Source organism: Loxodonta africana, chromosome 7 (genome assembly GCF_030014295.1).
Source record: "Loxodonta africana isolate mLoxAfr1 chromosome 7, mLoxAfr1.hap2, whole genome shotgun sequence".
In the NCBI taxonomy this organism is placed as follows: domain Eukaryota; kingdom Metazoa; phylum Chordata; class Mammalia; order Proboscidea; family Elephantidae; genus Loxodonta; species Loxodonta africana.
This window is the reverse complement of record NC_087348.1, coordinates 50,760,683-50,904,861: the sequence shown is the minus strand read 5'-3', so window position 1 is coordinate 50,904,861 and position 144,179 is coordinate 50,760,683. Positions and strand designations below refer to the sequence as shown.

Here is a 144,179-nt window from a genome sequence, read left to right as displayed (position 1 = left end):
TTTGGTTTGGTTTTTTGGTTTGGTCCCTAAATACCATTAATTTGCATATCATTGTTTCAATTTTCATCATATCTGAATACCACCTTTACTGTTTACTTCTTTAAACTGGCTCACTTTTTAAAACAATAAATAACTCATTTAACCTCAACTTGAGCAAAAATAATCAGATAGATAATAATCCATGAAATCGTAATATGTTAATACATTGTTTTCCTAACACATTCAAAATGAATTAAAAAACCAAACCAAGCCCATTGCCCCATCAAGTCAATTCTGACCCATAGCAACCCTAAAGGACAGAGTAGAGCTGACCCATAGATTTTCCAAGGAGGGGTTAGTGGATTTGAACTGCCGACCTTTTGCTTAGCAGCCATAGCTCTTAACCACTGTGCCACCAGTTTACAATGAATACATAATGTTCCTGTACCACTCTGTGTACTATCAGTAGCACACATACAACACTACTGAAAATTCTGCTTTTTAGAGGACAGTTGATTCCATCAAAAATGAAACCGTTTACTGGTATTCCCACTAGTTTCTATTCAGTCTTCCACACGCACCTACCTGAAACGCCCATCAGTAGCACATGCAGATCTCAAACTAAAAGCTTATCTTTCCACTAATAGCTTTTCTTATCAACCGCTAGATCGGTACGCCTTCCACACATTTGATCTGTCACTTTGTTTGAAATAGTCCTTTATCCTAATGTTCTGCACTGACTATTAATAAATTACGAACAAACAGCCAAAATAATTACCCTTTCACCTGGGAAAACACTGGTGACTACGACTTAATGGTCTACCAGTGACATACAGCTTTACCCAGCATAATGGATGCAAATGTGAAACAGGATATGGGTATGTTATTTTCACACAAGCTGTCACTTGTCACACAAATTACATGGGCTTCTATTAGCTGTTTAATTCACAGATTTAAAAAAAAAAAAAAATTCTGCTTATAATACCTGCATCATTCCTGGTTCTCCTGGGATGGCCGTACCAACCCAGGAAACCACCAAAGAATAAAAGCTCCAGAGACAGTACCTGCTCCCTATGTATGAAAATTCCGCTATGAGTGGTAAAAAGGATATTAGTCAAAGTTGTCCAAAGATTCAAATGCCTTCAGAAATAGGAAAGGAAGACCTGAGATTCTAAAGGAAGTCCGAATCTTGACACCTTATCAGAGTGAGAACTCAGTAAAATCTGCTGAGCAGTTTAGGGGTCTACCAAGTCCAGGCAAGGTAAGGTGGGCGGGGTACTGCTGGCACCATACAAAGGCGATGACAAGGTCTGCTGCTTTACATCGTCAATCTAGACTGGCCCTGCCGTCTAGAGATGGTGCCTTCCGTGCACATTCCTAAGGAGCCCATGGCTGAGAAAGCCCACATTGCAGAGGCCCTGGAGCCTAAGGCTGCCCCTCTTGGGCCAGCTTTGGTCCAAGCCTCTGACGCCAATTTAGGAAACTAGTTGATGCTTTTACAAACATGGTTTTATTCACAGCTCTTACATCCTTAAATTGGTATATTTTAACGTTTCCTTTCTAATAATAAAAATAATAACCAATACTGATCTAGTACTTAACATGTACCAGACACTGTTCTAAGCACTTTCCATGTATTAACACATTTAAATGCAGAATCAGAGAAAACATGGCCTGCAAGAAAACGTGGCAGCTATTTGGCGCAAAGACCCCCAGGCCTATGTCAGGAGAAATGAGTACTCTGCCGCTTACTAGCTGTGAGACCTTGAGCAAGGGCTGCCTCTCTCCGGACCTTTCTTATCTGGTGAGGTGGTGAGATGGATGAGAAATGATAAGTAGGCTTCTATACAAATGCCGAATCTGAGCCAGTTGAGCTGTCTGGGGCACTATATTGCCTAGGACTCTGAGCCAGCGTGGGAAAGTGTCACAATCGATTAGCAATGTCTGCCGCGATGGATACAGGAGCAGGGGGCAGGCACATCGTGTATTTGCCATCTTTTGACTAAAGGATTTCTAAGGCCCCTTCCTGCTCCAATTCTTTGAATTCATGGTTCAAGCCCAACTGTTCATTAAGTGTAGGCTCTTTATAAATTAACGAGAGGGAATAAGAATTAGTTTTGGAACCTCAGAGACCTGATTTGTGTCATTGACTATGTGGACTTTTACAACTAATTTAATCTCCTTAAGCCTCAGTTTCCTCATCTACAAAATAAGGGAAAAACATTTAACCTACATAGTCATCCTGAGGATTAAATAAGTAGGTAATGCATCTAGTACAGTACCTGGCATACTGCTGATGTTCAGTTAAGTAGAAGCTACTTTTGGTATTCTCATCATCATCATCATCACCATCATCATTAGGCTGTCAACCCTCAACTGGATTGACATTTTCTGACCCATAATTCATAACTTAAAGAACATATGCTTACACGATTGCCATAATTTTTCTTAAGGAATAAACTTGAGCTCCTTCCCCAGGAAATACCATTAAAAAAATTTATTATAGAAAATTCCAAATTATACAAAAACAGAGAATATTATAATGAACTCCATGGTCCCATCACCACACTTCAATAATTACTATCAGTTCATGGCCAGTCTTGTTTCATCTAGATATTCACCCATTCCCCCCTCTTCCAACCAACCTACATTTTTTTTAAAGCAGATCCCAGGTATATCATTTCATCTCTAAATACTTCAGTATCTACCTCTAAATGACAGGAACTCTTCAGTAATTGTAAAAGTACTTGTTTTTAATTGGGTGAAGTGGCAACAGCAAAGCATGAAGAGGAAATTATTTCCTCATATCCTCAGTAACATTCCAGAAAAGTCACTAACAAGTGTACGTACTAAAAAAAATAATAAGAATCAGGGGCTGGCTCAGGATGCCATGTGGGGATTGTGGTATGCGTGATTTATTACAGCTATGCAAAGTGACTTATTTCATTCTTTCAGATATTTATGACACCGCTAAAACACTGAATACATCAACATTGTAATTAATCATGAATAATATTTAATTAGTGCTTGACAAGGATCAATTTGGCAACTCTTTTTGTTCTCCTTTCCCCCGAATAGAAAAATAGTCATAAACTAAAGTGTTTTATTTTTTCCATCTGCTCCTGGTAAAGCGCATCCCTGAACTACTAACTTCGTTGAGATCTCCTGAACTTTCATATACCCAGGTAATTAGACTCAGATGCTGTCCGGACTGCGATTATAAATCAAGCCTGTGTATGTAAGCACAAAACAGACTGCTCACACCATGAGCGGGTGTCACTATTTCTCACAGCCCTAGCCATCGAGCAGACAGGTTCATGGCTGATAGCATAATAGAAAGAAGCTTTCATGTGGCTCTGCTGCCATTGCGCCCTTTCCCTCGCCTCTTCAGCCACCAGAAAGCACTGATTATAAGCATGATTCTTCATTTACAAAAGTAGTCTTTTGGAATACTCAGCAAAAAATCCACACAGAGCTGCATTAAGGATGAGCCACAAGACTAAGTCACAGGGAAGGCACGCGGCAACGGCACCTCTCCAACCCGATTGTTGCTTCCAAGGCACTTGGTGTCCCAAAGAACTTCTGTGGCACTGTGTACCACTTCCCAATCAGGGTGTTTTGTTCTACAGCAAAATGATTAGGAGAACTTTCAGTTCATTGTTTTGCCACAATATACACATTCATTTAATTTTAACAGAACAGCAATATTTGTTTCCATTAACTTAAATTGAAATTATGGAACCAGAGGCTCCTGGATGTTCTAAGATGTGAGAAAGGAAATGTTAAATGGTTATTTTTAACTTAGAAGGAAGGTGTCCAACTAAGGGATTCCCTTTTATCTTTGAATTTTTTTTTTTTTGCATTCTTAAAGTTTATTTACATATACAGACATAATAAAAAAAAAAACTAGATTAAACAAACATTCGATTAGTAGATCCAGTGATGCAAGAAATCAAGTTAACATGTTATGTCATGGTAAGCATCCTTTTCATTTCACTGACAGTTCCTTTAGAAATACATTTTTTTTAATAATTTTATTTTAATAATTTTGCTTTACGTGAAAGTTTACAAATCAAGTCAGTCCCTCACACAAAAACTCATATATACCTTGCTACACACTCCCAATTACTCTCCCCCTAATGAGACAGCCCGCTCTCTCCCTCCACTCTCTCTTTTCGCCAGCTTCTAACCCCCTCCACCCTCTCACCTCCCCTCCAGGCAGGAGATGCCAACGTAGTCTCAAGTGTCCACCTGATCCAAGAAGCTCACTCCTCACCAGCGTCCCTCTCCAACCCATTGTCCAGTCCAATCCATGTCTGAAGAGTTGGCTTCGGGAATGGTTCCTGTCCTGGGCCAACAGAAGGTCTGGGGGCCATGACCACCGGGGTCCTTCCAGTCTCAGTCAGACAATTAAGTCTGGTCTTCTTACGAGAATTTGGGGTCTGCACCCCAGTGCTCTCCTGCACCCTCAGGGGTTCTCTGTTGTATTCCCTGTCAGGGCAGTCATTGGTTGTAGCTGTGCGCCATCTAGTTCTTCTGGTCTCAAGATGATGTAGTCGCTGGTTCATGTGGCCCTTTCTGTCTCTTGGGCTCATAATCACCTTGTGTCCTTGGTGTTCCTCATTCTTCTTTGATCCAGGTAGGTTGAGACCAATTCATGCATCTTAGATGGTTGCTTGCTAGCGTTTAAGACCCCAGACGCCACTCTTCAAAGTGGGATGCAGAATGTTTTGTTAATAGATTTTATTATGCCAATTGACTTAGATGTCCCCTGAAACCATGGTCCCCAGACCCCTGCCCCTGCTACGCTGGCCTTCAAAGCATTCAGTTTATTCAGGAAACTTCTTTGCTTTTGGTTTAGTCCAATTGTGCTGACCTCCCCTGTATTGTGTGCCGTCGTCTTTCCCTTCACCTAAAGTAGTTCTTATCTACTATCTAATTAGTGAATACCCCTCCCCCACCCCCTCCCGCCTCTCGTAACCACAAAAGAATGTTTTCTTCTCAGTTTAAACTATAGAAATACATTTTTTTAGCATACTTCTTTTAGCTTATTCTACTGTTATGTTTCATAATTCAACGAAATATTTTTTTCTCTGGTTACAGTAGATATTCACCTACCACTTCAGTTAGATCATTCAAATAAAATTAGTTGCTTTTACAATATTTATTTTTTGCTGTCTTTTAAACTACCGGATGATACAAAGAAAACAAACAGGCATTTTGTTACTGGCCCAATTTAAGTTTCCTTTAAAAATATCTGAACTTTCAGTAGCAAATAACATTTTCTTGTTTCTTAAGAAGTTAGCAATAATCAGCAGTTATAGGATTTATAGAAACACAAGATTAAAATGTCAACTAAAACTAGGGTTGAAATACCTATAGGAGATAATACAAGTCATTTTAGGAAGCCTGTGGAATGAGAAATCAGACAATATCTATTACGTATTATGTGCCAAGCATACTAGATCCTGTGTCTAATATAAGGTGCCCAACAACCCTGGGATGGAGGGATATGGTCACCAAGTGCCAAACTAAAATATGAAGTTATGTGAGTTTTCCAGGGTCACAGGGCTAATACATAATGAGTTAGGGGTTCAAACTCAGGCCTTTCTGACTCCATAGCACAGGTTTGCACCACACAAGAGAATCCCCTAAAATGGATCTTCCACACTCGTTGTTGTTGCTGTTGTTGGTGTTGGGTGCTGTCAATCCCAACTCATAAATGACCCCATGTGACAGAGTAGAACTGCCCCGTAGGGTTTTCTTGGCTGTAATCTTTACAGAAGTAGATGGCCAGGTCTTTCTCCCACAAAGCCAATGGGTGGGTTCGACCTCCAACCTTTCGGTTAGCAGCCACCAGGGCTCCTTCCATACTCATAATTACTAATATTTATTGAGCACTAGGTAGTGGTTAAGAGCTACGGCTGCTAACCAAAAGGTCAGCAGTTGGGATCTACCAGGTGCTCCTTAGAGGCAGTTCTACTCTGTCCTGTAGGGTCGCTATGAGTCAGAGTTGATTTGATGGCAACAAGTTTGGCTTTTGGTTTGGATGTGCTAAGAGGAGCCCTGGTGGTGCAGTGGTTAAAAGTTCAGCTGCTAACCAAAAGGTTGACAATTCAAATCTACCTCCATAGAAACCCTATGGGGCAGTTCTACTCTGTCTTACAGGGTTGCTATGAGTCAGAATCAACTCAAAGGCAATGGTTTTGGTTTTTGGTTACATGCTAAGAGCTTTATATGCATCCCCTCATTTAATCCTCACCCTCTATTGCTTCTATTCCCATTTTAGATGAGAAAGTCCAGACCTAGAAAGGATAAGTAATTTGCCTATAGTCACACAGGAAAGTCATCTGACTACAGAGCCCCCCTCCCCCTTCATCATTCTGTTATCCTGTTGTTGATTCCAACTCATAGAAAGTCAAACTGCGCCACACCCTCATGATTGTGTAAGAGGTACGATACTCCCATATTCTGACTTCCCATACACTTGTAAATACTGCTGTTCTAGGGTAAAAACATCACAAAGCTTAGTAAAGCAAAAAGAAAGGCTTTAGTCAGCATATGTTCAAAGAGGCAAAAGTGGGACATGGACAAGCACACTGCCAAAGCCATGTCTGTCTGAGTCCAGGGAATATCACAGAATAAACAAAAGTGGGCAAATGGACAAGCATGCTGCCAGAGCCATGTCTGTCCGGAGTCCAAGGGATGTCACGGAACGATCAGTACATATTAACATTGTAAACGGGCGAAACCGCTGAAAGCTTCACCTTTTCACAGACTCTTTAAGAGCTGCTAAATCAATGTGATTCTACATTTTGAATTGTCTTTCTTAATAACTATTGGTACAGGTTTCAGTAAGGGCAGTCAGGAGAGTCTTCACTGGTCCAACAAATCTTACTATTCACTAAATGCTAAGAAAGAAAGATAAAGAGTGGAAAATCTTTTGTCCTGTTTCTGATTAGTTCATGTGAAAGATTCCCTAAAAGATGTTTTCCAAGACTGTCCTAGCTATTGTCTTTATATCTCAGGGCCCACTTGATGTATCCTTGTGGGTCCTTGTGAGTCCAGCTCCAGCTGGGTCACATTCTCTATGCTTAAAGACACCGAATAATGGCTCCAATATTATCTCCTAAATCACTGCTGACTGCCTAAGCAGGCACTCAATGAATCTGGCACCAAAACCCTGGTGGCATAGTAGTTAAGTGCTATGGCTGCTAACCAAAAGGTTGGCAGTTCAAATCCACCAGCCACTCCTTGGAAACCCTATGGGGCAGTTCTACTCTGTCCAAAGGGTCGCTATGAGTCAGAATCCGCTCTATGGCAATGAGTTTTTGGTTAAGGGCACAAATAATTAGAAGTTTAAGCCCTCTAACACATACACACATACACATTCATAAAGATACAAGCAAACAATAGATACAAATTACAGTTGAATGGAGCTGATCAGAGTGTATCAGAAAAAGCTAAGCTTTTAGAAAATATGACTGAAATCAAAATTCTGTTTGTACCCTTTTATGCCAAATGCTGAATTTCCCTCCCCCAAGGCTTGGGAGGAGATGAGGTCAGTGGATCTCGTTGCTTCTGCTTCAGTGACTTTTCCACACGCAACCCGATAGCTTCTGGAAACAAACCAGTGATTACAAGACCATTAAAGTATGTTATTTTAATTAAAGGAGAGTCCTACGTGGGGGTGGGGGTGGGGGGAGTGGGGGCGCACAGTAAGCTTGTTAGTGGCCAACCCAAGTACCAGGTGAGAATCTGCACACCAAGGTCTCAGTCTCACCAATCCCTCCTTTCAGTTCTGCCTCCACATCACCGCCCTGACTCAGCCCAGTTCTGCTCTGAACCCACATCAAACTGGGTCAGCCCATCTAGAATCTCTCATGTGACATTTTCCAGAGATGTATGGAGAGGTGAAAAGTTAGTGCATTAAAACAGTCACCACTGCAAAAGCTAAGAAAGAGGCTTGAAATTTAATAGGCCTTTGAAAAGGAAAAAAAAAAAAAAAAGAACAAGAGTCTAGACTGCCAAAAAAAAATTAATTGGCATTGTTGTAAAATAGTGTTGCACAGCGAGAATACAAATATTATTCATGTTAAGGAAAGGGTTGACCTAAGATGTGATTTATAGGCACTTCAAATGCAGTACAGGAAGTAAACGGAAAAATTAGGGTGTGAGGTCAGGGCGTAGCCAAGAGTCAACTTGAGGGTAAAGTTAAAAACTTTAAGAAGGGAGCACTCAGTTCAGCTTGCCGTATAAATTAAGACCTGTCCTCACTTTGGTGAAATGGAAAAAATCAAATATCAAGGTGGATATGTTACTAAAGGCATTTTATTCTCAACACACGAGAAAACAGAGATACTAATGGGTAAGAAATGCCAGTGGGCTGTGTCACCAAGGATACACAGAGAAGGGTTGATGTTACACGTGAATCAAATGTGTTGTCAGTCAGCCACGTGAACAAACAAGGGTTACAACTTGAAGGGCATTTGAGGCATTCTGCTGAGCAACAAGAAGGAATCCGAAGCTTACTTTTATGGATGTGTTGCTTCATTTTTATTAAAATAGCCTGAATTGGTTTGGATAGCTCCCAAGCTTATCAACGGCCTGGAGGAGGCGACTGAAGCAGAAAGGGGTGTCCAAAACAGGGGCACAGCTCTCGAGTCCTCCTGCTCTCTGACCATTCTGTTTAAATTCAGTTTGCATTGAAAGTTGTCTTTTTTTTTTTTTTTATTTTAAAGAGAATGTGAACATTTCCTAAAGAACCACTAGAGGGCAGGATGTTCTGAAATTAATAATTGCTAAACCAGCCCAGTTACTTGATCACAAGAATTGCTGTGACAGAGCTTCTAGAAAGTTCTGGAACAATCTGGAAAGACAGTCTGTGACTGTCTCCTTCATGCCAAAGTCCACATAGAGCAGAATAGCCAAGACCTCTAAAGGGTTGCTCCTAGTAGAAGCAAACAGGGCTGAAAGCAAGGGACTCACTGCCTGATAAAGGGCAGCAGAGAAGTGAGTGCTCTATGCCGAAGGGGATCAAGACAGAGCTGAGGCTCAGAAACACCTACTCAGCCCCAGTATCCTCTCCACTGTCACTAAAACAAATGGGAGAAGGGCTTCCCCATCACACACTCCGCTCACATGCCTGCAGCTACTTTTCTCTGCAGTCCTTCTCACCCTGACAAAGCCTCTTGATATTCATTTTAACCTGATTCCATCTGCATATAAAAACGCTAGGTGAGAAAAGACAGAAGATGAGGAACATGAACTTCCAGCCTAATGCTGTTCTTGTTAGGTGCCGCTAAGTCAATTTCAACTCACAGTGACCCCATGTGACAGTAAAACCGCCCCATAGGGGTTTTCTATGCTTTAATTTTTACATGAGCAGATCATCAGGTCTTTCTCTTGCAGACCCACTAGGTGGGGGTTCAAACCACCAACCTTTGGTTAGCAGTCAAGCGTTTAACCAGTTGCTCCACCAGGGCTCCTTTCTCTGCCTAATGCACCCTTTATTTTCAGCACTCATTTAAAAGTCTCATTGTCTCCGCTTGGGCTGGTAGCCTGGAGCAGCCAGAGTCATAGTTGCAGGCAGGATCTGAGTGGCGCTATGGTGCAGAGAATGGAGCGGGGAGACATTAAGTGAGCCTCTCTGAACCAGTCCTTTGCCAGCACACCATGCTGGAACACATGTCCCAGGTCCTGTGTCCTTTCACTGCCCTACCCCCCAGCCTGGGGACCTGAACGCAAGGGCTGTGGCTAATTACGAGTCATCATCACCCATCCCTGCAGTAAGCATCCTCGTTAGCCCGTGTCCTCCCTGCATGCCTATCAGACAGAAATCTGATCTCAGCTAAGGGTGTGGGAAGGGGCAATGGGACTTTTCTCCTCCATTCCAGCTTTGAATCTCTGGCCAGGTACACTCAAATTTCACACAGGTAGCCTCTGCTGAACGGCTCTCAGCCTCAGTTTCCTAACCTGTTAGAAGGTGAGACTAAGAATACCTACCTCATCAAATCACTAAGAGGCTGAAATGAGATCATGAAGACCCTTGAAAAACTGTTAGGGCTGGTTACGTATTGGCGGTCCCCTATTTGCAGACCTCCAGTAATAGAAGACCATCATTTCCTACTATTTGACTCAGATTGGGACTCCAAGGGGGAAGACCTGGGGATAAGCAAGGCTATTTCTGCCTGTCACTTGGAAATGACTCCAACCTTTTCTCGTGACCTCAAAAAAGATGCTTAGCTTCATCTGTAAAATAACAAAGTATGTGATGTAATCGCCAAAGTCCCTTAGGGCTCCTAGAACAATCCATGGAAACTATTTCTAGGATCACATCTGCTGTTTTAGCAGTCATGCCTCTATACGTGGTTCATCCTTAGCTTGTGGACACTTAAAACCCCGGGATCTTTTTTACAAAGGCTACACCTAAAGCAGGAGTCCCTGGGTGGCTCCAATGGTTACGCACTGGACTACTAACCAAGGGGGTGTTAGTTCAAACTCACCCAGAGGTACCTCGGAAGACAGGCCTGGTGATCTTCATCCAGAAGGTCACCACCACCTTGAAAATCCTGTGAAGAAGTTCTACTCTGCACACATGAGGTGGCCATGAGTCAGAATCGACTCATGGGCTACTAACAACAACAGTCCCTAAACCAGGCCTCCATCACCATCAACAGAGTGTTTGCACTTAAGCAGAATTTTATACAGTTCATCACAGAGGTTTCACTGCAGTGTTTCGGTCTGTTAAGATCACTCTGAATCTCCACTCTGTCATAAGTGGAATTTGCTTCCTCTCCCAGTTTTAAATCATCCCTAGATTGCTGGGGGGAGGGGGCTATCCAAGGCCACGCTATATGATTTTAATATATAATTTCTATTCGTGGCCAAATCACAAAAGAGAGGCAGTTTTTTGTTTTGTTTTGTTTTTTAATATCCAGAGCAAAGAACCCACTGGAGTGAGGAGGCCAAGAGCGGTAATGGAGGCTGTATTGTGCTAAAAGCAGAAAGTGGCTAAGAGCTTGGCCTTTCCGGTCAGAGGTAACACAATGTGTCCAGCTTCCCCATTTACTGTGATTCTGGCCATGTGACCTACCTCTCTTGGCCTCACTTACCTGTTTTGTGAAATGAAGGTAACGATAATGCCCACCTTATCACAATAAATAACGTTCACAGAGTCCTTTCTCTAGGACAGGCACTATGCCAAGAGCTTTGAGTGGATTCTCTCATTCGTCCTCACAACCTCCTTGTGAAGGAGATCTTATTCTCACTCTTTTGCAGACAAAGAAATTGAGGCTTAGAGAAGCAAGGAAGCTCTTCCCAAACCACACAATAGTTAAGCAATGCAGCTATAATGGAAACCATACTCTCAACATGGTAGGGTTGCTACACTAGAGAATAAGATGCTGTTGTACCACCTTGTCGATTCCAACTCATAGTGACCCCATGTGACAGAGTAGAAGTGCCTCATAGGGTTTTCTTGGCTGTAATCTTCACAAAACCGGATTACCAGGTCTTTCTGCTGCAAAGCTGCTGGGTAGGTTTGAACTGCCAGCCTTTTTGTTAGCAGCCAAGCACTTAACTCTTATGCCACCAGGGCTCCTTATAACATGTATAAAATAGCATAGGGCTAGCATGCATAATAACTATTGTTACTATTGTCTTTTTATTACTAATGTATAGTTTGGTCCATTCAGGGCCTCTCTCCCTCCTGCTGTTCACCTTTGACCACATGTTCACATCAAAAGCTAAGCATAGTGTGGCAAGTAGGACAAGCCCAGGCTTGGAGACAGGCAGTTATCAGCTGCATGGCCTTGGGGAAATCATTTAATGTCTCTTGGCCTCAGTTTCCTTATCTAAAACATGAAGTTAATAAGAGTACACCCAGGACTGGTGTGAATAAAAAAGGGATAAAATTCTGTGTTTGTATAAAGGTGCCTAACATAATGGGCACTGGCTATATAATAATTATTAGTGTTATAAAAACAGGTACTCGGGAGATTTGTTCATCGTCTTAGCACGGTGCTTAAGGTCAAACTAGAGTCTCGAATTATCGGTGGATTTCAATAACTAACCCAGGGTGGGCTTTCTGCTTTCTACCCACTTCTTCTCCTCTACTCCTCACCCCAACACATGCACGCATGCACGCATGCACGCATACACAGGTTGCCACCCATTATCAGAGAGCCTTCTCAGAGCTTTTCATCAGAGTGGAATAAGCTTGAAATCCTATTTGCTACCTTGTGTGACCTGCGACAAGTCGGTGGGACTCTACAAAACCTACCTCACTAGGAAGGTTGTAAAAATCAAATGAGAAAACACTGCAGAGTGTGACTTAAAAATTACAATTATAATTATGTCTCCCCCCACCCCCATGCATAAATACAGCATCCGTAAAAACACATACGTTGGGTGTTTGGTTAAGTGACACAGCCTGACATTTTTTGAACTAATACTTATCACTCGCCATGATCTAACTGAAATCTGGGCTTAATGATTAATGATCGAATCTTGTCAGAGAGCTCCAAATTACACACCATTTTCCTCTTTGTTGCCCCCAACAGGCACTGGCACCCAAACTGAGTCTAATGTTGTTTTGTTTTGGGGCCACGTTCTCCATCGGGATCTGCCATGATGGAGTCAGTCCTGGCAGTTCCACGTGTTACCAATCACTGATCATTGAATTGATTCTGGAGGCTGAGAAGCACCCCGTAAAGAGGACATCAGCAGGTTCTGTCACCCCACAGCAGGGAAGGCAGACGAGTATATTAGCCAGATTGCTAGAATTGGATAAACAAACTATCAGTGCTCAGATTGCAAACTATCAGTGCTCAGATTCGACGGCTAAAGCACAGCAAGAGGGACCTTCTGAAATAGCCCTCAGTGGTACTAGGTTTATTTAAAAATTCCTCCCAGAGACATCCTAATAATAACCCGGACAGTGGTTTCTGTAAAAGCCGGATTAGATTGCCCTGCCCTGCCTTTTAGAAGTTTCCACAACAGATGGGGGAACACAGCTTTAGAGGAAAGCCTGGCTCACATCCGTCCGCATGCGTTATTGGCCCTCTTCTCTGAAATGCTATATGTTATCTTGAGCCTGTTTGTTTTTATCTGTCAGAGTGGTTTATTGTTGGGGAAATGTGGTGTCAGCTGTCTCTTCCCCACCATCACGGCTGCTTCATTAAAGTTAATAGTGTTTGACTTGCAGAGATCTCTTACCAAGGTAACCCAAGAAAGCCCGTGCTGGCTGTTATTTTTCCGGCAGTAAAGGTACCAAATGGATGTAATAACTGCATTCATCTTTTAGGAAGAAGGAAAATATATATATATATATAAAAATATTGCGTGACTCTGTCTAGTAGGTGCTCAATAAATGCACCTTGAATTCATGAGGTTAAATCTACCTTGAATCAGCCATTCAAGGCTCTGTGCCCTCTGGCTTGTCACTTCCTCAATGAGAACTTCATTTTACTTATCTCAGGAATAAGGGGGATCCATAAGAGGAATTCTTTTTTTTTTTAAATCGGGGAACCCTTTGAACAATAGAAAGCTTACAATAAAGCCTGCAGATAAAAGGGAAGTTCTTTCAGGCTAAGGTAAGGGAGGAAGGTGAGAAGTACCTTCTCCTCAGCTTCTCTACCTTCCTCCGTACCTGTCAAAACCTAAACCCCACCCCTATCCCATCCTCGCTTGACTTCCTGGAATACAATTTGCAGTCTCCTAGTTTTTTGTTTTTTTTTTTTAGCCTAGAAGGAATGATCTCTGACGTCTTTTTTTTTCTCCTCAGGGTCTGTGATGATTCTACAGTTCTGTGACTAAGAAACCTGGAGCCAAACCACATAAGGACCTGTTTCTAATTAGTGTAACAGCTTGACGGAAGAGTCTGCTCAATGCAATACAAACATGAAACAGTTTGCATTTCGATTTTTGGCTTTTTTTTTTTTCCCCGGTTTGTTTGTTTTCTAATTAGTGCTTTCAGCTCTGTGCTGTCCAAGCCCCTTGTCCTCACAGCACTAGTGGATTGCAGACAAATCCCATCACCTCCAAGTCACTGTCACTTATTCCTAGTTGCTGTGTCGTTGTTAGCTGCTGTGAGTTGATTCCGATTCTCGGTGACCCCATGTGTTACAGAGTAGAAGTGCTCCAGGGGGTTGTCTTGGCTGTAATCTTAACAGAAGCAGATCCCCGGGCCTTTTTTTTTCCTGCAGCACGAGTTTGTTCCGTTTAAAATGTCAATCTGGACCCAATTTAAATCTCCTCACCTCCTTCCCCTGCAGAGCGGGCTAGAGCTGGAAGTACGAGTCTCTGAAACGCATCCCCATCCAATGGACCACTCTCTAGGGTGGGAGACCAGCAAGGTTTGAACCCAATGGCCCTGCACCATGGTGTGGCCTGATAAACTCAGCAACCTTGCCACAGAAGCAGTGCACATACAGCCTGCCCTGCAGCCACCCCTTCTCCGCACCCTGCCATCTCTCTCCAGCTCTCTTCTCTGCTTACATGGGCCAAGAACAGATCTTCAAGCAACTGCCCAAACAGATGTTCCACAGGAGAACCACAAGTTTTTCCTTTTTGTAGGCAACCCCAAACTCTTGGAGTTCCTCCCCTCATTAATTTGTTGGAAGGAGTCACCTCCCTCACGGAAAGGGGGACAAAATCATTAACACTGTTCTCCCCAAAAGACTGCAATGAAGAGGACTCTCTCTCTTCCCCTCGGTCATCTCCATAAAGGTCTGCAGGATGGGAGAGGAGGCTGGGCCAACGGCTGGAGGTGGGAGGACCAAGAAGGCTGCCAGGAGTAGGCTCTGGGGATTGGGGTGGAGACAAAAACTGTCACTGGCTTTCTTTACAATGTTGCAATTGCCCTCGTGGCCACAGTGGTCAAATCCAATATCGTAGGAAAAGTCCCATCAAACATCCCATATATTTGTAATACAAGGATATCTATCAGGCTATATTTGGATTTATACATGGGGCACAGACTGGCATGGACACTGCCACAGTGCACCTGTGTAACACTGGAAGGGGTCCCAAACCACAAGCTAGGTTTTTTCTTTTGGCCCAAGTCTCTGAGACAGAAAATAAAACTAGAGTTAAGAGAACTATTTGTTCATCACTCATTCTGTGCTGTCTGTGGAGCCTCTCCTTACCATGTGCTCAGCTCTTGAGCAAGGTAATGGCAAATAAAGCATGGTCCCTCCAGCTATTATTGTTCACAATTGCAGAAATATTTCCTTTTGGATAATGCTTTTGCACTACTTTACAAGAAGCTCTCATATACTATAGTGCACTGCTCTTTGTCGCCGTCAAAGTCAGCGCTGACTCATTGCGAACCTTATGTATAAAAGAACAAAACGTCGTCCGGTCCTGTGCCATCTTCATGATCACTAGTATGACTCAGTCCACTGTGCCAGCTATTGTTTCAATCCATGTTGTCATGGATTGAACTGTGTTCCCCGAAAATATCTGTCAACTTGGCAAGTCATGATTCCCTTGTACAATTGCATGACTGTCCACCATTTTATCTCCTGATGTGATTTCCCTGTGTGTTGTAAATCCTATCACTACGAGGTAATAAGATGGATTAGCAGCAATTGTACTGATGAGGTCTATAAGATTAGGTAGTGTCTTATGCCAATCTCTTTTGAGATATAAAGGAGAAAAGTGAGCAAAGAGACATGGGGACCTCTTACCACCAAGAAAGCAGCACCGGGAGCAGAGCGTGTTCTCTGGACCTGAGATTCCTGCACTGAGATGCTCCCAAACCAAGGGAAGACTGATGATGAGGACCTTCCTCCAGAGCCAACAGAGAAAGAAAGCCTTCCCCTGGAGCCAGTGCCCTCAATTCAGACTTCTAGCCTATTGGCCTGTGAGTGAATAAACTGTTAAAGCCATCCACTTGTATTTCTGTTATAGCAACACTTGATGACTAAGACACATCTCATTGTTTCCCTTGTTTTTGTTGATTCTCTACTTTGCCAAACATAACGTCCTTTTCTAGGAATTGGTCTTCTTTGATGACGTGTCCAAAGTAATCGAGTCAAAGTCTCACCGTTCTCCCTTCTAAGGAAATTCCGTCTGTATTTCTTCTAGGACTAATCTGTTTATTCTTTTGGCAGTCCATGGTGTATATTCAACATTCTTCACCAATACCACGGTTTAAATGTATCAATTCTTCTGTCTTCCTTTTTCTTTTTTCTGTCAGTTTGTCTTACTGCAGTGGCTTGGGTGTTGCTGTGATGCTGGAAGCTATATCACTGGTATTTCAAATACCAGTAGCATCACCCATGGTGAATAGGTTTCAGTGGAACTTCCAGACTAAGATAGACTAGGAAGAAAGGCCTGGTGACCTGTTTCTGAAAATTAGCCAATGAAAACCCTTGCGATCACAACAGAAGAGCTTATTAGATCTTCACGATAACCTCATAAATTAAGGTAATTATGAACACTTTCACAACTGAGAAAATGGATGCATGGCAAGATTAAGTGACTTGCCTAGTCCCACTGGAATTAAAATTTAAATCATCTTACTTCTGGTCCCAGGCTCTTTCTGTTCGACCAAACTGTAACCACATGTATCCTGTGATTTTGCTCCCGCTGATATTATAATGACTGTCCATCCCAGATTTTCAAGGATCCTTAAAATTTCAAATATTTTATTCCCTTGTCAGACCACCTATACTAGTTTTGGGAAAATATGGTCACTTGTACTAATTTAAGGATTGGAAAACGTTAACTACCATGGGTTGCTTTTATTAATTCAAAATGGACCAAAATCAGATTCAGACTTCATAGTATTAAGACTATGCAAGGGTCTCAATTTTTCAATCAAATCACCCTTTGGTGTAGGAAATTATTTCACTACACACATTATTTAAGCCATTCTGAAAACTACCCTGACGTTATTTTTATTAATCTTTTTCCTGTTTCAAATTCTTCCATCAGGGATTTCTCTCAGGCTTCTGAAGGGTCCCATATGCACACTTCTACTTCAGAAATGTGGTCTTCTTTGGTTCATTGGAATTTGTCAGAATATCTGGCACTGAAACATATTGGCTTCAATTAAAAGGCTATGATTTTTGTGAATTCCCATTAAGCTAGTGAGAGAAATGTACGTTAAAAAAAATACAGTTAACACATCAAGATACAGTTGGCCTGAAAAATGGTTCATGTTTTAAAAACTACTTAAGCCGATGAAACTAAGCTGCCTGTAATAAAAATCTGCTCATTTTTACTAAAAACCTTCACTTCTAAATAGAGGGGTTAGTATCGTACATATGTGCCCAATTAGCCATAAAAACTCAACTAGACATGAACCATGCAATCTGCCTGTTGATGTTAAAACACAGATCCTATTAACAAGAATGTAATTGAAATGGTTAAAAAATGGTAAATTGCATAACTGTAATCTGATAGGACTTGAAACATGACACTGCTGTCTATGCTGACGGCAAATCAGTTTTGAATTATGATTCCAGCGAAGTTTGAAATAGCTCAAGCGTGTTAATTAGTGATCCACAAACTTACAAACTCTATCATATTATATTATATATGATACTCGGTCACACCTCTTTGCCCATGAGCAACAGCATGTTCTCTGGCATTTGGAGAAAAAAGCCACTTGAATGTTCTTGAATTCTAAGCCCTGGATATCCTAGAAACACCTAACTTAACTTTCCCAATTGAATTTACTTATCGGTGTGTTATAACTCAAGACAATTTCTCAAAGAACAATGTTTTAAAGAAGCCCAATGAAGTGCAGAGAAGTTCACTAGTTACTAGGGAAATGTACCAGGAGAGATCAATATAATAGGATCATTTCTCTCCACATCAGAGGCCCTCAAACTAAGCAGGACATGCCCACCTACCCTTGGTGAAGCTGGTGATATCAAAGAACTGGGAGGAAAGTATCTGAATCATTTACTACTAGGTTTATAAGAGATGGAATCCCTGGGTGGTCTAAACCTTAATGTACTCAGCTGCCAGCCAAAAGGTTGAAGGTTCAAGTCCACTCAGCAGTGCCTCAAAAGAAAGGCCTGGCAACCTACTTCCAAAAATCAGCCACTGAAAACCCTATGGAGCACAGCTCTACTCTGACACACATGGGGTCACCATAAGTTGGAACCAACTCCACGGCAACTGGTAATGGGTAGCTGGTGTCCTTAATTATTTTCTCAGCGGAGAGGAAAAGAAATCAGCATGCAAACATAGAGAATCCATCTTTTTAGTCCAAACAGAACAAGCCCCTTGGGTGTGCAGACTTCCAAAGTTCACCAAATGGTATTGTGGCTTTAATAAAGAGATCCTGTCCTTGCTGGCTTTCTACTCAAACTCAGATTCATTCCTTCCCCTCCATTTTCTGCTGCACCTTTTCAGAGCTGTATTGTATCTTGCCTGGACAATTGCAGTAGCCTCCTAACTGGTCCCTCCACCCTGAGTCCCTCATCTGTTACACTGCTGAAAGGTTAATCTTCCAGAAGTCCAGCTCTGATCAAATTACTCCCCCGATCAAAATGCTTGAATCACTGGCTCTTATTGCCTGTCAACAGCAGTAAGGTCACACTCCTTAGCCTGGGAGTTAAGGCCCTAGCCTAACCTCCTAATGCCAGTTCCACTTTGCTCCAAGGAATCTGCAAGGCCAGTTCCTCTCTCTACAGACACCCAAGACTCTGCTCCTGCAGCTCCTCTGCCTGGAATATGATCCCCTCCCTCCCATCTCCTCATCACCTCTCCAAGTCTGAATTTTACCCACAGTTAAAGGTCTAAAAACCTGTTGCCATTGATTCCGACTCACAGCAACCCTAAAGATCCTAAAGAACAGCGTAGAACTGCCCCATAGGGTTTTCAAGGAGCGCCCAGTGGATTCGAACTTTTAGTTAGCAGCCGTAGTTCTTAACCACTACGCCACCAGGGTTTTCAGTTAAAGGTCTAGACAAGAGAAATAGCACCTCTTCTATGAAAAGTCAGGAGCCTGAGCGGTGCAACTGTTAAGCTCTCAGCTGCTTACTGAGAGCAGCAGGAGAAAAGCCTGGCTACCTGCTTCTGTAAAGATTACAGCCAAGAAAACCCTATGTGGCAGCTCCACTCTGCCACATGGGGTTACTACGACTCAATGGGAGCCAAAAGCAATGAAAAGTGTAAAGAACACTACAAGGAGCCAGTTCCTGGTTCATGATAAACCAAACCCACTGCCGTCGAGCTGATTCTGACTCATAGCGACCCTACAGGACAGCATGGAGCTGCCCCATACAGTTTCCAAGGAGCGCCTGGTGGATTTGAACTACTGACTTCTTGGTTAGCAGCCATAGCACTTAACCACTACGCCACCAGGGCTTCCGGTCATGATAAGCACTCGATAAATGTTATCTGCTGTCATTGTTGTTGCTGTAGCTGTTGTGGTTGTGCCATAAAATCTTTAATCTTCACAGATGGACTAACCTCTTCCTCCTAGAGAATTTTAACTGTAGCTCTCTTATGATACATAATTATTTTATACTTCCGTTCATAGCTATTTAATTATATGTCTAAATTCTCCTGATAGAGTGTGAACCTCTTTAAAGTATCTTATTTAATTCACTTTTGTATCCCCGACACAAGGCCTTACATTTGAACAAAAATGTTAAATAATGCATCAAGCCACAAGGGGGCACGGTTGAGCTACTCTACTGGTGGAATCAGCCTACAAAATTAGTAAAGGTTTTAGACTTGAGAGGCTTTTCTCCTTGGAAAGTGTATCAGCAAATCTGCTTAAAGCAAATATATATGCCTTATACATCTATGCATGTTGATATGGAAAGATGGCTGTAATATAGTAATTTCCCCACCCCAAATGGTTTGTATTTATTTAGTAACTTTTTTTGACTTTACTGTGCTTTAGGTAAAAGTTTACAGCACAAATTAATTTTTCATTAAAAAGTTTTATCCACAAATCGTTTTATGATTATTAGTTGCAATCCTTGAAATGTGTCAGCACTCTCCCCCTTTCCCTTTCCATCCTGGGTTCTCAGGGTCCATTTGTCCAGTTTTCCTGTCCCTTCCTGCCTTCTCATCTTTGCTTTTGGCCAGGTATTGCCCATTTGGTGTCGTATACTTGATTGAACTAGGGAGCAGGTTCCTCACATGTGTTATTGTTTGCTCTATAGGCCTGTGTAATCTTTGGCTGAAATTTGGACTTCGGGAGTGGCTTCAGTTCTGAGTTAGCAGGGTCTCTGGGGGCCATAGTTTCGTGGGTTCCTCCAGTCTCTCTCAGACCAGTTAGTCTGGTCTCTTTTTTGCGAATGGGAATTTTGTTCTATATTTTTCTCCTGCTCTGTCTGGGACCCTCTATTGTTTTGTCTTTTTTTTTTTAATTGTAATTTAGATGAAGTTTTACAGAACAAACTTGTTTCTCATTAAACAGTATACTTACTGTTTTATGACACTGGCTAACAACCTCCTGACATGTCAACACTCTCCCTTCTCAACCTTGGGTTCCCTATTACCAACTTGCCTGTCCCCTGCTGCCTTCTAGTCCTTGCCCCTGGGCTGGTGTGCCCCTGTAGTCTTGTTTTATATCCAATCTCTGACTCAAGGATGAACCTCAGGAGTGACTTTATTACTAAGCTGAAAGGGTGTCCAGGGGCCATACTCTCAGGGTTTCTCCAGTCTCTGTCAGGCCAGCAAGTCTGGCCTTCCTTTTTTAGTTAGAACTTTGTTCTACATTTTTCTCCAGCTCTGTCCAGGACCCTCTATTGTGATCCCTCTCACAGCAGTTGGTGATAGTAGGTGGGCACCATCTAGTTCTTCTGGGCTCAGGCTGGTGGAGGCTGTGGTTCATGTAGTCCTTTAGTCCTCCGAACTAATACTTTCCTTGCGTGTTTGGTTTTCTTCATTCTCCTTTGCTCTGAACGTGCTGGGACCAATACATGTAACTTAGATGGCCACTTGCAAGCTTTTAAGACCCCAGATGCTACTCACCAAAGTAGGATGTAGAACATTTTCTTTAAGAACTATGTTATGCCAATTGACCTAGATGTCCCCTGAGACCATGGTCCCCAGCCCTCGACCCTAGTGACTTGGTCCCTCAAGGTGTTTAGATGTGTCTAGGAAGCTTCTATGACTTTGCCTTGGTCAAGTTGTGCTAACTTCCCCTATATTGTGTGTTGTTTTCCCATTACCAAAATTAACGCTTGTCTACTACCTAGGTAGTGATTTTCCTTCCCCACCCATCCGCTCCCTCATAACCATCAAAGACTGTTTTTTTCTGTGTGTAAACCTTTCCTTCGGTTTTTGTAATAGTGATCCCATACAATATTTGTCCTTTTGTGATTGACTTATATCACTCAGCACAATGTCCTCCAGATTCATCCATGTTATGTTTCGCAGATTATCTTTATCATTGCATAGTATTCCATTGTGTGTATGTACCATAGTTTGTTTATCCCTTCATCTGCTGATGGGCACTTAGGTTGTTTCCATCTTTTTGCTATTGTGAAAAATGCTACAGTGAATGTGGGTGTGCATATGTCTATTCATGTGACAGCTTTAATATCGTGGATTTTAAAACAGAATTGATATGATCCAATTTTTGCAAAACATCTATTCTGAAAAACACACAGAAAAAAATTTGGAAAAATAGTTACCAAAATATTAGCAGCTGTTATCTCTGGAGTGGGGGGAGGGTGAGAAAACCCTAGGGGAGTTTTTACTTTCCACTTTTTACTTTTCTGGATTTTTTAGAAGCAGTACATATTAATTTTATAATCAGAAAAATAAAGCTATTTGCAAAGTTATTGCAAAACTTTCTGGTTTATCCCTCTTGTCATCTCTTCTCCATTCCCATGCTTGACATACTTAGAATACACAACTTTGGCTATTTTCTGATGAATTAAAGCACGGATTCCCAAACTTTCTTGATACACAGTGACTTAGGGCCTCAATAATTTTTTACGGCATCCTTCGAACAAAACAGTTCCATTTATTAAGTCGTTAGGGCCAAACAACTTAATAACTATTTATGTCCTTACAACCAGTAGTTGTTCAAGAAGATAATACACATAATTGAAAAAAAAATAGTATTTTTATATCATTCTTAAATAATCACGATTACTTGCTAATGGAATATATGTACCAGTTGAGCACTGGACAACTTCTTAAGCTTTGGAATCAGATTGGACACCACTATCCTTATTTCCTATCCCACACTGAGTTTCATGAGGTACCTACTTTTTTTTTTTTTTCCTACTTTTTATCGGAGCAACCACTGAAAACCCAGCTCCACGAAGAGATGACATCATCGAAAGGAATGCAATCAATCTTATGTTGAAACTATGAACTACCTCGAGCTAGTAATTTGTGGGTGTCTTAGTTACCTAGCACTGGCCTAACAAAAATACACCACAACTGGGTGGTTTTAGAGAACAGGAATTTATTTTCTCACTGTTCTGGAGATGACAAGTCCAAATCACAGCCTCAGCCTTGTTGATTCCTTTTGTGGGCCTCTCTCCCAGTTTCTGCCAGTAATCCTTGGTGCTCCTTTGTTTGTAGAATTGTCCTCACATGGCAGCTGTCTCTCCTCTGTGTGTGTCTCTGCGTCTATTCTCCCTTTTTTATAAAACACCACTGGAAGTGATTAGGTTTAGAGCCCACCCTACTCTTGGATAACATCGTTAACATAAAAGAAAACCCCTATTTCCAAACACAGTCATATTTACAAGTACAGGGGTTAGGACTTCCACATTTCTTTTGGGGGAGCACAATTCAATTCATAACAGGGGGTGCCCCACAGATGACTAGTATTGCTCAAGATTTTAAAATATCCCGTGGTACCCTTGTGAGTCTGAAGCTGCCACCAAGGCTTCTCCCCGCTTGCCACAGTTTCTTCCCCCTCCCCCCTGCGTCACAGCCCGACCTTGCCGTGGGGGCCCTAACTACAGTTTGAATTTGGCGCCGAAATCCCATGCATGTGCAAACCAGAATCTTGGTGCATGTGCAGGACCTGAAGAGCCAGTGGCCCCAAACTTGACCCCAGACCTGAACTTCCCTAGAGAAGAAGATGTTCTCTGGCACACAGCTGCACCTGAAGCCATTTGCAAAGCAAAAGTTCCCTTCCTTTGCAAATGACTCATCACCTGGATCCCCAACTATGGACATGGGAGGGACCGGGGTGTCATATTTTGGGCACCAATCCCACCCCCTGGGGACTGGAAGGCATAAAAGCTCCAAGTTCCCCTGGGGCTGGGAGCCTGGGTGGTCCTTCAGCTGCTAGGCCCCACGTTGCTCCTTGCCTGTGCAAACAATAAATTTCCACTTCCTGTTTCTCTTGCAACTGATGGTGTAGCATCAGTCTTATTTCAATCAGCTAATAGGACAGACAGGACAAAAACCCTTGTTCAGTTACAAGTTTACGGCAGCACCCTAGGGTGCCTCAGCGTACACTTTGGGAACTGATGGATTCCAACAGTAAAGTTGGTTCCCTATGAAGGTGGCAAAAGAAAAAAAAGTATTGAACGTCTGCTTCCCAAACAGCCTTGAAATGATTCCACACCTAATAGCTCAATCAAAATTATTTTGTTTTCTTCCAGGAAGGAGAAAAGTAGTGAAGGGGGGGCATGGGAAGTTGGCTGAGCTGGGACTCTGGTGGGTTCCACCTCTCCCTCATTCCACCAAAACTCTATCCTAATCCCTTCTTCTAACTTAAAACTAAGAATCAACCATAGCCCCTAAAGTAGCATGTACCTGGGAAACACCGAAATTCCTTCTCCGTGGGGTCTGGGCCTAAATATCTAATAACCCTACTGGCTTTTCAACCCCTCTACCAAATGCCAGAGGCCTCACAAAAGACCTGGGAAGCAGAGCGGCCCCAGCATTGAGCTACTAACCACCACCATCACCCCATTCACTTGCCAACATAAAAGAGATTCTTTTTCCTGCGAGGAAACACTGGTTATTGTCCATGGCTAAGACTCACAGTCAAGTACAGAACTGCTGCTGAGTCCCCTTTTAAATTGGGATTAAAACACCATTTTTTTTCTCTAAAGCTTGATGGGCCCAATTTCCCATCTCGATTTAGTGGAATGGTTTGCAATCTTCTATTATCAACTCAAACAAACCCAAAAGGCCTCTCCACCTGCTGTAGAAGCAAGCTGCAGGCAGGGACTACTTAAAGAACTTAAGACCACTGTGTGGGGAGGGGGGCAATTAGCAGAAGAGTCTGTGATTTAACTGGAATATGTCCTCAAATGTCCCTTGGAGCACTCGTCTGGATACAGTGGACCCAGGGATAAATGAGTTTGGATGATCTATTGTTAAATATCATAAATGATGCTTCAAAATTCAAGCACTCTGTTCTACAGGAAACGACACCTAAACAAGAGCAGAAGTGGAGATCCAATAATAGAACTGGTCCTCCCCCTCCTCCAGGCCCTCAGAAGGAAGAGGGCAGTATTTCTAAGAAATTTCCAGCAATTTCCCAACCCTTCAGGCATGAGTGTGAAAATCTCACTCGTCTTCCTTTCGAAGTTGATACGGCACCTTCCATGTGCTATAAATCCAAGACATAAGGAAATAGGGCCTAATACTGCAGCTTGAAGAGACAGGCAAATGCAACTGCCCCAGGTCCCAGAGCCCAGTGTCCTGGGACACTGGGCCTTATTGTAAGATGTTTCCCTGCTATGCTATAGGACCAATGTTGTTAAAGATGACAGCCTGAGAGTCCAAGACATTTGACTTTCTCCTTACTGGTGGGCTTGGTCTGTTGATACATTTCCCCAAACTCTGTTCTGAGAAATAATTGGGGAGGGGGGAAGAGGGGTTTCTGAGGTTAACCTGGAAAATACTGAATGTTGCTTGCTCTCTAAAGGCCTGAGAAGTCCTGCAGTATGGAAATTTGAATTCCAACTTTCTCAGCTCCACACCCACTGGCCATTTTTCATACGCCTAGTCCCTCCTGCTCCTGACTCCTCTGTTTTGTCAGTGACTCTCAATCTCAAAACCTTAAAGCCTTTTTCATCTCTCCTTTTGTTAACACATTCAAAGTATAAATTTAGCTCTACCTGTTCCATCAACCTCCTTTTTTCTATCTCCCCTGCCATCATGCTAGCGTAAGCCCCAGACTATCCCAATGGCCTCCTCATTTGGTCTCCGTATTTCTTAGCTCTCTACTCTCTAGTAATACAATAACGACCATCAAAAGAATGCTCCTACAGCACAGCACTGAGCATGCCACAGCTATGCTTAGTAACGTTTAGAGGCTCTCCACTGCCTACTGGATAAGGAAGGCCAGACCCCTTGGTCTGGCATGAGAGATTCTTTGCAGTTCTCACTCCAACTTGTCCTTCCAGCCTCATCCCCCACCACAAGGAACCTAACACTCTAGACAAACTTAACTATTTCCCATTCCCCAAAAATCTCAAGGTTTCCTACCACCACACATTTGCTCATCCTCAATCATGTTTGAAGCCTTCTCTTTTCCCCTTGTCTTTACCCAGCTTCCAAGTCCAGCTCAAATGCTGAATCTTAGTGAAGTAATTGATCTTTTCTTTGAATTCCCCAAAAATCTCATATTTATTAATACAATCAGCTTTAATTAGTGCTACAAGTTTCAAGGAGCCCTGGTGGCACAATGGTCAAGAGCTCAGCTGCTAACCAAAAAGTCAACAGTTCAAATTCACCGCCTGCTCTTTGGAAACCCTATGGTGCAGTTCTACTCTGACCTATAGGGTCACTGTGAGTAGGAATCAACTTGACAGCAATGGGTTTGGGTTTTTTCTTTTTTTTTTTTTTTTGGTATGAGTTTCAAGAGTCCAGCTTCTCATATTATTTGTTGGACTATATGAAGAAGAACGGGGCATCAGGATTGGAGGAAGACTCATTAACAACCTGCGTTACGCAGATGACACAATCTTCCTTGCTGAAAGCGAAGTGGACTTGAAGCACTTACTGATGAAGATCAAAGACCACAGCCTTCAGTATGGATTACACCTTAACATAAAGAAAACAAAAATCCTCACAACCGGACCAACGAGCAACATCATGATAAACGGAGAAAAGATTGAAGTTGTCAAGGATTTCATTTTACTTGGATCCACAATCAATAGGCGTGGAAGCAGCAGTCAAGAAATCAAAAGACGCATTGCATTGGGTAAATCTGCCGCAAAGGATCTCTTTAAAGTGTTGAAGAGCAAAGATGTCACCTTGAAGACTAAGGTGCGCCAGTCCATGGTATTTTCAATCACATCATATGCGTGTGAAAGCTGGACAATGAATAAGGAAGACCAAAGAAGAATTGACGCCTTTGAATTGTGGTGTTGGCGAAGAATATTGAATATACCATGGACTGCCAAAAGAACGAACAAATCTGTCTTAGAAGTACAGCCAGTATGCTCCTTAGAGGCAAGGATGGCGAGACTGCGTCTTACACACTTTGGACATGTTGTCAGGAGGGATCAGTCCCTGGAGAAGGACATCATGCTTGGCAGAGTACAGGGTCAGCGGAAAAGAGGAAGACCCTCAACAAGATGGATTGACACAGTGGCTGCAACAATGAGCTCAAGCACAACAAGGATTGTAAGGATGGCGCAGGACGGGGCAGTGTTTCGCTCTGTTGTGCATAGGGTCACTATGAGTCGGAATCGACTCGACGGCACCTAACAACAACAACATGAGTTTCAATACAGTCAGCTACGTATTAGTGTTACACATTGAAGGACTACTAACAGCCTTGGATATCAAACTCATTCATCCCTCTGTTTTTCCAAAGTGCCTAATGCAGTGCTTTATGCATAAGAAGCACTTAATAGATATTTGTTGAATTACTGAATAACATGTAGCCCTGCTTCATACCCCCATGAAATTTCTAAATCTCAATTATATTCTTAAGCCGGTGATATTCGATTTTTCCTTTTCATCCTTTCTTTCTTATATCCCACTTTTTTCTAATGAAGCATAATACATAAAACAGATTACAACACATATAAGCAGTACCTCATTTTATACATAATTATTCTAAATTAAAATTTATCACATTTACTATTAAGTGAATTATCGGCAATAACAAGCTGTTTTGATGAATATAAAATTGGAAGCAGAGAGTCAAGGTGGCACTTCGCAGTCAGCCATTTCTGTATCCAGCTTATTTTTGTATTTTGACTGGATTCCTCAACATTAAGAAAATCCTAATTTGCACAGATAAATCACACAATTGAACATGCACAGGCCTGGATGTCATTTTTTTTTAAGCTCAGGTCCAACCTTTTATACAGTGACGCCTAGGAAATGCCACGCAGAGCAGTTAAGAGCACCAGCTCTGATACAAATCCTGCTTCTGCTACTTAGTAGCACAGACCTTCCACAAGTCACTCAATCTGTTTCCTCAACTGTACACTGGAAATAATAATGGTCCCTCCTTGGTGAGGTTGTACAAGAACAAGATAGGTGGCACAAGTTAATGCCTCAACGGTCATCGGTGTGTTAAAATACAGTATATGACACACGGGAATGTGCAATTTCAATGTTTTTATCATTATTCAGCAGATATGCAAACATAAAATATATATAAAGAATAACCATATAATAAAACCCAAATACCCGCCCAGTTTAAAAAAGAAAAAGTGACCATTACTCCACTGTACCCCTCCCTGATCCTATCCCTGACTCTCCCCCTGAGGTAACTGTTCAGTTTTCCTTATTTTATTTCTATTTAACACCATCTTGCTTACTATGTGCCAGACCCTGTTCTAAACTCTTTACAAACATCAGCACACTTAATCCTCTGAGCAACTCCATGATGTACATACTCTTACTGTCTGTATCTTACAGATAAGAAGTTTGAGACAGAGAGTTGTAATATTACATCTGTGGACACAGAGCTTCTAAGTGGATGGGCCAGTATTTGAACCCATGCAGTTAACCTCTAGCATCTATGTTCTATCAAGTCAAGTATTTTGTGGAACCCATGACACATCCAGGCTTGAAATACAGCTTGAAGGGCACTCTCACGTGCCATGCTTGAACAAACACTTATAGAAGAATGTCTCTGTGCCTGGCACTTTGCTGGGCACTGAAGAGCTTAAGGAAAAGTGTCCTCCTTGCTTGCAACTAAGTTTCCAGGAGGTCAGGTTTCCTCTTAACTGCTGTTCTCTTTGTACTTGCCCCACTCTACAGGCCAGAGAAGTGCCTGTAAGACCCTGGGAGCCCTGCATGGGCTTGAGGTACAGACATCCAGCCCCTAAGTAGGCCCAGACACTCCACCTTGCTGCTGCCCAGGGTGGTTCTCAACAATAGTCAATCCCCAAGGAAACGGGAAATTCCAAACTGTTCTGCCCCCAGCCCCAGCCTCTATCTCATCAAGGCTTCCTCAGAGACATGAACCACACAGGAATCCACAAGAATCCGTGGCTTTTGCCAGCAAGCAGGCCAGTCAGCAGCCTCGTGGCCCATCCCACAAGAAAAGGCCTGGACTTCAGCAGCACGTCACTCCCCTAATTATTCCCAGTGCCTGGTGTCCAACATAAACACAGCATCTTTCACGAGCCACCCCCACAGGGAACCTTGGAACTTCACACACACAGCCAAGCACTGGGAAGTGCTAAAGGGTGAGCGGGTTTGTGTGGCCAGCAGTCCCCAAGCCTCTGGGGGAGTCTCAGTCGCTCTGCAGTCCAAAACCTGGACTCAAAAAAGCTGTCTGAGGCCTCACTGCCTCCAGGGCGTACCTCCTGGGGCTGGTCTGGGACACAGCAGTTACACTGCACCCGAGCCACCGAGGGGTAGGGATGGGGGACAGGAGGCTAAAGATGTTTTCTTGAGAGTCACATTCTCTTAGTAAACACTCCTGTGGCTACACTGTGTGCTACAAACTTTTTTTTAGTACTTACTAAGTACGTGATCCTGGTAGGGCCTGGAGAATGGCAAGAGTGATACATGTTTCTAGGCTACAACAAGCCAAACAGCATGATTCCTGCCCTCATGTCATAATCAACAGGTTATAAATAAATGAGTTCAGGTCATGATAAGTGCTATGAAGAAAAAAACAAAACAGCTTCCTGGTATGGAGGTGGGCACTACAGTGGACACAGAGTAGTCAGGGAACTGGATAGTTGACCTGAGAGCTAGCCATGTGAAAGCAAGGTTAGAGCATTCCGGGCAGAGGGAAGAGAAGTGCAAACTCTGAAGCCTCTGATTAATTGCTAACTAAGGGTGTAAGAGAAGCCCTGGTGGTGCAGTGGTTAAAGCACTTGGCTGCTAACGGAAAGGTCAATGGTGGGAACGAACCAGCTGCACCAAGGAAGAAGAATATGGCAGTCTGCTTCTGTAAAGACTCCAGCCTTGGAAATTCTATGGAGCAGTTCCATTCTGTCCTATAGAGTCCCTATAGGGTCACTATAAATCGGAATAGACTCGACAGCAATAGGTTTTTGTTTTTTTTTTTGGTTTAGTGGCTTAAGATATTTATTGAAACTTAGTTTTCTCAAAACCCTTAGCATTAGATACAGTAAGTTGTCTCCTTAAGTGAGTAAAGATCCAAGTGCTGTGTTGGAAAATTCTCTCCTTGGCTTTAAACAAATACACAAAAACAGAATTGTGAATATATACTTACATATCCATAAACTCAAAACGGTCTTTTTAAAGTCTTTCACGTTCTTTAAACTTATTTAAGTTGAAAGCATGATACACCCTTAATTTCCGGGTCATGTATTGTGAGATTTTTTTTTTTTTGCCAGAAAGGAGACTTCCCTCGTGTTGGGATGTAATTTGCCTTCTCTCCCTCCTCCCTTGTCCCAGAATGTGAAATAAGAATACCGTGTACCTCTATTTTGCAACTCTGTAAAAATATCTGTGCATGTGAATTCCGGAGATGGGAGTGTACGAAGCGGCAGTGGTTGTTCCTCTGTATTTCTTTTTTGTTATTAAAACAGGGGGGAAAGAATACATTGTGCACAGACGAGCAGTCCCCTTGTTCTCAATGTTAATAAACGTGTTTTTAAATGTTGTTTACATCCCATTTTCAACATCTCTACATCCTCTCAAGACTACAATTCAAGTTGAAAGGTGCACCAAGTCTTTGCAAGCTCTTGTACAGTGCATCTGCGCCCGTACAGTTCTCGTGCACCCTTCTCTCTCTCTATGGGCAGAATTTCTTGGCGATTCTTCAGGCTCCAGGCCATATGTTTCCCTAGGCTCTTATTAAAACCAGGTGCGCGGGAGACGGGCCTTTTTGGATAGAAGCGCCTTAGTTTGACCCAAAGCTCCCCCTTCCGGTGTGTTTTCTAGAAGGGATTTGTGTGCTGAGCAAAAGCGAAAGCAGGCAGCTTCTCCCGGCCGGGCAAATGGGGTAAAACTGCAAAGACCCACACGTGGCCCCGGCTGTGCAACGACAAAGTGTACACGGGCAGCAAGTGAAGGACGGGGAGTAAGAGCTTGTGGCGAGTGACATTTCCGGCCCCCCACCACGAAGGAGAGGTTTCCGCGCGCATTTGAAGGCCCCTTTCGAACCGTAGCCCTTGCCAGGGCGGAAGAGAAGAGGAAACGGAAGGGAAGCCGCCGGGAATCTAAATGTGAAGCCCCGGGGGTGGCGAGCGGCGGGCTTGGGCCGGCCAGGAGCCCCGACCTGCGCCCCGGGCGCACAGAGGACGCGGCGTGCGCCCCGACTCTCCGGGCTTGCTCGGCGCGGGGTTCCGGACGTCCGGGGCCCGGTGCACTTACCCTCGGCAGCTGGCGTTGCTCGCGCCTCCAGGGACTCTGGGGCGGGCCCGGCGGGGCAGGTCGCGCGTGACGCGCTGTCCGGGCCCGGGAGAGCGACAGCCGGGTCTCCCCGTGCCCCGAGACTGAGCAACTGCCCCGCTCCGGGTTTCAGTTGGATTTTGCCGCTCGCAACCCTAGACCCAAGCACCGACGAGCGCGGGGGCAGCCCGGTTTGCTTCTGGCGGCCTGACGGGGCAGGACTGGCAGGGCAGTTGGGCCCCTCTGTGGCGAAGACGGCGCCCCTCATAGAGCTCTCAATAAAACTCTGAGAGAGCTGTGAGGGCTTCACCAGGCTTAACCTGAGCCACCAGCCAAGCCTCTAGGTTGGGTCGAAAATTTTAATATTTGTGTATTTAATCAGATTCAGAGTTACTCCAAGAAGACAGGCCTCAAAAGAGTTGTTAGGCCCCAAAAAGTCAGCTCAGGGAAGAAGAGTCCAAAACAAAAACCAAACCTGTTGCAGGCCAGTGATCCTATAGGACAAATAGAACTGCCCCATACGGTTTCCAGGGAGGGGCTGGTGGATTCAAACCCCCAAATCCTTAACTACTGTGCCACCCAGACCCAGTGCCGTCGAGTTACTGTGCCACCAGGACTCCCCAGAAAATGTGCTTCCGAGCTTTAAATGGCTATTTCCGATTCCTTGGGCCAAAGAGCAAGCCAACTTTTTTTTTTTTAATAGTCTCTATTTTTAAAAGTTCTTTCCTAGGCTTTATGTAGCCTTCCAGCCCAGCGACAGCCCTTGCTTTCTAAAGGGCTTGCATGCATTTTAAGTAACCCCAGTGAAGAAAAAGCCAGGCAGACGACATGTTAGAAAGCCTTACCTTCCCAAATGTTTTCTTGACACACCTCTATAAAAACTGCCATGAGGTGGGTCACCAGAGCACGTCGCCAGGGTTTGGCGCCCTGCTTGATAATAAAAGCTGTACTCAGCCTTAACCCCAATTTGTAACAGGTAACAAGGGGATACCAGAGATGTTTCTGGATTCAAGCAACCCTGAGAACTACTGCTTAAACACTCTGTAAGCCATTTTCATCAGATTCCTGGGAGTCCCTGTTATAAGTTCAGGGCTTGGGATGTGCACTATAGCTGATGAGTTAGATTAGGGGGGATGAGGCCCAGGAATCTGCATTTTAACAAGCTTGCCTTGTGAGACTTATGCTCACTAAAGCTTGAGAATTACAAGACTCGGCCCTTGGTTTGAAATAATGCTTGCTTTCCCTTCTGGAACACTCCGTCAAAACTCTCAGCAAGTGCAAAATATTCTTTAAAAAAGCATAAACTATGAAGTTTGATTTCCAAACAAACTGCCATATTTCAGAGTCATAATTTTTTTAAAACAGAACAGTGCATAATGCAAGGCGGTTGGGTGGTGCAAACAGTTACGCACTCAACTACTAGCCAAAACGTTGATGGTTAGAACCCACCTAGAAGTGCCTCGGAAGGCAAGCCTAGAGATCTGTTTCCAAAAGGTCGCAGCCTTGAAAACCAAATGGAGCAATTCTACTCTACACACATGGGGTCACCATGAGTCAGAATCAACTAGAAGGCAACTAACAGCAACAACATGCCCAAGACAGAGGTCCCCAGGCTGCAGAAAATTCCGCTGCCTCGGGCAGCTTGCTTGGCATGCCCCATACCTTACATACAAATTCTGGTTCCCCTCTCCTTAACTGGTGCCCGAAACTAGAGGAAATTGGCAGAAACCTGTTTAGATGCCATATTAGCATTCAGAATAACCTTTAGTTCATTAAGTACCTCATACGCAGTAAATTCCCTGCCTCTGGGTAGAGTTAAATTGCCATTTTCTGAACATGCAATGCATGAAATTATATATAAACCCCATTGTGCCTGTGTAGTATGATTAAGAATGTTGCTGATGTAACTTGTATGAGCTTCTTACTTGTAAACCCCTTAAAAGTAACCTTCCCTTTCACCCTTGATGGGCAGTCTTGGCGGCAGCAGCAGCAGCCCTGACTGTTCCTTTCCTTGCACCACAAAATTAAGGTGCCTTTCTACTCTCCCACCTCAGTCTCTTGTTTGTTGGCTGAAACAAGTCGCACCAAGCAGAACCTGGGGTTTCCAGCCAGGAACATGCCTATTGCATTACTGTGCACTTATCCGCTCACATCCTATAGGTGGTTTATGCTGTGTGCCTTCTACTAATCTTGGACTGTTTGTAATTGGGATAGACAGCCTCCTACCCTGCTGGGTTTTTTTTCTGTTTCACTCAGGCCTTGATCAGCAGCACAGCTTTCCTTGGGTAAAATGGAAGCAGAGTCTGTGATCACCTTGGTTTCCAAACCAAGGCTTTGAACATGTTCATGCAGGTTTAAACCCATGCTGAGAATTTGCATTTCCACCCCAAATATACTGAATCAGAATCTACATGTTAATAAGATCCCCAGCTGATTCTTACGTATAATAAATTTTGAGAACCACTGCTCCACTAGTGGTTCTCAGAGTCAGTACCTAACCAGCAGCATTAGCATCGCCTGGCAATTTGTTAGAAATGCACATTCTGAGCAGGGGTTCCAACGGGTTCAAAGCCCTGTTCCAAACTGAACTCCAGAGCAGAAGCACCTGGGGGAAGTTTTTAAACTACTGATTTCCCAACCCACAGGGAATTTCAGCATTTCCAAATGTAACTCTTTATAGAACCTTTATTTTACAAAGCATCTTTTGGGGATTAATAAACTATCAAAGCACTGTCAGAAGTAGCACTGAATTGCATCTAAGGACATAATTAAGGCCTGCAACAATGTTCAATCCACAGTTGCTTATAATATAAAAAATTTGGGAATAACCCAAGTGCACAACAGTATAAAGTTGGCAAAATAAAATTTTATGAGACTACTGTTGCAGTGGTTCAGTGATATGGCTGCTAACCAAAAGGTCAGCAGTTCAAATCCACCCGCTGCCCCTACAGGGCGGTTATACTGTGTCCTATAGAGTCATTATAGGTCAGAATCGACCCATTAGCAACAGGTTTTTGTTTTTTTTTTATTACTATTGACAATTATGGAAACCCTTGTGGTATAGTGGTTAAGTGCTACTGCTGCTAACCAAAAGGCCAGCAGTTCAAATCCACCAGGCACTCCTTGGAAACTCTATGGGGCAGTTCTGTCCTGTCCTGTAGGGTCGCTGTGAGTCAGAATCGACTTGATGGCGGTGGGTTTGGTTTTCTTGGTTTATTGACAGTTATACTTCAGAAAATACACGTGAAAAGATGTTCTTGATGAATAAAGTAAAAAATGCAGCAGGAATACCTGCTCTCCTTTTTGTAAAAAAAAAAAAAACTAGTGGTAACTGACAGAAGACCCAAAAAAGCAGAATCCTAAACTGGTAGTAGGAAACACTGAAAGAATTCCAATTTGCATTGCAGAACCTAGAAGATGGAGCAGAAAAGAGAGGTTTAATTGGAAACCTATTGAAAATATAATTAGATTCCCTTTCCAAGTTATACAGCTGAGTGACTGCCCCATCCCACCCAGCAAAACACTGAATGTTTATTCTCTGGAGAGAGTAAGTGTAGTAAAAAAACAAGAGGATCAAAAGAAATTTTACATACTGCCCAAATCTTCTCCCAAGAAGGTTGGCAGCCACATATATATCCTCCAGAGAAGAGACTGAAAAATTCTCTGGTGGATCTGACCAGCCAAAGGAAAGACAAAAACTGACATGAGAGGCTCCTCATCAGACCCAGCAAGATCACCCAGTGGTGATACCCATAGTTGAGAAGAACGTACACACGCACATACCCCACACACACGCACACACACATACACACACATAGCTCCCCATTAGCTTTTTTCTGCCCCACTTGGTAGATATGCAAGTATCACTAACTTTTAGAAGATAAAGGTAAGAGTAAATGAACAATAAAAAAGCAACTCAGAGGATACTTAGGCAATAAAGGAGAGAAGCAAACAATTATTTTCCATTAAAATAAAGAAGATATGCATCCATGAAACAAGAACAGACTGTTATTTAAAAAAAAGAAACAAGTGAGCCAGAGTTCTTGGACAACAAATATATAGATTGGAAAAAAAAAAAAAAACACCCTGTATAGAAGGGTTGCAAGATAGAGTTGAGGAAATCTCCCTCCAGAATTCAACAAAATGACTGAAGAATGAAAGATATATATGAAAATAAAGGAACAATCAGAAACAGTCTAAAAACTCAAGGATAGGAGTTTCAGAAAGAATACAAAAAATAAAAGAGAGGCAATTATTAACTCAATCGATCAATCAAAAGGATTTCCCAAATAAAGGACATGAGTTTCCTGATTGAAATGACTACTGAATGGTTGAGAGTAGATCTAAACTAAGGAACATCATTATGATAGTTTAGAATGTTGGTATAAAAAGATTTTAAACGCTTCCTAGAAAGGATCAAGAATCAAAAAAACTTCAGACTTCTTAACTACAACACTAGTTGCGGGAAGACAATAATAGCTAACACTGTACAGCCTTTAACTATATTCCAGGCCAAACTCTATTTCAAGCGCTTTACATTTAATCCTCACAACTCTCTGAAGTAGGTGCTGTTATTGTCTTCATTTTACAGATGAGAAATTTGAAGTACAAACAGGCAAAATAACTTCCCCAATATCTCACAGGTAATAAACGGTAAAGCTGGGATTTGAACCAGGTAGTTTGGCTCCAGAGCCCATGCTCCTAATCAGTGCATTGGACTGGAACAATGTCTTCAAAATTAAAAGCAAAAATTATATCCAACCCAGAATTATCTGGCCAGCCAAGTTCTGAATAAGTGGGGAAGTAAATAAAGACGTCTTTAGATATGCATATTCTTTAAAAATGTTCTCTTGTGAACTTTTCTTCGACAGCTACCAGAAGAGGAAGTACTCTAGCAAAATGAGGGAGCAGACCAAAGAAAAAAAGACTTGGGACTCAAGAAGCAAGAAATCCAATTCGAGAGCAAGGAAAGGGAATCCCCAAGATATTGACGAGGGAGACCCCAGGTTGGCAGCTGGGCAGTAAGCTCAAAGAACAACCATTCCAGATTGTAGCAGGTCAGAAGGCTCAGGAAGCGATGTCTCCAGAAGGAAGAAATTGACAGACTGCATATCATTTTTGAACTTATTAAGAAGATACGTAGCCAGCTGGGAGAGAATATGATGCTGAATTAATGATACTAACATAGAAAGCTTATTTACAAAATAATAATAATTATGGTTCCTGAGAAAATGTAAAGTTGTGATAGAAAGGAAAAGTAGTTTTGGTCCTCTTTTATACCACATGGCTCAGCTGTGAATTATATGTATATAGTCATAATAATGTGAACACTAAATATCAGTCTAATCAAAATTATGCTAGAACTGAAAGAAAAAGATGGGGGCGACAGCAGTTATGGGCAGGTGGAAATGAAAGACAAATTCTCCTATTCCTTAGTGGAAATTAACAGCTAATGCCTAAAACAGAAAAATAAAGGTCGCTTAGACATATGGAGTTAAATATTAAATTGAACATCTAAAAGATTTAAAAGTGGTTGCCTCCAAGAAGCCAGAAACTGAGGGGATAGTGGTCAGGAAACTGCTGTGTTTTTTATGATAACCTCGTAGCATGATTTGACTCTTTAAGCTAAGTGGATTTATGAGTTTGATGAAAATTGAAATAAATTTTTTTAAAAAAAGCACCAGCACCACTCTAAAGCACCTTCAGATAGTCCAGAAAAGTCTCCTTCTACCTCTTTGTTCTTTTTGACGATGAATGCAACACCATTCCTCTTAAAGTTGTCATTCCCAGCATTGTAGACTATATGATTTTCTGATTCAAAATGGCCAATGCCAGTCCATTTCAGCTCACTAATGCCTAGGATATTGATATTTATACATTCCATTTCATTTTTGATGATTTCTGATTTTCCTAGATTCATACTTCGTACATTCCAGGTTCCAATTATTAATGGATGTTTGCAGCTGCTTCTTCTCATTTTGAATCACGCCACATCAGCAAATGAAGGACCCGAAAGCTTTACTCCATCCATGAAGCAGCAGTCAAGAAATCAAAAGACGCGTTGCATTGGGTAAATCTGCTGCAAAGGACCTCTTTAAAGTGTTGAAGAGCAAAGATATCACCTTGAAGACTACAGTGCGCCTGACCCAAGCCATGGTATTTTCAATCGCATAATATGCATGTGAAAGCTGGACAATGAATAAGGAAGACCAAAGAAGAACTGGTGCCTTTGAATTGTGGTGTTGCCGAAGAATATTGAATATACCATGGACTGACAAAAGAATGAACAAATCTGTCTTGGAAGAAGTACAGCCAGAATGCTCCTTAGAGGCAAGGATGGCGAGACTGTGTCTTACATACTTTGGACATGTTGTCAGGAGGGATCAGTCCCTGCAGAAGGACATCATGCTTGGCAGAGTACAGGGTCAGCGGAAAAGAGGAAGACCCTCAACGAGGTGGATTAACACAGTGGCTGCAACAAGGAGCTCAAGCACAACAACGATTGTAAGGACGGCTCAGGACCGGGCAGTGTTTCGTTCTGTTGTGCATACGGCCGCTATGAGTAGGAACAGACTCGACGGAACCTAACAACAACAACCTCTTTGTTTTCTCAAAACAAACTTTCTCTGTTTTGAACCATAGTCTTCTGCAGGACTCCTCTATCATTCTCTGCACTGTACACACATTTTCATAAAACAGCCTTTTGTGAGCTGGCCTAAGGACTTAACCATTCATTGCTTATATCACTTCTCTGGAGAAATGTATTTCAAGTTGTAAACAAACAACTTCCCCCAAATCTTTCAGAATTCCTCGTATTTACTAATCGGGGGCTGTCTTACCCATTCCCACAAGGAGTTTGCAATACAACTGAAAAGACATTCAAAAAATCAGAGAACCTTGCAATTGCATTTAACATTGTGCTAATGATTTGGTGTAGTCAGTGAGTGGTGTAGCTACTGGAGAAAGGAGGAATCAGGAAGAGAGAGTCACCAGGAGGCTCAATTCAAACTGAACCTAGTTTGTATAAATGGTGAGATCAGTCAGGACTCTTTTCATGTAAGTGACAGACAATCAACTCTAGCTAAGCCAGAAACAGAATTTATGGAGTCACCTAAGTAGGACATCCCAAGGAGATCTACTAGCCTCAGGCAAAGATTGATCCTGGGACCCAAAACATTGCTAGTTCCTCCATCTCCATCATTCTCCTGTGCCTACAGCTCCAGTCTCACCTTCCAGCTTCACAGCACGGGCTAAGAGTGGGACGGGTGCATACTACTAAAGTCCTGTGGGATGTAAGACCCTGGTTGGTCCTCCATGGATGCAGGTGAATGGGTACTATGCTTGGCCAGGCCTGAGTCCACTGCCAGAAAAGAGAAGACGGGATAAACTGCTGGGCTGCCAAAAATAATACCTATCATAAAAAAACAAACCAAACCAAACCCGTTGCCTTTGAGTCAGTTCCGACTCATAGCAACCCTATAGGACAGAGTAGAACTGGCCCATAGTGTTTCCAAGGAGCACCCGGTGCATTCAAACTACTGACCCTTTGGCTAGCAGCCGTAGCTCTTAACTGCTACGCCACCAGGGTTTCCAATACCTATCATATCCTACTATAATTGTACATACCAACTATACTGTAGCGGAGATCTATTAGAACCTGGACCAATTGAGAGTGTATGTAAAAAATGTCTCATAAATGCTAAAACGCCATGAAATGTTGCTTGTGAGTCAGTACTAAATGTAAGTTTGCACTGGCCCTGCCCAGCCAAATTGCAATTACTCCTGGGTCCTTAGCTCTCGGAATGGCTTTAGTTTTTCTTTCCTCCTAGCAGATTCATTTGTCACAGTTTTCCCCGGTATTGGCCTTTTTCTTTTAAGTGTGTCTGCTTCCAAGTGCAGTGAAAAATTTGCTCATGTCATTTTTCAAAGCAAGTCAGGAAGGAAAAAAAAAAAAACTGCCTAAAGTTGGAATAAGTTCGAAACTGAAGACATAATGGATGTATGTGTGTGTAATCAGATTGTTCTCAGCATCCCTCACTCTACCGTTCCCCTAATCTATTGAGTCATTTTCTTGGCCTCTTTGCTCCAATCCTCAAATAAGCCAAAAATATTTTGCTGATACTAACCGCAATTTATTGAGTGATAGGATATTTGTAATGTACTTCGAGACTGAACCTAGAGCCCCAAGGATTAGGCAGTTAATTAATGGGGAAATATTTTTTGCCATCTAGAAAAAACAAATTTCAGATTAATTAATAGGCTAATATTGGGATTTCTAATCTTTATAAGCCTACTTCAGACATCTGACTTTTAATTAGGTATGAGGTGTTCATTTAGTGCTAACAATGTGAAGTAGGCCGATGCTTAAATTTGCTTCTGATAAACCTTTCATTGATGTCAGCACTTCAATACATAACGCTACACTGAATTTATATTCAAAGGTATATGGATGAGAGCTAACCACTTGTGAGTCTGAATTTTGCTGAGAAATATCTTTAACCATATCCTGATAATGCTCTCTATAATGGGCACCGGCAACATCTTAGGACCTGGACTCTGAGTCCTTAAGAGTTGATTCAGAATACCAAAACAAGACAGTATTGGATGACTACCCAAAGTCATTTTCAATCAATTTCCTTGCCAGCTTCCCACTACAGAGACTGAAAATGGCAGGTATTCATTTTCCCAGACTCCTTTGCAGCTAGCAGTGGCCACATGATCCAATTCAGGCCAATTGGATATAAGAGAGAGTCGGCTGGGGGTTTTCTGGGAAAGATTTTCCTACCTCAGGAAAAACAAGATGCATAAGAAGATAGCTCTTATGCTTTCATAATTTATGCTTTCTGCCTGTTTGAGTCACATTTGAGGATGTACTAAGTAGAGCTGTGGCAGCCGCCTTGTGACCACTGCTAAAACACTGATTATGACCTAGAAAAAACCTAGGTCACTGGGGATATTATTGAGCCACTGCACCAACTCAAATGACCTGTCTTCACTTTCATGATAGGTGAGATTAATAAGCTCCTACATTTAAGCTATTGGGCGTTCTGCCACTTTTAACCAAGTAACTATCCTTGTTGTTGTTGTTATGCACTGTAGAGTTGGTTCCAACTCATAGCTATCCTATGTACAACAGACAGAAACACTGCCCGGTCCTGCGCCACCCTCTCAATTGTTGTTATGCCTGAGACCATTGTTGCAACCACTGTGTCAACCCATCTCATTGAAGGTCTTCCTCCTTTTCACCAACTCTCTACTATACCAAGCATGATGTCCTTCTCCAGAGACTGATCCCTCCTGATAACATGTCCAAAGTATGAGAGACAAAGTCTTGCCATCCTTGTTTCCAAGGAGCATCCTGGTTATGCTTCTTCCAAGACAGGTTTGTTTGTTCTTCTGGCAATCTATGGTATATTCAATATTCTTCACCAACACCTTAATTCAAATGGATCAATTCTCTTTCAGTCTTCTTTATTAATGGTCCAGCTTTCGTATGCATGTGAGGCAATTGAAAACACCACGGCTTGGGTCAGGCACACCTTAGTCCTTAAAGTGACATCTTTGCTTTTTAACACTTTAAAGAGGTCTTTTGCAGCAGATTTTTCCAATGCAATATGTCGTTTGATTTCTTGACTGCTGCTTCCATGGGTGTTGATTATGCATCCAAGTAAAATGAAATCCTTGACTTAAATCTTCTGTTTTTCATGATGTTGCTTATTGGTACAGTTGTGAGGATTTTTGTTTTCTTTATGTTGAGGTGCAGTCCATACTGAAAGCTGCAGTCTTTGATCTTCATCAGTAAGTGCTTCAAGTCCTCTTTACTTTCAGCAAGCAAGGTTGTATCATCTGCATATCACAGGTTGTTAATGAGTCTTCCTCCAATCCTGATGCTATGTTCTTCTTCATATAGCCTAGCTTCTCGGATCATTTGCTCAGCATACAGATTGAATAAGTATGGTGAAAGGATAAAACCCTGACATACACCTTTCCTGATTTTAAATCGCACAGTATCCCTTTGTTCTATTCAAACAGCTGCCTCTTGGTCTACGTACAGGTCCCACATGAGCACAATTAAGTGTTCTGGAATTCTCATTCTCCCTAACAGTATCCATAATTTGTTACGATCCACACAGTCGAATGCCTCTGCATAGTCAATAACCATTCCAGGGTCTCCCTTTTCTAACTCTACTCCGATCTTGATTTGGGTATCTAGTCTCTCTATGTGTCCCATGTAGCCAGTAGATGCAGATGCTGCCCCCATTTCCAGGGGTAATCACTAGGTAACTTAAGTCAGTCGAGAAATTCCACTCCCTTGACATTGAATGGGGATTGATTTAAAGGTTGGCTGCAACTTAAGTTGTCCAAACAGGGTGAAACTTTGGATTCTTGCTTAAAATGCCAGAAAAGAAGTGCTCTCTCACCTTCCTGACTGTGCAGATATGAAGTCTAGAAAGACCGCAGCCATTTTGCCACCATGATGCAAGACAGCCTTTGGATGAAGCTGATACCACAAAAGGCAGAAGAGAAAGAGAGAAAGAAACCAAGTCCATGATAATGTCATTGAGGCACTTTTGGACTTGCAATTACATGGACCAGTAAATCTCCTTTATTAAAGTCAGTTTGAGTTGGATTTTCTTTTCTCTGCAACTTCAGAAGGCATTCGGATTTGATGTACTTCCCAGCTGGTGTGTAGGCAACAGACAAAGAGGAAAACCAAACAGCAATCTTTTAAGAAGTAAAAGCAAAAACACCCTTCCATGTCTCAACCATATTAGGTAGATGTGTGGTCACTCATCATATTATTTGCTCATCAAAGCGAAAGGATAAAAGTATGTGTCAAACTGTCACGTATGATGTGGCCCACCGTTACTCACTTGGACATTGGACAAGTTACTTAACCTATCTGTGCCTCAGTTTCTGCACGTGTAAAATGGAGATGATAATTGGAGATGCCTGTCTCTGCAGGACGCTCTGGGATTAAATGAGGGAACGTATATAAAGTGCCTATAACAGGGCCTGTTCATAGTAAACAGTCAGTAAATGCTTGTTACTCTAATCTTCAGTCAACTAGAGATTGTACTGTTATTGCCATGGGCCGTCAACTTGATTCTGACTCATTTTGATGCTATAGGACACAGTAGAATTGCCCCGTAGGGTGTCCTAGACTATAATCTTTACGGGAACAGATTGCCATGTCTTTTCTCCCACAGAGTTACTGGTGGGTTCACACTGCCAACCTTTCAGTTAGCAGTCAAGCTTAACTGTTTGCACCACCGAACTTCAATTTCTCCTGCCAAACCTTCAACCATTGTGCAGCCTCAAACTAATCTTTGTGCAAGATACCACCTTATGGTTGAAGAGCTCACTCCTCTTCTTTTGGTCAAAAGAGAGCAAAATAGGATCCCTCCAGATTTCCAAGAAGTCCCCACAACTCCTTAACTCACACACAGATGTCTTACCAGCTCAAAAGTACCCAAAGTACTTACAAAGCAACTGATTGTTACCATACGAGGCATGAGGAGACCCCTGTGAAGAGATGTGAATGAAAAGCGCCCCTGTTCCCCTTGTCCCAGGAATCCAGAACTAAGCCTGTTCTTACCAAGAACCCAGCACCACCACCCAACATGAGGAGAAAGCCTGCTGGTGGAGGAGGGGTGTTGGGGGGGGCAGGATTCTACCTATCAATTTTTACCCCTCATCCCCCATAAAGCCCAGGAAGGGTTAGTAAGCCTGGAAGGAAAGCAGAAACCCAGAGACTGAGAAGCAACCTCTGTAAATAGGGTTCATGGAACAGCTGCATTCATTGGTGATTTCATCCCTGGTCAAGGATGCCATAAAAAAGAGAAATATTTTGTGATCACCATTTCACATCGCAGTAAAAGGCTTCGAATCGAGCCCACAAAGCTTGGGTTCCAACAACATTCTACTTTGACAGGACCTTAAAATGCCTCCTGGAGCCAAGTCAGGAAGAAAAATTTTTTAAGGTAACTGAGTGCAGCAAATAACTAAGTATGAAGAATTTATTCTAATTGCCAAAAAGGAATATGGCCAAGGCTCCAAAGGAAGGAGGAAAAAAATTAAAAAGAAAACAGAAACATTATGATAAGAAGAGAAGGGATGTTCATTTTCAAGCAGGAGATAAGATATGGACTAAAGTTCATCCCCGGAATAGTGTAGCAAGAAACTTTATGGCCAAACTGACTCCCAACCGGAAAGGTCCTTGTTTCTCGGATCTCTTTGAATTATAGGGAAAACTAATTGGATCTTCATGTTTACCATGGAGGAAACCAAGTGTTACTCAGGATGTAAATCCTGGAGGTACTTGAAAAGGACAACGTTGACCTTTACAAGCCTCTAAACTTATAGATCTATAAGGAGAAAAAAATTGATTTTCTGCCCTTTGACTGGTTCCTTGTCATTTTTCCCCCCCTTTCTCGACACAGAGGCCCCAATCCCTTCACTCTCTTCCTGGTGTTATTTTTCTGACATGCCCTCTGGCCCTGGCCAGACACAGAGGAAGGGAATAGGCCCATTCTCCAGTCCAGCGTCAAGGAGAAGCCAGCCTGGACTGAGGGGTGGCTCCACCATAAACAGACCGTAAAGATGAGGAAACTGTAAAGATGAAGAAACTGAGGCCTAGAGAGGGAAAGGGACTTGCCACCTGTGGTCAGATGGGTTCCTGAGAGGCAAGGCCAGATCCTTAGTCCCCACATCAGTGTTGTTCTATGACCACACACAGCAATTTTTCTCTCACCCAAGCGTAGTCAAGGAGGTCACAGTGAGATGCCATTCTTCCACATGTAGGAAATTCTCTGTGAGTTATCTGGCATGTTTAGTGTCAAAGTCCATAGGGAGAAGAAACAGGAATTTGGAGGTCATTATGGAATTAGAGGGGGAAATGGGAGTGAGCCAGCAGAGGAAGAGGCACACCAAGGAGAAGCCAGACTGTGGGAGTGGCAGAGCTATGGGGCGAAGAGGGATGGACGACGCTAAGTGATTTGTCAACATCAATTTATCCCTAATCCTCACATAGAGGTGACCCTTTCTCAAAGTAGGCAAGGAGCTAGGCAATGTGTTTTGAGATGTGCCTACCTCAGTGGCCTATATGGGGCCCCAAATTGTTCCTCTCTGCCACTCAAATGGTTTACGGCCACGATAATTCTGTGTTTAGTTATTTGCTTACTGTTGTCAAGATTTTTGCCATATTTGTGGATCATCTGTACTATTATTTAACAACTTAGATGGATTTAAAATATATATATATTTTCAAATGAGTCTTTATATCAGTACTATAAATCGAAAGTCAGTATTATTTGCCATAAATAGAGTATCTATAATAATAAATACAATGAAAATAAAACAATGTTATTGAATTTGAACTGGCTAGTTGTCTGTCAAAGGCTCGGAGCCTGATCTTTGTTTTCTCCTTGTTAAAAAGAGAGATTATCAAGTGTTAGGTGTTAAAGACAGGGCCAAACGGAGATGATCTCCTTGACCTAAATCAGAAGGATTGATGGAGAAATTAAATACTGTTGAACACCACCTAAATCACCTTAAGTACCACCAGTGGTCTTTATCCCAGATTTTGGAAAACTCTGTGGGTCTCTTTCATGTTTCCTCAAAAGGCAACACAGTTACATACAAGAAGGAGCAACTTATCTGAAACAGAAGATCTATTATCCAGTTGTGCAAATTGGGGTAACTCACTTCTCTGGGCCTCAGTTTCCCTCATCTGCAAAATAGCGTTAGATCAGATAATGTCTTGAAGTCACTTCCAGCTGTAGAGCCTACTTAGTCTATCATCTAAGATAACAAATGTCAGAGCTGGGACCTGAGACAGCTCAGGCGTAATGGGCGGCCAAACGGTAGCTTGAAAGATGATGGAGAAAGGAGTGGCGGCAGAGATGGACTAACACAATAGCCAAAACCATGAATTCACATATAGTGATGATCATGAAGATGGTGCAGGACCAGGAAATGTTTTGTTCAACAAAACCTTATGTTATACATGAGGTGGCCATGAGTTTGAATCGCCTCCATGGCACCTAAAAACAACAGAGAAGAGGATAGCAGTGGAGAAAGGGAGTGGGGCATGAAGGTTAACACAGATAAAAATCACCCTCTTCCCAGCCTCATCTAAGCCACTCAAATCATGTCCATCCCAAAAGTGCCCAGATGGTAAAAAGATAAAACTGTGATCTTTATATCCAACACTCAAATTTCAGAGCTAAATTAACGAATTTGTAGTGAGAAAATTAGACAAAATTAAAAAAAAAAAAAAACTTTTATTGTGGTAAAATAAATATAACATAAAATTTGCCATTTTAAAATTTACAGTTCAGTGACATTAATTACATTGCCATGTTGTACAACAATCACCACCATTTATTTCCAAAACCTTTTCATCACTCCAAACAGAAACTCTGTACCCATTAAACAATACCTTTCCCTTCTTCCCTCCCCCAGCCCCTGGTAAGCACTAAGTTACCACTTTCTGTCTCTATGAATTTGCCTATTCTGGGTATTTCATTGAATTATGGTATTGGCAAAGAATATTGAATATACCACAGACTGCCAGGAGAACAAACAAATCTGTCTTGGAAGAAGTACAGCCAGAATGCTCTTTAGAAGCAAGGATGGTGAGACTTCATCTCAAGTACCTGGACTTGTTATCTGGAGAAGGACATCATGCCTGGAAAAGTAGAGGGTCAGCAAAAAAGAGGAAGACCTTCAACAAGATGGATTGACACAGTTGCTATAATGATAGGCTCAAACATAGAAACAATTGTGAAGATGGCGCAGGACCAGGCAGTGTTTCATTCTTTTGTATATACGGTCGCCATAAGTTGGAACTGACTTGACGAAACCTAACAACAACAACAGATATTTTATATAAGTGGAATCATAAAGTATTTGTCCTTTTGTTAGACTTCATTTTCCTTTGAAAAAAATCCTATCTACTTTCTGATATGGAACGACCTGAGTAGGCTGGTTTCTGTTTGATTGAGAGGCAGTATAGGGCAGTGGTTAAGGAATATTGGTGGTGCAATGGTTAAAATACTCAGTTGCTAACCAAACGGTCAATAGCCTGAACCCACCAGTGGCTCTGTGGGAGAAAAGACCTTGTGATCTGCTCCCGCAAAGATTACAGCCTAGGAAACCCTATGGGGCAATTCTACTCTGTCCTACAGGGTCATTATGAGTCATAATCAACACAATAAAAACTTAGGGCAGTGGTTAGGAACATAAGACTTAGGGTCAGACCAAATTCCAGGCCCTGCTCTATCACTTACTAGGGGTGTGACTTGGGCAAGTATGTCTCTAAGGTTCGTCTCCATCTTAAAACAAGTTTTAATAAGAGTACCCACATCTTAAGGTGTGAGAACTGAACAAGAAAATATGTGTAAGGTGTTTAGCAGTGTCAACAAAGAGTACCACCATCCATCCGTTAGTTTGTCATGCTGGGTAGCTTGCATGTTGCTACGATGCTGGAAGCTATGCCACTGGTACTTCAAATACCACCAGGGTCACCCATGGCAGACAGGTTTCAGTGGAGCTTCCGGGCTAAGACAAATTAGGAAGAAAGGCCTGGTGATCTATTTCCAGAAAAAACTAGCCAGTGCCAACTCTAAGGATCACAATAGAATATTGTCTGATGTAGTGTTGGAAGATGAGCCCCTAGGTTGGAAGACACTCAAAATATACAATGGCTGCGACAATGGACTTGAGCGTACCATTGATCTCGAAGATGGTGAAAGACAGGGCAACATTTCATTCTGTTGTCCGTGGAGTCACCATGATTCAGAACCAATATGACAGCAACTAACAACAAATAGCATCAAAGAGTAGGTATATAAAAAAAAAAATTAGCTGTAAGTGTTCCCACACATCTTGGGCTATTTACTGTCCAATACAGACTCTCTCTATGCTCTGCGTTCACTTGTCACCACCACCCCGCCACATACTCTGTCCTCTGTTCCCACATTGCTCCTAGCCTTTCTTATACTGTGACTGGTACCTCTATATGCCTATCTCTGTGTCCTTTGTCAGACTCAGCTGGCACTCAATAAATCTGTTGAATTGTGTATAGTCCCCTTGGAAAATAATGAAAGCCACCTTTAGCTGAAAATTGCAAGATTTTACAGTGATATTTTTACACGGCATCCAGACTAGATGCTGAAAAACCTAACCCCACCGTTTGTTATAAATGAGGACTACTTGGGCAGAATATGTAATCTCTACAGGATTTAGCTGAAAGAATTCCTAGTTTGCTAAATTAAGTTGGGGAAAAAGGACATCATCTCCCACTTATGTTTCATTTCACCCCAGGATAAGGAGGAAAGAGGATGCAAGTTTCCTAACTGCCCTGGTTTTCTTCTTGGATTCATCCATGCGTGTTTACAAAATACAGCAGAGTCCTTAGTAACACACACATGATGAGCTTCTTCTGATATCTGAAAGATATATGAATTGCTGAACCACTGATGAGAAAGATCTATGAACAGTTTTTTTTTTTAATTGGTTTAGTAAGATGATTTCCAGTCAACAATTGCCTAGTTTAGTGGCAGAAGATAGATCTGTTTTCCATAAAAGTTAAATGCCAGACTTTTGAATCACTCTGAATAAAAAACATTCCCTTAAAGAGCCACTTGCTCTCATTTGTTTTACAGCAAAAAATAAAAGTTGAAATAGAAACCATTATCATAGAATGGTATGCTGAAGAGGCACTCGCGGTGATAAGAACACAAACAACTCTTATGCCAGCACTCAATTTCCAACTACCACTGCAGGATAAGCTGTGCTCAATGGATACAAACAAACAAACATAAGGGAACTTGCCTTCATTTGTTTCCATTGGTACAACACAGCCTATTACTTTCGGAATGCTTTGTAGTTTGAAAACAATTTCTGGTCTAGTTTGTTTTTGGTCCCTGGGAGGCAAATAAGGTAGGTAAGAACATCATAAACAACTTAAATGTCCATCAGCTAATGAAAAAGCCTGTTGCCTTCGAATCGATTCCAACTCATAGCCAATGAAAAGATAAATAAAATCTGGGATAGCTATACAATGGAATATTATTCAGCCAGAAAAAGGAATGAAATATTGTGCTGCTACAACAGGGATGTACCTTAAAAACACTACGCCAAGTGAAAGAAGCCTGTAACGAAAGACCATGTGTTTTACGGTTCCATTTATATGAAATGTCTGAAGTAGGCACATCCATTGAAACAGAAATTAGTGTCCTAGGGCTGTGGGGACAGAATGACTGGTGGAGGGCAGAGAAGGGGTGTGTGGTTTCTTTGGGGGTCATAGAAATGTTCCAAAATTGATTACTGTGATTGTTGCATAACTGTCAATCTACTAAAAGCCACTGAATCGTACACTTTCAACAGGTGAATTGTATGGTATGTCAATTATATCTCAATAAAGCTGTTAAAAAGAGAGACAGAATGGTAACATCATGGAGCCCGACTTTGGCATTAGATGTGGGTTCGAATCTCAGCTCTGTCGCTTAGTCACTGATGACTCAAACTTTCTGAATCATAGCTGCCCTCTCTGAAAACCAGAAGTACTAATACCTCCCTTTCAGGCTGTGTAGAGCATCCAATTAGTGCATACAGAGTGCCTGGAATGCTGCTGCCCGTGGACTTAGTGCTTGATGAGTGGCAGCGGTGGTTATGATCATTCTGATGAGGACTAGCTAAGGCTCAGGGTGATGGGATGATGGGCCCCGGTTGGCCTCCTGATACATAGCATGGAGCTGCCTTCTTGACATTTGAGGCAGAATATTATCAGAGCATCAGGATTAGAAGCAGAGAACTGGGCTTCTTTCCTTGTACAGTATTTATTGACCCCCTATTATATGCTAGCTCTGTGCCAGGAGATGAGGACACAGCAGTGGGTTAGACGAAGATGGTCCTTCCCCTAATGGGGGTTACAAACTAGCAACTAGGAAAGCCAGTTCAGGAATCGAGTTGACCTGGGTTAGATTACAGGCACTACCATTTGTTGTAGTAGTTAGGTGCCATCGAGTTGGCTCAGACTCATAGAGACCTTATTATAACAGAATGAAACGCTGCTTGGTCCTGCCCCATGTTCATGATCATTGGTATGTCTAAGTCCATTGTTATGGCTATGTGTCAACACATTTCACTGAGTGTTTTCCTCGTTCTCTCTGACCACCTACTTTACCATCTGCGACGTTCTTTTCTAGCGACTGGTCTTTCCTATGACATGTCCAAAAACTTGCTACATAAATCATGGCCAAGTTATTTAACCTCTCCAAGCTTCAATATCTGCCACTGTCAAACGAGGATAACAGTAGTTCATAACCTATAAGATTGGTGTTGTAATTTAATTAGATTGTCTAGATGAAGTACTAAATACTAAATACAGCCTGACACAAAATAAACACTAAATAACAACTATTATTACTATTGGTATCATGTAGAGGAACAGTACGACCTTGGCTAAAGGAAGATCAACAGTATTATTCAATTTCTCTAAGTTTGTTTTCTTATTTATAAACTGGAGATAAAAATATCTCTAGATTTTTATGTAAACCAGAGTAAAAAACTTGTGTAAAAGGCCTTTCTGATATGGGATTGTTATTATTATTCCATGAAGGCAGAGCCATTAGTGAACTGAAGTATTGTTTTGTTTTGCCTCAAACAGCAAGCCCTTCTAAATTACAACCCTGGGAAATAAAATGACAGTAAATTATTCAGGCCATCCTCTGGCCTGGGGATTTAGGGTTAGGGTTCAGGTAGTAAGTCCTAGAGTAAGTGGACGTGTAGCCGGGCTGCAGATTGATGAGCGCTAAGAGGAGCCGGTTATTTGATCCCCAGGAAATGTTTCTGTGCTGGGGTCACTGTTGACAGCTTTTGAATCAATAAGGCGGCACCTCTCAGACCAGAAAGTTCAGTTCTATTTATCACATCAGACAGGCAACAGTATGATGAGCACAGAGTGTTAGCTAGGCCTATAGGGGGCTCCAGTGTGAGAAGGGTCTTCCTCCCTCAGACAGAGCCGTAGTGGTGCAGTGGTTAAAGCGCTCGGCTGCTAACTGAAAGGTTGGCGGTTCGAACCCACCAGCCCCTCTGCGCAGGAGAAACATGTGGCAATCTGCTCCTATAAAAAAAAAAAAAAAAAGAATCCAAAAAAAACCTCAAACGAAACCCATTGCCATCAAGTTGATTCTAACTTATAGCGACCCTATAAGGACAGAGTAGAACTGTCCCACAAGGTTTCCAAGGCTGCAAATCCTTACGGAAGTGGATGCCACATCTTTGGCCCATGGAGCAGCTGATCGTTTTGAATGGCTGACCTTTCAGTTAGCAGCTGGGCACTTTATCCACAGAGCCACCAGGGCTCCTCCCATAAAAATTACATAGGAAACCCTATGGGGCAGTTCTACTGTGCCCTATAGGGTCGCTGTGAGTCAGAATCAACTCCACTGCAATGGGTTTGGTTTTTGGTTTCCTTCCTCAGGCCTCCCTCATTCTTCAAGAGCTCCATCACTTTTCTAACCTCTCCAGAGAACAATCAGCAGACACCAATTTGCTCCATAAACCTTTACTGAACACACACCAGGGGCCAAGCTCTGTTCTAGGCACAGGGAGTATGCATTCATGCATTTATTTAACAAATAAACATGGAAACTTACTTTGTCTCAGACTACGTGCTATTGTTGTTGTCATTGTTGGTTGCCGTTGAGTAGGTTTTGACTCATGGCAACCCCATCTGTGCAGAGAACTTCTCCACAGAGTTTTTAAGGCTGTGACTCTTTGGAAGTAGATCGCCAGGCCTGTCTTCCCAGATGCCTCTGGGTGGGTTTGAATTGCCAACCTTTTGGTTAGTAGTCCAGCACTTAAACATTTGTGCCAGCCGGGGACTCTGACTATGTACTATACCAAACCATAAACCAAACCTGTTGCCATCGAGTCAATTCCGATTCATAGTGACCCTATAGGACAGAGTAGAACTACCCCATAGGGTTTCCAAGGAGTGGCTGGTGGATTCAAACTGCAGAACTTTTTGTTAGCAGCTGAGCTCTTATCCTCTGTGCCACCAGAGCTCCAACTATGTACTAGGTCTGGATAGATGGAACCATGAATGAGACACAGGCCTCCACAGCAATCCCAGTCTATGAGGGAAGACAGTCAATCAGCAATTACAGAGTGGTAGACATTATGTGGTAGGACTGCACAGGGCGGTATCAAAGCAGAGAGGAGGAACAACACCCAGGTGGAAGTGTCCAGAAGGTGATATAGGAGATACTGGAACTAGGAATTGAAGGATGAGTAGAAATTGTTGTTGTTGTTGTTAGTTGCTACTGAGTCAGCTGCCACTCATGGTGACCTTTTGTACAACAGACTGAAACGTTGCCTGGTCCTGTACCACCTTCATGATCGTTGGTACACTCAAGTCCATTTTTCCAGGCACTGTGTATCTTGAGTGCCTTGCAACCTAGGCGCTCATCTTCCAGCACCATATTGAACAATGTTCTATTGTAATCCATAGGGTTTTCATTGGCTAATTTTCTGAAGTAAATCACCAGGCCTTACTTCCTAATCCATCTTAGTCTAGAAGCGCAACTGAAATTTGTCCACCATGGGTGACCCTGCTGGTATATGAAGTACTGTTGCCATAAGTTCCAGCATCACAGCAACATGGAAGCCACCACAGTATGACGGATGGGTAGTGGTAATAGAAGTTCACCATAGGCAAAAGGAAGAGGAGATCGCAAGCAGAGGGAGTAGTGAGCTCAAAGGTGTAGGTATAGAACCCACTATGATTTTGCAAAATGGAAAATAGTTCCATTTGGCTGTAGCAAAAAGGTACACAATGGGGAGTGGCCAAAAACAAGGATAAAAAGGTTGGCTGGAGGCACACGTCACCCGCCTGCTCCAACTACTCTGTGGTGTTCTTGAACTGGCCGAAATACTCCCAAGAATACTAGCATGTGGCTCAAGAATAAAGGCAAAGGTAGAATTGTTCCAAATAGTAGCAACACTGTTCGTGTCCCACCACCTTGGAGCTGAGAAACGGCAGCAGCTCCCTCCTGGATTTCCACTGCTCACGACAGTGTTTTCCCAGTCTGAAGGCCTGACTTAGCTAGTTTCAGTCCTCAGAGCACTGAGCAGGCATCCCTTTGGGCAGAATCTTTGCCCAAAAACCTAGAGCAAGCACAAGTCATAAACAGTGACATGGAAAAGAAACTACCGTCTAAATATGGGTTCTTTCAGTGACCCTGTGTTCACAAGTCAAAATCAAAACATCCCCTTCCACCCTCTCCCTACTCCGCTCTCCGGCATGTTGACTTGGCCTGTTAAAGTTACTAAGAACTCCCCACATGGGGGAGACCCCTAGAGGCAAGCTGGCTCTGCATCAAGGTAATGAATCAAGCTCATGCTTTTATGTTATGGCATCATATCCCTCAGATAATTTTCCCGCATTGAGTGTTATCTGGCACCCATGATTCTCCCTGGGTTCACGTCTAAAGCATTCCCTTGAGTTGTTTCCAATAACCATTGCTGAGTTGTCTATACAAGGAGGCGCTTGCCACTTGCTAGGACTGGGGAACAAGGGGATGGAGCTTACTGACCAAGCAACATGGCAACCAAGAGAGGGTACTGGGCAGAGGCTGCTGGCTTCCTTTACTGCTTCCTAGAGTGAGAAAGACAGGGGCAAAGAGGAAAGACACAAGATGAGCTAGATTAAAAGACTTTCTTCAAACACTCAGCATCCCACTTTGGAGAGTGGCGTCTGGGGCCTTAAATGCTGGCAAGCAGCCATCTAAGATGCATCAATTGGTCTCAACCCACCTGGAGCAAGGAAGAATGAAGAACACCAAAGACACAAGGTAATTACGAGCCTGAGAGACAGAAGGGACCACATAAACCTGAGACTACGTCAGCCTGAGACTAGAAGAACCAGATGGTGGCCAGCCACAACCGATGACTGCCCTGACAGGGAACTCAACAGAGAAACCCTGAGGGAGCCCGAGAGCAGTGGGATGCAGACCCCAAATTCTCGTAAGAAGACCAGACTTGATGGTCGGACTGGGACTGGAGGGACCTGGGAGGCTATGGTCTCCAGACCTTCTGTTAGCCCAGTACAGGAACCATTCCCAAGGTCAGCTCTTTAGATAGGTATTGAACTGGAATAGGGGATGGAAAGTGATACTGGTGAAAAGCGAGCTTCTTGGATCGGGTAGCAGATGAGACTATGTTGGCGTCTCCTGTCTGGAGGGGGGATGAGAGGGCAGAGGGGGCCAGAAGCTACCCGAGTGAACATGAGAGTGGAGGGAGGAACTGTGCTGTCTCATTGGAGGGAGAGCAATTAGGAGTGTATGGCAAGATGTATGTAGATTTTTGTATGAGAGGCTGACCTGATTTGTAAACTTTCACTTAAAGCACAATAAAAATTAATTTAAAAAAAAAAAGACTTTCTTCAGGAAATATATATGTATTTACATCTCTCTACTTGACTGAAAATGGAGTGGTTTAGGTTCAGGATAGTGCTTCTCAAACTTAGTACCAGCGGCTGTCAAGTTGATTTCAACCCATGGTGACCCCATGTGTGTTAGAGTAGAATTGTGCCCCATAGGGTTTTCAATGGCTGATTTTTCTGCAGGAGATTGCCAGGGCTTTCTTCTGAGGAGCCTCTGGGTGGCCTTAAATCTCCAACTTTTTAGTTAGCAGCCAAGCTTGTTAACTGTTTGTACCACCCAGGGACTCCTTCTCAAACTTAACATACATACAAATAACCTGGGGATCTTGTTAAAATGCAGCTTCTGATTTAGTCGGTCTGGGATCAGACTTGAAGTCTACATTCCTAAACAGCTTCCAGATGATGCTATGTTATTGTTGCTAGGTGCTGTCAAGTTGGTTCTGACTCATAGCGACCCTATGTACAACAGACCAAAACACCGCCCAGTCCTGCGCCATCTTCACAATGAGTCAGTATGGATTACACCTCAACATAAATAAACAAAAATCCTCACAATTGGACCAATAAGCAACACCGTGATAAATGGAGAAAAGATTGAGCGCATCGTTGCAGCCACTGTGTCAATCCATCTTGTCGAGGGTCTTCCTCTTTTCTGCTGACCCTCTACTTTACCAAGCATAATGTCCTTCTCCAGGGACTGATCCCTCCTGATAACATGTCCAAAGTAGGTACTCTAGCCACCCTTGCTTCTAAGGGGCATTCTGGTTGTACTTCCTCCAAGACAGATTTGTTCATTCTTTTGGCAGTCCATGGTATATTCAATATTCTTCGCCAACAGCACAATTCAAAGTCAATTCTTCTTCGGTCTTCCTTGTTCTTTGTCCAGGTTTTGGATATGAGGTGATTAAAAATACCATGGCTTAGGTCAAGTGCACCTTAGTCTTTAAGGTGACATCTTACCTTTTCAACACTGTAAGAAGTATTTTGCAGCTGATTTTCCCAGTGCAATGGGTCTTTTGATTTCTTGACTGCCTTGCATGGATGTTGATTGTGGGTCCAAGTAGGATGAAATCCTTGACAACTTCAATCTTTTCTCCGTTTATCGTGGTGTTGCTTATTGGTCCAGTTGCAAGGATTTTTGTTTACCTTCTGTTGCGGTATAATCCATACTGACTCATTAACCACTTGCATTATGCAAATGACACAAACTTACTTGCTAAAAGTGAAGAGGACTTGAAGCACTTACTTGATGAAGATCAAAGGCCACAGCCTTCAGTATGGAAATGATGCTATATTAGTTACCTACTGCTGTGTAACAAATAACCGGAAAATTTAGCAGCATAACCCAACAAATATTTATTATCTCACACAGTTGCTGAGGGTCAGGAACCTGGGAGAACCCTAGCTGGGTGAGTCCAGCTTAGGGTTTCCCACGAGGTGACAGGCAAGCTGTCAACCAGCACTGCAGTCACTTAAGGATCTGGCAGGAGGCTTCAGTTCCTCATGCATGGGCCTCTCCAAGGACCGTTCACGAACAGCCGTAGTCTTTTATACGTAATCCTAGAAATGATTATACCATCACTTCTACTATATTCTATTTGTCAGAAGCGACACTAAAGGGAAGAATTAAAAAAACAAAAAAACCAAACCCACTGCCGTCGAGTCGATTCCGACTCACAGCAACCCTATAGGACAGAGTAGAACTGCCCGATAGAGTTTCCAAGGAGCGCCTGGTGGATTTGAACTGCTGACTTCTTGGTTAGCAGCCGTAGCACTTGACCACTACACCACCGGGGGAAGAATTGAGCTCCCCCAATGAAAGGAAGAGAATCAACAATTCTGAGCTTTTTTTTTTTTTTTAATTCTGGTAAAATACATATAACAAAAAATTTCCATTTTAACCATACGATTCAGTCATATTGATCACATTCACCCTGTTGCACAACCATCACCACTATTTCTCAAACTTTTTCATCACCTCCAACAGAAACTCAGTACCCTTTCAGCAATAACTTCCAATTCTCCTCACCCCTAAGCCCCGGTAATCTCTAATCTACTCTATGCGCTTCCCTATTCTAAGTATTTCATATGAGTGGGATCGTACAATATTTGTCCTTTTGTGTCTGACTTATTTCACTTGGCATAATATTTTTACAGTTCATCCATATCATAGCATGTATCAGAACTTCATTTCTCTTCATGGCTGAATAACATTCCATTGCAAGTATACACCACATTATGTTTATCCACTCATCTGTTGATGGACCCTTGAGTTGTTCCCACCTTTTGGCTATTGTGAATAATGCTGCAGCTCACATTGGTGTACACGTATCTGCACAAGTACCTGCTTTCAGTGCTTTTGGGTATATACCTGGGAGTGGAATTTCTGGGCCATATGGTAATTCTATATTTAACTTTTTGAGGAACCACCAAACTGTTTTCCGCAGCAGCTACACCATTTTACATTGCCACCAACAATGTACGAAAGTTCCAATTTCTTAAGGACATGTTTTTAAAACCACCACAGATGTGGCCCACACTTGAACTTAAGTCTCTATAGTCATTCTCTGAGAGGATGGTGTAGGACTGGGCACCATTTCACTCTGTTGTACAAAGGGTGACTATGAGTTGGAACCGACTCAGTGGCACCTAACAACAATAACAGTCAGTCATACTGCTGAGGTAGAATACAGGCTCACTGATACTTGCTAGCAAGTTACTTAACTTCCAGTGCCTCTTCTGGAAATTGGAGATAACAATGGAACCTATCACATAGGGTTGTGGCGTTATGAGATAATGCACAGAAACCACTCAGCACAGTACCAGTCTTGCAGTCAGTACTCATGGAAACCCTGGTGGCATAGCCGTTAAATGCTACAGCTGCTAACCAAACGGTCGGCAGCTAAAATCCATAGGCACTCCTTGGAAACTCTATGGGGCAGCTCTACTCTGTCCTGTAGGGTCGCTGTAAGTTGGAATCGACTCGACAGCAATGGAAACAGAAACGGCTATTGCTACTATCATCTGTGATGTTAGTATTTGGAAGACTGACCCTCTCCTCAGTGTCAGGCCCAGCGGGTTCCAGGCTCTGCCCACTTTTCTTCTTGGTCTCAGTCTTGCTGGGTGCTAGACAACTTCTGTCCTCTAAACAGGAAGGTGAATATTGTATTGTGCTGGAATTCCAGAGACACTCCACCTTCTGACTGCTCTCCAGCCTCCTACATAGGGGCTGGGTGCAGCAATGCACAGAGAGCAGGAAACCAATGTTTAGGGTGCAGCACAGACCATTTTCAGGTGGTTGGTGGTAGAATATAAAGGTCTTGAAACGAGATGCACTGAATTGGAATCTCTGGAGATAGAGTCCGGTAACCTGCATTTATAACACACTCTCTGGGATAATTCTTATGCACACTAGAGTTTGAGAAGCACTGCAGCCAGAGGCAAAAGATTTATTTATTCACCTACCTCCCCCTTCACCTCCCAAAAGAACGGGAAGGCTTGACTTTGAGTTCCTGAGAACAATAATGAGCTGTCCTCCTGGGGCCCCCGTCTGAGGCCGGAGCTGGACTGGCCCTGGGGTTGACCCGGTGCACAACTTCTGTCCTGGTGACTAATGATCCAGCACAGCCCAGCCTGGCTGCGGTTTGTCTGCAGGCCCCATGACAGGCCCATCCACCCAGATAACTGCAATCTTGCTTTGTGGGATCAAATACTGGCTAAGGATTTATGAGTCCAACAAACGACATGGCTGGGTTAGAGAGTGGGTGAGTGGGGTTGCGGGTGGGGGTGGGGTGGCGCGGCTTCTTCCCTCTCTGGGGCCTGGGCTACTTTACCTAAGCTTCAGGCCGCAGGGCAGGCCAAGAGGACAGGCTGCAGACCATTTCGGGTAGGAACTGGGTCAGGGTGCCAATGAACAGCATAGCAGCTGCTTCATGTCTCCACTCAACCCCCTTCTGCTGTGTCAGAGGGTGAAATCATTGCATGGTACGCGCTGGTGCATTTTGTCATCCTAAAACCGAGGACGAGGTTAAAATTAAAAAGGCAGCAGTCTCCCATTCCATAATCAGGGAATGGAAAAGATGTTTGTCATTGTTATCCCTTTAACGACTGGAGTTAATGACTCGTTTAGGGCTGAGATGCTGCAGGCCTAAGTTACGACTTCTCAGTCGGCATCTTTTCTATCTTTGTCCTTCCTTTAGGGACTAGGGCCTGTGGCTCGTGGTGAGATACAGCTTTTGGAAGTTAGAAAGCATGGGCACACTGTAACCTGATTTTCCAAGTGTTCAGTTCTCACTGATCCTAACAGGATAGCATTCAATCATTCATTCATCCATTCACTCATCCATTTAACTCACTTCGAATAAGTGCTATTAGCCAGGCGACTTCTTAGGAACTGAGGGTACGGCAGCAACCAAGACCAATGATAGAGCTGACTCTCTGGGGGGAGGGGTGGCAATGGAGACAAATAATAAACAAGGCAACATGAATGAAAATGAACAAGATAATTTCCAGTTGAGATGAAGCAGGGCTGGAGAGTTGCTAGGAGCATTTTTGAAAATCACTAACCCGTATGCTATGGTTGGGGGAAGCAGAGAAGTAGAAACCAATTTGCACTTTAGACCGTAAATTGTTTTATCATTCCTCTTCTACAATGGTTACCTGACAAAGGACTATCTTTTGCTCTATTTTTACTTTCTGTCTCGTTCGGCAAGAACATCATGCGGTTTTATAGCCCAGGGTCCCCAGTTATAACACGGCTGTTACTACACAGATTTGTCCAGGTCAGATTTTATTGCTTCTGGCCCAAGGCTGCTGCAAAATTTACAGAGCAAAGAGAGGTACAATGTGGTCTACTGAGCAAGTTACTGAGTTTGAGTGAGTTCCTGCACTTGAAGATACTTAGCATTTAAAGGCGATTTCATAAAAGTCATCATTAGACTAATATATCACAATAGCAATCCAACAATGATGTCCCAAAGTTTCAGCTGCGATGCAAGAGCGGCTGGTGCAACAAAAGCCTTGAACACCGCCAGGGCTGGGGGGGGGTTTGGGTTATACATCTTTGGGGTGATAGAACCCCCTGAGACATGTGGAACGCCGGGAGCCTTGGAAAATGCACACACGCGCTTTCACATAAAATTTCAGGGTCCATGAACTCCTGAAGTCCATCCATGGGTCCCCCTGGGGATACATGGACCCCCGTTTCCTGCTCTAAAATTTATACTCATGGAAAGATATCCAAGATATTTCGTTAAGTGGAAAAAAAATCCGGCAGTATATAGAGCATGATTCCATTTTTCTCTTAAGCATTATATATAACGGACATTTGGTACTTGAGGGGAGTGGGACTGAGGGAGAGGATTACTTTTACCATTTATTTTATATACTTCATTTTGAATTTTACATAACAAGCACGTTGCTTTTGTCATAATTTTCTTTAAAAATTAAGCTGTCAAAAAACAAAAAATCGGAACTGTGTCTGAATCAGACAGTATCACTTACCGTTTCTGGGCAATAACCTTGACTGAGAACCAAGACCTTGAGGTAGGTCAGAATATAAGGGGCAGAATACGATGTCACATTGAAGGCCTATCTCAGAGTATTTCAGATATACCAAAAAACCAATTGTCATCGAGTCAACTCCAACTCAAAGCGATCCCATGTGTGTCAGAGTAGGACTGTACTCTGTAGGGTTTTCATGGATAATTTTTTTGGCAGTAGATTGCCAGGCCTTTCTTCTGAGGCACCTGTGGGTGGACTCAAACTTCTAACCTTCTAGTTGGCAGGTGAATGTGTTAACTCTTTGCACCACCCAGGGATTCCCATTTCAGATATAGAGTCACTGAATTTAGAAGAGTTTGATTGGGCAGCCACAGAATAATTTGAGAAAGGATTTGTTTAAAGTGAAGAAAGAGCAAATTGGCCATGTAGAACGGTCTCCTTGGATCACTTTAAACTGGAACCTGTACTAGAGAGGCCTACGACACAAAATATTTTGATCGAAGACCTGTCTGGTCTTGGAGACTGGCGCCAGTAGTGAGGTGGCCCATGCTGCGTCCTCAGAAAGAAACAGCATTGAAACAGTACCTACTGTAGCGTACCTGTTGCCATCAAGTCAATTCTGACTCATAGCAACCCTGCAGGACAGAGTAGAACTGCCCCATAGGGTTTCCAAGGAGTGGCTGGTGGACTCGAACGGCTGACCTTTTGGTTAGCAGCTGTAGCTCTTAGCCACTGTACCACCAGGGCTCTGAAACAGTATATGGTAGTGATAATCTCAGTTTCCACAGTTCCATACCTGGGCATCGTTCACGGGGAAGTCTTTCATTTGAGGGTATCTGACTATGCACACATGGATCCTAAGGAGGCATATAAATTGGCTATACATACAGCGATTCAAGTCATGATCCCCTTCCCATCTGACCCAGAGCTGCTCCCTGCTTCAGGTGAGGAGTGGAACGTGTAAAAAGATATTTAGTGCTAAACAGAATCCCCAGGTGGTGCAGTCAATGTGCTCAGCTGTTAACCAAACGTTTATAAGTCTGATTCCACCCAGAGGCTCCTTGGAAGAAAGGCCTGGCAATTCAGTTTAGAGAAATAAACCATTGAAAACCCTGTGGAGCACAGTTTTACTCTGACACACATGTGGTCGCCATGAGGCAGTGTCAACAGCAGCTGGTGGTAGTACTAAAGAATGCACTCTGCATTCAGGAATCATTTACTGATTTTGAGGTGGGGTTCTGCAAAACTATACAGCTTAGCACCTCACACAGTACATAAAAGGGTCCTCAGTGATGCAAGCAAGAAAAAGACCAGGCCTTCCCACCAGGAAACCAAGGGCTGTTGAAGCAGGCCTGGGCCAGCTTCTGCTGCATTTCCCCCCTGAACTTAGGGAATGGAGGACAGTTACATTTGCTGGAGTCAGTCCACCTGCTGTGCACTTGGCCAGTCCTCTTGAGCTTGAGCTGGACAGGCAGTTAATCACCATACTTCAGAAGGGCAATTCCAGGGGAGAAAGGAGAACAAAGTTGTTAAGTTAGGTATTATGCACGTGATTTTAACATAACAGGCAGAGCTGCTACAAGACAGGGATTACCCCTGCACAGGTATACCCAGCATCTATGGATGAGAGTGACACTTCTCTCCCATGCCTACGGAGTTAAGGCATTTAGAGGTTAGGATCATCCAGGCCGCTCTTACTCTTCCATTCCCAGTCTCTCACTGGGAGTCTGGTCATAAGAGGGTATGGGGATATTGATAGCCCACATGAGTTCCATATTGGCAGCTATAACGGCTGTCACTGTATATTCATAGAGTGCTTTGCACCCTACACAGCACGTGCGTCATGAGTTAATTATATAATTTCATCCCCACAAAACAGCACTGAGGTCCTGATGAGTATCCCCCCTTGACAGATTAGGAAGCTGAGGCTCACACAGGATAGGAAATTTTTCCTAAATTGTTCAGCTAACTGGTGGAAAAGAAGGTACTTGAAAGCAGGTTTTTGGATCCAAGCCCAGTGCCCTTTCCCCTCCCAAAGCTGAGATTAGGTCAAGTGACAAAAAAAAAAAAAGCACAGGCTACATTCACCAGAAATTGTCCCCGTGCATGACCTGTGCTTGTCCTGGACATAGAAAGGGAGGCAACGCTTTTGCCCCCAAATCTAAGATAATAATAGCTAGCTAATATGCTCTTAGGGTCCCTGGTACAAATAGTTTACACTCAATTATCTTGAACGCACCCAGCCGGGTCACAGAAAAACGCCTGGCAATCTGCTTCTGTAAGAATTCTAGCCAAGAAAACCCTATGGAGAAGTTTCATTCTGTAACCGTGAGTCGGAATCAACTCGTCGACAACAGGTTTGGCTTTGATAATATGTTCTTAATGCATACTCTATGCCAGGCACTGCCCTAAATACTTCACAAATACTATCTTGCTTGATCTCACAGATACCTAAATGGAAGGTGCCATTATTTTCTTCATTTTATATATGAGGAAACTGAGGCTCAAAGATGTCAAATGACTTGCCCACAATCACCAACAAAAAGTAGTGGTGCCAGGATTTCATCCAGGCTGTAGGGCTGTGGAGGTCCCAACTCTTAACAACTATACTTACCACCTACATGTTTTTCCTTCTCCCAGTGGGCTTATTCATCCTTCTATTTATCAGGCAACCCACCCCAACCCCTGACACCCCCCGGACCTTTGCTTGGTAGCGGGTTACTTGACTGAATCAAGATGAATACTTCCACTTCATCTGTTAACACCCCTTCAGCAATGGCGCATTAGGGGCCTAAGAGCCCTTAAACCAGCAACACAAAATCCCCTCTTTCTGCAAGATCACTCTTTCAGATGGCGGCCAAACTCCACGAGGACACAGAGGCAGATTCTTCAAACACAGCCTCACTCGCCAGCATAATTAATAAATGTCTCTAAGGGGGTCAGGGTTGAAGATTTGCTGCCGTTTTGCTGGGCATCTGGGGAGTGAAACACAAGCAATTCAATACATTTTTTATTTCCACTTATTGCCTTTGTCAAGAAGCTCCATACTCCACAGGCCAGATGGATTAATCAGGTTTAGGTTTTATTTTTTTTTTTTTAAATAGCTCTGTGTTTACGTAAAATAAGACTCCCCCTTCCTACCTCTGCCAAATAAAAAAAGAAAAGCCACGTACAAGGAAAAAGAAAGGGCAAAAGCCTAAACCTCCATGCTGACGAATGCCATGAAAGAAAACGTTCTTCTTATCGAATAAATACTTGTTATCGTGTTTCAGCAATTTTTTCCCCTATAGGAACTAAGGAGAAAATTAATACAAAGTTAATACAATTTGGTGGCAAGAAAGAAACTTGCAATGGATCGCCCCCACAAAAATGTGCTGATAATAAAGGCAGGATTTAAGATGTTGGAGAAAGCTTGTGCCAACAAGAGAAAGCAAGTCCCATTGCCTGTGACCTGGAAGACTCAGCCCTCCGAGAACCAGAGTTCAGCTTTGGGTTTTGGCATTCTCCTTGGAGACTTCAATTGATAGCTGGTGTCTTTGTGGATACAACTCAAGCTAATTCCCAGGATGATGACCGGGCCCTCCTGGCCCTCCCGTGATTTACTAACCTCACCACTGCACAGCCGCCCCATCAGGCCAGTTAATCCCTTAATGGCCCCTGCAGTGTGTCCAGGGCTGCTCCAAAAATTCCAGAGCCCTCTCTGGAACACTGAGGGGCATTGAATGCCCTCGCCCCTCCCCTCCCCATCTCTCCACCCCCACTCGTTATCTTATCAGGTAGCTAATTCCCGCAAATTATTGTGTGGTTCAAGCAGAAAAATGAAATTGCTCTCAAATCATAAATTTGTCACTTTCCAGACAGCTGCTAAGTCAAGAAAATCTTGACCAAGTGGGGCTTAGTCACTGTTCTGAACAATTAAGACCCATAAGTGCATTTGGCTTGCTCTCAAAGCGATGTTTTTTGATGGAGGAAAGAAAACAGTTTATGGAAAGATTTAACACGCTATCCACTCTTAAGTGGAGTGTAATTCTTCAGTGGGGATAATTTGAGTCCCAACACACTGGCCCAGGTAGAATGTCTCTGTGGCCGATAGCACCCTGTTCACTGGCCACCCTCGGTATTTGCCCTGAGGAGGGGAACACCCACGCTTCCTAAATCCAGTCCTACTCAGAGCTGAGAGTAACTACCACATTTCCACAAGCACTGAGCCTCAGAGGTAACTTTCAGGAACTTTTATTTTAAATTACATAGCCAGAAGCCACCTGTCCCTCACCACCTCTGTTACTATCGCCCTGCCCAAAGCACCATCATCTCTCACCTGGGTTATTGCGGAAGCCTCCTTGCTAATCTCTTGCTTTTTCCTTTGCCCCACTTGAGTTTATTCTCTACACAAAAGCCCAAGGAATCCTTATAATTTTTAAGGCTAATGTTGCTTTTCTGCACAAAACCTACCACTGCCTCCCCATCCCAGAAATAAAAATCCTCACAATTCCCTGTAAGGTGGGTCCTTTTCGGTCTGGCTCCCTCTCGAAACTCATCCACTAACTCACCCACTTGGCCCCAGCAAACTGGCCTCCTTCCTGGTCCTCAAGTATCCAAGAGTCCCTACCTCTGGCCTCTGCACTGTGTTGTTCTCCCTAGAACATTCTTCCCCTAGCATGCACAGGGCTCCCTCCCTGACCGCCTTCTGGTCTCTGCCCAAATGACAATCACTGGGCCCCAGTGAAGCCTCCTTCATGCAGGGAAATGTGGAAGTGAATCATCAGCAAGCAAGGCCAGAGGCTGGGGAAAGGGTAAACGTCGACAGAAAAATACGCCACAATTGGGGAGCACCTCAGCATCACCCTAAGTCTTGGTGGGTGGGGTGGGGGGACATCTCTAAAGGTGTTACTTGATAATTATCACCATAATTCCACCCTGGCCTGTGGAATTGCTTCATCTGTGACTTTTATAGGGTGTTCAGGCTATTCTTCAGAGACAGTTTCTCAGTAAACAATGGGCCTCATTACCACATAAGTTAAAGCCCTTAGTGCACATTTTGGAAATGTGGATTGATAACCCCCAAGACAGCTAGGTTTCATTTACTGAAAGGTTACTTCAACGTGCCAGGCATCATGCTAAGGGCCCTACATGGACTCCTTCATTTAATCCCTCAATCAACTCTATGAAGTCGTGAGCCAGTTAATCTATTGACTCTCGCCTCCAAATTCACCCTTCGTTACCTGCTTTGCAATAATAGACTGGACTCAAAGCATTTCTCCCTTACATTGAGCAGGATGTTAAGCTTTGCCAGCAGAGGGTGCTGGATAAACATTACAGGCAGGAGAAGCTTCTCTTCCTGGTGCTGGTGTGTTGCTTTGCTTTTGCTTGCTCCATCCATCCATGTTGCATGTGTAGGGGCATTCTGCAACACCCTTCCCCAGCTGCACACTCAGAGAACACAGTCCTTCAGCTACCTCACAGCTCTTGCTGGGCCTAGTGACCACCTAGCAGTGGCTCTCCTGATGCAAACACCAGTGCACTCCTGCCTCATCACAGTGTGGCTCCCTAACACCGTGTGCGCCTGCCCTCCTGCCTCGGCTTGCCTGTGTCCTGCGGAATTGTTCCTCACGGCTTTCCCAACACAGACACCACACAACCTAGCCCAAGTACAGCCTGTCAGCAAGCAGGCTCCCAATACCCTGACTCCCTCTGCCCACCTACCCTGGCTCACCTGTACCTCAGAGGGCTGTTTCCTACTGCCTAGCAGCTGTGGACCAGGTCTGGCCTGCGCAACCTAGGAAACCTCTCCACCATTCAGTAGGCTGCAACCACAACTCTCTCAACCAAGTCTGAACCCCAGCGTTGGGGAAGAGCCTCCCAAGCTTGTCATGCCTTAGGTACTTCCCCTCAGCCTTGGGGTACCCTTAGAGTTCTCTTCACATCTTTAAGTTACCCACTTACCACAGTTTAGTAATTCATTATATTAAACTGCCCCTATACTCATTCCATCACTCATCAGTTTGTCATACTGTGATGGCTGTGATAGTGGAAAGTATGCCACTGGTATTGCAAGTATCAGCAGGGTCACCAATGGCAGACAGGTTTCAATGGAGCTCTGGACTTAGACAGACTAGGACAAAAGGTCTGGTGATCTACTTCCAAAAATTAGCCAATGAAAACTTTATGAATAACAACAGAACACTGCCCAACTTGCTTGCTTTAGACACATCATCAGGATGGATTGACTGCTGAAGGAGGACATCATGTTTGGTGAAGTAGGGAGCCAGCAAAGGTGGGGGAGGCTCTGGGCAAGATGGAGTGGGACAACACACCAACGAGGTACTCCAACATGCTGGCAATTGTGAGGATGACGCAGGACTGGACAATGTTTAATTCTGTTGTACGTGAGGTCATCATGAGTTGGAGTCAACTCAACAGCATCAAGCTATCTACCTACCTACCTATCTATTCATACCACTGTATGATTTTTGTCTTCTGACTGGACCCAGACTAATACAGGCAGGTACTATTATCTCCATTTTAAAGATGAGGGAATGCGGTTTAGGGAGGCTGAATGACTTACACAGGATCACATAAGTGGTGTGGCAGAGCTGGACACAAACCCAGGATTGTCTGGCTCAAAAGCCTTTCATTTTCACCACTCTGCTACATTAATAGCTTCAAGGAAATGTTATAGTCTAGAAAGAAGTCTGGCATTGTGGGAAATGTGCATTGTGTATTACATCTAGAGGTGGACATGGGTACCACAACATAGCCTACACCCACTAGGGGTTGGAGTCCCTGGGTGGTGCAATAAGCTAAGCACTGAGCTGGTAAACAAAAGGTTGGTGGTTTGAACCCACCCAGAGGTGCCTGAGAAGAAAAGCTTGGTGGTCTGCTTCAGAAAGGTCACAGCCATGACAACCCTATGGAGCAAGTTCTACTCTGCAACACATGGGATTGCCTGGCATGTGTCAGAATCGACTCAGTGGCCACTGGTTTGGTTTGGCTTGGTTAACTAGGAGTTACTGTAAAGATACCGCAGGAGACAGAGGGATGGACCAGGCTTCCCTACCCCTCCTTTCCCTTACTTATATGCCCTGGGTGTTTCAGATTAAAATAAGAGCAAAAAATGCAAAAATGAGGCCAGCTCCTAGAGGATTTTCAACAGTCAAGAATGTCAATAGTCATTTTGTACTAATGGCCAAAATAAACACAGAAAAAATGAAAAAAGAAAAACATTCCATCTGTTTAAAAAACAAAGGAGCTCTGGTGGTGCAGTGGTTAAAGCACTCGACTACTAACTGAAAGGTCAGCAGTTCAAATCCACCAGCCACTCCACGGGATGAAGATGTGGCAGTCTGCTTCCGTAAAGATTTACAGCCTTGGAAACCTTATGCAGGCAGTTCTACTCTGTGCTATGTATGGGTCACTATGAGTCCAAATCCACTCGATAGCAGCGGGTTTGGGTTTTTTTAGTTATTTGAAAACAATTTTTACATGCCTTACATATGGTCAATATTCTGTTCCAAAGACATTTATTTTTAGGCTGATATTTGATTTTTGCCAATTTCCCCAGCTTAGTCTTATCTGCTAAAATGTCTCATTTTGCTAAGGAAAGAGCTGAAATCCCAGCTTTTGGTCTCGCCTGTATTTGTATTTGGCTCAAAGCAGCCAGATTTCTGGATGATGTATGTCCTATCAGCTCTCAGGGGCTCTGGTCCTCACTAGGGCTGTGCTCAGAGGCAGCATGTAACAGCTTCCATATTCCTGGAAACTAAGCCCCAGCCTCCTCTTTGGGTTTATTCTTTGGGGAAAACAGCAATGCAAGTCCTAATTAGTCTCAAAATAACAAATCTCAATATTAATGATCTTCCTTGAGGGTTGTTCTGGTGTTCCAGCTTTGGTAATACAAGGATCAACCATTTCCTGCTGATTAGATCTGGTGAGCTCTGGACTATGAGTTAGGATACCTCGATTTGAGTGCTGGCTTTGCCACTAATTACGTGGCACTTCATCTCTCTGTAAACAAGAGGGTAGGATTCTAAATTCCCTTCCAGTTCTAAGTTTCTTTCTCAGAAATCTCTTCAATTCTATTTAGCCACGGCAAGTTAAATAATAGCAGCTCCCATCATTGAGTGCTCACAATATGCCAAGAAAATTGCTAAACACCTTCAATGCATTATCTTATTTCAACCTCACTACATTGTGGTGTTGGTGAAGAATATTGAATATACCACGGGCTGCCGAAAGAACGAACAAATCTGTCTCGGAAGAAGTACAACCAGAATACTCCTTAGAAGCAAGGATGGCGAGACTGCGTCTTACATACTTTGGACATGTCATGAGGAGGGATCAGTCCCTGGAGAAGGACATCATGCTTGGCAAAGTACAAGGTCAGGGGAAAAGGGGAAGACTTTCAATGAGGTGGACTGACACAGTGGCTGCAACAATGGGCTCAAACATAACAACGATTGTAAGGATAGTGAAGGACTGGGCCGTGTTTCGTTCTATTGTGCACAGGGTTGCTATGAGTTGGAACCAACTTGACAGCACCTAACAACAACAACACAAATCTATGCTAAAAAAATATTGCCATGTGTCACAGAGTAGAACTGCTCCACAGGGTTTTCTTGGCTATAATCTTTACAGAAGCAGATTGCCAGACTTTTCTTCTGTGGTGCCACTGGGTAGATCCAAACTGCCAACCTTTAGGTTAGCTGTCAAGCACAAATTGCTTGTGCCACCCAGGGACCTTTTCTTGACATTGGCTGAGCTGAGATCTCTCCGGTCTGAGGCCTCTGCTCTGGAGCTGTTCCTTGACAAGTGCTGTTCCACCTTAAAGAGAAGAAATCGAGAGCCTGTTACCAACCTCAATGGAAACTGACTTGTGGGTTGGGCCCCAAGGAAGCTTTAGAATAGACACAATGGAGAAAGCACAATAACATGGTGTGAGGCAGGGAATAGACCTGTGTAAACCAAGTCAAACATTAAAAGAATCAGGTTTTTTTCCTATTATATATACATTCTTTAACTGTTTATTTTTCTCTTTCCCCCAGGCCCTGGTAACCACTAATCTACTTTCTGTCTCTATGCATTTGCCCGTTCTTAATATTTCAGGTAAGTAGAATCATAACATTTGTCCTTTTGTGTGTGGTTTATTTCGCTTAGCATAATGTTTTCAAGATTCACCCATGTGGTGGCATGTATCAGGACTTCATTTCTCTTTATAACTGAGTAATACCCCCATTGTATGTATCACATTTGTTTACCCATTTCTCTGTTGATGAGCACTAAGGAGTCCTGGTGGCACAGCGGTTAAGTGCTCGCTGCTAACCAAAAAGGTTGGTAGTTCGAACCCACTAGGCACTCTGAGGGAGAAAGACGTGGCAGTCTGCATCCATAAAGATCACAGCCTTGGAAACTATGGGGCAGCTCTATTCTGTCCTATACGGTTGCTATAGTCAGAATCAACTCAACAACAATGTTGTTTTTGTTTGTGTAAAAATGGTGTGGTTGGGGCCATGTCTGACCTCTTCTAACTTCACATGGAGAAGGAAAATCAAGATCAACAGCCCATGGCTAATTCCCATGAGACAGAGGTCAGACACGCCTCCTCTCTCTGCCATCTTTGCCAATTCTGACACCAACCATCACTCCCGTGGCACTATCTGCTTCTCTGCTGGGTTCAATAATTCACTGCAACACCCATACAGAACTCACAGACAATACTCACAATTATGTGGTTTATTAGGGAAATAACAGGTTAAAATTCAGGTTCAGGAACACTCAGGATACAGTTCTTCCATCACAACAGCTTCTTCCCACCCATGCTCGCAGGCACTCCCCTCTCTGGCCCTCAGCCCTTGCCCTGCTCAGACAAATGTTACAAAGCTCTTTCAGCTCTGCTAGTAAGTGCCCAGAGGCATTCCATTTCGCCAGCAACCCTCAGCCCAAAGGCATTCAGCTTTCTTGATCTGTGGACCAGGAAACCCCCTGTGCCGTCTCCTGCCGGTCTCTCCTGGTACCATTTCTCTGCCACCTTCAGTGCTACCAGCTCTTCGACCGTCTCCCAGGTCCAGGAGCTTCTCAGTGCAGGGATCCCAGGTCCAAAGGACACTCTCTTCGCTCCTGTTTGTTCTTCCTTGGTGGTGGTTGTATCTTCCTCTGCTCTGGAATTGGCTGTCTTTTAAAGAAAAACTCACCAATTCCCTTAAAAAACCAAAAACCAAACCTGTTGCCATGGTGTCAATTCCAACTCATAGCGATCCTATTGGTGGGCCACAATTATCTTATTTTCACAGTCCCACCCAAGTGATTGTAACAGGTTACAAGGCCAGGGCTAGAAGGGCCACATTAAGTAATTCATTGCACTGCAGTGTTTGTCTTTTAATTTCTCTTTTGACCCCATCTTTGAAGGCTAGGTGCCTAAGAAGAACCACACAGCTAGGCCTTCTGGCAGAAGGGAATAATTGACCCTGAATATAAAAGATACACTGCCCAGACTCTCTTGGGACGTAACTACCCATCCACCACCCAAAGGGGTAGCCCACAGTGCTATGCTGGTAAAGTGGCTCTCTGGAAAAGAAACAAAAAGTCCTGATTTGTAGCACTTGCCAATTTCCATAGTGTAAATTACTCCCAACTTTAAGCTAGTAAAGCTTTAAAAATTGGCTCACGAAATTACTAAATATTTAACAACTGGCTCTTTCAAGCCAGTGGGAGCCAGCTAGCATACACCACTGGGTCACCAGCTCTGATGGTACACCACCTTAAGAAAGTGGGAGCCTTTGTGGATAGTGGCCCAATGCCTTACTTCCCTTCTATGGCTCTAGGAATACCAAATACTGCCTGGGCTTTTATTCACGTGGTGCCTTCTTCCCGGGATGCTTTCCCTTTCTCTTCCTTCTGAAAAATTCTTATACATTCTCCAAGATCCAGGTTGCAAAATACTGTTAAGCCTTCTCTGACTCCTTTCAAAAAAAAAAGACAAAGCTTATTCTTGATGCTTTGCCCATGCCTATAAACCAAAAAAACCCACTGCTGTCGAGGTTGCTTCCGACTCACAGCGACCCTAGAGGACAGGATAGAACTGCTCCACATGGTTTCCAAGGCTGTAGATCTTTACAGAAGCAGACTGCCACAACTTTCTCCCGCAGAGTGACTGGTGGGTTTGAACCCCTGGCCTTTCGGTTCGCAGCTGAGTGCTAACCACTGTGCAACCAGCACTTCTTCCCCTGTCTACATTATCTGTTGAAGTTTCTGCTTCTTCTACTAGACTTGAGATCCTTGGGGAGAGGGCCCGACACATAGGAAACGTGAAATAAATGCTGGCTGAATGAAGTAATAAACTTATTCCCGATTTCAAGCTAGGAAGTGAGTTTCTCTCTTAAATGACATCATTCATTAACCTAGTTTAAATGTCTATGCCTCCAAAGGGTCCATAAAGGTGATTCTAATGGCGGGAATCTTGGACAACAGTGGCAACTAGGGTATATCTCTTCAACTATGGGCAGGAGTTGACCACAGCAGAGGACAGAGCTCTTCCTGGCAAATCTCAGCCACCAAAAACACGTCCTGGGAAAACCTGGCCACTAGGGTTGGCGTCGACATCTCGGTGATCAAAAAAAAAAGGGGGGGGGTGGGGGATTTTGAGGCCAGAACTTGGTCTTTCTTCTAAGTTCCTCCCAAACCTATGAGCCCTCCACAAGCTGGACTGAGGGCAGGGAGTACATCTAGGGTTTTTCATCAGAACCTGCCACAAGAACCCAAGCATCAGAGGCAAGGGTTAGACCAATTCACTCAAACTGGGAATTCCCAGCCTGTAGGAGAGAAAGAGAGGGAAGGAATGAAAAGGGGAGAGCGAGAGAGAGAAGACGGAGAACAAGAATGGGCTGGAGAGAGTAGCAACATTTCCTCTACATAAACAGGTGATAAAAGTCAGTAATAGCAATGATAAAATTAGGAAAATAAAAACACTGTGCTTAAGATTTATAGACCAGCTAAAGCAGAGCTAACTTGGCAATAACTTGGACTGATAAAAAGCAACAGGGCATCAGCCATATAAACACCCTGGCCACTTCAATGCTTCCGTGTATATTATGATGACACTGGTTTGTTGACACCACAACAACCCCATGACCCCAGGCACCAGGAGTGGTGCCTGACTCACTGGGGGGAAGTTGTTCAGGGTTGACGCTGACGAGTAGCATTTTCAGAAAGTCAAGTTATCCTTGACTGGATGCAGATGGCCCAGTGAAAAATGAAATCTGCCAGCAGACACTGCCTTTATCAGCTGTAGAAGTTCAGCAGGGATGAAACTTCCCCAGCCCTGGCCCGCCTGTACGAGCCTCCGGTTTCAGCACCATATCATAGACTGTCCTAATGAATTCTTCTAACAGTTGGAGCCTCCACATATCTGCGTCTAGGAGTGCACCATGGCAGTCTGGGGCATGGTACCGAACTCGCCTGGTGTTTGCATTCCACCTCAAGGAGTCGGCAAGGAATGCCTGCGGTAGGGAAAGGAGCTTCAGACTCACCAGTACCAAATTGTTCTTCCTAAACCAGGTCATCTTGCCATTATTGTTGGCCACCCTCAATGACTTCCAGCTGGGGTATGCCCACGAAAAGGCCAAGAGGGTACCCATCACCATCCACCCATTGCTATCAAGTCGATTCCAACTCATAGTGACCCTATAACGCAGGGTAGAACTGTCCCATAGGGTTTCCAAGGCTGTAATCTTTATGGAAACAGACTGACACATCTCTCTCCTACAGTGCGGCTGGTGGGTTCAAACCACTGTCCTTTTGGTTACCAGCCAAGTGCTAACCACTGCTCTACTAGGGCTCCTTAGAGGATCCCAGGTCATGCCAAATCAGACATCCAGTGGGTTTCCAAAGTGTCAAACACAATAATGACAAGAATGAGTACTGCCATTCTCTATTATGTGCCAAGCACCATGCCAAGTGTCTTGCCTCATTTAACCCACACAACTCTCCCATGAGGTTGGTGTTATATCCCCCATCTTATAGGTGAGCAAACTGAGGGTTAAGTAACTTGTTCACAGTCATAAAGCTGGTAGGTGGAAGATCCAGGGAATGAAACTGAGGTTCACCTATTCACAAAGCCTTTATTTTAAAAGGGTCAATGTGAAGGAAAAATATAAAATTTACATTCACACATATCTGTTGAGATTCGTCTACATATCTGGAGATTTGGCATTAGGTTGTCAGATAAATGAGCAAAGTTTCCAGTTTTATCCAGGTGCACTAACATCGTGCAGATGACCAAAATTTGAGAGATGAGTCAACCACTGCGGAATTTTGAGAAACAAACAAAACCACACATTTATTCCAGAACCCAGTACCAGAAGTTTCTTTTATGGTTATTTGAGCCACCATTAGGCCCCTTTGGCTCACCTCAACAAGTGCACTCAGCAACTTAAGAGGCCATATCCAAGGTCCAGAAGTGGTCCAAAAACTGAGACTGTCAGATTTCCCCAGTCCTTGGCACTGTCCCTCTGCCCTCCACACTCCAAGTGAAAAGGATGCCTCAACCAAGGCCTATGAGTCAGCTATTCATTTGAGAGAATAAAACCAGCAGGAGAAATTCTGGTGGGTTCAGAAAGGACCTTTATGTGAAGGATGCTAAGGGGGAATGGGCCTGACATTTAATGAGGCCTAGGTGACAGCCAGTACTCCCTGGTAACAGCCTCCTCTCCCAGAAACTGACAGGTGGAAAGTGACCTCGCATCTGCTGTCCCTTCAACCTACTGACTTGAATAGGTCAAGCCAAGAAGGCAGAGACAATTGTGCGACAAGAGAAGTTCAACAGCAACTGTCTCTCAGCTCCTGCGTGCTTTGTATGGTGTGGCTCACCTCTCCTCTCTGCAGTGGGTAAATCTGCTGCAAAGGACCTCTTTGAAGTGTTGAAGAGCAAAGATGTCACCTTGAAGACTATGGTGGGCCTGGGCCAGGGTGGCAGAGGGCTCATCCCCTGCCCTCAATCCTTTGCACGTAACTTGGTCCCTGCTCAAGGCAGCACCCAACAGAGACTCTGGCTGACTCTGATTGATGGTGTGTGGTCTAAGCACCTGCAGGCATCCCCCTTCAGAACAATCCTTGGAGGTGAACAGTTGGTTGTGTTACCTGAGCAGAAGAAGCTCGGAGATTTAAAAAATGTTTCAGGTCTCACAGGTTTCAGTGGCACAGCCGGTGCCGAGACCCACTGTACCACACTGCTGGGGCTTCCCTGCTTCCTAGAGAACATGCCCTCCCCAAGGCCTCTCAGAGCTCAACAGTCCTCATCTTCTGCTCTGGGGCCCTTTCTAAGTTGTCCCTGTCAGAGGTGAACCGAGGGACTGGCCCCCCAACTGAATCAACGAGCAGAACCATTGTGTCTTGACACTAAAGGTTAAACATTACTAGACACTGGAGGGATCTTTCAAAATACACATCTCCTCAGTCACTTCTCCTGGGGCCTGGAAGACTCTGCCTAAAAATGGCAACAGCTCATCTCCATGTGATGGCATGGGGAGTCTCCCTCAGAATATGTTTTATGTTGCCCACTCAGTGAATACAAAGGTATCTGTATCCAAAGCCCATGAGAAAGGTAAACTCTGCCTCATTCAATCTGCTTCTGGAATGAAGGGGGACGCTGACTCATCCAGTCCCTCACTTTCCTCCCCTGAGGAGACCTCCGTGAGCACGGACTGGGACCTCTCTACCACTCCTCACCAAAGCCTGAGAGGGGAAAGTTTTGCTGGGGACAGAGGATGGAAGGAGGGCTATGCCTGTATTGAGTGATAAAAGCTTCTGACACAGGCCATTATGTTTTAGGCCTCAGAAACTTTGGGGCAGGAGACGTCCCTGTGGCAGGCTCCCTGGCCTTCTTTGTTTGGACGGTAGAGGCCCATCTTAGAAAAATAGAGGGCTGCTGGCTGAGCAAAGGGGACAATCCTACCCATGATGACACATCCAGAAGATCCCCACCCCACCCCTACCAAAGCTAGAAACCAGCAGCTTCCTCTTCAGCTTGTTCCCTCTGATGTGGAGTTCCTTGGGAAAGCAGGATGCTGCCTTTTAAGAGTCATCATTGACCTTGAACTTTTAAAATGTGTTTCACAATTTTCCCCTTTTATCACTGTCCGGCTAATATTATGCTATGTCATTTCTTAAGTTCCGGTATTTAATATTAAATATTGAATGAAAACATGCTTTACAAACAGGCTCTATGACTGGATGTGGGGGCAGGGAACATTGTGCCGTCAGATCTCTCCTTTTGCTTAGCACTTAACATTCCTAGGAGCCCCCACAATGGACAAGGCATCGCTGTTGTATTCTCTCAGCATTTTTGCTCCTCTGCTTTGTGCTCTCTGATGGGGATAAAAGCAAGACAATACAGGATTAAGAGTGTGGGCTTTGAGTCAGAATGCAGTTAGAATATCAACTGTGCCATAGTTCAGCTGTATTAGCCAGTGCGAAGTGCTTCTTACAGCCTCTGTTTCTTCATTTGTAAAATGGCGGTCATTCTCAATGAGAGAAGGCATGTAAAATGGCACTTTGCACACAAAGGTTCAATAAATGGGGCACATTATTATTACTACTAGCATTTGAGCCTCATCTCCTAGTTCCTAAAGCCCAGGAGTGTGACCTAAAAATGCTGATGCGGGTTCATGTGGGGGTCAGGCCCTGTCAGACAGGCCCCTCTTCCTGTCAGACCTCCCGAAATCCACACGCCATTCCTCATCTGCCTCATCTTTCTTTCCAGAGTCATCTCCCTCTCTCCACCCCTCCTTTCCCTTTCTCCAGGAGCCCAACTGCCTCCTCAGTGGCCCTGCCTGGTCCCTGCTGTGTCAGGCAATCCTTCTCGCCCTCTGTCAACATCACCAATGCCCTTGGGACGTTGTGAGGGGGGAAAAGCCACTTGTTTCACCCAGCCCACCCTTTACATTTATCTCAGCCCCATCCCTCTAGGGCCATTCTTCAATCCTCCCCTGCTCCATAAAAATATCTTGCTATCTCTAAACTCACATTTGCTAATTTGGTCTGCCTTAGCTGCTTGTATCAGAGATCTCACAGTCTGAGGCTTCTTCTACTTGTAAGTGGACGTTTTTCAGTCTGTGCTAACAGGCACTGATGTCCAAGATTCTTCAACCTCAGGAGTTTGTCTTCATCCCTCTTCAGTCTCTGAAACCCAGTCTCACTGAGGAGGTCTGAAAAACCTGAGCCTGCTGGCAAGTCAGACCACTGGCCTTAGCGGCTGTGTGTGGCTGTCCACTGGCTGGTGTGATGGGGTTTCCAGTCCTCTGAGAAACAAACCTTCCTTCCTATATGCTGTCTCTCTCTTCCTTCTCAGGGCCAGTTTGAGAACAGTCAGGATTTTCCCCTAGAAATTATGGAGAAAAGCCCAGGGCCCTCCACTGAAGCAGCTACTTCTCAGTGCAGCATCAATTGACAATGGGAATCGAACCAGATCTGGTCATCATCATCATAATTTAAATTTATTAAGTTTTGCAAGATTCTGTGAAAAAAAATATTGCACAGATTCCAACCACTTAACAAATAAACTGGTGACTAGAAGCAAAGACTTGAATGAAAAGGACCAAGACCTTCATATTTCCCTTGAGATGTGTTTCCTTACCTGAGTCTTACCCATTCACCCATAAGAAATTCCTATTAGACACTCCGTCTGCTGAAAGGCTGGGAAGAAAAATGCCTTCTCAAGAGTCTGTTAATTTGGAAAAGAGCACTGAGGAAACTTAGAGCAACTCTTGGGCCAGCCAAGAACTGTACACTGTATCCTCCTGGTCTGGTGGTAATTCTATCTGCCAAACAGCACTCTCCTCTCTTCCATACCAGGATGTCCCAACCTTGCCACTGTTGACATTTTGGGCCAGATAATTCTTTGTTGTAGGGGCTGTCCTGTGAATTGTAGGGCATTTAGCAGCACCCCTGGCCTCTACACACTAGATGCCAGTAGCACCCCCACCCATACATCATGACTAAAAAAAGTCTCCAGGCCTTGCCAAATGTCCAGGGGGAAGGGGGTCACTCCCGGTTGAGAACCACTGTTACACACACACACACACACACACACACACCTCTTCTCAACACACCTTCCTGTTACCACAGGTCCTTTTTGCCAAAGGCCAGAGGTGCAAACCCCTTGCAGGGAAGACGGAGCTCCAGAAGACATCTTCTCCCTTCAGTACACAAGAGAAGTAAGCAAGTGGTTCCTACTGAGGGTAAGAAGTGGGAAATTCCCGTCTGCCAGTAAGGCTGCTGGCTCACAGGGAACAAACCCTCTCCAAAGCTGCAAGATCTGTTTGTGGGTGCTGGAACACCAGGTGTCAGGGAGGCAGAGCCCCACTCTGAGATGTATGACTTAAGTGAGGTGCCGTATGACAATCCACTGCACTTGCTCTTACCTGGCAAGGTCACTTGGCCAGTCCTTGGCTGGCCCAAGAATTGCTGTAAATTTCTTCCTCAATCCTTTCTTCCGAATTAACAGAGGATGGGCAGGCTGTGCTTGAAAACAGACCTCTTTGTGAGTAGATTCCCCTGGGCCCACACATGCAGTCCTTTTTGGGGCATTCAGCTTCAATGTCCTGACCCAATGGTCCTATGGACCCTCATCTTCATCAGCCACTCTCAGGGGGTAAGGGCTTCAGCGCAGTCCCAGGATTATCAAGTGCAAATCTCATTAGACACCTTTTGGCAGGTATTGGCTAAGCCTGCCTCTTAGGTCTCTGTTAGGTAAAGTGTCATCTAGAGGCCAGCAGACTGGGCCTCTTCTGGGAGCTTGTTAGAAATGCAGAATCCAGGCCCTACCCCAGAACTTCTGTATTTGAATCTGCAGCTTAACAATTTCTCCAAGTGACTTCTATGGGCACTAATGTTTCAGAAGCCTTGATGGAAGTAACACAGGAAAGGAAGAAGCTCTGTTCCTTCCCTAGAAGCTCACACTCTAGTTGGGAAGATAGGATTTATAGATGTGAAACACTTGAGCAGAGTGTATGGTAAGTCTACATCAGCAAGCATGTTTTGGCAAGAAATTTTGATACATAAGACCGGAGTCTAAGGTTTACCTCAGCCATTTATTTCCACTAAGCCTCAGTTTCCCCATCTGTAAAGTGGGGATGTATTTACCCTATCTTACAGAATTTTCCTAAAGATCAAAGAAGAGGGGAAAGCACATGGATATAAGGTATTATTTACAGCTACACACTTTGAATGCTAGTCTCTAGGTGGTACAAATAGTTAATGTACTCGGCTGCTAACCAAAAGGATGGAGGTTCAAGTTCACCCTGAGGTTCCTAGGAAGAAAGGCCTGGTAATCTACTTCTGAAAAATCAGCCACTAAAAACCCTATGGGGCACAGAGGCACCTCACCCAGAAGCCCCTGAGAAGAAAGGCCTGGCGATCTGCTTATGAAAAATCAACCACTGAAAACCCTATGAAGCGTAGTTCTACTCTGGCACACATGCAGTTAACCATGAGCTGGAATCAACTTGACAGCAACCGGACTGGTTACTCTGAGTGCGAAAGAAGTTCAGAGATGAGAGGGCTCAGATGACTGGAATGGTCTGGAAAGATCCAACAAGGAGGTGGGGGTGGGGGTAGCCTTTGAAGGATATTGAACCATACATTGGACCAGGTGCTAAAACTAAGTGAAATGCAAAAAATACACATTTTGACCCTTGCACCTTATACAGCCCCTAGCCTGGGCCACGGACAGCAACTACTGACCAGCTTTGACCAACTGACTCCTGGCAGTCTGCGGCTGACCAGCACCATGGATCTCAGAAACACACCCAGTGCTCACTGAGTACTTGGCAAAAGATGCAAAGCAAGCAGAAGTGATCTCTCGAGAGAGGCTGGCAAAAGCCTTGCTGCTTCTTAGCTCCCGTTTGGGATAGAAGGGAACTGGCTTGTTTGTCATTTTGCAGAGCTAACCTGGGAAGAGTGGCTGGACACACTACAAGAGGTAGGGGGGTTGGGGAGGGAAAGGAAACCAGCAGGTGAATTCTTGGGTAATAATCTCCCTAGCTAGAGCTTATTAAGCACTTGCTATGTACTAGATGTGCTTCATTTTCCTGAATGGTGCAAATAGTTTACACTCAGCTGCTAACTGAAGGGTTGGAGGTTCGAGTCCACCCAGAGGCTCCTAGGAAGAAAGGTCTGGCAATGTACTTCTGAAAAATCAGCCTCTGAAAACTCTGTGGAGCACCGTTCTACTCTGACACACATGAAAACAGACACACATGAGGTCACCATAAATCAGAATCGACTCAGCGGCAACTGGAAAAAAGATGTTTTCCTACTTTTTTCATTTAATTCTTACTGCAACCCTATCAGGCAGGGACTCTTTTATCACCACTTCGCAGATGAGAAAACTGGAGACTTAGGATTTGAACCCAGGTTGGTCTGCTTTCCCAAGCCCATGACCTTAGCTGCAAGTTAAGCTGCTGGGGCCTTCTGAGTATCTCTCATCTTCATCCCGCCGCCGTCACAACTACGAGGTTGTGCTTTTGTTGTGAAACCTGGCTCTCTCCTATTCGCTGACGTTTGCCATGCTTGCCCTGAGCTTCTCCAGAAAATGCTGTCTTCTGGCAGGAAAAGATAAAAACGGCTGATACAAATGAGTCACCAGACTCGCTATAATTAACAGTGATGCAAGAGCCAGATGCAAAATCAGAGGGGCCTCAGGATGCTGGCTTTTTACTGCCCCAGTTTTGAGCCGCCTTCAATGTGGAAAAGAGTCTGAGTGGCTGAGCCTCCTCTGCTGAAGACACATTTTAAATAAAGAAATGAACTCTGGAATGTATGCAGAGGCTCCAAGATATCAGGGCTTGAGAGGGGCAGCCCGAAAAGAAATCTCCTTATTTACAATTGAAAAACCATACACCAGAACCAGAAAGAGAGTTTATAGTTCATAGATAATGGAGATCTCTGCTTTCACACTCAGCTGTCCTGAAAGGGTTAAGCAGTTTCCGACCTGCTGAGCTGATTTATAGCAACTACAGTTGTAAATCCAGTTGTACTAGGTGTTCAATTTATGCCCTCCCGATCCCAGTAATACAGCTGTGAACTTTTCAAAAACCAGTTCTCATTAGCATCTCTCTATTCTTTTTTGCTGATCTAGAATAAGAAGTGATGTCGTGGAATGGTAACCTGATTAATATAAAACTCTAAAACACATTTCCCACCACACCATCCACAAACCCATCCGGCCACAGCAAAAACACAATCACTTCATGATACAACGTGAAGGTGACACTCTCTGCTGCATCTAGGATGGATAATTCCCTACGGAGATCTGACAGACAGAAATAAATTGTGGTCAGGACACGAAGGGTTTACGAGCGATCGTCGACGGTGGCATCTTCTTACCTGTTTAAAAGAGGCTCAACTGGCCCCAGGATTTGAAATCTAATTCTTGTCAGGACACAAAAAGGCTGATAGAATCTTGTCACTTTCCTTTTGAACGGACTTTAATGGAGAGCGAAGTGAAAAACGCAGGTTACATTTTTAGTGTTATCATCAATATGCTGAAAGATCAACACCCGAACGGTGATGCGTCTAATATTTATACATTTCCTAATTTTAGTTATCAAAGAGCAAATCATTATCAGGTATATATATATATTTACATAATAATTGCGAGCAACAGTAAATAATAAAGTCCTTAAAACACACACACACACACACCCAAACACCTTTAAACGATGGATTTCCTCACACTAGAAAGTCTCGTTTTTTTTTTTTTCACATATACTTGTAGACCCAAAGTTACTTAAGTTATTTAAGAATAGTCTTACCAGTGGGGATCCTGGACCAGCCCCTATTTTCTTTAGAGTCATTTAAATTTTTACAACTTAAAGTCAGGATGCCCCAAATGATGAAAATGAATTCCACTCCCTTTGTGTGAGGAGATATGTACATCTCTGAAGATGCAAATGATTACAACCCAAAAAAAGACAAAAATAAAACACAAAAACAGAACCTCAGACCTTCGAACGCAGTTTCTTAAGCGCATGGTGCTAATGTTAAAACGGAATTAACTGAATGGGAAGGTTCTTGTAGATTTCTATACAGAAAAAAAAAATGGGAAGGTTCTTGTAGATTTCTATACAGAAGTCCTGGTTAATTCTGATTCTTTTTTCAGCTGCTTCAAACACATGGGTTTTAAAATTTGCCTGGTAGAACTACATCCTGCCTTCCAGGTTAGCAGCCTGCCTGACCTCCGGAATGTCGGACAAGACTCACCCCCAATGCCTTGCTCTCTTGATTTATTTCTTACTGTTGCTGTTAGTAAATGGAAACCATGACAAAGTTTACATTAGCAGACACATACACATGCCCTGGCCTATAAATATTCCATGATGGAAAAAGGTACAAGGACTCCATTCCTAGGGAAAATGCATGTTAAAGAGAAGGGGAGGGTGGGGGAACACTATCAGCAAGGGCTCTTCTTACAGAGGAAAATCCAGACCAAAGGATGAGGGGCTTTTAACTAACTGGACATCATTAGCCACTTCACCAGGGCTGGGTGAGTCAACTGAAAGTCAGCAGAGACCAATCGCCTCCAGGCAAACCTGGTACGATCCAGTAGCACAGGGGTCTTGTCTTGGATGCTGGGTGAAGAAGATCAACTGCCATTCTTTCTTAGAGAGGTGAGTGAGGAAGGATTTTAAAGTCAGATTTGAAAGTAGTTCACACACCGTCCTGCCTGGGACACAGAGCTGCCCCCGGGTTGGACCCCTTAAAGCGCCAGCTGGAGTTTGGCCACGTTTCTCTGGTGCATGTTGTGATGGCGAACTAATTCATCTGACCGGGCAAACTTTTTCTGACAACTGGGCCACCGACAGCTGAAGGGCTTTTCACCTGTTGACACAATCACCAGTCAGAGACACTTGCAGCAGAAAGATGGGGCACAAATTCAATGATCAAAGGCCTGAGTTAAACCACCACAAGGTACCCGCTCCAGATTCCCCATAGTTCTTTCCCTCACTCCTGAACTGGGCTCGCTTCACAGGCAGCCTTGAAATGGCAGCACTTCTGGGGCTCTAAGTATTAAAATATTGTAGAAATTGTGAAATCTTGCTAAGTCAGAAGTCTCAGGAAGTGGGAGAGAAGGAATGAGTCTAATTAGTGGAAATGTCTATGCAATCCATATTTAATTAAGGGGAGAAAAAATTTGGCTTCAATCTCTGCTGTTAGAATGCCTTGTGAGCTGTGTAAAATTTTCCCCTCTGCTGTCTCAGTAAACAGGGAATTGAACTTAGCTGGGCTGCAATGGTCTCAGGAGCCTCACCCTGAATATTATGGACTGATGGCTGTCTAGTATTATAGCTGTCACTGCGGCTTTCATGCAGATATAGATGACATTCCGGATGGGCTGGATTTTTAAATAAATATTAATACCAGTTTGACAAGTTACTTGTTTCTTTTACCTTAAAGTATTACTCAGAGTATAATCCTTGTTATACTGGAGATTCTAGTTGAGGCAAGGGTTTGAGATTTTTAACAAGCTTGCCAAAAAGATCAAGGCTTCTCCATCTAAGGAGCCCTCAGAAGTTCTTTCCAAGCCTCATTCTCTGTAGGAAAAACAATTAGCATTTATTAAATGCCTAATACATGCCAAGCCTTGTGCTGAGCATCATATATACCTTACCTCACACGATCCTTACAACGGCCCTGGGAGCGAAGCATTACTACCACCACTCTATAGATGAGGTTGGACAGCTGGTGAGAGGCAGGCCCAGGAAGGACTCAAATTCAGGTGTGTCTAATTCCAAAGCCCGTGCTCTGTCCTGTATCACACCTCACAGGCCTTGCCATAACGGAAATACAGCTATGGCTTTATCCTAAATAAAAATGCCACAGGAGCCAACACCAGGATCACCTGGAGGATTTTCTCAGGATATTTCTGTCCCAGGCCTTCTCTGAGAACTACCGGTCAGGACAAGCACTGAGGAATGACCAGGTAAGACACTGTGCCAGGATCAGAGCTGGGGACCAATTAAATATAGCATTAAACAGTCTCCTGGAGATATAGGTCACTTCACACCTATGCAGATATGCAGAGGGATGATAACTCTTTCCTACCAGCTTGTGAGCTCAGGACTAAATCAAAGAAGTGGCATATGTGACATAAAAGGCACCTGAGTAGGGGAAGCAAGGCACCAACTCTGCGTTGATGCCGTGACTCGGTCGCTGGGTACAGCCTGTTTGGGCTTAGGATCTGGGACTGCACAGGGGCTTACGATGTTGTGTTTGTCTTCACCTCCCACTTACTGTTCCTCTGCTCCCCACCCCACCTCCGGCTGTGCTGTCAAAGGTGTTCTCTATTTTAACGGGCAAATCCCAACCCTTTATTTTCTTGGTCTTCATCCTTCTCAGTCTCTCAATGGCATCTGACTTTGTTGACTTTGGCTCTCTTCTTGAGTCTCTCTCCTCCCTGGGCTTCTGGGTGAACCACGCTCTTTCTCCAGCAAGGAAGGCAGTGAGAGATGGTAGGCTGGGAGCAGACAGAACTGGGTTTGCTACTTACTAGCTTTGTGACTTAGAAAAGTCATCTAATCACTATGTACCTCAGTCTCCTCATCTGTGAAACAGGGACAAAACACGCCTACCCGACTCTTCCTACAAGGATGTTGTGAAGATAAAATGAGATAACATAAGCCTTGGCCCTCTTTTGAAAGCCACAAAGTATGCAACAAATGTGGTGCTGTTTTCATTATGAATCACACCAGCCTGCAGAGAAGCTAAAACATTCAGTCCCCAGTGAATGAGTGTCCTAGTCCACTATACTAGTATGAAGGAAATAATAACCACATGTTGATATTAGTTTGGCAGAAACTATGGCTATACCTGGGCCATTAGCTTTCAGCAGAGTAAGGATTCAGCTCTCTGAAAGAAGTATCACGAAATGTGAACTCTCAGGAGAAAACATGTTTGCTTTGCTAGAATTTCTGCTGCTTTTTTGGAAGCCTAGTTACCGCATCAAATTAAGTGATAAAAATGTGATTCAACTACTTGGGGCAGTAGGGATTTAGCTTCTCTCTCTCTTTTTTTTTTTCCATTCTGGATACTCATGAAACAAGTTTTACTCACATCTCTTTCTTGCTCTGTATTTCCCCCCTCCCCTGCTTAAAAAGGTTATCATTTAAAAATAGCATGCACTACTTTTCTCTCAACTGAGTCTAAACCTGCCTACTACTTTCTATACACTAGTCTTTTACAATCTCTCACAAACAACTTCATTCAACATTAGTTTAAAAAAAAATGAAAAATAAATGTGAAGAAAAGTTTACGCACTTGTTTTACCTGTATGAGTCCTGGTGTGGGTCTTCAGGTGATCGGACCGGGAGAACTTTCGCTGACAAGTTTTACACTGGAATGGTTTCACACCTAAACGGACAGAGAAGGTCTAGCCACAGCCCTAACAATGTGAGAGCACAATGAGGCCCACAAGGCCTGCTTCCCGGCTGCCTGAGGAACCTGGAATTGTTGGCGATGTTTGTAACATCTGCCTCTCCCTTAGACTGCCCCAATATTCCAGGCCCAGCGGGAACCACCAGATTCTGCACAGTAATTCTTGAGAACCTGCTTCTATCTTGAGAACAACCATTCCTTAACCACAAATGTCCAGTTTCTCACCAGCTGGGATGTCTCAGCTGTGTCAGAGACAGAAAAAGTGAATCACATGCTACAAATTGGATTCTGCTCCCCACCACCCAGGTTCTTTACCCATGCCCATGTTATCTTCCAGCAAGCTGCTAGTGGGAATTCATTGTTCTGTGGTTTTAGGAGAAATGTGGAAAGTTTTTCTTTCCTTCTTTTCTTTTTTTTTAAGAGAAGAAAAATTCCCCCAAATTAAAATATATATATATTGGAAAAATTGAACAAATGGTGGACCCTCCAAACCATATTTAACAATAACAAAAAGAATGATCTAATTAACCCTAACCCAAGGGAACAGAACTGCCAGCAATGAGACGTGAACCTACAAACCTGTGTGTCTCCTCTGGTGTCTCTTCAGCTGGTCTGAACGAGAAAACCTTCGTTCACAGTCCTTGAAGTCACACTGGTAGGGTTTCTCACCTTGGAGAAGACACATGTTCTATTTGAATATGATACTGGAAATGGGGATCTCATTAAAGGAAGGTGATTTCTTCTATCCAGACTGAAGGGGTCCAAAGATGCCTGAGGCACTTGGGCAGTGCTTCTTAGGGTGGTCATGGCTACTGTAGTGTGGGATAAAAGGCCCACCTGTACATAAGCTCAGGAGTCCCTGGGTGGTACAAATGGTTACTGTGCTCACTGAAAGGTTGGTGGTTTGATCCACCTAGAGGGGACTTCTGAAATATCCACCACTGAAAACTCTGGAACAAAGTTCTATTCTGCAACACACAGGGTCATCATGAGTCAGAACTGACTTGATGGCAACTGGTTTGGGTTTTCTTTTTCCTTTTTTGGTACATATGCTCATGGACAGTGGGTATAGAATGAAGAGCCAGGTGAACAGGGATGGTCCCTAGTTTCAAAGAAATCAACAGGAGCTCAGGCTCTAGAGTCTGATACTAACTAGAGTCCAGTCCAGCTCTGCCACTTAAAACACGTGGTGAGGCGCAGTTTCCTCATTGTGAAATGGGACCAATAATATGACAACCTCAAAGGATTTACGAACAGATTAAGTAAACCAGATCATCCATGTAAAGGACTTAACCCAACGCCTAGCAGAGAAGGGGTGTTGAAAAGACATTAGCAGAGAACAATTCGACAAATAATAAATGAAACAAGTCTTAACTCCTAGGCAGAGTCTGAGGCAGAATTCTGGGATAGATGTACCTTGGAGCCAGCCCCATGAAACAATTGTTTTATGTTTTGTGGCCAAAGATTTGGTGTTCTCTGCTACCAACTTGACATTCCTGAATCAAGCATAAACAACTCCATGGTTGTGAGATGTTCAAGTTAAATCAGGAGCCAAATTGAGTGGAAAGATTTCAGTAGCCCTTTATCAGAAAGAAGACAGTGGTGTGCAGTGGGGTCACTAGGGTTGGTGTCACCCAGTGTGGGAACTCATGGTGTCATCCCCCTGCCCCGTGCTAACTACCACAATATTGTAGCTCAAACACCTAACATTTGACAAAATTAGCAACTATAAAAACACCAGCAGCCATGAAAACAGAGAGCGTGATCTGAAGCGTCACTGTAATCAGGTAATGACAGCTCTGACCAGAGCACATTAAAAGGCTCAAAAAGTAAATCAGCATAGAGTTTTAGCCTCGTGGGTATATCGATACATGAAAGCTGGGCTTATGAAAAATATTTTTGTTGTTTTAGCTACAGAGATTTTTTATAAAAAATACTAAATTTCTGCTGAAACACTGCACAAAAATTTTGTAGACAGTCATTTTGGTGTCACCTTTTCTCACAGTGTCATCACCTGGTATGGCCCACACCTCCTGCACCCCACTAGTGATCCCACTGATGGTGTGATTTCACAACCTTCTGCCTCAGAGTAGAGAAGTCCCACCCCTGTTCTCTTTAAAGAAAGTTCAGCCAAATACTGGGAATTGAGTCCAAGAGCACCGAGCAACTCTGGGCCTTCCCATCTTCTTATGAGAATTCTGAGTCACCAGGATTCCGGGATGGGGAACAAGGCATCCCAGGATCAGTCAGGTCTCTGGGTTTCAGGCTGGCCCCTAAGTTATCTTTCCAGCCTTGTAACCGCCTCCATTTCCCTGATTAATCTGTATTCCAGCTACTCCATACGCTCACCATTCCCTAAGTCTTCTTCCACTTTGCTCACACTGTTGACTCCACCCCAAACACCCTTCATCCTCATTCCCACATTTCTACTTGTCAAAAGTCTCCCCTCTCTTACAAATGCCACTTCTTCTGCAATGCCTTCTTGGAAACTTCACATTCAAATTTAAACCTCTTTGTTCCCTCATTACAATACTTATTACAGAATATCTCCTAATACCGCGAGGTGTGTCTGGGTCTACCTTCTTCGCTGGGTCAGAGATTCTGAGGGGCAAGAGGCTTTTCTTAACTATAAATCCAGCCCAGTTCCTTAAGCTTCAACTCTACAACCTGGAGAAGATGACAACTCCTATTCAGTTTTCTTTTCTACCTTTCTGCTTCTGTTCATCCTTTACTTCCTCTACCTGACCTTACCAGCCCTTCAATGGTTAACCAAAGCCTTTCTTCCTCTAAGAAACCTTCTCGGATGAACCTAGCTCAAATCACAACCCTCTGAACTCCTCTTCTCAGCTTCTCCAAGCTTCTGATTCAGTACATTAATGTACACTATCTTAGTCTCTTCATTTGTGCATATCCTAAATCCAAACCAGACCATAAACTCCTGGAGGAAGGGGATTGTGACATGGAGTAAAAAGGTATGAGTTTGAGTCCTGGTTCCACAATATTCTACCCATCTGATAATTATTATTGGGGTGGGAATGGTGTTAAATGACATAATGCATGCAGACAGTCCGGGACATAGAAATTACTTAGTATAAACTACTTAATTTAATAGTTTGTACTGTTACCAAAAAAAAAACTAAGAAAACACTGAATTCTTGCAAAAAGAAGGCTGCAAGATTGTCAAGGATCAGCCTTTCCTCATCTCCTACAATGAAGAGCTTCTCAAAGGCTCCAGAAGGTCTGGGGGCCTTGGCTGCCTTGTCCAGTGACTCCCTTCATACAACACTCTAACATCACTGCTTTCTAAGAGCCTCTTTGCCATTAAATGTCTCCACAACCATATTTCCCTCAATGAATTCCCTTGCTTTTTTCCAGGCAGAATTTTGATTTTATCATTTTCCTTAAAACCTTGACAGATACTTTTCAAATGATCCCATTTGGGGTTTTATGTAAAAACATAACATTCTCATCTTTAGCCTCAAAACATGTGGTCTTACTGAGTGCAAACTCAGGCTTAGGTCAGAATCGCATCCTCCAGATAGAATGAATTAGCAAAGTCCAATGGTCTCAACAAGATTGAAAGCAGCTTGCTTGCTTCTGTAGCTCCCCAACACCAGTCAGCAGGAACAGTAAAATAACAACAGTAAGGATAATAACGAAGCTGTCCTTCCATTGTGAAAGAATGTCACCACTTGCCTATGGGGAAACATGGATTTTGCACTTTTCCCTAAAGGGGAGACCCAACCACACTCCCATCTAGACCCATAGGCCAAGAGTAAGTATTTGTGAAACAGGTGTTCACACTCAAGGGGGCCAACAACCAGGCAGGCTAATTCTCTTTTTCTCAGAGGCAGACCCCTGATCTGGGGGGAAAACCCAGTTCTCCTTGACATATCCATCAAATATCATCATCATCTCTCGCTCTCTTTTTAAGATATATATGCATTTTCCCGTTCCTATCTGGTTGATTACTAACCCAAGCAGTGAAATTTTTCTTTGAATTGTCTCTTCCTAAATCTTATGACATCACCAAATCAACTTATCAAAATCTCCCAATTATGACACTCCCAGCCTAGCTCCTCTCTGTTTAGAGATGTTAACAGGATTATAATAGTAAGCCTATCATTTACCCAGACCTATTGACATACGGGGAGTCTCTGGGTGGTGCAAACAGTTAATGCACTTGGCTGCTTTACTCAAAGGTTGGCAGTTCAAGTCCAGCCAGAGGTGCCTTGGAAGAAAGACCTGGTGAGGTACTTCTGAAAAATCAGCCCCTGAAAACCCCATGGAACACAGTTCTACTCTGACACACATGGGGTCACCATGAGTTGCCATCAGCTTGATGGCAACTGATTTTAATTGACATAACAGCATTTACTAAGTGCTTTACTAAGTGTCCTATAGGGTCGCTATGAGTCGCTATGAGTCGGAATAAACTTGACGGCACTGGGTTTTTTGGGTTTATATCTGTAGGAAACCCTGGTGATGTGGTTAAGAGCTATGGCTGCTAATCAAAAGGTTAGCAGTTCGAATCTACTAGGCACTCCTTGGAAACTCTATGGGGCAGTTCTACTCTGTCCTATAGGGTCGATATGAATCAGAATCCACTCAATGGCAGCAGGTTTGGGTTTTGGTTATATCTGTAATTCCTTTAATTCAATTTGGTTTAGTTTTTATCTCTGTTTTCTATGTGAAGTAAAACAGCTTCAAAGAGGTAAGTAACTTGTGCCAGTTCTCACCACAGTGGTGAAACCAGGTTGCAAACTCAGGTCTCTTTAATCCTGTAGTCCTAGTTTTCCCACCACTCTATCTTGCCCCTTCCTGAACACATTTTATGGACTTCTTTGAGAAAGGTGATAGGCAATCAGGATGCGAGATGGCCCTGCAGCCTTTTCCATCACCTTGGCCAGAACCTTGCAAGGCAGTGCCTACTTTCCATCCCAGAAATTACCTGTCATCAGCACCTGTGGCCTTAGCACCGTGAGAGCCCAGGGCAGGGGTGGATTAACCAGTAAGCACACCACGCATCAGCTTACAGTCAGCAAGGTACACAGGGACTTAAATGTGCTTATTTGTTAATCTGTAGTGAACAATTTCACCTGGGTTTCACTACATCTTTGATGTGGTGCACTACAGATTAGTAAATAAGCACAATTAAGTCCATGCCTACCTTGCTTATTGGGTAATCCGTCCCTGACCTGGAGCAGGAGCGCATGAACCACCACTGCCCAGAGGCCACTGGAACCAAGGCTGGATGGTAGACACACTTACCAGTATGCTTCCGGCTGTGCATCTGTAAATGGGACAGTTTAAAGTATCTCTTGTTGCAGCCCGGGTAAGCACACATGAAGGGGCGTTTCTCACTGGTCTCAGATGCTGCCCGGACAAGAGTTGGTGCTACTCCAGGCACACGGCGTACATCCTGTAAGCAGAGGGTAAGAGGTTAAGAGGAGGGGAGGCTTTAAGCCACATGTGAACACGGGGAGAAGACTCGCTTCAGTCCCTAGGCAAAGTGTGCACTAGAATACACCCAAAGAAGGGGTGCCAGATATGTAGCTTAAAACTATTCCCCTACACAGCCCAGATGCCCACAGCAGACATTACTAACAGATGATACATCAGGAAATTCTACAGTGCAGTGCTCTGACATCATCACTACTGATCAACCAACACTGGTACAAGAGATGAAGGTTATTTGGGGCTGCTGACCCAGATCATCTGAACAACAAATGCTGGTGATTGCAAGAGCTCCCAGTTCATCCTGTCTCTCAGCTTCTCCACTTGAAGCAATAAGGCCCGGAAGTCCCAAGTCCCAGATTCAATTTTATTACCTCCCACTTGGAGACATGATCACAGGACCTTGGGCCCAATCTGCAGCAGATGAGGAAGTTTTTATTATAGGGAAAAATACAGAATGCTGAAGGAGCCCCAAACTGACCAGACCCTCCATATGTAAGTAAAAGAAGAAGGAGCCTTTGAGATTTGGGGTGCCTGTCTGTGAAGGGGAGCTGAAAAAGGTCCATAGTGTAGCTAGTGCAATCCTTTTAATACTGTCACCGAGGAGCTGTGGAATCAATCTGTCTTTCATGAACTTTAGACGTCCCTCACAGGATATTCTCTTGATCTCCTTTTATTTGGGAAAGTGCTGTGTGTTCTGTCAGTCCTCCACGAAAAGAAGCTAGAGGGAAATGGAGAGAAAAGTTCCCCTTCTAGATCTCAGGATCAATGAACCACAGACCCAGGCCCTAGAAGTGCCTTTGTTGTTGTTCTTTTCAGGTGCGGTCGAGTCAGTTCTGACTCATAGCAACCCTGCGTACAACAGAATGAAACACTGCCCGGTCATGCGCCATCCTCACCATCATTGTTATGCTTGAACCCACTGTTGCAGTGTGTCAATCCATCTCGTTGAGCGTCTTCCTCTTTTTCACTGACCCTCTGCTTTACCAAGTATGATGTACTTCTCCAGGGACGGATCCCTCCTGACAACATGTCCAAAGTATGTGAGATGTAGTCTTACCATCCTTGCTTCTAAGGAGCATTCTGGTTGTACTTTTTCCAAGCAGATTTGTTCATTCTTTTGACAATCCATGATATATTCAAAATTCTTTGCCAATACCACAAATCAAAGGTCTCAATTCTTCTTCTGTCTTCCTTATTCATCACCCAGTTTTTGCATACAGATGAGGCAACTGAAAACACCAAGGCTTGGGTCAGGTCCACCTTAGTCTTCAAGGTGACATTTTTGCTTCTCAACACTTTAAAGATGTCTTTTGCAGCAGATTTGCCCAATGCAATGTGTCTTTTGATTCCTCGACTGCTGCTTCCATTGGTGTTGATTGTGGATCCAAGTAAAATGAAACCCTTGACAACTTCAATCTTTTCTCCGTTTATACTGACGTTGCTTATAGGGGCCACTGAATCCTACCCGTTCATTTACAAACGTGCGACTTGGGCCTAAGAGGGTGAATAGCTGACACAAGAGCAAATCCTTATTTTGTGTTAAAGAGCTGGAACCACATGTCAGCCTGACTGACACCCAGCCCTGTGCATTTTCCATTCTACCCCATGCTATGTTCTAGCTCCTATTTCACATTGCCTCGCATGATGAGATTACGTTATCTTTTTTTTTTTTAATGCACTGTAGTGACATACAACTTTGCCATTGATAGGCCAGTGTCTCTGGACAAATAAACCCATTGCCGTTGAGTTGATTCCAACTCATAGCAACCCTACAGAACAGAGCAGAACTGCCCCACAGGGTTTCCAAGGAGCAGCTGGTAGATTCGAACTGCCAACCTTTTGGCTAGCACCCAAGTTCTTAACCACTACGCTACCAGAGCTCCTTCTCTGGACATAAAAATTAAATGGTGAGACAGCTATGTTGGATTTAATATACTCCAGGAGAAAATGAGTAGGTAATGAAATGACACCTGTCCAGTCTGGAGTTCACCAGAGGCCATGATGGTGAGTCTGACAAATTGGGCTTGCTGGGCAGAAAAGGCAAAGGAAACACTTTCCATTTCCTCTAATTCATCCTAAACGCAGCACACATGGCAATAGGATGTAAAAGCGAGTTGTTAACATCAGGGTCTTGGTGGAGGATCTTGCTAGTATGTGGGGGGAGAGACTGGATGACTTGTTCTGAACTTCCATCAGACTTCTGTATTTTTATAACCTTTGCTTTTGTTTCTCACCACTGTGAGGCTTGGGATGTGGTAGTGCACTGTTCTAGCACCATGGCACACTGCTGGAGACATTAGTCAGAACATCTCAGAGCCTCTTACCCCACATATCACACAGGGGTCTGGCCCCCACACAGCTTATTTCTGGGCTACTGGCTATTCTTGTGAAAGTATCACAGTTGTTACTCATGTTGCAGCCACTGAGTCACACACATAAGTCACAAATGCAAACCCTTGGGAACTGCATGTGTTTTGACTGCCCAAAAGAAGCTCTGCAAAGGTGGCTTTCTGCTGAATTTCCTGAATTCTTTGCAACTGTTACCTTTTTACCTTCTTTACTCTCCTTGGAGACACCCCCCAAACAATGTTCATAGTTCTATGTCCCCCCAGGAAACAGGAAAACATCCTAGTTAAAAACAAAGGTTCTAGAGGCAGAGAGGCCTGCTGTAAGTCTCAGCTCCCCCGCTTACTAGCTGTGTAATTTTGGACAAGTCATCCATCTTCTCTGGGCGTCAGGTTTTTCATCTATATAACATGGGGATAATAACTGTACCTGTCTCATAAGGGTATATTGAGGATTAAATGAAAAAAAAAATTCCCGTATAATACTTAGCACAATGCTGGAATATAAAAAGTGCTCAGCCATAGATTATATTATTATCAACATGTGGTAAGACAGAATCTACCTTGAGGCACTCTACGATGCAGACTAAATCTTCTTAGAAGACAAAGGTCCAGGTTATTAAGTCAAGCCCAATTAGTCCACATACAAGAGATGTGCAGCCCACCAGGGAGAAGGTGAGTTAAGCCGTGAAGGTGAAAGGAGGGCATTCTGCAGGAAGCATCTTGACCTGAGTCAGAGAGGCAATGGTGATTGCACTGGCCACTGGGAGAGAAGGAAGCAAGCTTATCTGAATGGAAGAGGAGGCATCCTTGATGTGACAAGCACCTATAATTAGGAACAGGCTTGCCTGTGCCAAATGGTCCATTGACAAGAAACTGAAAACCTGTTGAGAAGGAAAAGAGACAGCGTAGTCCACTTCCAGCCTCAGCATCCCTGAGGTACTCACCTGAATGCCCCTGAAGACGCCATGGGTGTGTATTCTGTACTGAGCACCACAGAGAATGGGTGCGGTATGGTTATCGCTCTCGTACCCCGTGCCGTGGCTGCAAACACAAGGAAGAGAGAACAAGGCTCGGGGTTGGCTGAGAGTCACCATTTGGAAATGTTTATCTGCAAACAGGAGGGAATGTTTTTGAAAAGCACAAGGACAAAAATAGTTGTTTTTCACCTCCCTCCATAGGGCTGCTTTGGAAGCAGGGCTCTGTGCAGGGTAGACTGCTTAGCCCTGGAGTAAAACGACCAGGCAGCCCTCCCTTGTCCTCAGACTCTCTGAGGCGCACCATCTGGGCCTATGACTCTCTCAAAAAAGCAGGGCAACATCGCAGTGGCAGAATTTCATCCCCATCAAGTTATTTACCATCTGAACACAGGGAGGGCTGACAGCTGTGAATATATCTCAGGAATGAGCAGAATGCCTCAAGTTTCACATTAAGTGCGCTAGATTTTTGTCGGCACCTCATGACTCATGTTTTTACCAGACTGCACCAAGAAAGTGATGGCACTTACAAGAAGAGATGTCACATCCTCAGAGTGGGGATTACATACCCGTGGCCCTGCTCCCTGCTTCACCACAGCTCAGCTTTGCAGATCAGTTTAATTGTTTGTCGACAACCCATGCTATAGGTGGACACCAGATAATCCTCCCGTATTAGACTGACGAGGTCCCTGGCTGACAGCCAGATTAATCTTGGTCTACAGTGAGAGCTGAGGGATGTGGCAAAGAACAACTTGGAAGGGGTGGATGTTCTGCTCTAAAAATATTCTCTCCTTCAGGTAAAAAGCTGAAATCTGCTCGGTAGTTATTTTACTTCCAAGTGAGGCAGAGCAAAGATTCTCACTGCTAGCAGCACACTACTCTCCCATCTAGAATCACCATGGAGACCTGCTAAGAAGTACCTCTATGAAATGGTGCAGCTGCTTTGGAAAACAATCTGGCAGTGCAGTTCCTTAAAAGGTTAGACATAGAGGTACTATATGTCCAGCAATTCTACTCCTAGGTATATATCCAGGAGAAATGAAAATATACATTGTACAAAAACCTTAACCACAATTGTTCACAGAAGCATTATTCATACGAGCCAAAGTGGAAACAACCCAAATGACTATCAAGTGATGAATGGATAAACATAATGTAGCATTAGGTACAATGGAATATTATTCAGCCATAAAAAGGAACAAAGTACTGATACACGTTATAATATAAAAACATTAAGAGAAAGAAGCCAGTAACAAAAGACCACATATTGTATAAGTAAAATTTTGCTGACGATCATTCAAAAATGGTTGCAGCAGTACATTGACAGAGAGCTGCCAGAAATTCAAGTCAGATTTAGAAGAGGACAGGGAATGAGGGATATCATTGCTGATGTCAGATGGACCTTGGCTGGAAGCAGAAAATACCAAAAAGATGTTTACCTATGTTTTATTGACTATGCAAAAGCTTTCAACTGTGTGGAGCATAACAAATAATGAATAACATTATGAAGAATGGGAATTCCAGAACACTTAGTTGTGCTCATGTGAAACCTGAACATAGACCAAGAGGCAGTCCTTCAAACAGAACAAGGGGATACTAAGTGGTTTAAAATCAGGAAAGGTGTGTGTCAGGGTTGTATCCTTTTCACCATACTTAAATCTGTATACTGAGCAAATAATCTGAGAAACTAGACTATATGAAGAACATGGCATCAGGACTGGAGGAAGACTCACTAACAACCTGCAATATGCAGTTGACACAACCTTGCTTGCTGAAAGCAAAGAAGACTTGAAGCACTTACTAATGAAGATCAAAGACCACAGCCTTCAGTATGGATTACGCCTCAACATAAAGAAAACACAAATCCTCACAACTGGACCAATAAGCGACATCATGATAAATGGAGAAAATACTGAAGTTGTCAAGGATATCATTTTACTTGGATCCACAATCAACACCCCTGGAAGCAGGGGTCAAGAAATCAAACTATGTATTGCATTAGGCCAATCTGCTGCAAAAGACCTCTTCAAAGTGTTAAAAAGCAAAGATGTCACTTTGAGGACTAAGGTGTGCCTGACCCAAGCCATGGTATTTTTAATCACCTCATATGCATGCAAAAGCTGGACAACAAATAGGGAAGACCAAAGAATCAATACCTTTTAATTATGCTATTGGTAAAGAATATAGAATATACCATGGACTTCCAGAAGAATGAACAAATCTGTCTTAGAAAAGGTAAAGCCAGAATGCTCCTTAGAAGCGAAGACAGTAAGACTGTGTCTCGTGCACTTTGGACATTTTATTAGGAGGGTCCAGTCCCTGGGAAGGACATCATGCTTGGTAGAGGGTCAGCGAAAAAGAGGAATATCCTCAACAAGATGGACTGACACAGTGGGTACAAGGATGGGCTCAAGCATAGCAACAATTGTGAGGATGGTGCAGGAGTGGGCAGTGTTTTGTTCTGTTGTACACAGGGTCTCTAGGAGTCAGAACCTACTTGACAGCACCTAACAATAACAACCAAAAGAATGAACAAATCTGCCCTGGAGGAAATACAGCCAGAATGCTCCTTAGAAGTGAGGATGGTGAGACTATGTCTTGCTTACTTTGGACATGTTATCAGCAGAGATCAATCCCTGGAAAAGGACATCATGTTTGGTGAAGCAGGGGGTCAGCAAAAAAGAGGAAGGCCCTTAAGGAGATGGATTGACACGGTGGCTGCAACAATGGCCTCAAACATCGCAACAGTTGTAAGGACAGCGTAAGACCAGACAATGTTTTCTTCCGTTATACACAGGGGCCCTATGAGTTGGAGTCAACTTGACAGCCACTAACAACAACAAAGGACTGGGAGCTTGGGGAGAAATGGGGAGTGACTGCTGAAAATGTTCTAAAATTGTGGTAATGGTTACACAACTCTGTGAATATACTAAAAATCACCGAATTGTACACCTTAAGTGGGTGAACTGCATGGTGTGAGAAATATGCAAAGCTGGAAAAAAAAAAAACTCAGAGGGTGGAACCCATTCATCAGCATTTTTAAAGCCTCCAGGTGAGATTGGCTCCCACTGACTGTTGGGGCTAAGAACCTCCATCCTCTGTCCCCAGAACCCTTGAGATTCCAGGGTTCACCTTGTGGAAAGTAGGTGACTTGGTTTCACAGCCCCACTCGTCTGATGGGATGTGGAGAAAGCCTAGGGCTGGCTCAACTCTCACTCACCCAGGGGAGAGAATTCCTGGAAGGGAAGAGTATCTTCCAGGACGGCTGAAACGTCCACAAACCCTGGAGCCAAAGCAGCTGTGGGGTTTCACATTTAGATCTGATTCCAACTTTTCAGAAAGAATTTGTTTCCTTTGCATGGAGTAATGGTAACAAGTTTGAGGAAATGAGTAGCATTTCTGTTCCCCCTAACCTACTACCCTATTTACACAAATAACGCACGCCCTCTATGGTTATTTGCCAGTCGCTCCCTCCCTACCCCCACAAGGTATTTTCGTAAGTGCAGCTATGCCAATTTTTTTTTTTTTTAACATTTTGCTGTAAAAAAAAAAAAAGCACTGTGCGCTTATGAAAACACCTCACAAGGGAGTGAGTGGCCGGCAAGCAAACATATAAGGTGACATTATTTGTGTAAAAATACAGTATCTCATCTCCATATCCTTCCAATATTCACATCCTTGACATATCTGGGGACAAATGTATCAAAGAAATAAACGTGGGTAAAACACACTAAGAAAATTGAGGAGAAATGCCAAACCCACCCAGTATCTGCCTTTCTGATCCTTAGAATGTGCTTGTCAGGAAAATAGGCCATGTCAATTATATTACATAAATAGCGGAGGAGTGAGAACTGGTAACAATGGCCATGTGGTAGCAGAAAGACGGCAGGACCACAGTGGCCTTGCCAAAACATTTTGCCTCAGTGGCTGTGAAAAGGTGCTGCCTTTGCCAGTTCAAACTTCTGTGTGAAGTCAAAATGTGACCTACATGAAGAACACCAAGGACACAAGGCAATTACGAGCCAAAGAGACAGAAAGGGCCACATAAACCAGAGACTACATCAGCCTGAGACCAGAAGAACTAGATGGTGCCTGGCTACAACCAATGACTGCCCTGACAGGGAACACAACAGAGAACCCCTGAGGGAGCAGGAGGGCAGTGGGATGCAGACCCCAAATTCTCATAGACCAGACTTAATGGTCTAACTGAGACTAGAAGGACCCCGGTGGTCATGGCTCCCAGACCTTCTGTTGGCCCAGGATAGGAACTATTCCCAAAGCCAGCTCTTCAGACATGGATTGGACTGGACAATGGTTGGAGAGGGATGCTGGTGAGGAGTGAGCTTCTTGGATCAGGGAGATACTTGAGACTATGTTGGCAACTCCTGCCTGGAGGGAAGATGAGAGGATAGAGTGGGTTAGAAGCTGGAGAAATTTATGAGAAGAGAGACTGGAGGGAGGGAGCAGACTATCTCATTAGGGCGAGAGCAATTGGGAGTATGTAACTAGGTATACGTAAGTTTTTGTGTGAGAGACTGACTTGATTTGTCAACTTTCGCTTAAAGCACAATAAAAATTTTAAAATAAATAAAATAAAGATGAGAAAACTAAAAAAAAAAAAATGTGACTTACATATTTTCTAGGACTGAGGGATATTTACCAAAAAACCAAACCCACTGTTGTCGAGTCAGTTCGGACTCACAAAGACCCCACAGGGTTTCCAAAGCTGTAAATCTCTACAGAAGCAGGCTGCTACATCTTTCTCCCCTGAAGCCACTGATGGTTTCAGACCGTCAACTTTTTGGTTCGCAATCGATTACTTTAACCACTATGCCACCAGGGCTCCTGGAGGGATATTTAGGGACACCAAAATAATAGGAATCTAATTTTTTTTAAAGTTCTGCTTTCAGAGGGGAAGATTTAGAACCTCCTGTCTTGACAGCTAATCTGTGGGCGCTAACTGGGTTCCTGGAGGGTAGAGGTCATGGGAAACAGACTTTCCTCAGGATACTTTTCCTGAGGAATAAAGTACTGTGACAGTCAAAAGGAACAACATGAACCTCATGACCAGATGCAAGCCAACAAACAAAAGTCGCAACCAGCAACAAGATGGTTTCTGATGAACATGCCACTAGATTCTTCTATCAGGTCAATGAATAAGAAAAATGGAGGAGCCACTGCCTATTGGCTCTTGTACTTCCACAAAACAAACACACCAACGCAATTTCACACTGTGGCCCTGCAATTTAACACTCTTCCCGGAGTGGTTTTCCCAAAACAATGAGTACAACACGTGAGCATTTAATATGGTAACAACTCTCTCTAGAGAAGAAAAGGAAAGCAAGTTGGTCATCCTGGAACCACAGATCAACAGAGGTAGAAAGGATCTAGACAGGCCATCTGCTCCACCTCCCATCCATTTCTTCTAGCTCTTCCCCCAAAAGCTGAGCAACATGACTGATGACTAGTTTTATGGGCAGCTCCTTCCATCTGGGGACAGCTTTAATTGTTAGGAAGAGCCTGTCCAAACTGAGCTGAAGTCAGTCTCCTCATCTCTGCTTTCTGGAGAACCACTGAGTATTACTATTTTACAGCCATCTCTGTGCATCTCCTCTGTTTGATGGTAAACTTGGCCTTGAGGGCAGAGACTGCCCTGCTCCTCTTTGTATCCTCTACACTTAGTGACTACAGTAAAGTGCATAGTCCATAAACATTCCCTGTGATGGCCTGAGTCTAACTTCTCTTCCACATGACAACCCTTCAGGTATTTAAAGACAGCGTTCTAGAGCTGTGGTTCTCGAACGATTACAATGTGAACTGATGTTTTAACTCCTTTGCCTTCCAGACCATCCAGTTCTTGACCTGTGTTACTGTGTTAAGTCCTTTCAAAGTGAGGGCCCAGAATAGAACCCAATACACTAGAAGTGGGCTGGCTGGTACAGACATGCACTTATCTGTGTGTTTCTATAAGGAACAGGGAGATGAGGGATTATCCACAAACACAAAAGCCTTTAGAGGCAAAAAAGTAACATGAATGCTTAAGACTGGAGAGTACATGCCTCACCCAAAAAGATTCCATTCCCAGTTTTAAAAAATCACCACATTAGTCAAACACAACGCATCAGGCCCGCAGACTGCCAGTGCTTGATCCCTGGACGGAGGGCCTGGGGCTTCCCCCCTGAATCTGGACAGAGGACTGTTCTTAACACACCTAAGAGCACATAACTCCTTAGCACTCAGCTCACAGTGACCTTTCCTGCAGTCAAATAAAATCTCCAGTCCTCCACCCTCACCCTGAGCATGAACTGCAATCAAGGCAGATATCTCCATCTCTGAGCTTCAAGACATGATCTTTTTAAAACTAGAATTCAAGACTATACATTTATCATCCCCAACTGCTGAAATTTTTTTGACTCTGGATTTGGCTTCCAATACATTTCATGCTATCTCTATATCCAAAAAGCACCTTTTCAATATTTTCATTAAAAAAATCTTCTTTGCTGTTGATGGCACCTATTATATTTAGAATATATATTAACTATTTTTGTCTCATATTCAGGAAGTGATAAGATTCTAGAAAATCTCTCCTTGGGGCAACCTGAGGGAGCCATCATATCTAGTAACTTGGATAGGGTACAGTCCAACAGGGGCATATATCATCAGCATTAACTAACCTGTGACAGCAAGGCTCCAGGAAATGATGGCTGCCACTGGGACAAGAGCCACTGTTAGGACCCATTTCTAGCTTACACCGTCAAGTGATACCAACCTTTAAGAGACAACCAGTCTTAACAAATACCCGGCAACCATGCTATGGATGAACTAAATAGGAGTAAGGGTAGGATTTCCACAAGTCTGAGCCAGTGTTCCTTCAAGAAGAGCAAGGAGCTACCAGCCCAAAGGCAGAGATGCATCTTCCACATAACAAAATCACATAGTCCTGAACAGGTGTGAGGTAAAAATTACTCACAGCCCAGAGATGGAGAGTTATCATTCATGACACTGATACACTTGGTTCTAGAATCAAGTGTGAATCCCACCAGCCCAAGCAATCGAGACACCCAAATCTCCTTTGGGGTAGAAATACATGCAGTGGCTTGATATATCCTCTGAGCTAGGTAATGAGAAGGAAAGTAAAGGAACTCTAGGATTATGCACAGCCAGGGACATGATCCAGGCCTGGGAGAGGCTGGGATTTCTTAGAATAAGCAATGGGTGCTCTATAAAGTTTTCAGATTTTTCTATTTTGTTTTTCTCTTCGCTGCCTGGTAAACTTCTTTTTGAAAGATAACATGCCTGACTCAGCTGATGGGAAAAGGGATTTAACTACTAGTCAGCCAAGATAATGAGGGAGATCACAGGAATATACAGTGAGGTGTACTGAGGACAGTTATGGTTCTACCAGCTCTATGGGAGAAGACCTGGTAGATGTGGCACAGGCAGGCAAAGCCTGGGGGGGTAAGAAGCTTGTGGTGATGGGATCGTCCCTCCCTTCCCGCAGAGCACTGCACTAGAAACCACTCTCCAGCTTGACGAAGATTCTTTGGACAGTTCCTTTAGTTTTGTTGTTCAGCTAGGCACAAATCCATTTAAGTATTTAGCACACAATTCCCTATCTTGTTCACAAGGACATTAGGAATAACTACTAAATATCTTTTTGCAATAGCCACTGCATTAGTAAACTTCCCTAATCTACCAGACTAATTCTAGCACAGAAGAAAATGGATTTGGGCATATGCCTTGTTTATGGTGAACCCACCTTGGTTCCTAAGATCTCCGTTTTCTTGCCTATGTGCTCCCAAAGGTCTAGCTTAATAACTTTCCCCAAGGCTCATTCTAACCTCACTGCTCTGTGGTTTCCAGAATCTAGTTGTTACTGTTTCCTATTTTAAAACTAAGACACTTGCCTGTCTCAACTCTTTTGCCATCTCTCTTATTCTCTATGAATTTCCAAATTATTGGCCAAGGGGTAATCATTTTATATCTTTGCTAAACTGGCCAAAATATGGATTTGGTTCTTTTCTCCTTAAAGCAGATGCACAAACTCAAATGCCTACAGGGGCCAAGTCAGATGAATGAAGAGGGCTCTGGAGAGTAGGACAACACTGAACTGGCAGGGACAGTCATCCTAGCCACCCAACTCCCTGCCCAAAGAGGCAGCCACCACTCAGGTCTACCAGCCAACTACTGTCAAACAATAATGCAAACTCAATGTTGTCAGATATTTCCATTGCCAAGACAAACTGGAAAGTGGATTTTTATGTGAGATTACTTGAGTTTTAAATTCTGGCAAATAATTCAAATTTTACAGAAACATTGTCGGGCCAGACAAAACATACCTCTAGCCTGAGGACCACCAGTTTGCAAACTCTGCTTTAAAGGCTAAACAGTGATGTTTAACCTGCAAACTGGAAAATTCCATCTTGATTCTCTTGTCTCCTCCCACACTGCAATGAAGAAGAGGTGAGGATATGTCTGATTTCTGAAAACCAAGTACCGAATCTTCTAACCCCTTAAAAGCTTACAAGAACTCAAAAAACCACTGCTGTCAAGTCAATTCCGGCTCATAGCGACCCTGTAAGAATGACTGGAACTGCCCCATAGGGTTTCCAAGGCTGTAATTTTTTACAGAAGCAGACTGCCCCATCTTTTTCCTGTGGAGTGGCTGATGGGTCTAAACACCAACCTTTCAGTTAGCATCCAAGTGCTTTAACCACTGTGTCACCAAGGCTCCTTAAAAGCTTACAAAGATGTTATATTTAGCAGGAATGGCCAGGGCTGTTTGATCAAAATCCTGAAGAAATTATCTTCTATAGGTGTCAAGAGTGTGCCTCTAAATTTCACTGGCCCATTTGAAGGTAGATTTAGTCTTTTTTTTTTTTTTAAGTCTTAGAAGTTATAGACAGAAAACCATATTTCTGTACAATCAATCCAAAGGAACTGGGTTTTCTTTCCAGCTTTTTACAGATCCACTTGAAAAATCTGAAGTAATCTCCATCTTTTATCTCCAGTCACTAGACTAGCCTGAAAGAACATGGGTTTTGTGTCTCAAGGGCTGTGTTCCAGACCCACTTCTGTCATTTATTTGCTCTGTGCTCACGGGCGAGTCATCTAAACCTCCCTGCGTCTGAGAGTCATCATCTGTAAAATGAAGCTAATAACCTATTTCATAGTCTTGTTTGAAATCATCACTCACTAACAATTATCACTCACTAACCTTATTATAACAAAAGACCAAGGTTTATGATGATATATGCAATTGCTGACTAATAACCACAAAAGTTATTTATTGGATGCTTCCTATGAGCCCTGGTGATTGAGATCTACAAAATTTTTATTTTTGATCCTTAGCACAACCAAGGAATCATTAAAGTACAAGCAGTCCCCAGTTACAAATGTCCAACTTACATGTAACTCGTACTTAAAAGTGGACTGCCATAAGGACTATTATATTTTAAATTTGAGTTAAACACAGTGATTCATAATAATGAATGCACACACTACTTTCTGATGCTTATGAAAACACTGCGTGGCCTGTAAGTGTTTCTTAAGTGTTTTATATGCATGTTGTTGTTGTTGGGTGCCATCGAGTCAATTCCAACTCACAGCAACCCTATAAGATAGAGTAGACTTCCCCCATAGGATTTTCAAAGTGGGGCTGGTGGATTCCAACTGCCAACCTTTTGGTTAGCAGCCTGAGCTCTTAACCACTTCGCCACCAGGACTCCACTTAACATGCATACAAAGGTAAAGTATATACTATATATTAAGACAAACATTTGACTAACTGACACTAAATAAGAACCGTATGTACCTGTTTCAGCTTACCTAGAATCAACTTAAAGACAGACTTAGGAACAGATCTTGTTTATAACCCACGGAGTGCCTATATATCACTTTAAGCAAATGACTTAACCTCCCTGGCCTCATGAGAATAATAGCTCCTCCCCCAGCACTGTTAAAGGATCAAATGAGATCAGGTTAAGTAAAGTGTAATGCCTGGTATGTGGTACACACTCAAGAAATGTTAACTATTGCTTATAGAGTATTACCCGTATTTTAAAGCAAAGAATACTGAGTGTTATGAATTGAACTGTAACTCCCAAAAGAAATGCTGAAGTCGTGACCCCAGTACCTATGAACGTGACCTTGCCTGGAAATAGGGTCCTTGAAGATGTTATCAGTTAACATGAGGTCATACTGAAGTAACGTGGGCTTTGATCCAATATAAGTGATGGCCTTATAAAAAGAAGAGGCACACAGAGACACAGAGAGAAGACAGCCTTGTGAAGATGGAGGTATAGACTGCAACACCAAGGACAGTCAGCTGTCACCTGAAACTAAGAGAGAGGCAGGGAACAGATTCTCCCTCAGAGCTCTCAGAAGGAATCAACGTGATCGACATCCTGATTTGGACTTCTAGCTTCCAGAACTGTGAGACAGTGAGTTTACTTTCTGGTAAACCACCCAGTTTGTGGTACTTTGTTACTACAACCCTAGGAAAATGACACACTGAGGTTTCAGGAGATTGAGTCATTTGCCCAAAGTGGCAGAGCTGGTGTTCAAGTCCTTCTTCCTTCAAACCAGCCAGGCAATTCTGGTGCTGTAACCCTACCCTAATGGTTCACTCCATCATGATGACACTTCAGTGATTCCAGCTTTCTCTCCAGGGTTATGAGTGAAATTAAGACTGTTGAGGGCTTAAAAAATATAGCTGGGGAATGGGAAAGATAAGAAAATGGATGAGCAAGGAGGGGCAGATTCAACACATTCCTTCTTTAGCACACTTTTGCTTCTGCTCTGAGGCATAATATTTATTTTCATATAAACAAAGCCCAAGGCCAACTGATGGAAATGGCTTACTTATGTGTGCCAGAGCAGCCAAAATTGAGAAGAAAAAAACAATCTTTCTACCTAACTTGAAAGATAAACTAAGCAGAAGCAGTTATCAGCACACTATGCACCTCGTGACTTCATTTCGGGTATGTCCTGGACTGCCCATTTTCCTAAGCAGCTTTAAAATGCATAAAAATGTGTCCTGAGAAAGTTCTCTTTTCCTAGACTGCTTTAAAATGCATAAACACATGTCCTGAGAAAGGGAAACATGTCCCTCATATAATCCAAATTATGAGCCTTCTGCATGCTAAGAACTTGTACACTGAGGTTTGACCCAGGAAAAAAAAAACTTAACTTTTGAAGAGTAGCTTCTTTAGAAATGATGAATTTTGATATTCCACAGGCACAAAAAGATTAATAAAAGGGAATTGAGGTTTTATAGATGAGGAAAACCAGAGCTTCCCTGAAATCCCTTATCAACAGAAGAGGTAAAAATAAATAAATAGGATCTTTTTAAAGGCAATTAGCATTTAATATGAATATTCAAAAAGAGGAAACCTCCGTCTGTGATTTCTCTCTCCCACCTCTAGTTATTGGCCAGGTGGGCATGCCTGGTCTTCCCCTCTGTCTTCTCACCTCTTCAGAGTTAATCAGGCTGAAGGGAAGCACCTGGGGGAATATCAGGCTCTCTTGTATCCAGAAAATGAAATTTACCCATCAACCCTTTTTCTTCGTCCATCCTTCTTAAGTACCCAATTCTTTGTGGTGTTGAAAATACACTTTGCTGCAAGTTTGTCTATTGTGCCACTTTCTGAAGGGAAAGACTAATGGAACCATGTTGACAAGTTTTATTTCCTTGAAGTCTAAACACCACAAGAGATGAGGCTGAACACAGCACCACTCATGACTTATTCTTGCCTTAAAAAAAAAGGAACCCAAATCTAACCAAGATTAAAATAAAAAAAAAAAAACCCAGTGCCAAGATAGAAGCTCAAATTTAACAGACAGTAAAAAAAAAAAAAAATAAAAATAAAAAAGACCATTGCTGTCGAGTCGATTCTGACTCATAGTGACCCTATAGGACAGAGTTGCCCCACAGGGTTTCCCAGGAGTGGCTGGTGGATTCGAATTGCATTCCTTTTGGTTAACAGCTGAGCTCTTAACCACTGTGCCACCAGGGTGCCAAATCCAGAATGTGAGGCATTCTACCAGACAACTGACCTGCTTTCTCCAACAAATCAGTTAAAAAAAAACCAGTTGCCATTGAGTCGATTCTGATGCATGGCCACCTCATGTATGTGAGAGTAGAACTGTGCTTCATAGTTGTTTCAATGGCTGATTTTTTAGAAGTAGATCACTAGGCCTTTCTTCCAAGGTGCCTCTGGGTGGGCTCGAACCACCAACCTTACAGTTAGTAGCCAAGCACATTAACCACTGCACCACCTAGGGACTCAAACAAATCAGTAGTATGGAAAAAAAAAAAGAAGGGGGGCTGTTACAATATAAAAGAGACTTAAGACAACCAACAACAAACACAACAATAAATATGTGCACGAATGCTCTGTGGAAAGTTACCATCACCTCACCATGCACAAGGATGAGCCAGAGATAATGGACTTGAACTAATCAGCCGTAGAGGACTTAGAGCCAACCCAGGAGCCTCCCCTGGGAAACATCAGTGGTCACACTGGAATGCTTAGGTCTAGAGCTTTACTGATGAGAATCCAATTTGTCTATAGTCAGAGTAATTTCAAAACTCACTTTCATATTCACTTATAAGATTTTACTCAGGGAATGAATTGATGCTGGATTATTTTTTTGTATACATTCAGAGCTGGTGGCAACCGTGCACAGCTACCTCTAGATGGTACATGAATGCTATTTTACTCTTTGCCTGAGTGTGATGTGCTAAGGGCAATATTTTAAACAAAATTCATAATTCTGTACAGATAGTATTAGCAAGGTCATCTAGTCATTCACTTTTCTTTGTGTAATTTCATACAGCCTTCATAGTGGAAATATAACTATTAGATGGATATGTTAAAACCATTATTCTGCTTCTAGGTGTATATAAGGAGGAGGGGAAAGATAGAGTTCCTTTTACTAATCCGGCCCAGAAAGTGAAGCCTAAAAACTAAAAAAAAAAAAAAAAAAGTTAAATTTATTGAGTTAAAAAACGCAAGCAACATCTGATATCTGATAATTCACAGGTACAGAATTTCCTCAAAAATTGTCCATAGAAAAGAAGCAGTTACTTTTCACGAGAACAATTTACCATCCCCCTACCCCCAGATATTTCATTTCAGCTCGTACCTTAAGAGAAAGATGCATGTTTCACGTTTACCAAAAGCATAATATATTTTGTGTCACATTTAATCAAAAATTGCACTATGGTGATAATTCTAACTAGTGTACTTTTTAGTGTGAGCTTTAGAAGGCTGGCTCCCCCACCCCACAATTCATTTAATTTCTGTCCAGGACTCATACATTCATCTGGCATCTTTTGCTAGGTGCTGTTGAGTCGGTTCCGACTCATAGTGACCCTATGTACAACAGAATGAAACACTGCTCAGTCCCCTGCCATTCTCACAACTGTTGCTATGTTTGAGCCCATTGTTGCAGCCACTGTGTCAATCCATCCTGTTGAGGGTCTTCCTCTTTTGTGCTGACTCTCTGCTGGCATCTGGCATCAACCTCCACATAATATCTGGAGGGAAAGAGGACTTGCTTCACTTCCACTACCTCTTATTTTTTAATTCTCTATTGATTAGCTCTTGTTTTACCCGCCCCACATCCATTCCACCTTCCTGTGGTAACACAGTTCTCTTTTCCTTTCAGAGAACCTTCCTGCTCTAATCCCACTCTCAGGCTCCAGGAGTTAGTACATGACTATGGCCTGGCGAATCAGACCACTGCATTCTCTAGCCACATGGCCCAAGCCGGGTTGACCAATCAAAGCCTTCCCTGAATCTTTTGACTAATACAGAGGTATTCTGCTTCTGAGGCTCTAGTTGCCAAAAACCATAGTTATGTTTGCCGCAATGCAAAGAGCCCATCTGAGAAGACAGCCAGGGCAGAGAAAAGCAGAGCTAAGCAACAATGAAATAGTAATGTAATGACACTGTTTAGACCCTGAATCCAGCCATAGAGTTTTTAAATATGATGCAATAAGCTGCTAAATTCTCCCCTTCACCTATACCAGTTACAACCAGCTACCTGCTATATAGGAAAAGTCTTGATTAAGACATAATCTAACAGTTATTTAAAGGTGATTTTTTTTTCAACAAATACTGAATATCAAAACATAATATCTGTAAATGAATACCGGTCCTTTCAAATTTAGAGGATGCTCACATATGTTATTACTTGTTTGTATTCCTCTTTGGAAAGTTTCTTTATAGTAGCAGTTCCTATGTCTTGCCTAGTCATCAACCACTAATTAATAGGGGACATAGGCTGAGTGGTTAACAGCCTGACAACAAAGCTTTTATAAATCAGCCCTTATGAACAATCAAGCTTTCCTTACCACTTGAAATGGTCCTCAACCCTCCCCCAACTTACCTTTTTCCTCTTATTTCACACTGAGAGATAGTTATAATCCAGTTTCCTACAATAGTTTGGAGAGAACATAGTCCAAAGAGGCACAATGTTTCCTGCCCCTGCTGCTGGGAAGAACATTTTTAGGCATGGTTTTCCTTCCTACTTCAATACACACAAACATCAGGACACACATTTTCATATACCACATCATCAGGTCACAAAAGAAATATCTGGGTCTCCTCTGAAATATATGCCCCTGGCCTTGAGGTGCTAACTCATCAAAATTCCAATTTCACGAAATTCACTGGGTTCTATATTCTCAATGCCTTAATTGGCTCTGTGTTCAGAGACTGCTGTTGGCTCTACCCCAACTCCACATGATAGACAAGCGCCTACCTCTCACACAGGCAAAATGGCGCAGGACATTTTCAGCCTGGGCTCCCAAAGGCTCCCACCCAGCTGGCCCGCATACTCCATCTCTGAGAAAGGTTACTCAACCATGCTCAATTACATAAATATATCTTCCCTGAAACCAGTCTAAAGCACAGACTCTCAAGACTAAGATCGCTCCTGCTTCTACAGTTGAAACCTAGATGAGTAGGTCTAAGGGGTATCTGCATGTTCCTCACTACTTTCTCAAGCCCCACCCTCAAACTGACCAATAGTAACACAACAAAGTACAGACAGTTCACTCAGGACCTATTCGAGTTACTACTAATTGCACTTACAACCCTCTGTTTTTGGTTTTTTTGTACATCTTATTGTTAATAACATGTACCACATACAATGTTGTAGCATGTTATTTGCTATGTTATCATTCTCAGATGTTCACTTGCAGATGTTCACAAATCAGATTTATAAAGATACTAACAATAAAAGGCAATAATAATGAAAATTAAAAAAAAAAAGGTATTCCACTCACATCAGGACTGATTTACAACAGAGTTGACAGAACAAACCCCATGGTAAGTTGGGGACTAAGGCACTACCTGTAATTTGAGATCAGGAAAAAATGGAAAAACCTTGAAATAAATTTAAAGGAATCACACTCTTTCTAAAAGAGATTTTGAGGCCAGAAGCATTACTGACAAGGAAGAAATCCTAAATAGAGAACTATTTCCAAAAAATCAGTCATTGAAACCTCTACGGAACGTAGTTCTAATCTGACACACATGGGGTCACCAGGCGCTGGAATCAACTTAACCACAAGTGGTGGATGGGTGGGTGACATAAAATAAGACTTGAAAAAGTGCTGGAAAATGCCATGGTCTTAAATAAAGGATTCTTAAAGACAATCTTCTCAAAAATTAATTTTTAAACTTGATCCAATCCCATTCAAAATTCCAATGAAGACTTTTTAAAAAAAACAACCTTATTTTAAAATAGTTTTAGATTTACAAAAACAGTTCAAAGACACTACAGAGAGCTCCCACATAATCAGCCATATGCCTCCATAACCAGCTTCCCCTGTTACTAATACCAGAAAACCAACCCTGATGCCACTGAGTCGATCCTGACTCATAGCAACCCTGTAGGATAAAGTAGAATTAATTACCCCATAGGGTTTCTAAGGAGCAGCTGGTGGATTCAAACTGCTGACTTTTTGGTTAGCAGCTGAACTCTTAACCACTGTACCACCAAGCCTCCTTCGATTACATAATTGTGCGTTTGTCACGATTAATGAATCGACATTTGCAAAGACTTTCTTTACTTAACAAAATTAATCTAAAATTCATTTTGAAGAATAAACAAGAACAGCCAGAATTTTAAAAAATATTTTTAAAAATGAAATATAATATTGGGGAACATTCCTACCAAATATTTAAGCAGACTATAAAATTACAACAAAGAAAACAGTCTGCTAACTTGGACGGAAAGAGCTAGGCAGAGCAAAAGAACAGAATAAAGGGTCTAGAAATGGATACAAAGAATTTAGTGTTTGGTAAAGACAGCATTTGAAATCCACGAAGAAATGGTAGATTACTCAGAACGATTTGAGGATACTGGCTAGTCATTTGGAAACATATTACATTGAAACCCAATCAAATAAATTCAGGATGAATTAAATAGTTAAATATCAGAAGTAAATTTTAAAAATACACCAGAGGAAAAAAAAGCACATTAAAAAAAAAAAAAAAAAACTTGGGGTCAGAAAAGCCTTTCTAAACATGATACAAAAGACAAAAACCTAAAACTATAAAATAAAAATTGGTAATTTTTACTATAAAAATAAAAACTTCTGAGTGGAAAAATATAACCCATAAACAAAGTCAAAATACAAACTGGAGAAAATTTTGCAGAATATATGACAAACAAAAGAGTTACTATCCTTATACACAAGAACTTTTATAAAACATTGTAACCAGATGAACTATCCCAGCTCCTAGCTACAGCGAGCACCCTCACTGTCCATGGAGCCTTTTCTCTCTCAAAGACATTGCTCCATCAATTCTATCCCCTCCCATCAGAAATTTTTCCCTCTCCTGGATTATTTCCATCACAAAAAAAAACATGCAGGTACTTCTCCTATCTACAACTAAATAAATAAACCAAGACAAACAATAACAGTAATATTCTCCTGACCTTCTTCCCCATCCAGTTAAAACCCATTTCTTCGCTCCTTTTTGCAGCAAAACTCTGCAAAAGATCATCTTGATATGAGGTCTCCAATTCATCTCATGCCATTATCTCTTAAATCCATTTTCGCTAGGTTTTTGTCCTTTCCGCTAATCTTCCCAGAGATTTACAGTTAATAGCTTGGTAAAATATTTCCAGGTATTTTTTCTCTGCAGATAAAAATATACCCCAAAATGGTTTCTTAAAAAAAAAAAAAGTTATCAACTAGGATCATAATAGAAGGTCCCAGTTAGAGAAGGGAGAATAAAGAGTAGAACAAAATTCAAATTCACAAAAAAGACCAGATTTACTAGTCTGAGAGACTGTAGGGGTTCCCGAGACTACAGCCCTTGGACAATCCTTCTAACTTGGAACTGAAGCCACTTCAGGAAATCACCTTTCAGCCAAATAATAGACATGCCTACAAATAAACAGTAACACCCATGAGGAAAGTGCTCCTTAGAACAATCACCTACACAGGACCAAATGGACAAGATATACCCAAAAGCAAAGATGAGAAGGCAAGAAGGGGCAGGAAAACCGGATGAATGGAAATGGGGAACTCAGGGCGGTAATGGGGAACATGCTGACATATTGCAGGGAGTGCGATCTATGTCATGGAGCAATTTGTGCATAAACTATTGACTGGGAAATTAATTTGCTCTGTAAACCTTCACTTAAAGCACAATTAAAAAGTTATCTTTGGATGGTAGGATAATGAACAAACAAACCATTGCTGTCAAGTTGATTCCAACTCATAGCGACCCTATAAAACACAGTAGAACTGCTCCATAGGGTTTCCACGGAACAGCTGGTAAATTTGAACTGCCGACCTTTTGGTTAGCAGCCATAGCTCTTAACCACTGCACCACCAGGGTAGGTAACTTTTCTTCTTCATAACATTTTGGTACTCTCTGAATTTTTTAATAATAAGCTCACATTACTTTTATAATAACTAGGGAAAAGTTGTTTTTATTTTAAATATGGTCACTACTTTAGCCTTAAGAAAATGTATCTGTGGCTTGTTTTAAAAATGAAGTGTTAGAAATAAAACTAGCATAAATGTACTTGTTTACTTTTAATAGAAAAACACCTACTAAATGATGGAGTAGCTCATTTCAGAGAACTATTTATTTGGATGACTTTTTATTAATGTAGCTGTTATAGCAATGTTTTTGTAGCCAGAAGTTATCTTTTCACAGGCAGGTGATGGGGAGAAGGATAAATGGTGAGTAGACGTGTCAAAAGAGCCCAGGATGGAGTCAAAGATATCGGAGATCCAAAATATTCCTTTAGGTAATAAAAAGGCATCTTTCACTCTTCTGATACGTACCTGCTCATTCTAACACTAACATACACACACACCACTTTACCTTCCTAAGCTGAGATCAGGAAATTTCATTAGCCCCACTTCATTTTCTTGAGCTGAGACTACCACGCTCCTCATCTCCAACTTGGTCCCCTTCATCACCCCCTTCCCTTTCCATCTTCCCTTCTTGGCTCCTTTCTTCTCCTGATCTGAACAAACCCTTTATTTTTGCTCACCTTTATGAGATGACAAAGGAGCCCGGGTGGCAAAAAGCGGTTTGCAATCAGCTGCTAACTATAAGGCTAAGGGTTCAGGCTCACCCAGCAGTGCGACGGAATAAAGCCCTGATGAACTACGTTCTCACTGCTAGGGAAACCCTATGGAGCTCAGCTCTACTCTATAACACATGGGGTCACCATGAGTCAGAATCGACTCAATGGCAGCTAACAACAACAACGGTGAGATGAAAATAATTTCTCCCTTTAAAATAAAATAATTAGAAACATGGTGTGGAAAGGATAAATCCATAGGGCCCAAAATATTTTTTAAATATTTTTAAGAGATTGAGAATATTTCAGAAAGTCAATGCTCTCATGGGAGTTGAAACACAAAAGATGACCTATAAATATGCATTCCCCGAATTAGCTCTAAGTTGAAACCAGTAACTTTTTATAACAACAAAAAAAATGCTACAAATGTACATGTATGCACACAAAAAGTCTAAAAGTGTATGCTACATAATATTAACAGTAGTCTCGCCTGGGCTATTGGGAGCAGTTTTAATTTCTTTTTTTGAATAGTCTGTGTTATCTAAATTTTCTATATAACAAAAAAGCTGAACACTGAATACGTTAATTGAATACAAGCTCATAAAGAAAAGGGTAGAAAAGGGGAGCAGCCGGGGAGGGGCAGAGAGTAGCAGAAAGATGAGAAGTGAAGGCAAAGAAGCTCCTGAAATAGTCTACTGTAAGAAGGGCAAGGGACCCAGCTCTAAATCATTTCCATTCCCACCCTGCAAACCCAGGAATCCCGTACTTTGTCTGCTTATTATACCTAACAGACTGCAGCCAAGTCCAAATGCAAGGCAATAATAAAGAACTCTAGACCAAATGTATCCATTTAGAGGGGAAGGTAACAACCCTTTGCTGGGGAAGAGCAGGTAGTGGAAGAGTACACTTCCGAATATGATATTCACAGAAATGCTCTTCTGCGTCTCAAGCTCCAGGAGCCACTCAAAAGCTGGCTATTTACTTCCAAGAAGTAAATCTCTTGGACGGGTACCTTATGTTCATGGAGCCCAAGAGGGAAGGTGCTGGGTTGTGTACTGGAACTCCCAGCCAACGAAGACAGCTATCTCTTCTGGCACAGGTTCCCAGGGATGAGACCATGTCTAGCGAGGATTTTCTCCAGATTCTACAGCCTCGGCCCTACCAAAATGCGCAGCTTTGTTTTCACTATACATCACTCAGTGTGAGGCTTTCATTTTTCCTTTCAAGCACCCACAGGTCAAATATCGTGTGTTCACAACAGTCTGTGAACTTCTTGGACCAGCTGAGGGACATTCATTTTGCTCAGCACTCCTTTTACATTTCTATTGTGTTCGATTTACCACTCCCCCTACTCAAGTCCCCAGAGAATAACTTCTTCCTTGTTTTAATAACTTGGACCACAGTCAAGGTTGATGTGTTTCTCCGTTTTACAGGATATTTTCTCCAGAAGAGACAAAACAGAGGCTAACAATAATGTAGGCTTGTTAGCAGCCTTAGGGCATCAGCAGCCATTAAGAACACACAGAAAATGATTGTTTAAAGAAATAAAAAACAAACAACTCAAAGCATCATAAATAGATACACATAATGGTGGGTTCATGCTTAGAAAAATGCCCCTTCAATGTTTTTCCCCAGGACCTGCTTAAAAGTCTACTATCATTTGTCTGTGGGTGAGGGACAGAGTTGGAGTAATGGAAGGTGGTTTCAAAAAATACTTTCTCCTTGACTTAAATTGAAATAACACATTCTTCCATTTGAGGTCATAAAGGTATCTCTGATCTCAATAGGCACGCAGACATTAGACAGTGAATAAAGGGAGAAAGGTGAGGAGAGTAAGTCATTGAGACAAGTACCTCCTCTCCTCCACTAGGTCAGGTTTTCATCTCATTTTGCCCATGCTTGCCTTAAAATCTTGTCCCCATCCACTGTAGCACTGCTCCCTACCACCAAATGGGCTATGTCTCCATGAACTGGCTTAGGACACAAGCAATACCTATACTTTGTGAAGTCATCTTTTTCTAAAGTAACATCTTCAAAGAAAGAAGAGAGGAACAAGTATTTAGTGTGGTTGAGTCTGAGATGCACGATCTTTTAATACAAAACTGAAAATATCTCGTTTTTGTAAGTGATAGAGAAATGCTACCTTCCTTCTCCAAAATGTGGGTCAGATCTCCAGTTTTCCTGTTATAGGTCTGTGCTACTTTGTCACCATGATTTTTCTTACTATTGATTTTCAAGTAGTCAAGGCACTAAGTTATGGATTAAATGAAAAGGGCTGCTCTTTTTCGTTATCTTTCGCCATGGCATATCTTTTCTCAAATGTATTTTCCAGATTAACAGTATTTTCGTACCATGGCTAAAGAAAGTAAAGCCACTTTCATAGAGAATAATGACTCCTACTCATATTGTGTTTCCCCAGTGGAAAAAAAGTGAATATAAGCAAATAAGTCTCTTGTTACTCCTGCCTGAGCCAAACTTTCTATTAGAATTACCCATTCAGCTGAATCCAGTTTTCTGCTGCTCATGGGCTTGGAGGAGAGAGCTAGGAGCCATCATTTTTAAGAGCTAAGAGAGAGGCAAACTGTGAGTCCCTGATACGTCAACAGGTTGTAAAATCGATTCAGTGTATTACAATCAGCTTTTTTTTTAAATAACATGGAATAGAACAGGAAATATCAGTGTGCACAGCATGTAGTAAAAGTATCAACTCAAAAATCTGTGTTGTGTTTGTATGCGCGTGTGCATGTGTTGGGTTTCAGTGTAAAAGGTACTTCTAACTGTGGGTCACAGTCTAAAAAGTTTAAGAAGCTCAAACCTAGGGTCCCAGATCCTAAAGTCAGACAGAAGTGGATCCCAACATGGCTTTGCCAATTACTTGCTACGTGGCCTTGGTTAGGTGGCTTAACTTCTCTTATCTCTTTATCTGAAAAATGGATGGAATCATAGTATCCCTGGGGTCCTGGTGAGATCAGATGGGGGAAGGTATGTAAAGCCCCTTACTCCAGGTCCAGTAACATTCACACCCCTCCTTAGATAAATGTCCAGTTGACAAAATGAAAGCAGAGGTTAGTTGACCTACAGTATGTTCTAAAGAGAGAAATTCATAGTGCGTGAGATGTTACCAAATTAGACAATTGTGATTTTTTGTTCTCCAAAGAATTGTTCTTCTATTGAGATCGTTTGGTCCTTTTTATAAGGCTCTCTGAATGGTCAGTATTCAAGAGACACGTTTTTATTTCAGAAGAATTCAAAATATAGATAATAGCACAATGAAAACTCATCTAGTTTTGTTTTGCTTTTTTCTTATACAGGGTTGCACAAAATAAATTATTGAAGCATTGTGCTTCATCCTTACAATATGGCTTCTGACTCCCCAGCAAGCAACTAATATCACACGTCTAAAGACCTTAAAAGGTACTGCAATTTATCTCAACTATGGAAAGACTAAGATTCAAATACACACCAAGATTCCTTTATGTGTAATTTTTGTAATTACACAAACAAACCCTGTACTCCAGCATGAAAAAAAATTTTTTAAATTGTAACTACTGCTCACTTCACAATCATGTTCTGTCTTTTCATGGCATTGAGTTTGAAGAGAGTTTCTGAGCTTTCTGAGCAGAGGAGAAGGAAGAAAAGGAGAGGATCCAGAAAGAAAGGGTGGGGCCAAGAAGCCAAGAAACATAAAACGAGTTAAGAGTAGTAAGAAAAATAGGATGCTGACATTGTCAGCAGCCCCTCAAATGAAAGCAGGGAGAGAAATAATTCAAAGCAACTTCAGAAGGCTTTTTAGTTTTGGGTCCAGAGAGAAGGAGTGGAGATTTGGATAAAATAGCAGGACAATCTGGGTACGAGACGGGGGAGAAAGATCTAACAGCAAGTCTTAGAAGATGAAAAGCAACTCTGCTGACCATGAAAGAATGATCCAAAACTCAGGACTGAGCCAACAAAAGAAAGAAGGAAGAAAAGAGAGAGGCTGCATTTGGGAGTTTAAGCAGAAAAAATGAAATCAAAAGAAAACAGCCGTAGAAATGTCTCAGGGTGCAAGCTATGGGGCTGAGGAAAGAACAAACACTTGGGAATGAAAAAAAATAAGTCTTCACAAAACCTAGTCATGGACTTAGGGTAAAAATTAGGTGTTCCTTGAGAGAAAAAGGCAGGTAGTATGACTGTAAAACTTCACTGATTTAACAGGAACATGTGTAATGCCACAAATTTAGTACTTTGTGAAACATTCCTGAGGAAAAGAGCAGAGTTCCCATTGTATTATGTTTTTAAATTGTTTTCCAGGTTTATGCGATGATTAATGGCACCACCTTCATTTTCTCCCAAAGCATATCTAAGATAAACAAGAAGAGGCAAAGAGAGAGAGAGAAAGAGTTGGATAGATTCTTCCCATCCCCATGGCACCAACTGCTACCCTGATTACCCATTGTCAGTCCTAACTCCTGCATTGCCCAGGCGCCAGTCAACAAGGCCTACGTCATTTGCTCTGCCATCACCGCATTGTCACTCACTTGCTCTGCCCTTCTGTCCATTTCACTGAGCTGGAGCTCCCAGCAGCAACTCTAGAAGAGAAGAAGAGGTGGGGAATGGGGAATGGAGCATGCATGCTCTGGCAAACCCCCCAGGATCCCAGAATCCTATGAGAAGCCACTAAATACACAGAGATGCGAAGCTATGTGTCCAGTCAAGAGCGCTAGCTCCCAAGTCCCACTGGAGCCGTTGGTGGGGTAGAAGGCGCTACAGGGAAGCTGGAAAGAGATTGAGCTTTGAAACCCAATCTGAGCTTGGAATCCCAGCTCTGACACTTACTAGCTTTGTGAGCTTGGGAAGTTACTTGACTCTCTGAGCTTGATTTACTAGGATAACAGGACCTAGTCCTTATAATATTAGAAAGGTTAACTTAGGTAACCTAAAAGAGTACCTTATACACAGTAGGGACTTCAAGAGTATTATGTCCTATTTCCTATCTCCTCAAACTTGTTGGAAAACTGAGTTATTTTACTATTGAAAGCAAGTCCCACCTGCTTGCCTTTTTTCATTCTCAGGTGGCAAGAGTAGCTCCTACCTATGTTTGATAGCTGTATTTCCCCTATCGTGGTCGTAAATCAAGTGTGAAGAAAGCCTATTGGCATGACCAGGTAGGTACGAGCACGTCTGACTTTGGATTGTCCAAATCATCATCGCTCCAATATGAACTGGGTCCTGGACTTTGTACACCAAAGCACTTTTTGATAAGATAGTGTAACAATTAACATCTGTGATATCACTACCAAAATAAACGCTAAACAAATTTGAATTGATACAACTTTGAAGAACTCCAAATTTTTCAATAAGAAAAGACATAATAAATGTTCTCATTATTCTCAACTCCCCTGGTCCAGACAAAAGCATTTCCTTATTCGTATTCCTGAAAATTTACTACTGCTAAACACAATCCATCAACTGGAGGAGGGAGGAACGCATCGTAATGCTACAGACAGTCATGCCCATTCTTCTGGAACTGTCCTCTCTTCATAAGTTATAAGCATGTTTAAAAGGGTTCAAACAGGTGTGAGTCACTGTTTAAGGACCATGGAATAGTGAAGACCTTACCCCTTTAACGTAGCTCCTAAATTCATCTGATTCCAGGTCATGCATTCAAGCTGGGAGGTCATTTGGTATAAATTGTCACTGTTAGAAAAATATCCAGAGTTAGAGACATATAACCACAAAATATATGCGTTTTTTCACAAAGCGATGCAATTTTACCTTTTTGTTATAGTAAAAGTCTCCATGTTTTCTAGCACAACAGAGCATGCGAGTCTGAAATGATTTTCATTTTATCCCACTGATCTCTGCACATTTACTCACCTCAGGCCCAGAAAAAAGGATGTGAAAGTAATTTGGAAGCCTTTAAATAAACCTCAGTATAGCAAACACTGAAGTTTCTAAAGCGATATTAAACCTTTGAGGGGTAGAGGCTAAAGGGAGTGAAATTTTTTGAAAGGCAACACAGGCTGGATAACTCAACATTAAAGTTAAAAGCCCGGAGCTGAAAGTAAAAAGGCAGCAGATTAATTATTCGTGAAAAGGCCATTAAGTCGTTTTAATCAAAAGGATAAGTATCATGTGGATTACGAGGGCCTGAAAAGTCAAAGAGTGATGGTTGAAGGATGGTCTAATACCCAAGGATGTGTAAAGCAGAAGAAAGAGGATGATAAACTCTATGTACAACTGAAGGAAATGCTATAGGTCTTATAATCCTGGTACAAATCAAAAGGAGTTAGAAGAAAATCAACCCAACTCTTCTAATGTTCTTTGAGGAGAAAACAATGCGTGATCAGCTCATCACTTGCGTTAAGACCCTAAGGGAAAAAAGACACCACCATGTAAACCAACCAAAAGTTGTTCACTCCCTTTTATACTTACCTCATTCTTAGAAAACTAGCACATAAATCAGTTACCGGAAATTTACTAAACTACCAAGCTCTACTAGGAATAAATTTAGGCCTGAACAGAAATGGTTAATTATGAAATTTGAGACTCAAGAGATTAATGGTTTGTCTGCGATCCCTTGGTCTAAGTACCTGGCAGAAGAAATTTTTCACTCTACCTTCATGGCAAAGTGAAAGAAGATAAGAACTTTTCAATATCTAACATGCAATATATCAGATCACAAATCCTGGACAATTTCCATCTTGTCATGACATGCCTTTGGCTTGCTTCATGGGGCAGAAGCAACACCAAATTTCAATTAAGAGGGCGTTTTGTCAGGCCAACCAAACCAACCGGGAACGTAGAAAGGGGTGAGGGAAATTACAGACGTTCGGAATGAATAAATGAACATTGTGCTCACTCTCTCGGCATAGCTTGATAAATCACAGAAGAGTCCATCTGACTCTCATGTAATCACTCTGAAAATTATTTGGAACGCCCTAGTGGCGGGGACACAGGATAAGGAGGAAATCAGATTGCAGGAGGGAATTTCGCATATGAAAAGTGCACTGACTTCCAACTGGAAGTATGTGTAGTTTCATTAGTCAGTGTATATCTGGACCCCATCATTCATCCCCATGTCTGACTGGCTATTATGCTACTACAATATCCTACATATCAATGAAAAAAAATGATTCGTTTCTCCTGCAGCTTCCCCATTTGCAGCAGCAGCCCGTGCTGGTCTGTGCCACTGCATCTCGCAATTCCACGAATTCTTGCTGTAAGGCCGGTGTAATTAATTCCTGAAGGACCCCAATTTTTATTAGAAGTGCCAGCCTGCTGCATTTACCACAGGAGAGTTGCGTGAACTTTCTTTGGGCTGACAGTTCATTAATAAGCAGCCTCCTCCACAATCTCTACTGGTTTTTGTTCTCCCGCGCCTTTTCATCAAGTAATCCATTTATTAATCTGGACATTAATCTCAGCCAACAGGCATTGTATTCCCCAGGCAGCTCTCTATTTTTGTCACTGATTTTTAAAAAATCGTTCACCAACTAAAATCACTCAGCCCCAGTTGACAATTTTCCTAGGCCCTGTTGAGATGTGGGATCCTTCCTGAATTTATTTCATCCTCAAATATGCCTAAGAAAATCACCAGAATTTTCAAGAGGGCTGGGAAACAGGATGAGTGACAGAAGTTTACACACACAGGCTAACAAGTCCTAAATATCTAACTTTATGATTTAGGAATTTTCTCACAGACTTAAAAAATAATCAGATAATTCCTAAGGAGTCTCTATAAGAAATCACTCCAAAGTGAAAATATTTTAAGGGCATTTTCTCAGCTCCTGGAAAGCGAACTTTGTCAAATACAGGGTCCATGTCTTACACATACCCTATGTATCGTCTTACTGGATGCTTGAAAAATGCTCTAGACCTGTGTTATCCAATATGGTAACCACTAGTCACAGGTTGCTATTGAGCCCTTGAAATGTGGCTAGTGGCACATGCTGAAATTTGTCTATATTGAGTTAAACACAATATATTAAAATTAACTTCATGTCTCCTTTTTTATGTGACCACTAGGAAATTTAAAATCATATATATGGCTTGTACTATGTTTCTATTGGACAACGCTGCTCTAGAAGTTTTGGGACCTTGAGCAAATCAATTAATCTCTCTGCACCTCAATTTACTCATCTGACAAATGGGAATCAGTCTAACCTTACAGGGGTGTTGTCTCAGATATGGGTAAATATAGGTAACATCCGTAATGGCTCTTTGAAGACTATACCAAAACAAAAAAACCAAACCCATTGCTATCCAGTCGACTTAGATCTAGATCATAGCCACCCTATAGGAGTATATCTGCCCCATAGGGTTTCCAAGGAGCAGCTGGTGGATTTGAACTGCCAGCCTTTTTGGTTAGCAGCCATAGCTCTTCACCACTGCACCACAGGGCTCTGAAGACTATACGGATGATATATTTTATTTTTTTTTTCTCACCTACCCTATTTTGGATGAATTTTCACACATCACCAATACCTCTCACAACAACTTTGTGCAAACCAAAAACCAAACCCACTGCCACCAAGTCGATTCTGACTCATCGAAACTCCATAGGGAAGGAGACTGCCACATCTTTCTCCCGCAGAGCCACCAGTGGTTTCATGATCCCCATTTATCAGGTGAGGACTGAGGCTCAGAGAGGTAAAACGGTGTACTCAAGATTATAGAGACTAATGCTGGCTTGCCTTCCACCCTTCCCCACTCCTTTGAAGGCATTCTGGTATTATTTGGTCTCTGAGCCTCCTCCCGTCACTATTATTTATAAATAATAACAATAATCACATAGACAAAAGCCTGAAAGTAAAAAAAGAACATGCTAGAGAGAGCATTGTGACCTACTCTGTCTCCAGAAAGTGACAAGATGCAAGATACCCAACACATCCTCTTCAGCTAGCCAAGGATAGTGTGCCAAGATCCCGGTAGGAGCCCCACTTTGTGATTCTAGTTACGTTAATATAGTTCAGCCTCCAAACCCTCAGAAGCAGAGAGAAGGTAGGGAGAGGTGATGGGGGAGAAGGACTTTTAGAAAATCCCCAAGCTACTAATAGGTTTCCTGAGGCCGGCGATAGGATCAGAGCACAATTTTAACCACATCCTCCCTATTGCTGGCTGGGCTCCTCAGCCTGGCTGGCACAACTGTCCAGCTGGAAGTCAGTGACAGCAATCACAATAACTGCTGCTGGGAGAGAACAAAATGTGAGCTCGGACTAAAAACACTGAGCTTGACGAGCATGCTCGCTCCGGCTCTGGTCTCTTCAGGTAATCAGTCAACACCCAGTTCTCATCGTGGAAGCCCACGGAAAGAGGCAGCATTGTTCAAGGAATGTACGGCCTCTAGCAAATAAAGCATCTAAGTATTTAATAACCACTGTAGGTGTCAACCATCTCGTTCCCAGAGGAGCTCAGATAAGCAGGTGGGTTGTTGGCTCAGAGCAACCACAGTGGTCACGTAGGCAGTTCTGCTCCAACCGTCTAACTCCGCCTGTTCGGAAGTGAACTCTGAAATTGTAGGCTGCCAAAATATATCCCAAAGTCATGATGTCCTTTATATACTTTTTTTAAGTAAATCTTTTAAAAGAAAAAGTCACTCGTTTTCTGTGTAGGAAATGTTTGAATTTGGAGGCAAGGGAGAAAGGAAAGAAGCTTCTATAACTGGGATTAATGCAAGTTGGAGTAAAATAAAAGGAAGTCAGTCCTAGCAAAAAGGGGAACTTAAAAGGAAATCAGTAGTAGATCATATAGAGTTTGTTTTGGCCTGAACTGCAGTATTACTGAGTTCTCGACCCCAGCACAAAAAAAGGAAGAAAAAAAAAAAGTCAGCTATCATCTGGACTGAAACTCCCCCGCTTTTCAAAGGCATGTGTGATTCAAGTACATTTTCATCTTTAAGTGTGTTTACTATATTCAGCAGAACAAGGTAGAAAAGTTCATGTCACCACTGGAATGGAACTGTTGAAACCTGGGTTTCAAGGTGGGTTTAACTCTGCAACATAGTTGCTGCCTGGCAAAGTATCATCTTGGTAGAAATAAAGTTTCCCCCATCAGCACCCCCCCTCCGCCCCGCAAAAAAAGCCAAAGAAGGAAAACAACACAGATAACTGGCACCTGTGATCAGAATTCATGATGTTTCCAGCTTTTGTTGGAACAGCTCTGCCCCGCACCAGCAGAGGGACCTGTATGGATTCACCTCTACCTGATAACCCCAGACTCATGCCCAAAGGCTGTGGCCAGACTTTCACGCAGTCCTTTTCCTGTGCTCTTCCTTCTGAGGCGCCTTGGAGGCTGCTGGCCGAGAAATTTCTGCACAGCAGGCTGTGGTGAATAATTATTTTACAGTCACTCTCTTGGTATTGTAATTTCTCTCAAGCTCACCAGCGAACCAAAAGAAAAGCCCTCTGGGGATTCAACTTCTATTAATAAACACTTGGTCAGCACAAAAGTTACAGGAATATTTGAAACGAAATATTTCCCCCTCCCTGGAAACAAATCCAATTCAGGCCTGTGGCTTTGATGGCACTGCCAACCACCTGGAGACCATTCGAGCCTTCCACCTTCATGCCTACTAATGTGAGAAACAAATATTAGCATCTCACTAATTTAAAATACAGTATAAAGTATTTTTTTTTATAAATTACATGGACCCACAAGCAAGAAGAGGTAAGATTAATTATGATTTCATTTTCTTGGGCACAGGTTAAACAGGTTGTCTGTGCTGAATGCCAATCTAAATTGGGGATCATGCCTGTCCAACTGACCTGTGAATCCCAAGATTCCCCAGAAATTCCCTGGCTGATAGGTTTTTCGCACATCTAAACTTCCCAACTAAAAGGCAATCTACTGGTAACAGGCTCCACTATCAACTGTATCATTTGTGAATCATCAACATTCAATTAGAAATATTCAAATCAGCAATTATTACTCCCAGGGATAGAGTAGTTTTACCTGCTATAGGGCAAAAGGAGTTGTTGTCAGCTGCCATGGAGTCAGCCACACTCACGGCAACGCCACGCACAACAGGATCAGACCATTGTTTGTCTTGGTCTGGAAGCTCTGCTGAAACCTGTTCAGCATCATAGCAACATGCAAGCCTCCAGTGACAGATGGGTAGTGGCTGAGCTTCAGGAGTGTTGGCCAGGGATCAAACCTTGGTCTCTCTCATGGAAGACGAGAATTCTACCACTAAACCAAGATGAGATATCCTCATTAAAATTGGCAGTACAGTTGATTAACGAAGGATATGCAAAACTAACTGAAGAGTATAAAAAAGAATGAAGTAAGACTAGAATGTCTTTAAAAATCAGTGTAAGGGGGAAACTTTTTCAAACACAGTATCCTTTTCAAACTAGCTGTGAGGATCAATCCATGAAATGGGCTAAAAGGAGGTCCTCAAGCAGACGAGGCAAAGGTGGCTAGTGGAAGAAAGTTCAAGGAACAAAGGCAGGGAAGGCCCAGCTAGCTGCCTTTCCTAGGGAGAATTAGGGAAGAGGTCTGACTTAACTATGCCCTCCCCACAGGGAAGCATGGTGTCCACCCTTCCCTGGAGCCTTGCCTCTAAGCAAGCACAAACCAGCATGGCCTTGGAAGCAGTTGCTTCTCCTGGATGTGGATGGAAGGGACAAAAGGTCTCTCCATCCTGGGATTCTTTAGGTGCCTCGATTGAGCTTCACCCCAGCAGGTCATACTCGGTGGTAAAGGTGAAGCTGGAGAGTCTGAAGTTTGAAAGTCAGACGGCTGCTTCGGAGTTAGAACTTCAAGAAAAAATTCAAGTCTGTTTCTGACAATGTCCACCAGTGAAAATACTGTCTCCCAAACCACTAAGCGATTTATACTGAAAGCTATGGGTAAAACTAATGGGTAACAGGCCTTTCTTCCCAACGGTGGGAAATAAAGACCTGGGAATGAGACCTGGAACAGATGCCACCTTGAGAAAGAGAATGACACGTAGCCATCAGGAGCAGCAGCAGAGTACAGTAGGTAGGAGGATGGATTCTGAAGACTCAGTTCCTAGTTTAGACACCAACTCTGCCTTTTACTGTGTCACACCAGACAAATTAACCTCTTGAGGCCTTTCGAGGCCTTAGTTTCCCCTCACATTGCCTATCTCCAAGTGTCTTTACATTGATTAAATGAGTCAACACTTGTAAAGTGCTTAAAATGGTGTCTCTTTTTGTTGTTGGGTGCCATTGAGTTGATGTTGACTCAGAGTGACCCCATGTGACAAAATATAACTGTCCCATAGGATTTTCTAGGCTGTGATCTTTAGGGAAGCAAATTGCCAGGTCTTTCTCCTGTGGCACTGCTAGGTGGGCTTCACCCACCAACCTTTTGGTCAGTGGCCTAGCGAGGACTTTACAAGGGGAATAATCCAGGTGGTGAACTGAGTGGCCTGGAATCCCTCAGTGGTTCAGAGCAAAGACCAGCTTTGAAGTCAGAGAGACAAACGATCAAATCTTGGCTCTGAGTCTCACTTGCTGCGTAGTATCAAGCCCCTGAACCTGCTTTCTCATCGGTGGAGATTATATTATAGCACCCACCTTTTCAAGTCCTCAGAAAGATTAAATGAGACAACACATGAGTGAAGAATTTAGCACTGTGCCCAGCAGCACATGGTGAGCAGACAATAAATCTTAGTTATTGTGTTAAAGAGACTCATGCTTTCATCCAACTATGATTTCTGGGTGGGCTTTAGACATAATTCTGCCCACCTTCAAACTGTGGGAGGCAGGGAAGATGGGGGACCAGTTCCTGTCACTTTCCATAAGGTATTTCCTATTCACTGCTCTTCACATCCACACACAAATGTGTGTAGCTGGAACTCCTCAGTTCTGTTACCTGAGAGGAAAGAACTGTTCAGGGCAAAAAGAGAGAACTAGAATTCTGGAAATTTCCTCAAAGTAAACTCGCATCATACTGATTATTCAATGTCGGTATGTATAACATTAAGGAGCACTGGTGGCATAATGGTGGTGCAATGGTTACCTGCTGGCTGCTAACAAAAAGGTTCGTGGTCCAAACGCACCCAGCAGGTCTCCAGGAGAAAAGGCTCAGCAATATGCTCTGCGAAAGATTACAGACCAGGAATCCTGTGGGGGTCACTGTGAGTCGAAAATCGACTCAACACACAGAACAACAATACATCCACCTTTATTTCAGGCTGGGAAGGGAGACTAGATCCCAAGACTGGGTAGAGAAAGGCTTTGGGGAGGTGTTCATTCTGGGCAGGCCGACTCAGGGGGCCAAATACAATACACAAAACCAAAACCAAACCCAGTGCCTCGAGTCGATTCCGACTCATACCGACCAAATACAATAAGGCAAACAAAATCCAAGCAAATCTTTTTGAGAACATCCCAATTTTAGACAGAAAAGAAAATGGAGCTAGAGAGAGAGATCCTGATCTCCGAGATTCGATTCTGGTACATCTGCCAAATTTCCAGGTCAAAAAGAAAGGTTTCCAAAATTACCGCGCGCCCTGAGCGCACAGAAGTTGAAGAGGTGCGGCTCTGTAACTCCCTAGGAGTTCCGGGGAGGGAGAGCGCCCCATAGGAGGGCAGATTAGTGCCAGGTTCAATCTCATAAACCCAGGAGGGACAGTGGGATGGGCCCCTAAGAAGGCTGCTGCCCATCCTCCACCTGCGGGACTGGAGGTCCCCCAGACGGCCATTCTCCCACCCAATCTCCCAGGGCAGGAGCTTTTCCTTCCTTCATTACCTCACTGCCTCCTTCCCTTGACGTCAGCCCCGGGTCCCGCGCGGAGGGGTGGCGGAATGGGGATGGGTTTGGGGCAGTCGGTATCAGGATCCCCTCAGCACCCCGGGGGAGGGGGGGAGGGACAATGAGGTAATACGCGCCCAATGGGGGCTGCAAAGGTCGCGCGCCGCCACTTCCCCCTCCCCGCCCCACCTTCCCGCCCGGCGCGGGCTGGTGTGTGCACTACAGTTACTAGGCAACCCTATCGGAGGCGCGGGACGCCGGCCAAGTTCACCCAAAGTTGAAGAATAAATTTGGGGAGAGAAGGTGGAGGGGGAGCCACATCCGGGAAAAGGGAAGAGAAAAACGGTTGGAGGGAAAAGTAGCTCATCTTCCGCCTCCCGCGAATAGGAGGAAGGTCTCTCCGCAGGGCAGTGCTGTGACCGTCGTCCCGCACAGTCCCAGGCCTGTCCCAGCCAGTCAGCAGGGCGCTGGGAAAGACATCCGCAAAGCGCAGCCGTGGCTGGGGACTCGGTGACCGAGGGGGAAGAAGGCTGTGTCCGGAGGGGACGCGCCCTCAAAGTAGTCTTGGAGAGTCTGGCCCGCGGGCCAGTGGGCGAGGAGGGGTTTGAGGAGCCAGAAGACGGAGTGGGAGGGGCTCTGTGTTTAATCTTTGGTCAGGAGGACGCTAAAATCTTCCCTGCAAAACCCAAGCCAAACCAAACCCGTTGCTGTCGAGCCGACTCCGGCTCAGAGCAACTCTACAGGACAGAGTAGAACTGCCCCATTCGGTTTCCAAGATTCGAACTAACGACCTTTTGTTTAGCAGCGGAGCTCTTAACCCACTGCACCACCAGGGCTCCTTTCTCTACAAAGGACCGTTAAAAAAAATTCACTTCTTAAAGCGTTGCTTTTTCAGCTCTGAACAGCAATCGCTCTCACTATATTCAAGTGAGAACGACCAGGAAACAAGGAAACAAACCTTTCAAGTAGAGTGGAGACCTGATCCACGTCATCTGCTCTAAGGACCCAGGCGGGCTAAAGGCGCCCCGCGCCGCCCGGGCCCTGCACGCCCGCGGGCCGGCGTGACCCGCGTCGGACGTTCTCGCGCTCCCTCCCGGGTCTGGGGAGTCCGACACGGTGCCCTACCTGCTGTAGGGCGTCCTCAGAAGCAGGGCCTGGCTGCCTGTGCAGCTGTCAGTGGGGGTGTGGCAGCCGTAGACCGGGGGCGGCACGGAGTACTGCTGTTCGCCTGCGGAGAGCCGAGGAGGGCAGGGTGAGCGCGCCCCAGAGACCCAGGGGCGCTAGGCCGCGGGCACTGAGGAACGTGGTTGGGGAGGGATCCTCTTCCTAGGCTGGGCCCCTAGGCTGAGCTGGGGCACTAAGGCCTGGATCCCAGGACGGGCAGGGCGACAGCATCCAGATCGTGAGGAGCTAAGCTTCTCACCTCACGCTTCCTTAACAGTCACCGGTGACACGGGACTGGGCATTGGGAGACCTGCTGGAGTGGCGCTGCCCCTCAAATCCTATGGGACTGGTGGGACTCAGTCATTTCTTTCCAATAGAATGGAATTGGGCTAATTATTTCTAAAGCCTCTTTGGATGCGCTCTTCTGCCGTGGGCTAGAAATTCCTGGGGAGCGCGGAAGAAAGGAAAAGGGACCCCCAGATCTTTCCTCTTACCCAGCGAGCTCTGCTGGCCCATGGGGTCCTCGTGCTTGAAGGAGTGGTTGGGGAACTGCGCCGCGTGGTGCGAGGGCGTGTGGCCATAGCTGGGCGTCCCGTCGAAGGTGACCGTGCTGTATCCTGCGGGCGCGGTAGGGAGAAGCATAGCGTCAGCGGGTTTTCGGAGAGACCGGGGCGGCCAATCTGAACCAGAACCCGGGCGGGGGAGTGCCTCCCCCTACTCAGCATTCAGATCCTCCGGAGCGCGTAATCCAGCCCCAGCCTCCTGGGTTTTCGGCGAGAAGCCGGGCCCAAGCCCCGAGGTATGACCTCGGGACAGTTCTATCCTGACCTCCCGGCCACTTCCTAATTTATTTACGCTGTCGTCTTCCACGACGACTGTCGCATTTTGCACCGATCCCACGGCAAGTTAAGTATAAAAACCGTCGCCTACTCGGTGCAGAAAGTTCTTCTCCCCTAAAACAAACACCGGAGCTCTCGCGCCAGGGCAGCGCGGGCGAGTGAAATGAATCTACTCGGGTGACCCCGCGCTGACTCCGAGCTGTAAATCAGGGGCCCGCGCACCAACTTTCATTAATTACTCCAGGCCAGTTAAGCGGCTTGGGCTTTCAATGCGGAAGAGTAATTACCGAGTAATGTTATCTGTCTGGGGCTGCGCGACCCGACACCACTACACCTAAGGCCCTCAGGAGAGCAGGTATGGGGCCCTTCCAGCTGGACCCGCAGGCCTGGTCCCTGAGCCCTCCCTCTACCCCCTCAGGCACACCTGGCACCCAGTAGGTCCTACTCTGACCACTCCTGCGCAGGTAACCCTCCTCCCGCCCCAAGAAAACCGGTTTCTTTTACAGTATGCTGGACATGGCAGCGTACAGGTCCTCTGCCACAGTTTCCCTGCCGAGAAACCGAGGGCATTATCTTTCCCACATATCTGAAGGTAGGAAAAGGAATGTGGGGTTGAAAGATGCGCTCTCCTGATTGTTTTTAAGTTGCTTTAAACATATGGTCAGCTTCTTGAAAACTGTTGTTACCTTCTCAGGGAAAACATCCTCAAGTTAAAATGAGGGTTACATCTGGAGCCCTGAACTACAAAGTGGATCCCTTCTAACCACGCGCAAGCTCCATAGTCTCTGGCCCGAGGTTCAGGCCACGTGGCAAGGACAGCGGCCCTGACGCTGACGCCGATGCCCTGTGCTCTAGGCCACAGCGCCAACCCCAGCTCCTCTGGGCCAACGACCGCCCGGGGTCTGCACGCCCCACTCTTTTCTCAGGAGAGGGCAGACGGACCCCCGCTCCTCCACTCTTGCTCCAGGCCTGATAAAGGCTCTGCAACAAGTGTCCTCGAAGACTTAGGCCAGAACGGAGGGTAAAGGACGGTATTCACACACACACACACACACACATCAAAAACAAAACAAAGAATCCCGAACTTCTCTCTCCCTCCAGGGCAATGGAGGCACCGCCCGGTGTGTGGTATGTCAGAGTGTCGCGCAGAGGGAGTCCATGGGAGAAGGTCGTTTAAGTCCCCCTTCAAGGCAGGCCAGGTCTCATGCACCGCAGGCTGACGACTTAAAAAGCCACCACCTTTTATTATCTGCATGACCCCAGAAGTCCTCCATTTCTCGCGTGCTAAGTGGGCAAAGATAACCCCCGCCCCGTTAGCTCTCAGGCGTGAGCGAGCTAACTTAAGAGTCTTCCAGAGACTTCCTTTTGGTGGCGGAGGCCTGGCCCTGTTTGAGGCCTACCGATGAGCTTGCTAAAGAAATTTGGCTCCAGTCACCTCATTTTGCCCAGAAAAAAAGCTGAATTTCTGGAAAAACATTTTTCAAATAAATGGGAAGGTAAATTAGAAGCGACAAAGAAAGTGTCTCTAGGCAAACCCTTCTCCATTCCTGAACCGATGACCCGGCAGTGGCCTGGGCACCTCGCTGTCCTCGAGGGCAAACTCTGCAACTATCAGTGCGCGGCGAGGACCGTCGGTCCCGGGCTGCAGCTCCCGCGTGGGCCGCTTCGCCTCCACGCCCCAGAACTTGGACCAAAGGCTGCCCATGCCCCGCGAGGCTCCCAAGCTCCTTTCCGAGATAGGACACGCAGACCCTGGCTAGCAGGGGCCAGCCTCGGAACCCCCCCGCCCCACCCCCGCCCCGTCCCTGGGACGGACAGTGGTAAAGGGACCTGTGGAGAGAAGGGAGGGCTCTCTTAATTAGAAGCTTATCGGACGCGGGACTGATTAGAACGCGCTGGGGGGGGGGGCGACGGGTTTGGCACGGAGAGATGGGGGCTGCGGCCGGGGGAGGGACAGCTGGAAGAGGCAGAATGTTCAAAGGCTCCTTGTACAGGCCTTGGAGAGAAAGGCTCCAGCGGCCAAGGTAGCGCATTTCCCACGGTTAGTCCAGTCCGAGGAGGCGAGCGCAACCTTGACCGCTTGGAGAGGCCAGAACACGCCCTGCGCCTCCCTTTCCCGCTCGCGGCTACGAAGGAGCCCGGGAACTGCCTGTGCTGGTCCGGCCTCGGGAGCTGAGGCGTTGGATGACAGCCGGCTCAGCCTGGAAGATGCTCAGAGGGGAACAGAATGACTGGTGAAAATGGTAACTGGGCGGCTGCCGTGGGCTTCGGGAAACCTGTTCCCCAACGAAATACCCTCTCCTTGCGACAGTAGGGAGGCGCCCCTGGCTCTTGGGCTGACCTGTGGTCTCCCCACGTGACCCTGGGGTGAGCCTGGCAATCCCAAGGCCTGGTATGGCGCCCCAGCGGGCCAGGGGGCTCAAGAACTGACTGACAAAATATCTTTTTTTTTCTCCCTAAGCCTGCATTTATCTTGGGGCTGCCTGGGTCCTCCCCCTACTTCTGCCCTGACAGCCCCCCAACCCTCACACTGACTACAATGGGTTCGGTGTCCAGGAGGTGGGGAAGAGGGAATCCATCTAAACAGAGGGGCCAAGATCCCTGAAAGTAGGCACAAATAAACCTGAATGGTCAGGACTCAAATCCCAGCTCTGCCACAAACTGAGAGACCTGTCGCATATCTAATCTCTCAGAGCCAGGATTTCTCCAAGCCAGAATAACGGGCTCCTCCAGTGTCTGGCTCTAGAGGAGCCTTTGTTGCAAAGGCTTTAGAGGAGCATTCGTTGTCTCAATTAATATTCAATCCCCAGTGCCCTGCACAGTGCCTGGCACAGAGCAGGCATCAGTAAATGTTTGCTAAACTAATGTTTAGTGGTAATGTTGGAATGCCACCTATAATATTTAAGAAACAAACAAACAAAAATGAACACTCTTGAAAAACCTTCTTGGGGAGGGAGGGATCTGGAGACAACCTCTCCTACCTCCCCCCCCCCCCAATCCTCTCCCCTAGAGTTGGCCACTGTGCACTGAAGGCCATTCTCACATTTTGGGAGAAGACTGATGCCCTTGCCTCCCCCAAGCCTCATCTGTGCTCAGGTGGTGGAGCTCTAGGAGCTTTGGAGTTCCTTGAGGTGGGGGGCAGGAACCCCAGTAATCCAGAGAATAAATCTGGAATCAGGAAACCTAGAGTGCCCATCCTGCTAGCCAATGCTAGAGCTGGGCTAGAGTGGCTTCTCCCATCTCATTCCAGCTCCCATCTGCTGAGTGAGCAAAAAAGGGCTGGGCATGCTCTACCCATTTATGTTTTTATTGCAGGAGAAAACAAAACCCACAGAAACCCTGGCTTACAGGCTGAGAGACCCGAGTCTGGGGCGGGCTTTCCATTCGGCCTGTCTCTCGGGTGGAGGTGAGGAAGGGAAGGAGGAGCTCACTCACCTGCAGGTTCTGATGGCCAGCTTGCAAGCCCATTTTTTCTGTGGCAACTGAGCCTGCCTACTCAAGAGGAATCCGGCCCCTCCCCCCAAGTATAGTGCCCCTGGCTGCAAAGCCCAGGGCCCTGCGACCCACGCCAGTTGAGGATATCCTGGGCACCAGACCTCCCCGCCCTCAAGAAGGCTGGGCACAGAAGTTCAAACCGAAGCAACTGAGCCCAGGTTCCAAAAATCACTGCCGAACCTAAATGGACTCAAAACATAACGGCAAAGTAGTATTTTCTGCCCCAGGGGGTTAAATCAAACAGCTTTTTAGGCCTCTCCAAATAGCACACATCTACACGCTGGCTCTCAACACACACCTGCCTGCCAGCCGCGCTGTTTCTGGCCCAGTCGTCTAGGTGGGCTGCCACTTCTGTACTTAGTCTCTCAAGCCGAGAAAAGCGGGTTTCTACTTCTCCAGTGTAGACCTTAAGGGGGAACCCAATCTCCAGGTCGCCCATCTCCTCTTACAGATGAGGAAAGTGAGACCTGGAGACTTACCAAAGGTCTAACACCAACCTGCTAATTCGAGGTGGCACGATTCTGGAACAGTAGTTTCCGGACTATTCAGCCTGATGCGATCGCCACTAAGCAGTTCTGACATCCTTTGAGTTCAAAACACTAATTCTATTTCCGAAGGACCTAGAGTGGAGAGACCCCTTGGGTTGGCCTGGGGTTGGTTCCTCTAGGAGTTGCGGATCCCAGATTCCCCTGGCAAAGAGGGGAGAGCGGTTTCGGTTTCACAGGACGGGTGGGCCAGGTGCTCCCGGCTGGACTAAGGAAGACAAGGCCTGGGGAGACGCGTTTAGAAGGCGTGGGCGGCGGCGGGCCCTACAGAGCCCTTCTCTGTCGCCTCGCACCTCCTGCAAACCTTATACACTCAGTTCCTCCATGCCCACGCATCTTAAAAACATCCCAGTCCCTAAGCCTGCGCGAATTTTTGCTCCATGAAAAGCATCGGCCATTGCGTTAGCAAAGAGTTTCCTAAGATAGCGCGTCATCCCGAATTGGTTTAGGTTCTCAACAGTACAGAAATCGAATTAGAATAAATGTATAGACTTAACTACAGGGGCTCGGCACGGGCGGTTCCGCGCTGGCCCGGGGGAAGAGGGCAAGCGGGCGCCCGCGCAGGATGAGAAAACATCCAGTCGTGTCCCTCCGTGTACAGGGGCTGACGACCACAAATAAACTGCCCTGTTCTCACCCCAGGGTCTTGGGCCCCGCGTCTATGCGATGAGGAAGTGCCCAAGGCGCTGGAACGCCGGTGCTCCAGCCTCAGTCCACTCCCTTGGATAGAACTCGATCTCCCTTAGCTCAGAATCGGATAAGCTGTGTTCTCGTCCATCTCCCGAGCCCGCGTGGCCGCCGCGCCCCACCGCCTGAGCCGGAACCTGGGAGAGATCCGCTTCTATACCGACTTGCGCGGGAGCCATACGCGGACAAGAGCATGGTTCCGGGAAAACCACTGTTAAGTGGCTGGACCGTTCATTTACTCGTTCTTGCGTTCCATGGTACTTATTGTGCGCCTACTGCGTACCAACAACTTAATGGCCAGAGTGACTCCTGAACATCTCGGCGGGGCAGAGGCAGCAGATACTGCTCATCCCACGCTGGTCCCACTCCGAATCCAAGCTAGACTCCTGAAGCCTACAGCCTGGGCACAATTTGGTTGGGCCATAAGTAGCAAAACCTCTTCCTGAAGTGGAGCATCATGAGACTGCATCGGCATTCCGCAACTCAGAATCTCCCAAGGTCCGAGAGGCCCCAGTCGGCCTCCCGGCTCATGCGAACAGTCCAGCTCCACGCCCTGCTGTGGAAGGAGTCGGCGGTTGCTCCTTCTCCCGGGCATTCCCCCTCATCTCCCCGGCCGGCCGTCGCTTCCGCTGCCCTCGCGGCCCACAAGGAGGCAGCTGGGTAAAAGCTGGGGACCGGGAAGGGGCAGGAAAGAGGAAAGCCTGCGCGGGGCGAGAGACCCCGGCGCCACCACCCCGCGAGCAGGGGGCGCTCCCCGGCCGGCTTACCCTGGTTGCGAATAGCGGGCTGGCTCTCGAGGCAGCTGGGCAGGTAGGGCGCGTTGGGAAACATCCTGGCCTGGCCAGAGGACGCCTGGCTGGGCGGAGGAGGACCGAAGGGTCCGTAGCGACAAGCTCCAGCGGTGCCGGTGAACTGGCCGGAGAAGTGGACGGTGAAGGCGCTCAGGCACTGCTCCTCGTGCGGCTCCGCGCCGCCCCAGCTCGGCTCCTGTTTAATGAAGGAGTGAGGTGGCGGCGGCGGAGGGGGCGGCGGAGGAGCCGGCGGCGGCGCCGGACCGCCCAGCGAACCGTAAGCCGAGGCGCCTGGGGGCGCGAAGTCCAGGACCGGCGCCCACTGCGCAGCGCCGCTCACCGGCAGGGCGCAGCCGCCGCCGCCACCCAGCGAGGGGACGGCTGGCAACAGAGCGTTCAGGTCCCGCACGTCGGAGCCCATCTGTTGTGTCTCAGCCCCGGACGCCCCGCGGCTCCTCCGGCCCTGCAGACGCGCGGCGCTCGACTCGGCGGCGCCTAACTTGGCCCAGATGGTTCCCGAACCCCGAATTCCAGGCTGCTCGGGCTGCTGAAGGCACCCGGGCCCCGGGCGGAGCGCGCGCGGTGACGCCTGCTCCGGGGCACACGTGGAAGCCGGCTCCTGGGGCAGGAGGAAGTCCAGGATCGCGCCGAAAAGGCGGCGGGCCCGGGCTCCTGGGCTGCCGTCCCGGCTCTGGCTGGCTGGGTGGGTGGGTGAGTGGGAGGGAGGGCGGGAAGGGGAAGGGAGGAGCGGGCAGGCGGTCGGGGTGCGGAGAGCCCCCGGGTGTGGGCGCTGCCTTGAACTCCTTACCCTAGCTGCCTAACTGCCCCCGGCTTCTCAAAGCTCAAATAAGAGGAGCCGGCGACGGGGGAGGAGGAGGAGCCAGGAGGCTTGGCCGCTCCGTTCACACCGCGGCCCGAGCCAGACCCCGCAGCGCGCAGCTCCTTGGGGGGCGCCCTAGCAGAGGGGGCGGGGGGCGGGCCGGAGGGAGCGTTTCTCTCGGAGACACCCTCCTCTCCTTACTCGCCACTCTCACTCGACTAGCCTGTGGGGCGCAACCCCCCTTCTCTTCTTGGACTTCGAGAGTGTGGGAGCCTCGCGGTGATGAGAGGCCCTCCAGGTGAGCAGTGAGTGTCCCCTCTGCACCCGGGTGTGTTGGGGTTAGTGGGGGGGGGTGTTAATCTGAGAGGGCGGGTTGGAGGGAGGAGCAGGTGGGCTCGGCGAGGGCGGGAACTTCGAGAAAGCGCAGAGAACTTTCCTGGAGTTCAAAGAGGCGGATACCCTTGCGCTGCTCCGGCTAGTCCGGCTCCGGTTCAGGAGCCGGTAGGCTGGAGTGTTGGCCATAATCTCGGGGTCACTGGGGGGCGGCCCCTTATGGGTTCCGGAGGCCCTGGGCTCGAGATGAATGTGCCCCGGCTGGGTGACTGCGAAGGGTTGCATCAGTTGGGATAAATGGGGCATGTTTCGATTGCCTGGTGGTTGGTTACTTGAAGTTTTGAACCCGGAGGAGGGAGGTTGCCGCCTATTTAAAACCGGTGTCAGCTGGAATTCGTCGTCCTTTCTAGTGGGGACTATCGAATTCTACGGTGAAGCTGGGGAAACCCCCGCTAGTTTGGGAGGGAAGCACACCCCTGGGAAATGCTCAGAGCCTGCGTATATTCTGGCGGGACCGTCCTGGAACCGAGCTGGATTGTTGAGGGGGGACTAGGTAGGAAACCGGCGGGGAGAGGGCCGCTCCTGGTCCCGCTCCCGCCGAGCTCTGGCTGTGCTAACGGTTCGGAGTACCATTCTGGATGCGTAGTAACCGGCCAGGAGGCGCGGCAGACTGAGGAGAGGGCAGGGAGAGCCTCCATCGGCCCTCCGTCGGAGGCAGTGCTCGCAAGGTTGGGAGCTCCGGGTGCGTGGTTTCGCCAAATCCGTCTCCTCCCACCGACTAGCCTCTCTTCAGGAGCCCGGAACCCCAGGGCAGGGTGGTTCTTGTTTTGTTTTGTCTTTTTGGTTCTTTGGTCAGGATCTATCGGGGTTTACGGAAACAGCTCACAGGCAAGGAGAAGCGCCAGGACCGTGGAGTGGAGTGCGTTTCAGGGGCCCACGCAAACGCCCTGGAGTATGAGGAAGCAGCGCGGACCGCACAGACTAGAACTGCAAGGCGCGCTGGGCGGGAGCCGCCGGCCGCCCCGAGGCCTCCGGCACCAGGTTGGCCGGGGACTGGGCCCCTGGCTTTCCAGAGATGGTGCCTATAAAGCAACAATCAAAATAGTTGCAGTTTTACTAAGAAACCGAGCGCTTAACAAGCCTTCGTTTTCTAACCCCTTGGTTTTAGTTAATTTCCACAAGCAAACGCAGTCGCGGTGAGTTCGGGCTGACGACCTGAAGCGTGTGCTGGTTTAGGAAACACAAGCTGGCACGCGATTCCCCCCTTTTGGGGCAGTGGGTCCAGGAGGCGCAGGAGACCCTGAGAGCAAGTTTGGTAACATGTGCTACCCTTTTGCTCGATGGCCACCTTCGCAGTTGTGGACACCTCCCTGCGATGCTTTTGGTGCTTGACTTTGCCGCGTTTCCACGTAAAAGTGTTTTGTTTGTTTGTCTGAAATAATAAAAGAGCTCTCGAGGCCAGCTCCTTTCCCTCTATATTCTTTGCGGGTCGTCGGCTCCTCTCCCTCCACAGCCCATCCCTAAGGTTGAAGGGCACATGGGTTTGATATTTTGGGTGGAAAAAGGATCCACGAGGTAAAACTTCTCGGGACGAAGTTGCCCCTAGAGCACCCCAGGGCCAAGTCTTCTCCTCCATCCACACACTTGTATTTCGGATTCGAAGTCATTTTTTATTTTTTTTTTTTTAAACTAGGACTCAGGTGCCATGAGGGAATTGAGGGCCCTTTGAACAGTCAGGGATTTCCATTTCCAAACGAAAAGATGAAGATAGCTTCTATTTTACCCTCCTTTTGGGGGGGATGTATTTGGAAGGCGGCTGGCTTGAATGTGAATTTTTGTGTTTTTACATCCCAGGTAGGGCAAGGCGCTTAAATCTCTGCTTTTAAGTTAAAAAAGAAAAAAAGATTTTGCCCGGGAGTGGGGTGGGAGATAAGAGGACCTCTACAAATTTGGCACTCTTACTCTTCTCCGTTTTGTTTCCTGAGATGCCCTGAGGGGAGGGGAACAGGAAAGCAGAGGTTCGATCCCCACTTCAACCCTAGGGTCCCCCCTTGCTCCGACCTCACAGTCGGAAGAGATGGGAAGAGATCCCCGCCCCCAGCCCAAGAGTCCGAGAGCTAAGTGCTGCGAGTCCACAGCCGCCTGCGGTCAGACAGCCCCAGGAACCCAGAGGGGACCTCTGAACGTCCCCCACCCCCATGCACGTGCGCCCAGGCGCCCTTAGGCCTGAGCTGGGGAAACACTGGGCGCCCCATGCTTCCGACTCCTACTCTCTCTCCTGAGTAAGGTTCTCAGCGAGAGCCCAGCGTTTACCTAGGGGTACGCGCCCGCCTAGCAAGTCTTGATGCCCTGATCTGAGCCGCGGAATAGACAGCGGGGCCGCGAGATAGTCGCACCTTCTCCTGGCCAGGACAGGCAGGCCCGCTCCTGCTCCTCCTTCCTGCAATTCGAAGTCCGCTCGTCTTTTGTCCGTGAGGCCTGTGGCAAAGAGGACGCCAGTCTGAATCGCCGATTCTCAGAGCTAGAGTCAACACCTGCTTCTACAGAGAAGGAAACTGAGGCCCAGATGGAGAGGAAAGGCTAGCTGTGGAGGCCAGTGATTAAGAACAAGGGATTGGTGGCCAACAAATGGAACCTCGGCTCCACCATGTAGCCAACAGCTGTGTAACCGTAGTCGAGTTCCTTAGCATCTGAGTCTCAGTTTCCTTGTTGGTCAAATGGGATATCAGTGTCCCTCTCTTGGGGTTGTCATGATAGGAGGATAGAGTTGCTCGATGTGCTCCATAAATGTTACAAAATGTGTTACTCGTGTTATAAAAAGACACGAAGCAGGTTAGTGGCAAAGCCGAGCTGAAACCAGGTCTTTACCCACCACCCCTCTGCCTCGCTGGAGCTGATGGGGTAGGGGCCAAACAAAGAAAAAAGGGAGGGAGGGAGAGACACAGGAAGCTCTGGTACACTGGTAAAGCGCATCCCGGCTTGGGAGATGTATGATTATTGCAAGATTAAAAAATCGTGGCTGGGTGGGAGGGGGCAGTGAGCATCTCTCGACCCGCAGACCAGCGCGTTCACCCCGATGCTGTCAGCGGCATCTGACTTAGCATGGAGCTGGGCAGCTAAGGCCACGGCTCCAGGGACCAGTGCGCACGCCGGGGCTGCGCTCCGGGTGTCACCCCGAGGCCGCGGACAACTGAATAAACACGCTGCAGCGCTGCGATCTGTCAAGGGCTGGGGCCGCCTGCCCGCATCCGGGGAGGCAAACTGCGATCAGGAGGAGTGGCTCGGACGCCCGCTGCCGGGAGGAGCAGGGGCTTGATTAGCGCCTTGCTTGAAGACCTGCACCCGGAGCCTCTCGCGCAGGACAAACTCTGACCACTGTTCCTCCCCTCCCCGCCAGCTCCAACTCTTAGCAATCTGCCCACCCCAGGCCACTAGGCCAGCGCTTAGAATGGTTCCCAGCCCCGAGCTGGCTGTAAAAAAAAAAAAAAAAAACTGGCTGTAGAAATGTACAAATCCCAGCTCCATTTCTTTAAAAAAATTTAAAAAAGGCGGGCGGGGGGGGGGACGGCTTTTGTGATGCCCCACTCCCCCCGGCTCCTCAATTCATTTAAAATTTATCTGGATATTTTGATCAATCCCCAATCGACGGTTCGAACTCTCTCTGATCCCGTTTGGGGGGTCAGGGAACCGGTGCGCAGTGCTCGGCGCGCTGTGCAAAATTTTCCACTCTCCCCCAGTTTGGAGCGGTTGGGGTTACCCGTCTGTTCTGATGCCACCGTGAGATGGTCCCCAAGCTCGCCGAGAGTCCCCAGTGAAAGGATTCCGCAGTGCTGCCTCTATTATTGTACCGTAAATCTTTTTAAATTCTGGAACTAATTATATAGAGGATATGTCTCAATTTGTTCTGCATTAATGCCACAGTGGGGCTGGAGGCCGGGCCGTGGCCAGAGCAGATACACAGGCCCATGAAATTGATGAACTGAGAGTTGCTTCCAGTCCTGAGCGCACCATCTGGAATTCCAGTCTGAGGTTACAATTAGAACTCCTGACCCCAGATTCAACTTTGCAAACACCAAGGGAAAAAAATGAGGAAAAGAAAAAACCAAGGGGTGGGGGGGAACAGGATTTACTCTGCACCTGTAAAAAAAAAAAAAATTCTCACACAATCTTAAAATCTTTTCATCTTGGAAAATTCTCTACAAGTATTTCTTTTCTTTTGCTTTTTTAAAAAACCCTATAAAAGATAATGGAATCTTTTTTATAGACTGGATTTTATCTTGTTCCCCTTCCCTCTCCCGGCTGCACTCAGTTTAATAGTTGACAGTTTTTCTCAGTGGTAGATTTAATTACGTAGGACCTAAATATTCCCGCAGTACATTAGCCTGCAAATATTCTGTCATTTTTGTGATTCCCTCCTTGAGAAATAGCTTAATTACAGAAATGTATCTAGATCTAGGAACTTATTTTTGACTGCTACTCCAGCATAACTGTAATCAGGGGTTTTATTTGTGTTGTAACTTTATGTTCTAAATCAGTTGAGCCAATTTCTTCCTTCTTTCTTTAGTAACGCGCTGCTTTATTTTCCTCTCACTTTGACCCCCTGAAGAAAAACGAAGAACCAGGTTGTACTGGGGAATCTGTTAAATTTATTAGCATAAATGCTTAGACAAAACGAGATATAAATCATTCAGATGTATTAAGCCATAAAGTATCCCGATGAAGTCAGTCGTCGCCAGGGTCCCGGTGTATAAATGTTCAGATAAAATAAGGTACCAGTATTATCTTTCAAACTGAGTCTATGTTGTAAAAATATCCAAAAGTTGAGTTAGGAATATGGGGTGGGGGATGGCAGATCAGAAAGGGAATATTCTTGAGGGCAGTTTGTTAGTCTTGTGGTAGCTCGAGAAGTATGACAGTAAGGGAAAAACCTCAACAGTTGGCATTTGAAGTCTGCAGTAGGCAATTCTTTGGAAGAAAGCTATGCAGGATATATTTGATGGGGAGCACAAGAATAAGGAAAGAAGAGATAAATAGAGGGCAAAAGCCATTGGTTCATGTAGAAGGCATTTTTTTTTCCAAAAGTCAATTTAACTTCACAAAAATATAGTTAAAAAGGTACCAGCTCTTCATACAGATAATAGATGAGCTATTAGCGAAGAGCCACCTGGATCTTCGTCCACCAACCCGGATACGCAGCTAGTCGGCAAGAGAAGGACGTGTATTCACCAGAAGTGGACATGGAGTAGAGGGCTGCGAGGGAGGGAATGAGGAAGGAGAATTGCCAGAATTCCTCGCAGAGGTTTGCCCAGACAAAAATCACACAAGGTGTTTAAGGAGCAATTGCTCGCAAAGCTTGTAATCTTGGCTTTCAGTAAATCCTGGCAGATCAGGGCATCGGTTGCTTTTTAGAAATGACTGTTATGAAGTGTGTTTTGTCTTTTTTTTTTTTTAATCAAAGGGTTCACCAGATAAAGGGAATAGTCTCCTTTTCATTTCAGCAGGGGCAGCCTCATCCTTCTGGTGCCATTCATTCATTCATCAGACAGCAACTATTTATTTGCATTTCCTATGTGCCAGGCTGGAGATACAGTAGTAACAGGACAGGGTTGGTTCTACTTTCATGGAGGATACATTCCGGTAGGTATGACAGACAAATTACAAGCAAATAAATTTAGGTACTTTCAGATAGTGATAAATGCTTTAAGGGAACCTGCTAAAGGAGAGAATGACTGAGGGTGAGGTGGGGAGGGGGCACAACATACAGTCTTCGTTTCCTCCATCTTTTATCTACACTGCCACGTTTTAGTGTGCTTAGAAAGTATCCCACTCTGCTGCCCAGATGCAGGAAGGATTTGAAGGATTTGGAGTGCTTGGTCTGGATAAAACTCTGCCTGTGAAGTGGCTTGACTTTATGGGCTCAGCAGGGCAGCTGTTAAGATGGAGCTGGGTTAAAATTGCTGTTTGGTCACTTACTAGCTGTGTGACTCTGTGCAAGTTACTAAACCCCTCAAAAATTCAATTTTCTCTTCTTCAAGATAAAAACAACAGTACCTATTCAGGCTGTGAGAACTCAATGAGGTAAGACCTGTAAGTTTCTTAGCCCTTAGGAAGTGCTCAGTAACTGGTGGTTATTATCTCCGTAGACATAAATTTCTTCTTTGCTTCTAATTAACTGATAAATTCTAGACTTTGTATTGATATTGGTGTGAGTGAAGGAGAGGCATCAATCTTTGCTCTTATTGGATCAGGGGGAAGAGACAGGAACAAGGTTGTTGCCTCCTTGAAGGAAATTGAAATCATTTTGTCCTATACCCTGACCCTGAGACAGGAAGTATGAGGCTTTTGCATCAAAACCAAGCTTGGATTCTTTCTTTTTGGTGCAGAAGGCTATGGGTTAACATCATCTTGAAGAGCTTAGGATTGTAGTTCCTTACAGCAGCACATCAGCTGTGCATCCCGATCCAGAACAAAGAACCCTGGGCTAGGTATAAAAATACCTGGGCTCAGATCCTGTCTCGGCTACTGACTGTGGCCTTGGGGAAATAACTTAAGCTCTTGGTTTTTCAGTGTCCTTGTCTGTAAAATGATAATAAAAAATAAAATAAAACACCCAGAAGTGATTTGAAAATTATAAATGGGCAATCAGCAACATGTAAACTAACCATGGACAGGAATATACTTATTTGCAAAAGTGGGCATATCACTTGATCTTTCCTATTCCTCTGTTTGTAAAGTGGGTGTAGTCAATAGCTCCTATCTCATAGGGTGGTTGTGAGAATTAAATGAGATGATATATGTACACTTTTGGAAACCATGATGGTTAAGAGCCACAGCTGCTAACCAAAAGGTTGGCAGTTCAAATCCACCAGGTGCTCCTTGGAAACTCTATGGGGCACTTCTACTCTGTCCTGTAGGGGCGCATGAGTCGGAATCGACTCAATGGCAATGGGTTCGGTTTTTGGGGGTATATACTTTCAGAACAATACCCAGACTAGAGTGTGTACTTTCAGAACAACACCTAGCCTAGAGTGTGTACTACATGTTGCTGGTACAGTTACCCTCTCTGGCCATCTTCCTGGGCCTGGAGCAGAACTTTATATTATCACACTGATAGCTTATTACTCTAGAAGCACATAATAGTATAAAGAGGGGGTTTTGGGGTAGCACAGCTGTGTTTTAACCCTCTTCTGCTACGTATTTTCTGTATGACTTTGGGTGACTTCCTTATTCTTTTTGAGCCTTATTTTTCTGAACTGTAAAATGGGGCCATGATGCTGTCACCTCACAGAGTTGTTTTGAAAAAAAAAAAATCTATGAAGTGCCTACACAGTGCTTGTAGGAAATCAATAAATGGTAGTTATTAAAGGTTCAATTTGTCTAATCAGAGAATATTAAATGTGGCTTCAAAAAACAATCAGCCAGCAAGAGCCTGAGTAGGAGCATAGTTCTGGCACAGAGAAATGAATGGCCATCTTTTAAACTCAACTGTATCACTGAAATCTCACCCTTTCATATATGAAAGACTTGACAGTCAAAGCCTCGACATTGGTATCCTTTTTCACTATGAGCTCTTCAGGTTAAAAATTTTAATCCAACTGATTTTCCCTGGGTTTCTTTGCAAAATACCCAGCATATATCAAAGACTTTGGTCATCGGATGTTTTTCAAAATAAGCAGGAAATTGTTTTCCACCAATGGAGAGAAAAAGCAGTTTTACTCTCTTCCTGGAGTTCCCACATAGCATTTATTAATAGCTCTGTAAATAGACATGAACATAGTATCAGCTTGCTGTTCAAGATATTACAAAAGTTTATGAGAAGTTGCTTAGGAAAAACAAGATAGAGTCATTAGAAACCTGATACTGGTCAATAGTGCATTTATTCCAAGTCTCCATAAATCACAAACAAATGAAACTTCTATTGTGATCACTGTTCCAGATCTAAAGCCCCCCCGCCCCCCGCCTGTCCCGTTTGGTAGAAATTAAGTACATTTCAGAAAGCCTCATTTTTTTTTCTCCACCAATACAGAGGCTAATTACAAAATTTCCCAAGAGATAATAAATATTAAACTCTAATCAGCAGATGTGACACAAGATAAATAAGAAGCGCATAACTTTGATTCCCTATTTAGGGCATATGTTTGTCTTTAATTATCCCCAACCTGGGAATGGAATAACTGTTGTTATCTGTTATATTCATTATTTATTTCTAGAGTGACACCACATTTTTATTTTGTCCCAGCTGAATAATTACTCCCCTTTTACTCCCCGAAATGCACTGATTTTAATGGCAAATTATAAGGACTCCACCAGCTTAAAATTTTATAGTAAATTTAAGAAAGCCATTAGAGCAAGGGTGAAAGTGGGGCTGGGGGAAGAAGAAAAGATTGGATAATTATTAGAGATTAAAGGATGAGAACAGTTACTATAATTGAGCACAAAGTTTAGTTTTGGGCTTCCTGATGGCCAAGTCAAAAAGAGAAAATAACACCAGTTACATATCTCTCATGCAATGGAAAGAAGAACCTAGTTTTTTTTTTTCTAAAGAGGTACTCTTTTCTAGTTTCCCGAAGGGTAATTTATCACAGTGGTCTTTCCATAAGGGTCATCAGACAATGGTTAGTGACTTCAACAATGTTTCAAAAGATACAGAGGGATTCTCTAACTAGTGGTTTCTCATTTCAATCCACAGTAAAGCCAAGAGAGTAATATTAAAATTATAGTTCCATAAAGAACTTTCTAAGAGGGGAAAGGCAATAATATAGTCTCTTTTTGTAGTTTTCTGGGGATCTGACCCAGAAAGTTAACCTAATGTGTTAGTTTTCAGAAATTCTCTACTGGTAATTATTTTAAAATCTCTTTTATTCATTAATCCTCAAATAATTTTGAACATGAACCAAAACTTTTGCTCTCCAGAACCTCAAGTTGATTTGAGCAAAGCCCTCTGGCAGTGGTTCTCCAATGAGAGGATTTTTCCCTCCAGGGGGCATATGGCAATGTCTGGAGACATTTATGATGGTTATAACTCAGCAGGGGAGGAGGGGAGAGTGCTACTGGCATATAATGGGTAGCGGTCAGGGATGCTGCTAAACATTCTTTTTTTCCCCAATTTTTTAAAATTTTTATTGTACTTTAGATGAAGGTTTACAGAACAGACTAGTTTCTCACTGAACAGTTAGTACACATATTGTTTTATGACATGGGTTAACCACCTCCCCCCCCCCCCCCCGACATGTCAACACTCTCCGTTCTCAACCTTAGGTTCCCTATTACCAGCTTGCCTGTTCCCTCCTGCCTTCTAGTCCTTTCCCCAGGGCTGGTGTGCCCCTTTGGTCTTGTTTTGTTTTATGGGCCTGTCCAATCTTTGGCTGAAGGGTGAACCTCAGGAGTGACTTCATTACTGAGCTGATAGGGTATCCGGGGGCCATACTGTCAGGGTTTCTCCAGTCTCTGTCAGGTCAGCAAGCCTGGTCTTTCTTTTTGAGTTAGAATTTTGTTCTACATTTTTCTCCAGCTCTGTCTGGGACCTCTATTGTGATCCCTGTCAGAGCAGTTAGTGGTGGTAGCTGGGTACCATCTAGTTGTACTGGACTCAGTCTGATGGAGGCCGTGATAGATGTGGTCCATTAGTCCTTTGGACTGATCTTTCCCTTGTATCTTTTAGTTTTTTCATTCTTCCTTGCTCCTGAAGGGGTAATACCAGTAGAGGGATCCTAGTTGGCCAGTCATAGGCTTTTAAGATCCCAGATGCTACTCACCACAGTAAAATGTAGAACATTTTCTTTATAAACTGTGTTATGCCAATTGGGCTAGATGTTCCCCGAGACCATGGTCCCCACAGCCCTCAGCCCAAAAATTTGGTCCCTCAGGAAATTTCGATGTATCTATGGAGCTTCCATGACCTTGGCTGCTAAACATTCCCTGTATTACGTAGAGTAGTCCCCCACAACAAAGGATTATCCAGTCCAATATGTCTATAATGTTGAGGTTGAGAAACCTTACTCTAGGATACCATCAGTAGGAGAAAGGACAGAGAACTCATTTCTAATGGGGGTAAAAAGAAAAAACCTCATGGAGGAGGGGGCCTTGAGCTAAATCTGGAAGGATTCCCACATCCCATCTTATAGAGCTGGAAGATGCCTCTCCCCAGGCTCAGGAAATGGCAGGAACAGAAATGAGGAGAAGAGAAGAGGAAGACAAGTTGTGGGGATGTCATCAAGAAAGGGAATTGTGGGTAAGCTAATGTAGGCAGAAAAAAAAGGAGACTCTATGTGGAGCAACAAGAGAGAAAGCCTGAGAGTACATACAAGTTTAGGGCACAGAGTTTCTGTTCTGATGTTATGCTCCAAGATTCCTAAATATTGCTAAAGTATTTTTTTTTAACTGTACAAATCAAAGACAGCATAAACTTTTATGTTCACAAAGATCATCTTTCAAACACTGACTTGTGGTGTATATGTGGATACGCACACATTTTGCTTCCTCTCACCCACATCATTTTTTACGACTTACATATTAGGGATTCCTTGGAACTCAGGTTTATATCACATTAAATTTAAAAATGGGTGCCTATTTAAAAATACAGCCTATCAAGGCACAGAAAATTCTGGACCACTGCTGTAATTAATATAGCACTGTAGTAATCTCCATTAAGAAATATTATTCTGACCTAGTTCTCTGTGTCATGCTGCACATTGTCCTTTTCTTGAGTCATGGAACACTTTGTGAGAAAGGACTGCAAAGCTGGGTCCCTCGATATTAGCCATCTCACTCTTCAAAGTTCAGCCAGGAGATGGGACAAAGCCCTTGTCACTCTGTTGACATGTTTACTTCTGGCGTAGGAAGATAATTGCTATTGCCCAATTCCATTTTCCAGTCCATTCATTTGACCGGAGACATATATTTTATGCTTTCCTTTGATGATTTACAAATAAATTAGCATGATCCACTAAGGGCTGCCAACATATATGCGTTACTTGAGAAATCTGAGAGGTTGAAAAGTGAATCAAATTTATTATATCCCAATACTATCTTTTTAAGGACCGAGTAAATACCACTAGCTATTTTTTAGTGTATATACCCGACATATTTATTGCCATATTCCCAAGAAGCCACTTCCCATTGTCTTGTGTTCTCACACATTGTTTTCACAAATTGTGTTTTGAAAGAAGTTGAGAGAAATTCAGGCCAGAAAAACAAGATGTTATCTTTTGGAAAGGATAAGCCCGCTCTAATGGAAGAGGATAATCCATTCAGAGGGTTATAAAGCCAATATCCTCCGGTGGGTGTGATAAATCCACAGGATCTGAATCCAGGATTTTGTACTGGGACCTTGAAGTCAGCACGAAAGATCTAGTTGTGTCCCAGATAAACACAGTGCGTTATTATTACTGAAT

The 144,179-nt window shown here is 44.2% G+C and overlaps 2 protein-coding genes across 2 annotated transcripts in view; both read right to left on the bottom strand.

Annotated features, from left to right (window-relative positions):
- LOC104846095 (uncharacterized) overlaps nt 1-30,829 on the bottom strand; it is a 202,617-nt gene extending 171,788 nt beyond the window's left edge. The window contains exon 1 of the mRNA XM_010592297.3: nt 30,658-30,829. The gene's annotated coding sequence lies outside the window, so the exon portion shown is untranslated. The remainder of the gene's footprint in view (nt 1-30,657) is intronic.
- Nucleotides 30,830-78,391: 47,562 nt separating this feature from the next.
- Nucleotides 78,392-133,092, bottom strand: WT1 (WT1 transcription factor). Its single transcript, XM_064289441.1, is given in 14 exon segments — nt 78,392-80,503; nt 82,940-83,032; nt 83,636-83,725; nt 88,328-88,478; nt 91,809-91,905; nt 114,926-114,976; nt 116,007-116,084; nt 125,238-125,340; nt 125,771-125,893; nt 131,610-132,293; nt 132,296-132,365; nt 132,367-132,450; nt 132,542-132,676; nt 132,913-133,092. Coding segments are annotated over 14 exon segments (2,061 nt in total). The 3' UTR covers nt 78,392-80,381.
- Nucleotides 133,093-144,179: the final 11,087 nt, after the last annotated feature.